The sequence below is a fragment of the Musca autumnalis genome, unplaced genomic scaffold (assembly GCF_047663935.1).
Source record: "Musca autumnalis isolate F117 unplaced genomic scaffold, ASM4766393v1 scaffold_1, whole genome shotgun sequence".
NCBI classification, from domain to species: Eukaryota; Metazoa; Arthropoda; class Insecta; order Diptera; family Muscidae; genus Musca; species Musca autumnalis.
In genome coordinates this window covers 282,824,554-282,968,732 of record NW_027411644.1, presented here as the reverse complement: position 1 = coordinate 282,968,732, position 144,179 = coordinate 282,824,554, and the positions used below count along the sequence as shown (strand labels likewise).

General features: G+C 38.1%; 2 protein-coding genes across 2 annotated transcripts; both read right to left on the bottom strand.

Annotated features, from left to right (window-relative positions):
* Window positions 1-46,575: 46,575 nt before the first annotated feature.
* On the bottom strand, window positions 46,576-105,399 carry LOC141391302 (uncharacterized). The gene is made up of 6 exons (XM_073964212.1): window positions 105,028-105,399; window positions 79,143-79,442; window positions 78,818-79,040; window positions 78,532-78,638; window positions 54,562-54,639; window positions 46,576-48,496 (listed from the first exon to the last, which is right to left on the bottom strand). Exons 1-6 carry the CDS (start codon window positions 105,397-105,399, stop codon window positions 48,368-48,370), a joined length of 1,209 nt encoding a protein of 402 aa, XP_073820313.1. The 3' UTR covers window positions 46,576-48,367.
* A 9-nt stretch (window positions 105,400-105,408) lies between these two features.
* Window positions 105,409-105,708, bottom strand: LOC141391303 (uncharacterized). Its single transcript, XM_073964213.1, has one exon. The coding sequence runs from the start codon at window positions 105,706-105,708 to the stop codon at window positions 105,409-105,411; it is 300 nt and encodes a 99-aa protein (XP_073820314.1).
* Between the last annotated feature and the right edge of the window lie 38,471 nt (window positions 105,709-144,179).

The window sequence follows — 144,179 nt, the reverse complement described above, 5'->3', positions numbered from 1 at the left end:
AGATGTATTTATTCTTTTTGGTCAATTTAAAATTAAAATTATTATTATATGGTTTTCTGTTTGCTCCCTCTCTCTTTTCGTTTTGCTTATTGCTGATGGGTTTTTTATCTTTTTCTCTCACCGTTTCGTTTTGTTTTTGTTTTGTTTTACTCATTCTTTTGCTATTATCGTCATTCAATGTTAACAAATTTTAATACTTTAATACTTATGTATGAGTGTTTTTGTGTGTGGGTGTGTGTTTGAATGTGTGTGTATATGTATAACTTTAGATTACTACACTCAAATATATATTTTGATGATTGTACAATTAGACCTACACAGCTACTCACAAATAGATTTTAAATAACTTCACATATCCGCTTGTGTGAGTATGCAACTTTTTTCTGTTTTATTTTTTTGGTTTTTCATGTATGGGAAAGTATGTCGATGTGTGTCGTTTTGTTTGTTTGTGTATTAAAACAAATGCACTCTACCATTAATGCCAAAGCAGAGATGCAGTTTGGATTTGATTTTTTTGCCATTTGTTTGGTTTTTTATTGGTTGGGGTTATTTAATGTGTAAGTATGTATGTTTGTGTTGGTGTGTGTGTGAAACAATTTTATATGGTTAATGGAATTCCTGGCCAAAAGACCTTAAATAATATTTTATTTTTTTTTATTTTTAATATTTAAATATATTTTTTTATTTGTATGTATATAAATATGTTTCTTTTTAATTTTTTCTCAATGTGCCATGTATATATAAATAAATATTTTTTTGTCATCATATTTATGTATAAGTTGTATATCTATATATGATTTTTTGTGTTCACATATACATATATGTACGTGTATATATGAATGTATGTATATTTCATAGGCAATAAATATTAAAATACTGTAAATACTTATTTCGTTTGTGTCGTGTCGTCATTTCAAGTGTCGTCGTCATATAATGTACATTTGTCAATCTTACATACGTATATATGTATGTGTATTTGGCCATGCGTTTGTGTGTATGAGAATAAAATCTCACCCGTTGTTTTGTCGGATATTTGGTCTTTATTATGTGTGTCTATGTTTGTGTGTGTTTTTTTTTTAATATTGTGTTACATCATAGTTTTGTATATTTATAGAAATGTGCAGTACTGCATATTTTATGTTTTGTATAGATCAAAAAGACATTTTTTATTTGTTATGTATGAACAGTGGAACATTGCTCTAATAAACTGTTAAACAATAATCAAATCTTATAAATTTTTTTGAATTTTCTCAAAAGTAGGACAACACTTTTGTATAACAACTTTCTTGAGAGTAATCTATTTTCTCTTCTGCCAGGTTCCACTGTCTACTATTCATATCATCATAAATTTATATGAGGCATTACACATTGATTGATTAATTTTCAATTATAAAATAATTAAAACATTTTGATTGATTACATTAAGAATAACTTGAACAAAAACAACAAAAAAAGTTAAAAATTAAATGGATTTTGTTTTTCATATAATGGGATAATTTTACACAACACCACCACATGAGGAAGGTTAATGAATTGCAACTAACCCAACAATTAGTACAACACTTATTTCCATATGTTCTATGGCAATGAAATGGACAAAAATAGAAAAAATATATGGCAACAAATAATATTGTGAATGAAATAAATATTCTCTTAACAGTGTTATTGAGATTTGTGTATGGAGGCTTAATCACATCTAAATTAATCCTATGTATTTGACGAGGTATATGTACTTTTTATACCCTCAGCATTTATGCTAGCGAGGGTATATGGTAAATTTCAAATTTCCTTTACAATTACATAGACAAAAAATTAAAAACTTTTTTGGAGAGCACATCCGCCATTTTTGGTACATGGGTTACGAAAAAAATCGTGGTTTCAAATCTGTTCGCGTTCACAAAATTGGATGCTGCACTCAAAAGTTATATGCGGTTTTACTCTCTTGTAAAGAAAAAATATTTAAAAATTCCTATTGTGTTGTAATAAGAACATGTATATTAGGGCTATAACCAAAAAAATACCACCACATAGCCGTGTAGAGCATGGAAAACTATTATGAAATACGGCGTCAATTTTTCTCTATCGCGAAAAAAGTTTCCGCACCAAATGCATTGAAGTTCAGTAATGCATTTTTTAATTTTAGCTGTTATGACAACATATTTGCTTTTAATTAAAATTTTTATTTTTTTGTAATCTAATTTAAAATCATTATCAAAGCGTTCTGGACCAATTTGTTTTCAAATCGCGCCATTTCGGAGCATTTTATGAATTTTTGACACTATTGCAGTTTTTGCTTTTTCTTTATAAACTCGTGAATTTTATGTTTATATTTTTTGTACCTACCGGACAAAAGAATATGGGGTCATTTGCAGCGAAGTCGCGAAAGTTACAGGCTGTTTTTGTTGACTTTGCCTGTGAGAATAGTATATGTTTTTTACAAAAATACAACACCAGTACCACGTGGGGAATTTTGTCCTAATAATGAAAACGCGTTTCTAAGATCGATTCGGCGAAAAAAGTTTCCGCGCCGACTGTAATTACTAAGCCCCTTTTGATATTTTTTCTACTTATAATTTTAAATTTGCTTTGTTTCTGGCAACCCTGCTTGTGCTTAGAAGTGTTTTTGTGCGTTCTCGTAAAAAAATTAAAATTAATAAGTAATTTTACTTGTTTTTAAATAGTGAATCGGTGCATAAAGTGTTATTTAACCATTTTCGACCAATTTAAAATTGGAAAATTGTGAAATTTTGGTAAAAGTAGTGCATTTTTTTGTGATTTTATCATTAATTAAAGTGGTCTGCTTTATTCACTGTTTTCCTTTCTTTCTATTTTGGTTTATTTTGTTTACATCGATTTTGACGTTCGTTCATGTGATTTTTATTCTGCTTTTGTGTACTAAAATAACCTAATATTTACATATCATAGCATACTTTTAGGCCTTACTAATAAATTTGGTAGTATTATTTTGCACCATTTTTCTTATCTGAACCAATAGCATACTTTTAGGCTCTAACAATAATTGTTCTCTTTTACCATGGAATGCTTGTATAAAAATTGTGTAATTAATTGTACAAGTGAGAGGTTATTTGCATGTTGGTTATGCGATAACTTTGCGCATTTTAAGTGTGCTGGCTTCAAGGGTAGGCATTATGATCTGATAACTGATAAATCTAACGGTATTCGCTGGACTTGTCCTGATTGCAGAGATACGGAGATTAATTTCCGTCGTTTATTTAAAGAACTAAAATCGGAGGTATTAAAGGTCAAAAAATCTTTTAATATAATTAATAAAAATTTTGATAAAATTGATAAAATGTTAACCACTTTTGAATTTCCTGATTCTCCAAAGAGAAAGAAGACACTAGGTGGTATTGTAGGCAACTTTGACTTAACTTCTGAGAATTTAATTAGTTTAAATTCTCCGACTTTGTCATTGCCTCCCACTCAGTCTTCCTCCTCGAAAGGTCATCATTCAGTACCTCCTAATCCTACAAGTAACTCCAATGATCAAACAATGTCTACACATATACCTGTTAATTCCCCTAGTACTCCTCATACTGTTCCCCCTGAACCATCACTATCGCCTTCGGTTTCTGTTCAAGAGCCTTCTGCTCCTGATACGGTGCCTCCTGAAAAGACACCTTTGCCTTCGATCGTTGTTCAAAATGCTCCTCCAATAGAAGTTCAGAAGCCTTTGCCTTCGATTGTTGCTCAAAATACTCCTTCAATAGAAGTTCAGCAACCTACGGCTTCTTCCCCTTTGCAACCTAATATGCAGCTTGTTGTCGTTGCACGACGTAAAACAATATTTGTATCTAGGTTACATGCGAACACATCAACTGAAATCATTCGTAATTACATAAAAGGTAAAGTTACAAATTTATCAGATAACGACTTTCATATTTTGAAATTTAATTCGGCGAAAACCCGTGACATATCGTCTTTTAAAATTGTTGTCCCTGCCAGAGTTTTTGATACTATAGTCAACGAATCTTTTTGGCCTGAAGAGATTTTAGTAAGAGAATTTATATATAGGGATAGACAAAGACCTGATAATGCTACCGAAAGACCAAAACCTGTCAATCCTACCGTTATTTCGACAGCTTCAAAAAACTAGATATGCTACCCTTACTTTATCAAAATGTTAGAGGGTTGAAAACTAAACTAAATAGTCTGTATCTTAACAGTATTTATTGTGATTTTAAAGTTATTGTTTTCACTGAAACCTGGCTTAAACCAGACATTAAAGATACCGAGATTTTCTGTGATAATTTCCAAGTATATAGGAATGATAGGCTAATAAAAGTTGGAGGAGGCGTTTTGATAGCAGTTCATAACTCAGTTTCATCTGAATTGATTGATATATCCGTAAATCCTAATGATGAATTTATTTGCGTGAAATTAAAATTCCTTGGTAATACAATTTTTTTAACTTGTTCCTACATTCCACCTAACTCTAGCATAGATGTATATTTGAGACATGCTAATTTACTAAAAACTGTCTCGTCTTCTCTTGCTAGTAATGATGTTTTAATGTGCATGGGCGATTTTAATCTGCCAAATACTTCTTGGGTCCCTGGTGATAATAGATTAGATTATGTACCATCAGTTAACACTGCTGATATGGAAACTTTCTGGGATTTGATTTTCGACCAATGCTTATACCAAATTAATTATATATTGAATGATAAAAATCGTCTTTTAGATTTGATTTTCTGCACGTCACTTAATGTATCACTAAGTAGATGTACTCCTTTTGTACTGCCGGAAGATAAGTTTCATCCTACACTGTCAATTTTTCTTGAATTACAAAGTACCCCTTTTGTAATCAAGGAGACTAAGAACATTACATATAGATACAATTATCGTAAAACTGACTTCTTAAAGTTAAAATCTCTCTTAAGCAATACTAGCTGGACTTATGATGATGACTTAGATATTTCTGTTTCACAGTTTTATAACAGAATCAATTATGTGTTCTCCAAATCTATACCAATGTCAAAAGTTGTTGCGGAACAAGGTCCTTCATGGTTTTCTCCAGCACTGCGCCGACTAAGAAATATTAAAAGTAGGCTGTTTAAGAAATACAAATTATGCAATTCCTCTATAAATTATCTCAATTATTCTGTAGCCCGAAATAGATACAATGCTGAAAATTCTAAATGTTACTCAAATTACCTTGCCAAGATGAGGAATGACTTTAAAAATAACCCTAAATGTTTTTATAAATTCGTTAATTCCAAAAGAAAGGTTCGAAATTTTCCTAGTTTTATGAAATATGGTAGCAGGGAATCGTCTGACGAACTAGAAATTTCCAATATGTTTGCTGACTATTTTCAATCTTCATATACCGATAGAAGCTTAGACGGTCGGTACAAATATATGATTGATAAACTGAACCACCTGCCCCAAATAGTATTATCTGAAGACGAAGTATTAGCTGGTTTAAAATCTATACGAATATCGAACATACCCGGTCCTGACGGTATTCCCTCCTGCATTCTTAAATCGTGTGCGAATGAATTCTATTTACCTCTCACAAAATTATTTAACTATTCGTTGATAAAGAGTTATTTTCCTTTACTCTGGAGATCAAGTTATATTATTCCTCTTCACAAGGCTGGTAATAGATGTTTAATTGAAAATTACAGATGTATTGCAAAGTTGAGTGCAATACCTAAACTTTTTGAATTATTGATTTCGCGTAAGTTACTACATTTTACGAAAGCGGTAGTTTCGCCTTATCAACATGGATTTTTGAAAAATAGATCTACAATCACTAACCTTATGGAATTTGTTTGTCATATTCATAAAGGTTTTATTAAAAAACATCAGACTGACGTAATATATACTGATTTTAGTAAGGCATTTGATACGGTAGTGCATAAGCATTTACTTTATAAATTAGATGTTATGGGGTTCCCATCGTCTCTCTTATCTTGGTTAGCTTCATATTTAGAAGGTCGAACACAAAAAGTATTATTTAATGATTTTCTGTCCAGAGACATAATAGTGTCTTCAGGAGTCCCCCAAGGTAGTCATCTTGGCCCACTCCTTTTTGTCCTGTATCTTAATGATCTTCCACAGGCGATACGATTTTCGAACATTTTAATGTACGCTGATGACGTAAAGCTGTTTTCTCAAATAAATTCCATAAATCAATCCTCTAATTTACAATACGATTTACATTCTCTAACGAATTGGTGTTCTGCAAATGGAATGACCCTAAACCTTAAAAAATGCAAAAGTTTGTCATTTTTCAGGTCACAACAAATTCATTCTGATTATTTTATAGGCTCTTACAAACTGGAAAATGTTGAATCATTTGTTGACCTGGGTATTATCCTAGATCCTAAACTACGCTTTCACTTACACATAGAATCATCTGCTAATAAAGCCAAATCATTGTTAGGTTTCATAAAACGCTGGTCTAAAGAATTTGATGATCCATACGTTACCAAACGTTTATTTGTGAGTTTAGTCCGTCCAGTTTTAGAATATGGTTGCGTTTTATGGAGTCCATTTTATAAATGCCACTCTGATAAGATTGAGTCTGTTCAAATTCAATTTCTGTTGTTTGCGCTACGTGGATTACGTTGGGATACTTCAGTATCATTGCCGCCTTACGAAAGTCGTTTGATGTTAATAGATCTTCCTTCTCTTGAAAGAAGACGGTTTATGTTAAGAGCGCTATTTATAATAAAAGTTATACGTGGTCTGATTGATTCGCCATTTTTAGTCGGTGAAATAATGTTCAATGTACCCTCACGTTTAACACGTAACTTCCTCCCTATAAAGTTATCTCTAGTGAAAACTAATTATGAAGCAAGTAACCCACTTAGATCTTTATGTGAAATATATAATAACATTTTTAACACGGTAGATCTAACCAGTCCAACACATGTAATAAAAAATGCTATCTTACGCATGTAATATTATGATCAGCAGGTTTGCCAGAAGTATTATTAGTCCTATTGTAGTGTTATAGTGTAATTTTATTATATACATACATTGTTATTTTGTAGTTACTTATTAACTTCCCGTAATCTATACTGGCATCTTATTTACAACTCCTCTTACGGAACAGTAGAATTATGCAGTAATCTTGCGTGCGGTTTCCTGTTTTTTTTTTATTTTATTATTTAAACTCTGCAATTAATTTAACTTCTTGAGCTCAGTTAATCGGCGTATCTACAACTCCTTATGCGGAAATAGTAGAAATTTGCCTACGAGCGAGGTTGTTCATTAATTGCAAATAAATTTTAATTGAATTCTTAAATATATATAGTCGGCTGATGATTCCTCTGTAGCTGACATTTATAACCACTACTAACCCGCCATGGTCCGGTCTATGGTGTGTACGCGCTCCCTACGAATGGGGAGGTGGCCCCCTCGGTCGGCAGGGGCGGGTGTGAGAGGCGTGGGACCGAACGTAATTTAAAAAAAAAAAAAAAAAAAAAAAAAAAATAATCATAGAAAAAAATACAATTCTCACAGGCAAAGTCATTAAAAACTGTCTGTAACTTTCGCGAATTTGTTGCAAATGACACCATATTCTCTTGTCCGAGAGGTACAATAGATATAAACATAAAATTCACGAGTTTATAAAGAAAAAACAAAAATTGCAATAGTGTCAAAAATTCATAAAATGCTCCGAAATGGCGCGATTTGAGAACAAATTGGTCCAGAACGCTTTGGTAATGATTTTAAATTAGATTACAAAAAAATAAAAAATTTAATTTTAGCTGTTATGTTGTCATAACAGCTAAAATTAAAAAATGCATTACTGAACTTCAATGCATTTGGTGCGGAAACTTTTTTCGCGATAGAGAAAAAATTACACCTTTTTTCATAATAGTTTTTCATGCTCTACACGGCTATGTGGTGGTATTTTTGATATTTGCAAAAAAGTGCAAAAAGTTATATCCCTAATGTATATATGATTCGTTAGCAGCATTTGATATCTATCCGTAGATGCTAAAATAGGTGCTACATTTATTTTTATTTTCGCGGAAAATCAAAAAATATTGAAGAAATCTTGGAATAAATTTTATTTATTTTAAATCAGAGTCCAAAAATCTCTAAAAAAATAATTAAAAATACGTACAGAATCTAGACAACGCGTAGAAAAATGTGAGACCAAAATTATAAAGATCGCGTTTATAACTTGCATATTACAGCAACAACAAAGAACGGAAACTTATTGTTGGAAATTATTTCAAAAATATATTTTTGGTTAAATACGAAAAATTTGAAAAATAAATGTTGTTAGTTATTCTATTATTTCGCTAAATTTCGATCCAAATCCTGAAGTATTTTGCTTAAACTTCTACGAGAAAAGTAATTAGTCATCGTGAAAGTATATTTGCTTTCTGTGATAAGCAATAGAAATAAGAAGTAGAGAGTAATATTGAAATTACAATCAAAGAAAAAACATAAAAGTTAAAAACCGTATAATTCGCGAATCCGTTTAAATCAGTTGAGGTGCATGTGCTTTTCGAATACAGGGAGTCCATGTCTATCAGTATGCATGGATTTTCCCATGTTTTATTCAGCGGCCAAAGTGTGCCAGCAGTTGCATCTTACTATTCAAAAAACCTTCAAGTGGGCAAAAATTACGCGATGTGCATATGATTATAAGGTGCATCCGATTTCAATGGCCGCCTATTAAAAATACGTCAATATAAATTATTTTAGACAGATTCGTCAAGAACTGCGGATGTGCCACGGCATTCTATTTTGGGATAAATAGGGATATTACTCCCGAATCTTTGTAATTTGTGGCAAATATTATAATCGCGTATAAAAATAATCAAAGAAAATCGCGGTTCAATTCGCGGAATTGTCAAAATATATTTTTGCAGATTTTCCTACTTTCAAGGAATATATATCCGGCGTTTTAGTGGATGAATTCGAAAGCGGATTGGCTTATTAGATCCGGCACGTAAAAAAACTAAAATCACGCGGGGTTCAGGGGTACCTGTACGACAGTTGTACATTTTAAAGCCAAAAAATAGGTTTTTTTTCAGAAAATTTACGCACCAAATTTTCGCCTTTGGACTCCTATTACTAGGAAGCTGTACGGAACACACTCATGAGATATACATCGAACGACGTGGAATCGCTAGTTCTACAATCCTATAACTAGTTTTATATTATTATCTAGTTGCACTCTCTAATTATAAGAAAAATTCGAAAAACACTGAAATCAAAACTTTAAAATGTCAGCATTGATTTTAGGGGGATGCAGTGTATATATCGAAAAGTCATACACTAGAACCATGTTGCCCAAGGGGTATTCTTTAGTTCTTTCTTTGAGCACAGGTTTGGATTTTGCGTGGTTTGGCCAGAAATCATGAAAGAACACAAAAAAAAAAATTGTGTACTTCAACACATTTTTCCCATTTGTTTTATAATACCACTAACGCAGCTTCCACGAAAATTATTTTTTATGGTCCATATTATGAGATCGGGGCTAAAACACTTCAATTATAATAAATATATTCATATTATATAAAATATATTAACAGTTCGCGACTTATTAAATGGTGAACTTCAACTTCAACGATTGTAAAAGCTTTTTGAATATTACCATAAACACTTTCATACGGGCAGAATGTGCCTCATCGATATAATTATTTTAGACCCCAAGTATGTTTGGACGAAATCCGTGTCAGACAATTTGGAGTCGATTTAGCAATGTCCGTCCGTCTGTCTGTCTGTCTGGCTGGACCGCACGATAACTCTCGAACGGATGAACCGATTCTGTTCAAATTTCGGCTTTCGTAATATTTTGCCCAAACTTAGTTTAAGTTCGAAGATGGGCTATATCGGTCCACTCCTTCCGGTACCTCCCCCACAAAAGTTCGAAAATGTTCGGAAAATTTGTGCGCACGATCACTTTTGCAGGGCGTAACCGATTTGGTCCATACTTTGCACATCCTGAAATGTGTACAAGACTTAGATAAGGTTTTAATATGGACTCAATCGGTCCACTCCTTCGGGTACGTCCCACACAAAATTTCGGAAAAGTTCATTTTAGGGCCATCTCTCGAATCGCTTTGATTTTTGTTTTAGCAACTTGTATTCACCGCCTCCCATACGACGGTACAAGTTTCATTAGGGGCAAGTCCATACTTCCTCAGAAAATAGCCTGAAAGTTGCAAAAAACCCCTATGACACCGTGTGAGGTGGTTGGAGCGCAAGACAACTCTAGAACGGATCTGCCGATTCGGTCCAACATTTGGCCTTAGTAATATTTTGTCTAAACATAGTTTAAGTTCGAAGATAAGCCATATCGGTCCACTCCTTCAGGTATCTCCCCCACAAAAGTTCAAAAATGTTCGGAAAAGTTCCTCCGCAAAACTTTTTATTTTTAATCCTAATGAACATTTTTGTAGGTTCAAACGCCCAAAATTTTTAAAACCACCTAAATACATACGTTTCTTGGGAAAAATTGTTTCAATATATACAGGCTGAGGGTATATCTCTGTCGGCAAAGCCGACTGATACTTTTTTACTTGTTTTATTTAAATTTCAATATAAGCTACCACGATTGTCCTATTTGAAGTGTTCTCAATAAAAAACGATAAAATTATAAAAAAAAGTCGACAACACATTTTTCGATTTTTGTCCACTGAGGCACCATTATGCGACGTACCGTGGAAACGGCACAAAAAAGACACAACACATGGTCGTACTTCAAACCATACTCTGTAAGTTTATGCTAAACAAAATTACACGTTTTAGGAAATTTTATTTAAGTAATTTTTAAAGTAAAATTAAGTATTTTTTATTGCAATTATTTATGTTCATTGATTCAAATATAAGAAAATAAAAAGTTTGATACGTTATACAACAAAAATTTTGAAAAAATATGAAAATACATAACACGCCCTAAAATTTAATGGTCAATATTTTGTTAAATATCATTTTTATATGATTCAAATCATTTGTTTTTATTTTGGAAAGATTAAAATTGAATAAATTTTTTAAACTGGTATCAGTCATAGGTACTTCTTCGGGGGATTGGCTGGTCGTACGGTACATGGGTCCAAGGGTCAACAACTTCAAAACTAATGGACATTTCTTCACATTTCAGTTGTCAATTTAATAAAATTCAAAGTTTAGAGCGCAGTTGCATCATTTATTAGCAAAAGTCAGAAGTATGGGTCTCGATCGTAGGGGTCGGGGCCATATCAGTATGACGGTCATTTAAATTCTGTATATTTCCGTCCCAAGTACATATCGAGCCCTTCCCGCGAAAATGATGTAAGCGACATTTTTTCGATTTTCGTTTTTTTACGGAAATGTATGAAGAATATTCCAACACACCATCTCCCAAATTTTTAGAACTCAGCCATGTACCGTTACGAAATTAGAGCAGAAACAATTTTGATGTAAGCGCCATTTTTGCTTTTTGTGTACATTTGTTTGTGACAGCGAATTGTCGCTTACATCAAATTGCAAATTTACATACCATGTCGTTATTCAACTATATTACAAGAAATACGTTTTAATCTTATAATTCTTCGAATAAATACTTGCTATAATATTAGTGTGCTTTGTTTTTAAATTGTAGATAAGAATTACTCTAAAAATGATTTGTTTCAAATAATTTTTTTTGATGTAACCGCCACTTCACAAAGTAAAACCCTGATTGCGTGACAGCGAAAAAGATGTAAGCGACACAAACTACCGTTATATTGAAGATATTCCACATTTTTTTTTATTTTTTTTAGTAAATAGGATTTAATAACAGAACTATACCAAATTTGAATAAACAATTTTGGTTATATCAAAAGTTATTCAATAAAAACCGTCTCCTGTAAAATTAGCTTTTTGTTGCTTACACCTTTTTCGCGGGATGGGCTCGATATATATAAATGAATAGCGTTACTGACAGATCACATCGTCGTAATAGGCGTTTATTGCGAGTCATAACAGCCTCATTTGAAAAATTTTAAAAACAGTTTGCGAAAGTGAATCTGGCAAGACGTCCAGTAGACTCGGACCAACTGCAGACGTCGAGAAATACAATTTTAAGGTAGCAAATAGCTTCACTACGCCGTATCGTCATAAATAAAACCAAAAATATCAAAGTATCAGTTGTCCAACAGGTTTGATCCGAAAAATGTGTACATGCAAAAGCAGAACTTGGTATTTTTACCTAATTAAAACAAAAACAATTTTGGTATTGGTATTTTTACAAAACTAAAAAAAAAAAACAAGTAAGAAAGTATCAGGCAGCTGTGCTGACGGGGATATACCCTCAGCCACTGACACAAACACAATAATTATGCCGTATATAAAATATATTGATTTTGTATCACAAGCTTGCTTTAAAATATGTGTACATATGTACCGTAATGTGGGGATATACTAAATCATTGACATATACCCAACATTTTTAGTAACCATACTTCTTTATAAAGGACTCGAAATATCAAATTACGTTAAACTAAGTTTGAAAGAAACTTTTGAAAAGTTTTAGAGTTATCTTGCTCAATAGCCATTTTGGTATGTGCCGGGAGGGTTTTGGAGCTTGGACCATTATCTCAGGAAGTATTGACTTACTCCGGAAAAAGATTGTACAACGGTACAATCTTTTTCGCCTCAAAACGATGCGAGAGGAGCTCTTAAACTTCACTTCGAATTTTGTGTGGGAGATACCCGAAGAAGTGGACCGATATAGTCCATATTCCAAATTCATACACGATTGGATGAAATAGTATGATGTGCAAAGTCTGCGCCAATCAGAAACTCCCTGCGAGAATTATCTTGCGGATTTCCCATTTTGGTTGGTGCCGTCGGGGATTCTTGGAACTTTTAGGCCAACATCTCAAGAACCCTTGGAACATTTAGGCCAATATCTCAGGAAATATGGACTTGCGTAAGAAAAAAGTTGTACCGTCGTAAAGGGAGCCGCAAGGACAACCTGCTGAAAAAAAATCAAGACGATCCGAGGGGACCTCTTAAACATCACTTTGTCCGAACTTTGAGTGGGACGTACCCGAAGGAGTGGACCGATATAGTCCATATTCCAAACTGTTGCATGACTGGATGAAATAATATGATGTGCAAAGTCTGCACCAATCAGAAACTCCCTGCGAGAATTATCTTGCGGATTTGCCACTTTGGTTGGTGCCGTCGGGGATTCTTGCAAGTTTTAGGCCAACATCTCAGGAACCCAGCAAAATGTAACTCATTACAAAGTAATGTACGCAAAAATAACTACTTATATTACTCATTACTAAGTAATGAGTACGGTGGCACAGAGCTTGTGTTTCCGACTACCAATCCGAGGGTTGTGCGTTCAACACTCACAGCCGGCCGTGTGTTTTTTCGTTAAAAAAAATAAAATAAAGAACAGTTGGTGGTGCACATGTAAGTCATTAAACAACCCTTAATGTTCGTGTGTGTGGCCGAGTGTGTAGGGCTACATAAATATAAAACACTGTAAAAAATATGAAGTGTGTTGAAATTGAAAACAAATTCCACCTCAACTGTTCTAAAAATAGAAAATATAATTTTTGAATTTATAGCTTATTTTTCAACTTCCAGTGGCCATGAAATAACTAGTTATTCTAGTGGTTATATTGGTCATAGAATAACTAGTTATTCAGTGCGACATGCCCTTGTTAAAATAATGGGTTAGTAGTCCTAAAAGTCCTATAAAAACCCATTATTTTGCTGGGAAGTATGGACTTGCGCAAGAAAAAAAATTGTACCGTCGTAAATTGAGCTGCAAGGACAAGATACTGAAACAAATTTCAAAACGATCCGAATGGAGCTCTTTAACTTAACTTTATACTAATTTTGCGTGGGAGGTACCCGTAGGAGTGGACCAATATAGTCCATATTCGAACCCGATTTATATCTGGAAGGAATAATATGATGTGCAAAGTTTGGACCAAATCGATTGCACACCGTTTTACAGACAAATGTTGAATTTTTTTTGCGTGGATACTCGAAGGAGCAGACCGATATGGTCCATATTCGAACTTAAACTAAGATTGGATAAAATATTACGATACTAAAAATTTGGTTCGAATCGGTTGATCCGTTCGATTGCTAAATCGACTCGAAATTGACTGAAACGAATTTCGTCGAAACATACTTGGGGTCTAAAACCGTTATTTCGATGAGGCACATTTTTGTTCGTATCAAGGTATATATAGGGTATAGGCTGGGGGTATAAACAATATTTCGAATAAGTCTTTCCGTAATACATGAAAGATTTTAACCTGAGAATGCTGATATTAAACAAATTTTAGCTTTCAGCAATGTTCACTGGAATATTGTGATCCAAATCCTTGCATATGGATTTGTATATCAATTTTTTTTTTTTGCTCTTAAATTTGTAGTCCTTGTGCACATGTAAATATGTATGCAAATAAATTTCTAACTGTTGTTACTTTTTCCATATGCTTGTTGCCTGAATATTAGTTTTTATTTATTTATTTTTATTTTTTTTTTGTTCTCCACCCTTGTCCCGTTTCCATTGTTTGTTTATTTGTTCACTTCAAGTTTAGTTTATTATAAATATTTAAATAGTATTGAAATACCAAAAAACAAAATAAATACAGATGCGCACACACATACATTTGAATTTGCAAACAAATAAATTTAAATTCATGGAATTACTCGAACTAAACTGCAAAACAATAAAACGTACTTGGTTTTTATTTTTTTCCTAATGCACTTTAATTGAATGTCATGATAAAGGACAAACGCTGAGTGAGGCACACACACTCGCTCGCTCGTGCACAATACCCTTCTCTACAACTCGTTGTGGTTGTGTCAATGACATTCCACAATTGTGCAGTTTACTCATCCACACTATTTTATAATCTCCTGACTGACTGCCTGCCTCTTAGCATGTCCTGGTAAAGCGTTTTGCATATCATTATTCTTTTGCCATTATCATGGCCCTCTCTCTCTATCAACACACTGTAGTTGCTGCTGCCATGTTATTGTTTAGATGCGAGTATCGTAATTTAATTGTTTTTCACATTGATATTCAACGTTAGCAAAAAAGAAATAAAAATTAAAACGACTACAAAAACAACAATAGCAACAAAACAGCAAAAAACGTTGTGGTTTTTAGATTTACACATCATTAAATCATATTTTGTTAATCCCTTCACTACTAACTGCGAAATTAAATTTGTTCTGGGGTTGAGCTTTTTTGAAGTTGGTGAGAGTTTGGGGCTTACTGTTGATTGCAGTAAATCTGCATTATTTCCATTAGGGGAAATTCTTATTGTTGTGGTGGATTTTATTAAAGTTCATTGGAATCGAATAATTTAATATTCTGCATTTCTAATTCCGCAGTTCATTATCTATTGGTCGTTAGAGTAATTATTTCGAATACGCCAACAATTTAATGCTCTCTATATTTTAATAATTACTATTATATTTTATGAAATTAATTATTGGAAATTTGTTGAACGAATTAAAACAAGATATTTTAAATTTATAATTATTGAGGAGAAAGAGGAATACATTCCAGTAGTTAGTTGTAAAGCTGAGAAGTTTTGGCAAACGATTAGGAAAACTTCAGTCAGAAAGAGTCCCGCATGGTCCTTTTCAGATTGTAGCATCCGCATCCATTACATATCTACATTTATAATGTGCATGGATGGGTGGGTACATTTTCCGAAATGTTTCAGTCTGAACTGGTCGCAATACTATATTGATGGGGGACAATATTGGCCCGTTATGTGGCAATTCCAGCGAGTTTGGACATTCTTCATGAAAGTCATCGTTGTTGAGGGAATTTATCAGCAATTATTGATAGTCACATAAACATTTTAATTGATTACAAAGTAATGTAAACAAGTTCACTTCTTCATTAACGAGAGTCGCGGGTTTGATGCTCACTCTTGGCCATTTTTTTTTTTTTTTTTATACCCTCAGCCGTTAGGTTAAAGAAATTTAACATAGATGAAGCCAAGGTTTACCCTTTTAGAACACGCGCCTTGTGGTTGTATATTACACAAATTAAATACACTCCAAGTCAGTAGAATAGAACACCTAAATTTCTGTTAATGTTAGCTTATTTATCTCGAAGCGAATGAATCTACATTTTTATTCTTGTAGGGATTTAAAGCCTATGATGTTCCGTATCAAACACAGAAAAAATTATGTTTCTAGCTTTTCGCGAAATAATTTTCTGATCATTTTTCCGATAGTACTATGAAAAATAGGCATTTATTTTCGGTCATCAGGATAGAACACTCATTTTATTTTCGTGAATTGTGGAGATATTAACGCCGAATTTTCTTTCAGTCGATAAAGCGGCTCTTTCTAATCATTTTTCACCAATAAAACCATATAAATAATTCCGCGTACGCCGAAATAACAGCGTAAACGGGTTTAAATTGACAGATAATGGAAACATCGCGGAATATCAATAAGAGTCACGCAGCTATGTCATATTTCTTCACAATAAGATAGAATATGACACAGACAACCTCGACGGATACATTCGAGTGCTGCGGATGCTGATAACATGGAACATTTTCAAAATAAGTATGAAAAACGTCAACATTTCTTGGAAAATCTTTGATATTTTGTTCAATTAAATGATTTTTCCGCGAACAAGTCTGCCGTTTAAATGTTTGGAAATATGCTCCACATTTAGAGGAAGATAATCTGATATGAAAACAACCGCTATTTTAATACACTGAGCAAAACTTTAGTACTTTTTAAAAGCAACTTACGCAACCTAAAACCTCAATTGACTGTGTTTTCCCGCGAAAGCGGGGCTTTTACATGTGCGAGTTCAGTTAAAAAACGACTAATTCGTAAAATCTGGTATGGAGAGCATAACCTGGTCCATTATTATTGGAACAAAACACTATTGAGAATAGTCGCGGATGCCGAAAAAAGAACACATATAAAATGCAAAGTCCAAAGGGTGTTCAATTTAGAAAATGTGCTAAAATTTCTCTCAGTGTATTAAAATAGCGGATGTTTTCATATCAGATTACCTTCCTCTAAATGTGTAACATATTTCCAAACCTATAACGGAAGACTTGTTCGCTGAAAAATAATTTTATTGAACAAAACATCAAGGCTTTTATAAGAAATTTTGACATTTTTTATAATTATTTTGAAAATGTTCCATCTTATCAGCATCTGAAGCACTCGATTGTATCCGTCGAAGTTGTCTGTGCCATATTCTATCTTATTGTGAAGAAATATGACATAGCTGCACAACTCTTATTGATATTCCGAGATGTTTCTATTATCTGTCGATTTAAACCCGTTTACGCTGTTATTTTGGCGTCCACGGAATTATTTATATGGTTTTATTGGAAATAAAATTGAAAATAAATGCCTATTTTTCATAGTACTATCGGAAAAATGATCGGGTGACGTAGGGGATGAATGATACCAAGCAACGGTCTTGACCGGCTTTAACATGGCAAAGCCCAGGATTTATCTTGGTCCCTCTTTCATCTCAAGTGGACACTGACCTCCCCGTGGTGTCACCTGGGGAACTGCTTTAACACCCGTTAAAGGAAGTGAGCTAACATGTGCCGCGCGTTCACCTATAAGAACGTTAAAAACATGGGTTTGGGCATTGGGTTAGTAACCCTCCCCTCAAAAAAAAAAAAAAAAAAACAGCCTACTATGAAAAAACGAAAGAACTGAAAAACAAAACCCTCTAAAGTAGACGAACCCCGCAAACGTTTTAAGGACCATGATCTGGGAAAGGCATCACAACAACACCTAAAGTTGACGCACTGTATTATAGCTGCCATGACGTAAAGCATGAGTTTGGTTGTGGATTGGTAGTTAGCCGGAGGCTAAAACATCTGGTATCAAGCTTCACCCCAGTGAATGAAAGACTTGCTGCAATTCGAATAAAAGCTAAATTCTTCAACATCAGCTTTATTTGCGCTCATGCTCCCACTGAAGAAAAGGACGAACAGACCAAAGATATATTTTACGAGCGCTTAGAAGAAACATATGACCGTTGCCCTGCCCATGCCATTAAAATCATTCCAGGCGATTTAAATGCCAAAATTGGAAAGGAGAATATCTTTGGCCCAACAGTCAGGAAATTCAGTCTCCGCAGTGAAACATCTGACAATGGTATGAGGCTGATAGACTTTGCAGCTGCAAAAAACCTGGTAGTTAGTAGTACCAGATTTAATCATCTCGATATTCATAAGGACACCTGGCTGTCTCCAGATCAGAAAACAAGAAATCAAATTGATCATGTTGTGATAGATGGAAGACATTCATAGAGCGTGTTAGATGTCCGATCGTTCCGAGGCGCAAACATTGCTTCGGACCACTACCTGGTTGCAGCAAAGGTACGTACCCGCTTAAACGTAGCAAACAAAGTACGAACAGACACAACACGAAAGTTAGACATCGGTAAGCTGCAATCACAACAGATAGCCACTGCATATTCCACTCAACTAGCCCAATTGCTTAATCAAAGCACTCCTCATCCCGATAACATATCAGCGCAATGGCAAAGCATTGCCCACTCCATGCAAACAGCAGCGAAATCCATACTTGGATACCAGAGACCTCCACCAAGGAATCCATGGTATGATCAGGAGTGTTGTGCTGCCGCCGAAGAGTAGCTCGGCACATAGGGCTACTCTACAATCCGTAGCAACGTGTAGCGCACGAGAGAGTTACAGGGAGAAAAGGAGAGAGGAGAAACTTTTTTCCGCAGGAAAAAGAGAGAGATGGAAAAGCGGGAGTGTGAAAAATTCGAGATGTACAAGAAGTCCAAAAATTCTACCAAAGAGTCAAGCATCAAACTGATGGCTTTGGTACAGACTCATCCTCCTGTAGAAGAAGCAAGGTAATAAACTGATAAAGATAGTGTGCTCAGGATATGGAAAGAACATTTTTCAAAACTGTTGGTATCCAATAGCAGCGAAGACGACGAAGATACCACAGACCCAATCCCAGAAGATGGTATTAAATGTATACCGCCCAGCCAAGATGAGGTAAAGTCAGCAATAAATCGGCTGAAGAATCATAAGGCAGCAGGAGCCGATGGCTTACCAGCCGAGCTGTTCAAAACCGGACGCGACACACTGATAAGGTGTATTCATCAGCTAGTTAGCACCATCTGGCAGGAAGAACGAGTACCCGATGATTGGAACCTGAATATCCTGTGCCCCGCCCACAAAAAGGGAGATAAGACTGTATGCTCTAACTATAGGGGCATAAGTCTATTGTGCGAACGACTAAAGCCTATGGTCAACGAGATAATTGGACTATACCAATGCGGCTTTAGACCTGGCAAGTCCACCAGATATTTACCCTGCGGCAAATCCTGGAGAAGACCCAAGAGATGCAGATCAACACCTACCACCTTTTTGTCGATTATAAATCAGCCTTCGACAGCCCGCTGCGTTCAAAGGTATTCCAAGCCATTTCTGAAAGTCTCATCCGGCTTTGTAAAATGACTTTAACTGACACGAGGTCCTCAGTTAAAATAGGAAAGAACCTCTCCGAAGAGTTTGGTACCAAAAGAGGTTTCAGACAAGGAGACAGCTTTTCGTGTGATCTCTTCAACATCCTGCTGGAAAAGGTGGCACAATCTACACCAATAGTCACATGTTACTTGCTTATGCTGATGATATAGACATCATGGGCCGATCAGTAAAAGAAGTAACTGATACCTTTATGAAGGTCAAAGGAGAATCTTCTAAAGTGGGTCTGGCGGTAAACGGTGAGAAAACCAAGTTGATGCTGTCGACGCGCAATGCGTCCTTGAGCTCGGACCGACTGTGGAAGTTGGTTCCTATAATATTGAGGTAGTAAAATACTTCGTCAACCTCGGCACCTCCGTAAACACAACAAACGACATCAGTTGTGAAATAAAAAGAAGAATTTTATTGGCCAACAGATGCTACTTTGGTTTAAGTAAGCAGTTTAAAAACAAAGCCACATATCGTCAAAAAAAATAACGCTCTACAAAACACTGATACTACACAGGCTTCGAAGCCTGGGTACTTGCGCAAGCAGACATGGCAGTGCTTGGTGTGTTTGAGAGAAAAATTCTTCGAAAGATCTACGGACCAATCTGCGTTGATGGTGAATATCGAACCACGAGCTGTATCTGCTATAAAACGACATCAATATTATTAAACGTATCGAGATGTATAGATTGCGTTGGCTAGGCCATATCATAAGAATGAGCGATGATGAACCCGCTAAAAAGGCGTTTAAATACGGACCGCTTGGCGGTGCACGCAGAATTGGCAGGCCAAGGAATAGATGGCGCTAACAAGTGGATGAGATGAAAAGGCGCGATATTCCAGAGTGCGAAGCAACAAAAAGAGAGAAAATTTCTTAGTTCGGCCTATGGAACAAATGTTCTGTAATGGGCCAGCTTAGTAAGTAAGTAAGCGTAAAAAATGGAAAAATGGGATGTTTTACCGACTATTGCGATAGCTCCGTTATTTGGTCCCATATGCGAACCTATTTTGCATCATTGTAAAGATGGGATTCTTTACTTTCATAGTCAGGTTATGCTTTTGAAAATTCCCTAACCAAGGCTGTGATAATCGTCATTATTACTAAAATCGAAAAATTTAAAGTTGGGTTTTATTTGCGACTTTTTTGATATCTTCGTTTTTTACCACCTACAACAACCTACTTTACATCGTTAGAAAGGTTATATTTTTTTACTTTCATTGTTAAGTTTTGCTTTTGGTATACCTCTTATAGAGGCTGATATATTTGATTTTAAATAAAACGTTGATTAAGTTTTTTGACCATTACGACCCCTAAATATTATAATACGGACGGACAGACAGATCGACTCGGCTCGTCGAGACATTCAATTTGGTATATATAAGTATGGGTCTATGACCATTATTTCGAAGGGTTACAAAGTTTTTAGCCAAAACCAATAATAATATAATACCCTCCCCACAAAGTGGTGTAGGGTATACAAAAGATGGGGTTTTTGAATTTTGTCTCTATTTTGGACGCGCAAATGGATTTATCTAAAAGCCTATTATGTGATTGTAGTACTCGCGATTACGCAATTTTGCATGTAAAGGGTGTTTTTTTAAGCCCGATAGAATTTGAAATTGTAAAAAATAACACAAAAAATTAAATTGTAATCAATTTTTTTTTATTCGATAGATCAATACGTGACATTAACATTTGAAAATGTTCTTGACGAAGTGCATTCTGGACGTCCAATTTTTGGCCACTTTTTCGAGCACTGCTGGCCGTATGTCACGAATAACACGAACAATGCTGGCCTCCAAGGCATCAATTGTTGCTGGTTTATCAGCATAAACCAGTGACTTCACGTAGCCCCACAGGAAATAATCGAGAGGTGTCAAATCGCACGACCTTGGAGGCCAATTGACAGGTCCACTTCTCGAAATCAACTTATCGCCAAATTTTGATTTCAATAAGTCGATGGTTGCGTTCGCCGTATAGCACGTAGCTGTTGAAACCACATCTCCTCCGGATCAATGTCATCCATATTTTCAAACAAAAAATCATTAATCATGGTGCGGTAACGATCTCCATTGACCGTAACGCGAGCTCCGGCCTCATTTTTGAAGAAATAAGGTCCGATGATGCCACTAGCGTGAAAACCGCACCATACGGTGCATTTTTCTGGATGTAATGGAGTCTGTAGGGTCTCTTGTGGATTGGTCTCACTCCATATGCGGCAATTTTGCTTATTAACAAACCCGTTAAGCCAAAAATGCGCCTCATCCCTGAACACAATTTTGCGATAAAACAACATTTATAAGTTGCGCGAATCGACGACTGATTTTCAAAGTAAATTTGGATAATTTCGTAGCGTTGTTCAAGCGTGAGTCTATTCATGATGATTTGTCAGAGTATACTGAAACAAATAAAAAAAAGTTTCATCAAAATTTAATTTTTTGTGTTACTTTTTACAATTTAAAGTTCTATCTAGCTTAAAAAAACACCCTGCATAACCCCAGAGTGTAACCTTCATAGGATGAAAGCAATTCTCTCCCAAAGTGGAAATTTTTGTGCGTAAATTTTTTAGAAAAACATATTTTTTTGGTTCAAATTTTACAACTGTCACACGATTCCCGTGGAAATCCTCATGAATTTCGATTTTTGTAACATTCTGAATCTAATAAGCCATGGCGCGTCCAAATCCTTCAAATAGGTCAGCTTATATGATACCCCTCAAATTTCGAAAAATTGCAAATATCGCATATTAAAACGCGTTTTGGATTGTGTAATTTTTACATAAACAAAAATATACCGATACGCCTGTTTAAATTTTGCGAAAACAGATACCTAAAAGCTTTCGGGAATCCCAGCAAAATAAATTGGAAGTAGTGCAATGTGGACTAGTTCTGTCACGGCATGTTTTGATGCAGTTCAACTGGAGTCGTGAAAAAGGCACTCCAGTCCTCACATTTTAACCGCATTTGGATGCAATCCAAAGAATCACATCCACTTGTCACATTTTAACAACATCCGGATGCAGTTCAACGGAGTCGTGAAAAAGGCACTCCAATTCCTCGCAATTTAACAGCATCCCGATGCAGTCCAAACGGAGTCGTGAAAAAGGCACTCCGTTCGCTACATTTTATTAGCAGTTGTTAAAGATCCCTACATGTACATAAATCAGAATGTACATCTCTACAGGCAGCGGCTTACATTTTCCAAAAAGAGATAAGCGTGTTAACATGTCCAAACATTTGTTAATACAAACTAAATAATATTTAATATTTAAATAATATTTAATTTGTGAACATTTTTGCGGGAACTCACGAGAAGAAAATTTCCGAATGGAGTGCTGTTGGAGTACGTGTCGAAATCTTAACTGGTGATGGGAAGACAACCCATTTAGCAAATGAAGCAAAAACAGTTCAGCTTGGAACAAATGCAAGCGGAGGAAACACGCATGCTTGCGATTAAATTCAATGGAGAATTTTCATAACTTGTGTTAATGTAATAAAGTTGTTAATATTTTTGTTTTACACAAATAATAAATGCATTTTATTTGTTCTGGCATATTTTGTAATGGCTTGTACAATTTCCGCAGAATGCCTGTATCAAAACACGTGCTTTGGACTGCCTCCTATTCTACCCCAAAGGATTAGTTAAAATGCAATGCCAAAGGGTCAGTTAAAATGCAGTGCCAGAGTGTCAGTTAAAATGCAGTGCCAAAGGGTCAGTTAAAATGCAGTGCCATAGCGTCAGAGAAAATGCAGTGCCAATGGGTCAGTTAAAATGCAGTGCAATGGAGTGCCTCTTTCCGTAGTCACTCACTTGTAAAAATCATGAGTAAAAATGCATAATTTGATGCACTTCCAGATCACTTGTACATATCATTTAACTGCCTCTTTGGAGGCAAACTTTTTGCTGGGATGCGGAGATATAATATTTTTTTCTAAAAATTGGGTGAGATGCTACATCCACGGTTCTTGATGAATCGTACTGAAACGGCATATAATGATGTATTTTTTAATGGTGATCATTGAAATCGGATGCGCATAAAATATAAATATACTTTGGGTTTTTTTACATTTTACGGTTTTTTACACCCTAATATGCAATTGACCACGATGTCGTCAAATAGAATTTCACAAAGTGCGTATCAAATAAAAGGGATTCTCTGTGTTGGAAAATCGGATGCGCATGATGTCATTTCCACTATTACGCGGTTTATATGTGTTTCAAGTGTTATCATATTCAATATAACACGATAGGAATTTCTTGAAAATGTTCGCCAATAGAAAAACAAGTGAGCCAAGGCTATAGTCGGGTCGGGGCCGACTATGTAATACCCTACACCACTACCCCCTTTCATAAGCTTTTGACTAATAAAATTCAAAATATTAAAATTGGGATAGCTTAGCGCCTTTGCTCTGAATGTCTTCATTAACACAGGTCAATTTTTTGAAACGCATTTAAGCGCATTGACAGTACAACCCAAATAAAAAATGGAAAAGTGGGATGTACGCCAACCATCAATAGGCTTCTTTCTCTGTTAGACCCCCATCAACCCCCAAAACTTCGTGAGGATCCGATCAAAAATTCGTAGTGTGATTGCACAAAAATGGAAAAAGGGGTGCATTACCGACTATTGCGATATCTCTGTTGTTTGACCACCTATGACAACCTCCTACAGAAGGGAGATATTAACTTTGAAATAAAACGTTGGTCTTTTTTCCAAATATTTTTTCACATTCCGACCCCTGAATAATATCCGCCCATTATCAAAAATCAAAGGGTTTTTTCCTCTGTGGGACCCCCAATAACACCCAAAATTTCGTGACGATCCAATTAAAATTGCGACCTGTAGCGTGATTTCCAAAAAAGTGGAAAAATGGATGTATTACCGACTATTGCGATATCTCCGTTATTTGGATACCTACGCCAACCTGCTTTACATCATTGTAATGATGGGATTTTTTACTTTCATTGTCAGACTTTGCTTTTGGAAGGTCCCGAACCAAAGCTGTGATATTCGTCTTTATTATTAAAATCGCAAAAATGAAAAGTTGTGTTCTATTAGCGGCTATTGCGATATCTTCGTTGTTTGACCACCTACGACAACCTACGTTGCAAAGGTGATATTTTCTACTTTCATTAGCAGGTTTTGTTTTCGATATACCCCTTTTAGAAGCGGAGATATTCGCTTTGAAATAAAACGTTGACTTTTTCTCCAAATAAGTTTTTTCCCATTCCGACCCCTGAATATTATCCGATCATCACCAAAATCAATAGGCTTATTTCTCTGTAGGATCCCCATTAACCCCCAAAATTTTGTGACGATCCGATCAAAATTGCGACCTGTAGCGTGAATACAAAAAAAATGAAAAAATGGGATGTATTGCCGACTATTGTGAGATCTCCGTTATGTGGCCACCTACGCCAACCTACTTTGCATCACTGTAAAGATGGGATTTTCTACTTTCATAGTCGGACTTTGTTTTTGGAAGATCCCCAACCGAAGCTGTGATATTCGTCATTATTATTAAAATCGCAAAAATAAAAAGTTGGGTTTTATTAGTGGCTATTGCGATATATTCGTTGTTTGATCACCTACGAGAACCTACTTTACATCATTAGAAAGGCGATATTTTCTACTTTCATGGCCAGGTTCTGCTTTTGGTATACCCCATATTGAAGCTGAGATATTCGCTTAGGAAAAAAACGTTTTTTTGCCCATTAAGTTAAGATTTTTTGTTTTTTGCCCATTACCACCCCTAAATATTATCCGACCATGACCAAAATCAATAGGCTTATTTCTCTGTAGGATCCCCATTAACCCCCAAAATTTTGTGACGATCCGATCAAAATTGCGACCTGTAGCGTGATTTCCAAAAAAGTGGAATATTATGTATTACCGACTATTGCGAAATCTCCGTTATTTGGTCACCTACGCCGACCTAGTTTACATCGTTGTAAAGATGGATTTTCTACTTTCATATCCAGGCTTTGCTTTTGGAAGTCCCCAACCAAAGCTGTGATAATCGTCATTATAATTAAAATCGCAAAAATGAAAAGTTGGGTATTATTTGCGACTATTGTGATATCTTCGTTGTTTGATCACCTACAAGAACCAACTTTACATCATTAGAAAGGTGATATTTTCTACTTTTATTGTCAGGTATACCCCGTATAGAAGCTGAGATATTCGCTTTGGGAAAAAACGTTGTCTTTTTATCCACCTAAGTTTTTTGCCCATTCCGACCCCTAAATATTATCCGACCATCACCAAAATCAATAGGCTTCTTCCCCTCCGGGACCCCCATCAACATCCAAAATTTCGTGACGATCCGATCAAAATTGCGACCTGTAGCGTGATTACAAGATTTAGATGGACAGACGGACGGACGGACGGACTGACGGACGGACACACATAGCCAGATCGACTCAGCTCGTCGAGACATTCATTTATGTATATATAAGTATGGGTCTACGACCATTATTTCGATGCGTTACAAACTTTATGGCCAAAACCAACTTATAATACCCTCCCCACATAGTGGTGTAGGGTATAACTATAACCAAAAATTGGTTAAAACCGAATATATTATCATTATTGCACGAAATATTGCTTTTAATTTATAAATAACAAGTAAGAAAAGCGTTAAGTTCGGTCGGGCCGAACTTTTTATACCCTCCACCACAAATTTCAGCCATTTCGGTGGATTAATGTGGCCACAACCTTCAAAATACCGAAATTCGGAAGGTACCGTTCTATGGGGGCTATATGATGGCATGGACCTATACCTACAAATTTCTGGGGGGAAGTTTTATACGCCTAAAGAAGACTAAATACCAAATTTCAGCCATATCGGTGTGATAATGAGGCTAAAACGTTCAAAATATCGAAAATCGGGAGATAGTGTATTATGGGGGCTATATCAACACGTGGACCTATATAAACATTTTATGGTAGAAATGTTTCTTAGCCTCTTTAAACACAAAATACAAAGTTACAACCGATTATTTGGTCAAATGGGTCTAATACATTCAAAATATATTAAAATGACGCGTACTTTATAAGGGGTCTTATGTGGGGACTATACCAAAACGTGGACCTATATAACCCAACTTTGGTAGGAATGTTTTCTGGCTGCTGAAGACACAAAATACCAAATTACAACCAATTCTGTGGTCAAATGGGTCTAAAACATTCAAAATATATTAAAATGAGGCGTACTTTATATGGGGCCTTATATGGGGGCTATACCAAAACGTGGACCTATATAACCCAACTTTGGTAGGAATATTTTTTGGCCTCTGGAGACACAAAGTACCAAATTACAACCAATTCGGTGGTAAAATGGGCCAAATATCTTAAAAATTCCTTAAAACGACGACGCGTCACGCGTCATTTTGTATGGGGGCTATACGAAAGCGTGGACCTACATAGCCCGCTTTCAATACCAAAAGTCCTACGTAAATATAACATATTTTCCCAAAATTTCATCAACCTACGTCAATCCGTTCGGACGCTAGAGTGATTTCCACAGACGGACAGACGGACAGACGGACAGACGGACAGACGGACGGACATGGCTATATCGATGTAGAATTGCACGCTGATCAAGAATATATATACTTTGTGGGGTCTACAATCATTATTTCGAGTAGTTACAAACGTAGTGACAAACTTAATATACCCCCATCCTATGGTGGAGGGTATAAAAAGAAGATTTATAAGTATAGAAAAAAGTTGTATAACTAAGAATGAAACCAATCATCTCAACTATTGCTGCTGTAAATCGTTGTTAGTTTTGTAATTCATTAAATATGTTATATAATTAATATTTAATTTCCACTCTGGTATTCATTGCAATTATATCCCTTTTTTGTGATACTGAACTGAATTAGCAATTAAATATTTAAATTTAGTTTTTATTGCATTGCATTCATTGATAAAATCCTCCATTCTCTTTGGGTTGTTGTTCTTGCATTATTATATCAATTGCATATTAAATTAAATTGACTATGTATGCATTAAATTAATTTATTATTATTATAATTTTATTTCTATTCTATTATTGTGAAAGTAGATTAAATGAATTTAATTTTTGTATGTGACAATATGTGTGTGTGTCGGGGAAATTTTCTACTTCATTTAATAAGCCAATGGCAATTGATTTAGGCTAACCGTAATACTATTGAGAAGAGAAAATGACACTTTATAAAAATTAGAAATTCTATTAAATGATTAATTTTGTCAGTGATTAAATTGATCGCTGACATAAATTTTCTGTTATATTCATTTTAGAAATCCGTTGCATGAGAATGTATTCAGTTCCAAGAAACTGTGAATTTAAAATGGCATGTTTCAGAAAACTTTCTTTAAATAGTTTAAACTATTAAAATTAATTTTTTATTATTTATTTTATTTATCCATTTTTTGTAATAATCTTGATTTATTTGAACTATGTAAAGCAATAGATAGACCAATTTTATTAATTAATGAAAACCAAAATGTCTCATAATGACCGGCATTAATCCTATTTATTATTTCACTCAATTCCTTTGATCTAATTTTAGATGCGAATAAATTGAAATAAACTCCCCAATTAATTTGTTCACCATAAAAAGTGGAAACTTTACTTCCTCATTAGAATATTGAAACTTATTCAGCTACACAGCAAATAGGCTAATCGAATCTAATTATGAAGCAATTATGTTATAGTTTCAATTACATAACTACTTAACAAAATAGCCCACATCCTCGAAACACGCGGTGTACAAACTCTAAGCGTAAAGCGTAGAGGAGACCTAGAAACACTCTATGATTTATGCAATGTAAAAACTATTTCCCTTCAGTTTTTTGTGTGGAAAATATTGCTTGTTATGTTGTTGTTGCTGTTTTTTTTCTTTTGCCTGGAAATGGGTTTTAGTTTCAGTTATGTTTCTGTTGTCGGATGAAGAGCAGTTCTAGTTTTGACCAACTTATTTTGCTTGCTTTTTGTTGTCATTCTCTCATAGCCCAGCTAGCCGCATCACACGCTACGTTTGCATCAAGACGGCAAAGCCAACCAACCGAAATGCAACCGCAATCTAAAACGGGGTAACAAACTTAGTGCGAGCTAGCTGCTGGGTTGCTTGCTACATGCCAACCGGACATATGTGTGGCTGACTAATGGCTTAGCTTAGAAGTTTAAACACCGCAGAAGAAGGCAGAGGGAGCATGAACCAGATACAACTATAATTTGTTTGGTGAGAAAGTACAAACATGAAGAATGCAAGGAAATACATTAAACCTCATACTCAGGCACTGTGTGTGGCATATCCCGCTGCTTGCCGTAATCATTGTAACTATCATCAACTTCTTCTTCTGTGTATGTGTGCGTGCAATGAAACTGAAAGCTAGGGCCAATGTACCACACGAAAGGAAACTGCGTAACCAGCACCACCATCATCATGCAAATGAGTGAAGCTACTGAATGTCTGATTGCATGGCCGGGGAAAAGTTTTGCTACAAAGTACCCCAAAATTAGGTCTAAGCATATGTTTGCTGGTTGTTCGGAGCATGCATTAGAAACAGACATTCACTCGCACTCGCATTGTAAAGCAGTTTCTAATTCAGTTAATTACTTCACAAAGCCTTTTAAAAGCGCACAGTTGTTGCAACATCAGCATCAGCTGCTTGTATAACGGCACAATCATCAGCAACAACAACAACAACAACTCCAGCGTTGAAAGTACCAAATGCAACAGCAACAACACGATGCCTGCATTTATATGCAAATGTTTTAATCTCGAAATGCATCTTAGATGGATGCAGATCTCCTCTTCCTCCCCAAAACATCTCTCAATATAGCCATCCACCTCTAACCATGTCTTTACTGCAGACACATGTATGTGTCTGGGAATATATCTAGGCGATATTATGGGGGATTACGCATTCTAATTTTATAAGCTTTAATATGAGAATATGACAGACGGGGGGAAAGGAGGGAAAGTGAGTTATAATTTGATATACAAGGAAGGAGGCTTTATACACGAGCAGAAGAGGTGATAAGCAAACGACCTAATATGAATATTTTCATCGAGCTGAAACTATCTTTGTAGGCGAACTAAAGACAGTACTTGTAGTAGTCCTTATTGGCACCTATATAGACGGCTATAAGGGAGTTTTTATAGACGCCCTTAAGGGTCTTTATATACGCATTTAAGGAATGTCCTAAAGGGAGTCTTTATAAACGCACTTAAAAATCCTTTTAGACGCCCCACAGAGAGTATATTTAGACGTCTTTTAAGTGGTCTTTATAGACGTCATTAAGTACATATATTAAGACGCCATTAAATTTTTATAGACGCCCTTGAGGGAGTCTTTATAGACGCCCTTAATGGAGTCTTTATAGACGTCCTTAAGGGAGTATAGTAAGTCGCCATTAAACGTCATTAAGTCTTTATAGACGCCCTATAAGGAGTCTTTAGTCATTATAGACGCATTTAAAGGAGTCTTTATAGACGCCCTTAAGGGAGTCGTTATAGACGCCTTTAAGGGAGTATTTATAGACGCCATTAAGTATCTTCATTAATTATACTCGCCCTTAAGGTAATCTTTATGGTAGTCTTCCCTTAAGGGAGTCTTTATAGACGCCTTTAAGGGAGTCTTTATAGACGCCCTTAAGGGTCTTCAGTAATTATAGACGCCCTTAAGAGTCTTCAGTAATTATAGACGCCCTTAAGGTAGTCGTTATAGTTGTCTTTAAGGGAGTTTTTATAGAAACCCTTAATGTAATGTCTTTCAAATAGACAAGATTAATAGAAACACAACTGTTGTGGTCAAAGTCCAAGTTATAATAATTCTTTATTTTTGTTTACAAATGAGAACGATATTCAATAACAGCAACTGTTATACAAACCAGTTGTGTTTGAGTGCAGTTCATAAACAAAGAGTAAAAGAGAATAGGAGAGTAAGTGAGAGTGTACTAAACGGTGATAATACAGTGGGTGTTGCATATAATAGAATAGACAGTAGGTACTTGATATATGTAATACTCAACATGCTCCTCCTAAAGTTGTTATATACATAATCAAATTCAAATATTTAATTTAAAAAAAAATTAAATGACAATTTTACAAAAAGAAAAAAAATATTAAATGAATATTTATATGAAGAAGAATAACATTTTTTTTTTTTTGAATAAAAGTATTGAAAAACGATGGTTTAAGTTTTTTTAACTACTTTACCTCCTGCTCGTGGTCTGAGATTTCTTGTAGTGTGTGAAGTATCTTCAGTTGTTGATGGAGGTGTGACTATAGCATTGTTGTCGTTGTTGTTATTTGACGGAATCATGATGTTGTTGGATTGTTGTTGTTGTACAGGTTGACCTCTGATTTGATCTAAGTGACGTTTGATGATGTTGTTGTTGTGACTTAATGTGCACGAGTACGATTGAGGTCCAAGTTGAAGTGTAATTGTAGCTTGTTTCCAACTAGGTTTATTAGGATTTCGGTAATCTCGAACCATAACCTTTTGACCTTCGCAAAAATTTGTGTTGTGATTTCCTTTATGATGAAAGATGTTTTTCTCTTGCGAACGCATTATTTTTTCTTTTATGGCAGGGGGTTTGAGATTGCTGAATCTAGTTTTGAGCTCTCTTCCGAAAAATATTTTTGCAGGTGACTCACCAGTGCTGCAGTGGATCATATTCCGATAATCCATTAAGAATCGGCATAAAATTTGATCAATATTGGCATCTTTGTTTTGATCCAAATTTGCATAAATAGATTTTTTAAAGGTTTTGACAAAATTTTCGGCTTGTCCATTTGTGGATGGATGTCCAGGCGCAGTTAAACTGTGTTTAATTCCATTTAAGGATAAAAATGTCTGAAAATCAGATGAAGTGAATTGTGATCCATTATCACTAACAAGGGTGTCCACTAATCCGTACCTGGAAAACAGTTCTCTTAGTTTTCTTATTGTAAAAGAAGATGTTATATCTTTAGTTTTAAAGACTTCGACAAATTTCGAATACGAATCGATGACAATCAAAAAATGAAAGTTCTTAATTGGACCAGCAAAATCGACATGGATACGTTTCCATACTGAACCACAAGGCTCCCAGGGTATTAAAATGCCTTTCTCAGGGCTGGGCTGCAATTTTTGACAGGATAAACAGTTTTTTATAAGACTTTCTATGTCTTTATCAATACCTTGCCACCATATGTACGATCTAGCCAAGGCTTTTGTTTTGGCTATTCCTAAATGTGAGGAATGTAAATCTTCCAAAATTTTGGATCTTAATTTTTGAGGAACAACTGTTCTGTAGCCCCATAGAACACAACCATACTCTACAGTTAGTTCAATATACTTTTCACGAAATGTGAAAATATGGGATCTTTTAAACTTAGAAGTGTCCCGTCCATAATACTGGCTGCAACCTTCGATAAAATTGGGTCTCTTCGGGTTTCCCGGCAGATATCTTTGAAATTCAACGGAAATTCTTTTTGTGATTCAACAAAATTGATGTAAGAGTTTTCATTATGATCACTCTCAAAATTTATTTGAGGTAATCTGGATATGGAATCAGCTTCATTCTTACATCCTTTCACATATTCAATGGTATAATTAAAACCAGAAAGAATCAAGGCCCAACGCTGCATTCTCGCTGACGCCATTGTTGGTAACCCTTTGTTACTTCCAAAAATTGTTAAAAGTGGACGATGATCAGTCTTCAAAATGAACGTATTTCCAATCAAATATTGTTTAAGTTTTGTAACACAAAACACAATAGCAAGGGCTTCCTTTTCCAAAGTGCTATAATTCTTTTCACTTTTGGTTAAAGCTCGTGAAACAAACGAAATTGGTTTACAACCATCAGAAAATTTATGTGATAGAACACCAGCAACAGCATTATTCGACGCATCAGTAGTCAAAATCAACGGCAATTTAGGGTTAAAGTGGACCAGAACCTGATCAGATGTAACTTCATGTTTAATTTTATCATATGCCTCTTGACATTTGTCAGACCATAAAAACGGAACATCCGTACTCAATAAAGTATACAGGGAGACATAATATTTGCAAAATTATTGATGAATTTTGAATAATAATTTGCCATTCCAACAAAAGCTCTGACTTCGGAAATATTGCAGGGTATAGGTGCAGACATAATGCTTGAAATCCTTTCATCATTTTTACGCAATCCATTTCTATCAATATTAAATCACAAATAGGAAATTTCATTTCAAAAAAAGGTAGACTTTTTAATGTTAAGTTTCAACCCCGAAGACTGTAGCTTTTCTAAAACACGCCTTAGTGTCAAAATATGCTCACTCATATTCTTTCCAGTGATAGTTATGTCGTCTTGATACACCACAACATACGGTATATCTCTTAACAAGTTTTCAATTGTCTTTTGAAAAATTGCTGCCGCTGTTTTTACACCAAAAGGTAATGTGTGTACTCCATGCACACAAAAGTTGAGAATCATCATCGAGAACAAGCTGATTATAAGCATTCGAAAGATCTAGCTTTGTAAAAACTTCACCACCTTCCAATGAAGCAAACATTTCATCAATCCTAGGTAGAGGATACTTGAAATCTACCAAAAACTTGTTTAATGTGACCTTATAATCACCGCAAATCCTCAAATCACCATTCGGTTTCAAAATAGGAACAAGGGGAGTACCCCAATCCGAGTTATCTACCAGTTCTAAAACATCTGAAGCAATTAAATGACGTAATTGCTTTTCAACCTTATCTTTCCAAGCCAGTGGCAATGGTCTTGGTTTACAAAATACTGGTACTGCGTCATCAAAAACTTTTAGCGAAATCGTACATCCTTTAAACTTTCCCAATTTATCATCAAAAACCTCATGAAATTCACTCTTCAACTGATTGACAATTGTCATGTTCATTTCAGGGACTTGAATGTTGTTAACTTGTAACAGCTCAAAATTAAAAGCTCGTAAAAACGATCGACCAAGCAACGGAGGATTTTTCGAATCAACAACAACACTAAAACTGATTTGGTATTACCTTGATATGTCACATCTGCATTATATTCACCAGCCAATTTCAGCTTAACACCATTGTAATCAACATATGGTACCTTACACGATCTCAATTTCCTCTTAATTCCGTTCTCTTCCAAAAAAGATATCGGCAACAATGTACATGGTGCACCTGTATCACACACTGCCTTCAGTTCCACACCATCAACAACAACATTCAGAGAATACACATCACCATTTTCCTTCTCAGCCACACTAAAAATGGAATAATTGAAAACATTATTATAATCATGATCATCACTATAAACATCATTAACTTCATTCGATACATAACTAATACTCTTTTTCTTGTTGTAGCAGACCGATGCCAAATGACCAACTTTTCCACAAGAATGACACTTGCTCTCTTTATATTTGCATGATTGAGAGCTATGATTTCTCCAGCCACAATGAGAACATGCATATTTCTTGCCACCATCACTTTTGTTTGTAGAATAGACAGTAGGTACTTGATATATGTAATACTCTACACTTAAGGGTCTTCAGTAATTATAGACGCCCTTAAGGGAGTCTTTATATACGCCCTTAAGGGAGTATATTAAGTCGCCATTAAACGTCATTAAGTCTTTATAGACGCCCTATAAGGAGTCTTTAGTCATTATAGACGCCTTTAAGGGAGTCTTTATAGACGCTCTTAAGGGAGTCGTTATAGACGCCTTTAAGGCAGTCTTTATAGACGCCCTTAAGGATCTTCATTAATTATACACGCCCTTAAAGGAGTCTTTATAGGCGCCTTTAAGGGAGTCGTTATAGATGTCTTTAAGAGAGTTTTTATAGACACCCTTAATGGTCATCAGTAATTATAGACGCCCTTAAGGGAGTCTTTACATACGCCCTTAACGGACTCTTTATAGACGACCTTAAGGGTAGTCTTTATGGTAGTCTTCCCTTAAGGGAATCGTTATAGATGCCTTTAAGTGATTCTTTATAGACGCCCTTAAGGGTCTTTAGTAATTATAGACGCCCGTAAGGGAGTCGTTATAGATGTCTTTAAGGGAGTTTTTATAGACACCCTTAAGGGTCATCAGTAATTATAGACGCCCTTAAGGTAGTCGTTATAGATGTCTTTAAGGAAGTTTTTATAGACACCCTTAAGGGTCTTCAGTAATTATAGACGCCCTTAACGGAATCTTTATAGACGACCTTAAGGGAGTCTTTATAGACGCCCTTAACGGAGTCTTTATAGATGCATTTAAGGGAGTCTTTAGAGACGCCGATAAGGGAGTCTTTATAGACGCCCTTAATGGAGTCTTTATAGACGTCCTTAAGGGAGTATATTAAGTCGCCATTAAACGTCATTAAGTCTTTATAGACGCCCTATAAGGAGTCTTTAGTCATTATAGACGCCTTTAAGGGAGTCTTTATAGACGCTCTTAAGGGAGTCGTTATAGACGCCTTTAAGGCAGTCTTTATAGACGCCCTTAAGGATCTTCATTAATTATAGACGCCCTTAAGGGAGTCTTTATAGACGCCCTTAAGGGAGTCATTATAGATGTCTTTAAGGGAGTTTTTATAGACACCTTTAATGGTCATCAGTAATTATAGACGCCCTTAAGGGAGTCTTTATATACGCCCTTAACGGACTCTTTATAGACGACCTTAAGGTTAGCCTTTATGTTAGTCTTCCCTTAAGGGAATCGTTATAGACGCCTTTAAGGGATTCTTTATAGATGACCTTAAGGGTCTTCAGTAATTATAGACGCCCTTAAGGGAGTCGTTATAGATGTCTTTAAGGGAGTTTTTATAGACACCCTTAAGGGTCATCGGTAATTATAGACGCCCTTAAGGGAGTCTTTATATACGCCCTTAACGGACTCTTTATAGACGACCTTAACGGAGTCTTTATATACGCATTTAAGGGAGTCTTTAGAGACGCCGATAAGGGAGTCTTTATAGACTCCCCGGCTCTGGGTCTATCTCCATTTTTAGGAATGTGGCTGCTTCGATGGGATGTAACCGCAGACCTACTGGAATTAGTTGAGTAGGTTTGGCAGGGCAGTTGAAAAAGTGCAGGGTGTCGTGCGAGCCTGTGCCGCATGCTGGGCAGATATTTTGCACGGTGTCATCGGTCCTTGCCATATAGAAATTTAGACGGCTGAACATCCCCGAGCGTATTTGATCCAAAACTTCTCTGGTTTGTTATGGCAGCTGACGCTTCTCAGCTGTGATAGATGAGGGATGTTCTTCGAGGATCGCATTCGATACGATTGTTGTTTATGGCATCTGCGACTGGCTGCATCCGTGTGAATGCTATTTAAACCTGCTTGATAGCTATTTTCATCTAGGGGTTCTCTCTTAGCTTTTTGATCTAGGGGTTCTCTCTTGAAACTCTGAACCCCTCTTTCTAAAGCATGACCCATTCCACCATATGGTGATTAGGATGGCTCTCACGGTAACATCCGAGCAAGTACTGCAACAAAAGCATGTCATAGTTTTGCTGTACAGAAAGAATCATTGTCTCCTTATGTGGGAGGTCCACTAAAGACATGAGGACATGCACTTATATTCACCTATCGCGTTATATGTGGCCAACAAGGTTTCTTTATCTGCACCCCAAATGCTGCCGGCCAGGACATTGACGACCTTGTTCTTACATCTCAGGTTGTCACAGATAACTGTGACATGCACGGACTACAGGAACATGCTGTCGAATGTGACCCCTAGAATTTTTCGGTAGTTTGTGGTCGGAATTTTATCACCATCGACCGTGACATTCAACTCTGTTTTCACCTGTGCCGTCCCTGTGGTGAACAGAGTGGCCGTAGATTTAGTGGCGTATATTTGCATATTCAACTCGGTGGTAAGATCAGTCTAATAGGAGTTCAGCCTTTCACAAATGACATCACGGAAGGTATCTGACGCCAGGATCGCCAGCCTACGTTACGATCACAATGGTGTCTGGAGGGAGAGGTATACAGGAGAGTTAGAGGTTGAACATTTCCGGATTTATAACCCCACCTTTGGAAACTCCCTGTTTCACTCTACGATGCTTGGACTTCGTATTCCTGAATTCTACGTACGACTGGTGACCACACATATAATTGGCCGGAGGGTTGCCTGATCCATGTCATCAAACATCGTGGAGTGTTTGACAGAATCAAAGACTTTTGATACATCATAAGCCAGAATCACTAATCTATTACAGCGCACGCTCTGGTTGTCGTGCTGTGCTGCTTACGGGATCCACGCTGTTGATAGGCAACTGGATAGCTGTTTCTGACACTGGAGAAGACTGAAGCCTCAAGAGTGTGTGCGACAAAAGCGAAATCGGCCTGTAGGATTCACCTTGCTTGGCTTCAGTAACGGGACCATCATGTCCATTTTCCAGACGGGAACGGAATGGGTGGCAAGCGACAGGTTAAGAACTTTAGTGAGATACTCGACTCCCGTCACATCCACCTGCTTCAGCATTACCATGGAGATACCATCAGAGCCCAACGTTTTGGATGAGTTAGCGTTACTAAAAACATTCGCAACGTCATCCATTGTAAATTGTGGTGGTTCATCTTCGCCAGGAAGATATCTATTGTGATGTGGTACTCTTCTCTTCGCCTTGTCTCTCCCGGGGTGCTAGACAAACGATTTTTGTCGATTGGAATAACTTGTACATCTCTTCGGATCAGTCGGAATAACGTCGCCAAACGTGACTGAGGTCCTGTCTTCCTTCTTTCCAGGGTTCGAGAGTGACTTAACCGTAGCCCACAATTCACTTATTACGGCTCCAATGTTGCAACTCTTTAGATGATTTAACCACTTGTTCCGTTTATGCTCATCGACCAACCTGTTAACATCCAGTGTCAGTTCCCAGACTCTGGGGCTGGCATGACGAAGCTCATCACGACATTTGCGAATCCCGTCGCTTCAACTGGGAAGTTTGGTCTCACTTCGGGTATTCGACCAGCAGGTATATGGCGAGCGGTTATGATGCAGCCGATGATGTCTCGGAACGTCCTTTCTGCTACCCGGACATCGGAATTATTGGGCAGATCACCGAAGCGGTGATTAGTTAACTCTCTGAACCTAGGCTAATTACCCAATTACTTTCCCATGATTGAGAAAGTGCGGCATCCAGAGGTGGTGAAATCAGGTGGTCTGCTGATGGATACAATTATGGGGAGATGGTCCGACCAAAGAGAAACGACGTGCTATCAGGTGACGTCATTTTTTAGACCAGGTGACATTATTGTTGTGTCTGGCGAACTGTGAAACTCTCCGCTAACTCTGGTAGCGGCGTACTCATTGACCGTGCGTAACACAGAGCTGTCAATCTGCTCAGCCAACACCCCTCTGGTCATTTCCGAGGACCGAATGCCATAACTTATGATCAGCATTAAAGTCGCCCAAGACCAGACGGTTATGACGTAAAAAAGTGGGCTACTGTTGGGCCTATAACCTGGAGTACAGATATTTATCGGCGAGATATACTTGTTCAGCAACTCTAACTTGGCAATCCAACACCTGATTGTAACCCCATACTTTCCAGTTTTAGGTCAATAGAGCCAGGCTCAAGCGCGATAGGTCTACATTTAACAGACTGGTGCAATAGGAAAGCTAATCCCCTACTTCCACTTCTGGTGCGATACTTCCTCAGTACGTTGTAACCAATAACAACGCTGTAAGATAAAATTGTCGTTGCGCTTGGTTTCCTGCACCACCGCGACCATGATATTCTTCCGACTCATCAAATCCACGATTTTCTCGATCCTCGGAGCCCACTGCAATTGAAATGCAAAGAGGATGCATTTTCTGCGATAGGAACAACAACAGCTGGTGTTGATTGCTGCGTGTACGGCTGCTGTTGGGTGGACAGCGGGGGAGTCGCGTAATCTGACGACGACGACTCACTGGGGGCTGTGTTCACGCAGCATGCAGCGAAATAGTTCCTGTCATGGACACAATCAATGACAAGTCCCGAACAATCACTTGGATGCACCCACTCCCCACATCTATTGTTCCTCACCGAAGATTTTATTTGGGCGAGAATGCGGATATGACAAACCGAGCACAAATATATTGGTTCTTCCGTCCAGGCACGGACCAAAAAACAAAAAAAAAAAAAAAGACAGACAGAAAAAAACTATACAGATACAAGCAGGTTTACATTGAGCTGGCGGTTTAAACCGGTACGAGAGAAACCGCTGCTGTTGAATTTTCCTAAAGGAGGTCTTTATAAACGACGTAAATGGTTCTATATAGACGCCCTAAGGGGAGTCACTATAGACATCCTAAGGTGAGACGTCTTAAACGTCCCTAGGGAGAGTATTTATAAACGCTCTAAGGGAAGACTTCTTCAAGGGAGTCTTTGTAGAAACCCTTAGCAGAGTCCTTATAGATGCCCTAGAAGGAGTCTCAATAGATGTTATTAAAAGAGATGTTCTTAGAGGCCCTTAAGAAGGTCGTTATAGACGTCGTTAAAGAGGTCTTATTAGACGCTAGGAGTTTTAATAGTTTTTCTTAATGGGTCTTTATAGACTCCCATAAGGGGGTTTAAAAACTTAAAGACACCCTAAATATATGATTCGATCCTACTTTTCTTTATAATGTGTCTTTATGATGTGTTTAATGCCCCCCTTGAAGAGAGTTTTATGAACTTATTCTGGACCCGTGTCGAATGTAGTACCCCATATTTTTGTTTTTCAAAACTAATGTGTATTTGATTTTTTGTTACTCCTTGCCGCTCCATTAAAATTCCAAACAGTCTCCCATTGTACATGGGATGCAATTAAAATTTGCGAATAGAACTCAAATAGCTTTGATGCAATTGCTGATAATGCGTTATTGTTGCCAGTGGCTGGGATATGACTGTTTGCAGTTGCCTGTTACACAGCACAGCATTGCTTGCCGTATAGAAACATGACTGGCAGCGGCATCGACATTGTTCGGTGGTTGTGCGAGCTATGTAGCTCTTGTCTGGATATTTATGCCCGTGGAACCTATGAAGTCTACATCGCTTGCTTTTGGTATATGCGTGCAACAACCACACTTCGACTTAATTTACATTCACAATTTGGCCCGCATATTTTGTTTCCTCTAAAAGCACGAACTACGAATAGAAAAATAGTTGTGGCAACATTTTGGTTTCTCGAAATGTTCTGAAATTTTGCGAGGGTGTTTGGGTTTGTGTTTGGGTTTTTGGTATATATGTATGTATATCAAACAAAATCTGCAAATAAAATTTGGTACAGTGTATCGGACATATAAAGCTATAACCTGAAGAGAGAGAGAGAGTTTATAGACGGATTAATGAAGCTATTTATAATCGAATTAAAGTGATGGTTTTAGAAAATCTAAAGATACAATAAAGAAGGCTAACTTAGAGAATTCTTTAAACACGACCGGAGATGGTTTTTATACACCAGCTGAAGGGTTCCTTATATACGACCTGCGAGGAATTTGTAGATTCTTTAAATATTATGAATGTATATGCAGAATGAATATGTAGATTCTTTAAATAAGAGCTCTGTAGGAGCTGCTATAGTCTTAACGCACCGATATGACGACCCATGAGGAAACCCTCCATCATAATATGGAGAGTATAATTAAATTTTTCATTCCGTTTGTAATACATTGAAATATTCGTCGGAGACCCTATTAAGTATATACGTATATCCTTGATCTGCATAAAATTCTAAGTCGATATAATCATGTCCGTCCGTCGGATAGAGCTTTGTAGAGCTTTGTAATTTGATACAGAAATTGCTATTACTCCTAGAATGTTTGGTATTGAAAATCGGCTATATCGGTCCAGGTTTTGATATAGCCTCCATAGAACGATTGTGAGGGACGAAAGATCGTTGAAATCGTACACAAGTGGCCAAGTGTGTGGTACGCGGGTGTTATAGTTGCGGGCGGTTCCTGTGCGAGACAAGCGGAGAGCGGTAGGACTCATTCGCTGGCGGTTCCGGTGTGGGATTAAACAGAAAGCGGCTAGTACTTGCTTTTGGTGGTTCCAGTACGGGATAAAGGGTAAGTACTCCTGTTCATATGAGTATACTTGTGCTATATTCCCTTCTAAGTGTGATCCCCCCAAAAGTAAATACGTGTTGAATCCAGATCCTTTTTGTGTTAACCACTGGGCTGAAAAGTCTTCAAATAGTTGGGAATAACGAGAAGGCCGATTGGTCTCGAATTAAAACGGATTTTCGTACTTGACAGAGGGCCGATAGGTCTCCAATAGCTGGGAATAACTAGAGGGCCCATTGGTTTCGAGTTAAAAGGGATTTTCGTGGTTGGTAGAGGGCCGATAGGTCTTCAATAGCTGGGGGATAACGAAAGGGGCGATTGGTCTCGAGTTAAAACCGACTTTCGCGCTTGACAGAGGGCAGATAAGTCTCCAATAGCTGGGAATAACTAGAGGGCCGATTGGTTTGGGGTTATAGGGATTTTCGTGGTTGGTAGAGTGCCGATAGGTCTCCAATAGCTGGGGGATAACGAAAGGGGCGATTGGTCTCGAGTTAAAACCGACTTTCGCGCTTGACAGAGGGCCGATAGGTCTCTATAGCTGGGAATAACGAGAGGGCCGATTGGTTACGCGTTAAAAGAGATTTTCGTGCTTGGTAGAGGGACGACAAATCTCCAATTGCTGGGGGACACGTAGGTCAATTATAAATTATGATATGCCATAAACATTGAATTTGTGAACTAAAAACAATAAAAAGCCTGTTCCCCCTCAGTCACTGTAGAATAAAAATTTCTGTGACGTAATTTTCACCTAAAATTTTTTGGCGTAGAACGGTACCTCCCGATTTTCGGTATTTTGAAGGTTTTGGCCTCAATATCCCACCGAAATGGGTGAAATTTAGTATTTAGTCTTCGTGGGGGTATAAAACTTCCCACCTGAAATTTGTCGCTATGGGTCCACGCCTTCATATATCCCCCATAGAACGGTACTTCCCGATTTTCGGTTATGTGAAGGTTGTGGCCACCGAAGTGACTGAAATTTGGTATTTAGTTTTCGTTAGGGGTATACAACATTCCACTTGAAATTTGTTGTATAGGTCAACACCTTCATATTGTCCCTACAGAACGGTACTTCCCGATCTTCTGTATTTTGAAAGTTGTGGCCTAAATATCCCACCGAAATGGCTGAAGTTTGGTATTTTTTCATCGTTGGGTACATAAATTGTCGGTATAGGTCCACGCCTTCAAATATCCCCCATAGAACTGTACCTCCCGATCTTCGGTATTTAGAAAGTTGTGGCCTAAATATCCCACGGTAATTGGCTGAAATTTGGTATGTTGTCTTCGTTAATGATATTTGTCGCTATGGGTCCACGCCTTCATATATACCTCACAGAACGGTACCTCCTGATTTTCGGTATTTTGAAGGTTGTGGCCCGAATATCCGACCAAAATGACCATTAATCGGCTGAAAAACAATAAGGCAGCCGGAGCTGATGAACTTCCCGCCGAATTGTTCAAGACCGGTGGCGAAATGCTGGTAAGGAGTATGCATCAGCTAATTTGCGAAATTTGGCAGGAAGAAAGCATTCCCAACGATTGGAACCTCAGCCTACTATGTCCCGTACATAAGAAAGGAGACAAAACGGTTTGTGCAAATTACCGAGGTACAAGTCTCCTTCCCATCGCATATAAAGTGTTGTCGAGCATACTGTGTGAACGGTTAAAACCCATGGTCAATGAAATAATCGGGCCATACCAATGCGGTTTTAGACCTGGTAAGTCGACAAAGAAAAACAAACCCCTCTAAAGTTGACGAACCCCGCAAACGTTTTAAGGACCATGATCTGCGAATCTGCACCTGGAATGTTCGCACTCTTTATAGAGAAGGTGCAGTCTTCGCATTGGCAGACGTACTTGAAAAGTACAAGGCCGATATTACTGCCATACAGGAAATACGATGGATTGGGAAAGGCGTCACAACAACACCTAAAGGTGACGCACTGTATTATAGCTGCCATGACGTAAAGCATGAGTTTGGTTGCGGATTCGTAGTTAGTCGGAGACTAAAACATCTGGTATCCAGCTTCACCCCAGTGAATGAAAGACTTGCTGCAATTCGAATAAAAGCTAAATTCTTCAACATCAGCTTTATTTGCGCTCATGCTCCCACTGAAGAAAAGGACGAACAGACCAAAGATATATTTTACGAGCGCTTAGAAGAAACATACGACCGTTGCCCTGCCCATGACATTAAAATCATTCTAGGCGATTTTAATGCCAAAATTGGAAAGGAGAATATCTTTGGCCCAACAGTCGGGAAATTCAGTCTCCACAGTGAAACATCTGATAATGGTATGAGGCTGATAGACTTTGCAGCTGCAAAAAACATGGTAGTTAGCAGTACCAGATTTAATCATCTCGATATTCATAAGGGCACCTGGCTGTCTCCAGATCAAAGAACAAGTAATCAAATTGATCATGTTGTAATAGATGGAAGACATTCATCCAGCGTGTTGGATGTACGATCGTTCCGAGGCGCAAACATTGATTCGGACCACTACCTTGTTGCAGCAAAGGTACGTACCCGTCTAAACGTTGCAAATAAAGCACGAACAGACACAACGCGGAAGTTGGACATCGATAGGCTGCAAACACAACAGATAGCCACAGCATATTCCACTCAACTAGCCCAATTGCTTAACGCGAGCACTCCTTGTCCCGATAACATAACAGCACAATGGCAACATATTGCCCACTCCATGCAAACAGCCGCAAAATCCATACTTGGATTCCAGAGACCTCCAGAAAGGAATTCATGGTATGACCAGGAGTGTCGTGCTGCTACCGAAGAGAAAAATGCGGCATATAGAGCTACTTTACAATCAGTAGCAACGCGTAGCGCACGAGAGAGATATCGGGAGAAAAGGAGAGAAGAGAAACGTCTTTTCCGCAAGAAAAAGAGAGAAATGGAAAAGCGGGAGTGTGAACAAATCGAGATGTACAGGAGCCAGAATGAAGTCCGAAAATTCTACCAAAGAGTGAAACATCAAACAGATGGCTTTGGTACAGGCACATCCTCCTGTAGAGACCAGCAAGGTAATCTGGTAACAGATACAGACAGCGTGCTCAGGATATGGAAGGAACATTTCTCCAATCTGCTGGTATCCAATAGTAGCGAAGACGATGATACCACAGATCCAATCCCAGAAGATGGTATAGAATGTATACCGCCCGGCCAAGATGAGGTAAAAACAGCAATCAATCGGCTGAAGAATAATAAAGCAGCAGGAGCCGATGGCTTACCAGCCGAGCTGTTTAAAACCGGAGGCGACGCGCTGATAAGGTGTATGCATCAGCTAGTTAGCACCATCTGGCAGGAAGAACGCGTACGCGACGATTGGAACCTGAGCATCGTACGTCCCGTCCACAAGAAAGGAGATAAGACTGTATGCTCAAACTATAGGGGCATAAGTCTTCTCCCTATTGCCTATAAGATAGTGTCAGGGATATTGTGCGAACGACTAAAGCCAATGGTCAACGAAATAATTGGACCATACCAATGTGGCTTTAGACCTGGCAAGTCCACCATTGACCAGATATTTACCCTGCGGCAAATCCTAGAGAAGACCCAAGAGATGCAGATCGACACATTTCACCTTTTTGTCGATTATAAAGCAGCATTCGACAGTCCCCTCCGATCAAAGGTATTCCACGCAATGTCTGAATTTGGTATCCCCGCAAAGCTCATCCGGCTTTGTAAGATGACTTTAACTGATACTAGGTCCTCAGTTAAAATTGGAAAGAACCTCACCGAAGAATTTTGTACCAAAAGAGGTTTCAGACAAGGAGACAGCCTTTCGTGTGACCTATTCAACATTTTGCTGGAAAAGGTAATACGAGATGCAAATGTCAAAAGAAATGGCACAATTTACACCAATAGCCACATGTTACTTGCCTATGCTGATGACATAGACATCATGGGACGGTCAGTAAAGGAAGTAACTGATACCTTTAGGAAGGTCGAAGCAGAATCTGCGAAAGTGGGTCTGGCGGTAAACGGCGAAAAGACCAAATTGATGGTGTCGACGCGCAAAGCGTCCATAGAGCTCGGGCCAACTGTGGAAGTTGGTACCTACAATTTTGAGGTAGTTAAAGACTTCGTCTACCTCGGCACTGCCATAAACACAACAAACAACATCAGTTGTGAAATAAGAAGAAGAATTGTATTGGCCAACAGATGCTACTATGGTCTAAGTAAGCAATTTAAAAACAAAGCCACATCTCGTCAAACAAAAATAACACTATACAAAACGCTGATACTACCCGTGCTAATGTATGGCTCCGAAGCATGGGTACTTGCGCAAGCAGATAAGGCAGTGCTTGGTGTTTTTGAGAGGAAAATTCTTCGAAAGATCTACGGGCCGATTTGCGTTGACGGTGAATATCGACGTCGTATGAACCACGAGCTATATAAGCTATACAAAGACATGCATATAGTTAAACGTATCGAGATGCAACGATTGCGTTGGCTAGGCCATATCATGAGAATGAGCGATGATGAACCCGCTAAAAAGGCGTATGAATACATGCCACATGGCGGTGCACGCAGAATCGGTAGGCCTAAGCTTCGATGGAGCATACAAGTGGATGAAGAAATGGAAAGGCGCGGTATTCCAAAAAGTCAAGCGAAAAACAGAGAGGAATGGAGATCTTTTCTTAGTTCGGTCTATGGAACAAATGTTCTGTAATGGGCCAACTAAGTAAGTAAGTAAGTAAGTCGACAATTGACAAAATCTTCACACTGCGCCAAATATCGGAGAAGTCCCACGAAAGACAGATCGACACATACCACCTATTCGTCGACTATAAGGCCGCGTTCGACAGCCCAATTAGAGCAAAGGTGTTTCAAGCCATGTCTGAGTTTGGCATCCCTGCAAAACTAATTCGACTATACAGGATGACATTGGCTGACACAAGATCAGCGGTTAAAATAGGAAAGAACCTCTCCGCCTTTCAACACAAAACGAGGTTTCAGACAAGGTGACAGTCAATCGTGTGACCTATTTAATATCCTACTGGAAAAGGTCGTACGAGATGCGAATATATATACGGTCAGAGACAAAAACAGCACGATATACAATAAAGATGTAATGTTGCTTACATACGCAGATGACATAGACATAATAGGTAGATCAGCGCGAGCCGTAACAGCCACCTTTGCAAAAATTGAAAAAGAGTCTGCCAAAGTGGGTCTGGCAGTCAACGGCGATAAGACGAAGTTTATGCTATCAACACGCAAGTCGTCCAGTAGACTCGGACCAACTGTGGATGTTGATAACTATAAATTTAAGGTAGTAAATGACTGAAATAAAGAGAAGAATAATATTGGCCAACAGATGCTACTTTGGTCTAAATAAACAGTTTAAAAGCAAAACCACCTCTCGTCAAACAATACCTACACTTTACCGGACACTGATACTACCCGTTCTTATGTATTGATCTGAAGCATGGGTACTTGCGAAAGCAGATGAGGCAGAACTTGGTGTATTTGAGAGAAAAATTCTTCGAAAGATTTATGGACCAATATGCGTTGAAAGTGACCGACATCGATATAATAAAACGTATCGAACTACAACGATTGCGTTGGCTTGGCCATGTCAGCAGGATGGATAAAGATGGCCCCGCCAAAAAGGCATTTGAATACGAGCCACTCGAGGGTATACGCCCCAAGGGAAGGCCAAAACTCCGATGGAAAGACCAAGTTGAAGAAGATATCACAAAACATGGCGTCCAAAATTGGAGAAGTAAGGCAAAAGATCGGTGTGTTTGGGAATCTATTCTTAGTTCGGCTTATGGAACAAGACGTTCTGTTTAGTATAAAAGCTATCTAAGTAAAGGTCCACTTCTTGATATAGCCCACATAGAACGGTACCTCCCTATTTTCGGTGTTTGAAAGGTTGTGGCCTCAATATACTAACGAAATGGCTAAAGTTTGGTATGTAGTCGTAGGGGGTATAAAAACTTTTCACCTGAAATTTGTCGATATGGGTCCACGTCTTCATATAGCCCCCATAGGATGGTACCTCCCGATTTTCGGTATTTTGAAGGTTGTGGCCTCAATATTCCACCGAAATTGCTTACATTTGGTATTTAGTATTCGTTGGGGGTGTAGAACATTCCACCCGAAATATATAGGCCCAAGTTTTAACCACATTATCTTACCGAAATCTCCAAAATTTTGAAGTACGGTTTCTCATTAAAGGACTTTAACTTGGCATTTCGGATTGTCCAAGTGTGGAAAGACTCCACGAAAAAAATTATCATATATGTTAATTTTTTTGTATATTTCCAATAAGAAAGTACCTCCAGATTTTAAGTATTGTGAAGGTTCAACACACACAGGCCAAATTGAATGACGGCCAAGTGGTATTTCGGATTCTGAATGGGTAGAAAACCTCGATGTCTCAGTGGTATTAAACCTTTTTTAAAAGAAAGCGATAAACTTCCTTTAGCGTGGCGGAAGAGCTTAGTACTTTCATAAGCGAAAGGAAACTAACTACTAGATTTTACATTAATACATCTCATAGTGGAGGGTATAAAAAGTTCGACCCAGCCGAACTTAACGCCGTTCTTACTTGTTGCAAATATAGCGTTAAAAAATGTGGTACAGGGGAGCCTTCCTGAAATCAACAAAATATATAGCCTATTGTCATACAACCTGTACATTCTCTGACTTTCAGAACAATCGGTTGAGTAGATGTAACATATTTTAAAAAATAAATTTTTCTTTCCGCAAAAACTTATGTTACGAACGACATTTGATTTGTATTTATAATGATTTAACGTTTTTCGAAGATGTGCAAAGTGTATTTTTTTCTTGTCATTATTTCAAAATACACGTATGTATATTTGATACCACAGTGCCTAACCTGAGCTACATAAGTTGTGGATTTCAAATGCGTCCGTATTTTCCATCCACCATCCATCCATCCGTCCATGCATGTGAACAGACAGAGTTAAGTCGATAAATAACAGCAACAGACATTCAATTTTCGATGAGATTATGCAATGAAATGAAATTATTACGACCCTACACTAACACAAACACGATGTGCACATACACACACTCAAACAGAAGGAATGCTAGATTCTGTTGACCACTGAAGACCTAACTCTGCACAGAAAAACAAATTTATTGCGTGGACCAATATATTCATTGTGGAGATGTGGAGGAGGCTACACAACTACAGTCATTGACACTTCCTTAGATGTGGTGGCAATGCGTTTTACGCACATACTGAAAATATAAGAATAGGAAGGGTATTTTAACGGAAGGATGGAAGGAAGGAAATGGTTGGATAAACTGAAAAACATATCCATAGTCATAACAAATCAAGCAAACAACTCAATCACCGGTTCATATGTATATGCGATCGATCGCATTGGTTTGTCTTTCGCTTCATTCGGTTGCTTGTTGCTGGTCACTGGTATAACGACTTTATTGATTCTGTTTCTGTTGAACGGATATCTTTGGTGATACTGATACAGGATTATGGATTCTTTACTTATCCTGATGTTAATATCAATGGTGTTGTCCTATACGTCATGTATGATGATGATATGTTGTTGATTCTCTTGCATTGAATGAATTTTGATGATGCGGCAGTTGTACACGATTCTTATTTAAGGCCCATCTATGTGTCTCCCTTCCCACAAAATGTTTACTATACCGCTAGGACAAGTAAACCTACTTGTCACTGTTGGCATTGCCCACTGAATGAATGATTATGATTACATAATGAACGGAATGATGTTGTTTTTTGCCGCCCAGCTCGATGTTCGCCCACAGTAATTGCATTCGCATTTGTCATTCAATTCAAAGTGTATCGTCGTCATCGTCATCATCTTCTGTCGTTGTTTACGCCTTCACTCTTTTGCCGGGCCTGACAGCCTATGGATGTTTGGTGTAGTTGTTTAAGGACATGTCATTTGTTGTCACACTATGCGTGTTGATATCCTTACTGCGGTCATGTATTCCTCGGTCATGTTGTGACTTTTTTCGTGCATTTTGATTTTTTAGCTGCAATAAAAAAGGGGGAGAAAGAAGAGAAGAACAGAAAGCGAGAAAGTAGTTAAAATCACATGAAACTGTGTCGTTAAATAAAGTATGTTTTAATCGAATACTAAATGTCGCATCATTCGCAAAGGATGTCAGTTGGAAAGATGAACATGGAGCAGTAACTTCTTGTAATATTTTATGAGATTGTAAATATGGTGTTAGTAGTTTTACGGTAATAAAATGTGTAATTTTACTTAAAGTAAGTGGTACCATATGTAACTCGAGTCGAATGAAAAGTAATCATAGTTGCTATATGAGATATAGGGCCATTATTATTAGACAGCGGAATCCTATGCAAATGCATATAGGGTTAGGATGGTCGTAGAGAAAATTTGATTAGACTGAAACTCGTTTTATCACAAAATGAAACGAATTAGAAATTTTTGCATATTTTGCATATCATGCATATTTTAACATATTTGCATAAAATGAGCATATGCAAAAATATATACAAGGATTTGTGGTCCAAATATCCCACCGAAATGGCTGAAATTTGGTATTAAGTCTTCGTTGGGAGTATACAACTTTCCACCTGAAATTTGTCGGCATAGGTCCACGTCTTCATATAGCCCCCATAGAACAGTACCTCCCGATTTTCGGTATTTTGAAGGTTGTGGCCTCAATATCCTAGTGAAATGACTGAAATTTGGTATTTAGTCCATAAAACGGTACCTCCGGATTTGTGATATTTTAAATGTTCTTGCCTCAATATCCCTCCGAAATGGTTGAAATTTGGTATGAAGTCTTCCTTGGGGTATAAAACTTTCCACCTGAAATTTTTCGGTATAGCTGCACGTCTTAAAATAGCCCCCAAAGAACGGTACCTCCCGATATCCGGTATTTTGAAGGTTGTGGCCTCAATATCCCGCCGAAATTGCTGAAATTTGGTATTATGTCTTCCTTGGGGGTAAAGAACTTTCCACCTAAAATATGTCGGTTTAGGTTCAGGCCTTCATATACCCCCCATAGAACGATACCCCCCGATATCCGGTATTTTGAAGGTTGTGGCCTCAATATCCCGCCGAAATGGCTGAAATTTGGTATTATGTCTTCCTTGGGGGTAATGAACTTTCCACCTAAAATTTGTCGGTTTAGGTTCAGGCCTTTATATACCCCCCATAGAACGATACCTCCCGCTTTTTGGTATTTTAAAGGTTGTGGCCTCAATATCCCAGTGAAATGACTGAAATTTGGCATTTAGTCCATAGAACGGTACCTGCGGATTTCTCATATTTTGAAGGTTGTGGCCCAACATCCCTCCGAAATTCCTGAAATTTGGTATTAAGTCTTCGTTTAAAATTTGTATAAAATTTTCCACCTGAAATTTCTCGGTATAGGTCCACGTCTTTATATAGCCCCCAAAGAACGGTACCTCCCGATATCCGGTATTTTGAAGGTTGTGGCCTCAATATCCCGCCGAAATGGCTGAAATTTGGTATTATGTCTTCCTTGGCGGTAAAGAACTTTCCACCTAAAAATTGTCGGTTTAGGCCTTCATATAACCCCACATAGAACGATACCTCCCACTTTTTTGTATTTTAAAGGTTCTGGCCTCAATATCCCAGTGAAATGACTGAAATTTGGCATTTAGTCCATAGAACGGTACCTGCGGATTTCTCATATTTTGAAGGTTGTGGCCAAACTTCCCTCCGAAATTCCTGAAATTTTGTATTAAGTCTTCGTTTAAAATTAGTATAAAATTTTCCCCATTAAATTGTCTCTGTTAAGGTATTTTACCATCAGATTCTAAAGGCTTGGCCTGTTCGCTATAAGATTGATAGAAGCACGGCGTGCATGGTGTGAATAGACGAGTTGATAGGTCATATGTTGTTGTAGCAGTAGTTACATATAGTTTGTCTGTTCTCTCAATCGAGTTGCGTTTCCAGGTTCAGGAAGGATGCAACTTCAACTGGACGCCTCCATAGGGAACCGGCGGGATTATCAATTCTGGCCCCCGTAAAAATTAACGCGGCTATACCAATGCGATGTACTAATCAATGAGTGCATACCGATTCATATTAGCTCAATGATATGGGACCTAATGTTTATCGCCGAGTCCGAACGGTGTGTCTTAAGACTTGTAAAGAAATGTCGCCAATATTTCAATGAGGAGTATTTTGTCACCGTTTAAAATTAGATGTTGGTTGGACTTGGGATTGAAACCGGGCATTCAGCGTGCATGGCGCGTGTGCATAGCACTGCACCACGATCACACTATAATTTTGGATGGCGAATAAGCTCTAGAGGTTCTCTCTTGCATCTCTGGACGTTTCTCTATTTCTCTTTCTAGATTATTCAAAAGTTGGTGACATGGGTGACTATGTCGATAACATACGCAGCATTTTATTGTGTTGACATACAGTTTTGATCTTGTCCACATGTCAATTATCAATTGGCGACATGAGGTTACACTCAGGGCAAAATTTTATGAGGTTTGGAGTTTTACTAACATTATCAGACCAAACCGGTGCCGTATAGTTTACCAAGGTTTCCTTATCTGCACCCCAAGTTATAGCGCCTGCTCCTTAGCTTATCACATATAGATTTCCTTATGTGCATCCCAGCCTGGGAACATCGTCTTTGCTTCTTATCTTATCGCAGATAGTTGTGGCATATCAGGATGATCTACATAAACCGCATGTGACCCCTAAAATGTTGGGCTGATTTGTTGTCAAAATGTTTTCTGCGTAAAAAGTTTGGCTGCAGATTGGCTAGCTGATATTGCCAGGTATTTTGAGTGGATGGAACTAACAGGGTTAGCGTGTAGACATTGAGTTTATCGCATATATCATCAACAAATGGACTAGAAGCCAATATCGTACAAGCATCTGTACACTCGGCGATAAAGACATTCTTTGTGCTATTCTGCTTCCGGAAACCATGTTGGTGATCATCCATAAAGATCGGGAGGAGTACGGTCTCTGTTGTCTTTGCTACTGGCGAAAGGAGAGAGATTGTTCTGCTAGATTCTCTCTTGTCTCAACTATCCCGGGTTTCAGTAGCGGAACCACCTTGCCTATGTTGGTGGCTAACGACAAGTTGAGACCATGGGTCTTGACCAATTGCTTTGGATGATTTTGCTTTCGAATGACTTCTGCAATTTCAGCACTAAAGAGTTTTATCTTCGGCTGAAAGAGTTCTGATGCGACCGGAAATTCTTCTTTTCGTCCTATTACTTTCAAATTGCCTGTTTCCTTCTCGAATCTGTCACAACATCGTCGCCAAATATGTATGACATATGTCTAAGACTAAATGTGGTAACTGGAGAGCCATATCGTTGCTACCATCAATATTACAGATATTTAACAAAATAATATTGAACAGAATAGCAGATCCCTTGGAAAAAATGCTACGAAAAAACCAAGCAGAATTCAGAGCTGGTAACTCATGCATAGATCATATATGCACAACCAGGATTATAATTGAGCAATCGATTGAATACAATGCAAGTTTGTATCTGGCCTTCGTTGATTACGAGAAAGCATTCGATGTCACTAATAGAAGCTACATCTGGGAAGCACAAATTGTGAATATCATAGAAAAGAGTTACGAGGGAACAACGTCTAGAGTCTTACACGAGGGCAATGCGAGTGAAGCCTTCGTTACCACCAGTGGAGTACGTCAAGGCTGTACACTATCACCTTTACTCTTTATAACAGTTCTCGACACAGTATTGCAGACGACGCCGTATTACTGACAACCACATTTTCGGATATGCAGACCAAGTTAAATGCACTATCTGAGGAGTCTCTCAAAATTGGGCTTAAGATAAACTGCGGAAAAACAAAGACAATGAGAATCAACGCAAACAATAATACCCCGTTTAAAATCTATGACAAAGACATTGAAAATGTAAACCGCTTCGAATACCTAGGTATCACTTTATCTATATCGGGAGGAACAATTGAAGACGTTGAAAACCGCATACGAAAAGTGCAAGGTACTTTTGCGTCTCTTGCAAATATCTGGTCTGGAAACGATAGATCTAAAAACAAAAGTAGACATATTTAATGCGTGTGTAAAATCTACACTAATATATGGCTCCGAAACTTGGCTCGTCACCAGCAACATCACTAACAAACAGATGCCTCCGTAGACTTTTGAAAATATGGTGGCCGCAAACCATATCTAATGAGCGACTGTGGATAGTTACAAGGCAGCATGGAATAGGATCCGATATAACCAGAAGAAAATACGGTTGGCTTGGTTACTTTAAGGAAAAGCGTGGACGAAATTTCCCACTCGGCACTTAGATGGAATCCACAAGGACGTCGCAATAGAGGCAGACCAAGAACTACATGGAGAAGAACAATCATGTCAGAAACTAATCAAACTCTTGATCAATTACAGTATTTAGCAAACGATAGAAACAGGGTTTCTTTATCTGCACCCCAAGTGCTGCCGGCTAGGGACTTGAGGACCTTGTTCCTACATTTCAGTTTATCACAGATAGCTGTGGCATGCGAGGACGACGTGAAAGTGGTGTCGAATGTGACCCCTAGAATTTTGGTGCAGTTTGTGGTCGGAATTCTGCTACCATCGACCCTGATATCCAACTCTCTTCTATACTGCGCCGTCCATGTGGGGAACAGACTGGCCGTCGATTTACTGGTGGATATTTGCATATTCCTCGCGTGGAAAAAAGTGTTAAGATCGGTTAAGTAGGAGTTCAGTCTCTCACAGATGTCATCAGAGTAGGTACCATGATCGTACAATCATCCGCACACGTTACGATCTCATTGCCGTATGGAGGGGGCGGACTACAGGAAAGGTAGAGGTTAAACAGTTTCGCTCTATGGGGCTTCGATTTCTTGTTCCTGAATTCTACATACGACTGGGGACCACACATATAGTTGATTATCCAACATTTCAGACTTGGCCGGAGGGTTGTCTGGCCGGTGTCCTCGAATAGCGTGACTTTTGATAAGTCAACCGCCACCATCACTGTTCTATCATACGGCCGCTCCTGGTTGAGGCCTCGACAGATATGTCTGGAGATGGCGTGCAACGCTGTTGTCGTGCTGTGCTGCTTACGGAATCCATGCTCATGATCGGCAACTTGATAGCTATTCCTAATGCTGGGGAGGACTAAGGCCTCAAGGGTGTTCACTACAGGTGACAAAAGCGTAATCGGCCTGTACGATTTACCTTTGCTGGCATCCTTGCCTGGCTTCAGTAGCGGGACCACTCTGCCCACTTTCCAGACTTCGTGAACAATACGGGTGGCTAGCGACTGGTTGAGAACTTTAGTTAGGTACTCCACTCCCGGCTCATCCACCTGTTTCAACATTACCATGGAAATTTCGTCAGGGCCCAACGCTTTGGATGATTTAGTGTTCCTGATGGCATTCGCAACATTGCAAACTGTGGTTGTTCATCCTCGGCAGGAATGATGTCATTCGTCATTCCTTCGGTTTATAGTAGGTTTTTTCGAATTATGGATTACTAACCCAAACCATATTTTTATTACCTTTAACGTTGTCTTACATAGGCGAATTTGTTTTTGTGATTGCATTGTGATCCAAGGTTCATAGATCCTCGAACAGTTACTCCAAGTTTCTCCCCACATAATAAATTTAATTGTTTGTCGGATACTGTGCTCTTGAAATGTACTGACCAAAACCATGTACTGACCAAAACCATGTACTGGCCTTCCATATAGGCTTCATTAAAAATAAAATTTAATTAACATATTTGCATTAAACAGAAATTTTCAATTTTAAATTGAGATGCACAGTTCTGGTCACGTTCAACCACAAGCGTACATTTGTGAAATGTTCAAATCCCATTACAATGGCGAATCTTCACAAAATATGGTTTTGACAGGCACTTTGATGTAGCATTTAATCCTATTTGAAAGTATTTCTCTTGTTTTTGGTAGTGGTTAAATTTTTGAAAAAAAAAAACAAAAAAGTTGATTCATCCCACATACCAAAATCTCTGCCTTTCATTTCCTGTTTTGATAATTCCGATTGTTGGTTATTATTAAATTATACAAAATTTCATTTAACACTGTTCATATTTACCCTTTGTATCGTTTCTTCAAAATTCTGATGAGGTTCGACACGTTTCATGGTGCCACAGCTTTTCAGTTTTTCGGAAGTCTGAAAGCAAAAAAAAAAACAACAAAAAATATCAAAAATAGAAAAAAGTAAAGATAAAATGCAAAGTATTATCTCATTGGATTTTAAGCGGAATTCTTAAAAATGGCCAATCTCCAAAAAAGAACACCGTCGGCACCATCAGATCCACTACCACCACCATCACGTCGACACTTCACTAATTACTGCTACTCAGCTTTCAATGTTAAAAAGTGTTAACTAGTTTTTTGATGACAATTGTATGGCTTCAATTGTCCCAACCCGATTTGAGTGACAGTTTTTTTGCTTGTTTGTCAGAGGTCATCCTGCTGATGTTTCTGCTGCTTTAGAAATATGAATACCTTTAGTTGTCTTATTAATGTCCTTTTTCGTTGTTGTGGCTGTGGTTAGGTTTTTGTGGTCGTTCATCGTTGGCATTTTTGGGTTATGCTGACTTCGAAGTACTGGATACGATGATGGTGATGATGACGATGAGAACGTTGTTGATGCTGTTTTTTAATGTCTTGTTTTTTGGTTAACGGTTATGGTTTGGCAGCTGATGGCTTGCTTGGTTCTTTGATGACTGAGTGTTTTATGATCATCACCTGCAACCTTTGTCTCGGTGTGTGTTTCTATGTTGGGATAGATGCTGGTCTTTTGTTGTTCGTTTTCAATTTTATGCTACATTTTTTTCTTCTGTATGGACGTTGGTCTTCTTATTTATTTCCTGTCATTTTTTGACCAATGTCCCGTAAACCATGTAACCAAAACCGTAAAGAAAAGCAACAACAGCAGCAGCAACACCAAATATAACTACCTGGTGTGTTCATTATAAAAAAATAAATTGCTGTACCCATACACATGTCAAGCTAACCTAAAACTGCCATTGTGGACACAGATATTTGAATAGAAGTACAGTGTTTCAAAGTGAAATTTGTTTATATTTAATAAGGCTAAATGCCAGATTTGACAACTATGTAAGAAAGCAAAATTAGTGCATCGTAATATTTCTTTCAAAATTGCATTAAGTTCCGAGATAGAGTACATCGGTCCATCGGACAGGCGCACTTGGAATTAATAGAGGGTGTTCCTTAAGGCAGGACATTTGTTCATTTTAATATTTGTCATAAACTTGAATCAGATGGACCACATAGGACAACTGTTTTAAGTATCAACCCCACAAAAGTTCATAATGTTCGCTTGGGAGCATCTTGAGGAATGTTCAAGGAATGTAATCTTTGTGGTCCTGATTACAATGATATACTTATTTTCTAAATTAACGGCCCTAAGTCATTACCGATTATACCGATGAGGCAGGTATCACAAACCGTACGCTGATTATACCACGGATAAATCCAATTATTACGTGGACTGCTATACTTATACATATGTATAAATGTATTAAGTCTGGCCTAGGCAACTCAAAGTGTGGCACGGTGCCATCTGACATTTCTATTGGATCGTTTGACATTTTTATACCCCCAGCATTTATGCTAACAATTGTATATCACAAATATTGTGAATTATTTCATATTCCAATTCAAAAAAGGTTACACTTTTTCGCGCTACATCAAAGATTTTTGGTACATAGGCTAAGAAAAAATTCCCCAGTACGAATCTGCTCGCGAGCCAATTTTTGGTTGTTGCGGACAAGAGTTATGGCGGTTTTATTTATGAGCACAATAGTTATTAAAAAATTCTAAAAAGTCAAATGACTTCAGCGAGTAGATTGCATAATACATGTAAAATGTTGTGGATCATAACTTCAAGGCGAATCAAATGAGACTAAAATCATACTGATTGGTATTATAGTTTCGATGTTACAGACAAAATAAACACATATTTTGGTCAAAAAAATAATTTTTTGTTTGAAAAAATATTTTTTCATATACATTATGTAGTTGAAGATATTGGAAAAATCTATAGGAATACTTCCTTCATAGCACTAAGGCAAAGTCGTTTTTTGCACTTTTAACAACGCGAGTTTTATAATTTGATTTGAAGAAAGGACATGTCAAATTATAGGGATATGTAATTAGTTTTCAAATATGTTCAAAATTCACGGTATAATTCGAAGCCAAAGTCAAAATAGTCAAAGTTAAAGTAATTGGTAAAAGTGGAATGGTGGCGGAGTGTACTTTCTTTTTTAAGATATAATTTTCTTCATAATGTTTGTACACTCCGGTTCATCTGAATAGAACCAACCAATATTTGTCTACAAATACCGTTATATCTGACGAAAGGAAAGGAATTGTAAATTATAATTTTGTAGACATGTAGAGTATATAGTAGCCGATATTTTCAATACCTAACATGTTTCACATATGCGTTATAACGGTACTTTTTACTCGCTTTATGAAAAAATGTCAAAATATTAGCATTTTTTAATGGTTCACCAGGATAGAACCACCCTAAGAATTTACAAAAATCCTTTGTTAGATGTGGTAAACTTTAACAAAAAACTATTTATAATTATAAATAAATGCCGTGAGTGTAAATTGCTATCAAATATTGTGCCAAAATTTGTATTAGGGTCTTGAAATTTGATCTATTTCCGCAAAACCGAAAATGCTGTATCAGTTTCACTGCTCTGGAAATGGCCCGCAGAAAACGCGATAAAATACACGATAATTTCAAAAGCAATTTTAGGTGATTTTCCTACTTTATAATTTCTCGTAACTCGCGTTTTAGTAGATGGATTTTCACGGGGATTAATTTATTAGATCCGGAACGTAAAAAATGTGCAATAGAGTACGAGGTAAGCGAATGGCAATTGTTAATATTATACCCGAAAAATTATGATGTTTGGAAAAATGTTCGCGCAAAATTTCCGCATTTGGATGCAGATGTCTATGAAGCTGGGCAGACTACATTCACAATATAAGTATCAAATAACTCAGAATCGCAAGCGCTACAAACTTATAAACAAATTTTTTAAAAACATGTTTGTGAAACGCAGCTAGAAGAAAATGTCAAAAAACACTATAAATCTGGCTTCAAAATGTCAGCATCATTTAATGATAGAAGCAGATAAAATTTTGAAAAGTAATGCATAAGTGAGATGTTCCTTATTCAGTTAGCTTCTACTTTTACTTTGACAGGAAAATCGTGAAAAGTGTGGTTTACTCAGAAATTGATAGAAAAAAAACAAAGGATTTTTACCCATTTTTATACCCTACACCACTATGTGGTAAGGGGTATTATGTGTTAGTGCATTTGTATGTAACATACAAAAGGAAGCGAGATAGACCCATAGTTCCTTCTAGGGATATACATAGAATCACTTTCTGAGTCGATTTATGCATGTCCGTCCGTCCGTCCGTCCGTCCGTTCGCAACATACAGGTCGCATTTGTTGACCGATTTCGCTGAAAATTGTGGAATACCATTTTTTTAGCCGTCGGAAGATCAAGTTCGAAGATGGGATATATCGGTCCACGTTTTGGTATAGCCCCCATATAACGGTACCCCCCGATTTACGGTATTTTGACGTTTTCAGCTACATTTACAGACCGATTTGGCTATAATTTGACATTTAGGGTTCTTAAGTGTCAATAAACATATATAACAAAAGTTGTGGACATAGGTCCACGTTTTGGTATAGCCCCCATATAACGGTACCCCCCGATTTGCGGTATTTTGACGTTTTTAGCTACATTTTCAGCCCGATTTAGCTATAACTTGACATTTAGGGTTCTTAAGTATCAATAAACTTATATAACAAAAGTTGTGGACATAGGTCCACGTTTTGGTATAGCCCCCATATAACGGTACCCCCCAATTTACGGTATTTTGAAGTTTTTAGCTACATTTTCAGACCGATGTAGCTATAATTTAACATTTAGGGTTCTTAAGTGTCAATAAACTTATATAACAAAAGTTGTGGACATAGGTCCCCGTTTTGGTATAGCCCCCATATAACGGTGCCCAACGATTTACGGTGTTTTGTGTTTTTAGCTACATTTTCAGACCGATTTAGCTATAATTTGACATTTAGGGTTCTTAAGTGTCAATTAACTTATATAACAAAAGTTGTGGACATAGGTCCACGTTTTGGTATAGCCCCCATATAACGGTACCCTCCGATTTGCGGTATTTTGACGTTTTTAGCTACATTTTCAGACCGATGTAGTTATAAATTGACATTTAGGGTTCTTAAATGTCAATAAACTTATATAACAAAAGTTGTAGACATAGGTCCATGCTTTGGAATAGCACCCATATAACGTTACCGCCCGATTTCAGGTATTTTGACGTTTTAAGTCAAATTTCTAGACCGAATTAGCTATAATTTGATGTTTAGGGTTCTTAGTGACCAAAAAACTTATATTCGAAAAAAATTATGAACATAGGTCCATGTTTTGGTATAGCCCTATATCACTGTAGCTCCCGATTTTCGGTATTTTGAGAATTTTACCTACAAGTTTTAACTGAATTATCTGTAATTTGAACATTTGACATTTGAAATTCCTAGTGGTCACCACACCTCTCCACCAAAAATTTCCGAGAAAGGTCGATGTATTGATAAAGCCCCCATATAACGGTACCCCCTATTTTCAGTAATTTGATGATTTTAGCTACAATATTAAACCGAACTAGCAGTAATTTGACATTTGAAGTTATTAGTGGTCACAACACCTCTCCATGAAAATTGTCAACATAGGTCAATGTTCGGATATAGCTCCCATATAACGGTAACTCCCAATATTCAGTAATTTTGCAATTTTAGCTGCAATTTTTAACCGAACTAACTGTAATTTGACATTTGAAGGTCGTAGTGGTCACCACACATCTGCATCAACAATTTTCAACATAGCCTCAATATAACGATACTTCCCGATTTTCGGTACTTTGAGGATTTTACTTAAAATATTTAACCAACGTAGGTCCATGTTTTGGTATAGCCTCAAAACAAACCTCCCGATTTTCCGTACCCTAAGCTTTATTTTTTGGATGAACTTTCTGTAATTTGAAATTTAAAAGCCAACAAAAATTGTTAATTTAAGTTCATATTTTCGTATAGCCCACATACCTCCGAACTAGCTGTTAATGACATTTGAAGTTCCCACGTTATGTACCGATTTTTGGTATTTTGAGGATTCTAGCTACAATTTTTAACCGAATTAGGAGTTATTTGACATTAAAGGCTCCCATCAAAAACTGTCAACACAGGTTCATGTTTTATTATAACCCCTATATAACGGTACCTCCCAATTTCTAGCCCACCAAAAATTGTCAACATACATAGTTAGATATAGGCACCATAAAAAAGGGCCTACCGAATGAAACATTTTATGTACATTATCTGACATTTTAACGTACCCACTTAAAGTTGGGGACAGGAATGAAAACTTATTATTCCATTTCAGTTCAGAATATTTTATGGTGGAGGGTATGAAAAGTTCGGCCTGGCCGAACTTAACGCTTTTTTACTTGTTTAACATAAATATATATATTCACAGCTTCCACGCAAATTATCTTTAAAGGCCAACATTTTTTGCCATGTCCAAAAACCTTTCATTTTATCAAAAAATATTTAATTTGTATAATATACAATCACAAGTCGCGTGTTCTAAAAGGATAAACCTTGGCTTGTTAAATTTTCAAGAATATTGCTGATATACACTTTCATACGGGCAAAATGTGCCTCATCGAAATAATGGTTTTAGACACCAAGAATGTTTGGACAATTTGTATAGCAATGTCCGTCCGTCTGTCTGGCTGGCTGGTGCACACGATAACTCTCGAACGGATGAAGATGACGAAGATGATCCATATCGGTCCACGCCTTCGGGTGGCTCCCTCACAAATGTTCGAAAATGTTCGGAAAAATTTTGCAAACGATAAAGGTAGTAATCAATTTGGTCCATACTTTACACATCGTGAAATTTCTGCCTGACATAGATGAGATTCCAATATGGACTCTATCCGTCCACTCATTTGGGTACCTACCACACAAAATTTCGATTTTTGTTATAATAACTTTTTGTAAAAAAACCCTACATCCAGTGAAAAAATGACACCATACGGGGTCAAGCTGACCACATCCGTTTTCGACAGTATATCAACACCGTTTGTGGGCGAAGTTAACAGCGGTTTCGAAAATTGACAGCGTACCTTGGTCAAAGTGAGTACGCTTGTGGTCGAAATATTAAAAATTGAGCACGCATGTGCTTAAATTGACACCATTAGTGGTAGGATTCAACAAAATTACAACAGCCGTGGTAAAAAAAAAAATTAAACGCATCTGTGCTCATGTTGACATCAAACGGTGTTGATTTTGAATCAACTTTTTCCCTCTGTATATTACACCAAGTGTAGTGGTGTGAGAGCACGATAACTCTCGAACGGATCTGCAGATTCGGTCCAAAATTTGACCTTCAAAATATTTTGTCCAAACTTAGTTTAAGTTCGATGATAAGCCATATCGGTCCAGTCCTTCAGGTACCTCGCTCACAAAAGTTCAAAAATGTTCGGGAAAATTGTGCGCACGATGGGTGTGGCCAATTTGTCCCTACTCTACACATAATAATAATATAATATAATAATTGTTCCACAAACATCCCAGATGGGACAAGGGAGACTTCTCTCATATCAATGAGTGCACGCCGATTTATATTGGCTCAATGATATGGGACCTACTTTTTATTGCCGAGTCCGAACGGCGTGTCTTACGACACCACTTGTAGAGAAGTTTTTCATGGCTTAAATACTCAGGAAATGTCGCCAAGCATTACTGAGGGGGAATTTTGCCACCGTTGAAAATTTGATGTTGCTTGGCCTGGGATTCGAACCGCAGACCTTCTGAGTGCAAGGCGGACGTGCTAACCATTGCACCACGGTGGCCCCTACTACTCTACACATCCTACTATATATACCAGATATAGATCAAGTTCGAATATTGACTATATTTGTCCACTCGGACAAGTGGGGTACCTCCCGCACAAAATTTCGGATAAGTTCACTTTAAGAGCTGCTGTCGAATCACTTTGATTTTGTTGAAGCAACTGGCATTCCCTGCCTAAGTTACGACGGTAAAAGTTTTTTCAGGGGCAAGACCATACTTCTTGAAAAAAAAACAGCCCGAAATGTGTAAAAAAATGGCACCATATGTACCTCTCGAACTGATCAACCGATTTGGTGCAAATTTTGGCATTCGTCATAGTTTGTCCAATCTTAGTTTCAGTTCGAAGATGGGAAATACCAGTCCACAACATCCCGGTACTTCCCTTCAATATTTAAACAAGTGAGCAAAGGCTATAGTCGGGACGGGGCCGAATATGTGATAGCCTACACCACTACACTACAGCTTTTCACGGTTAAACATTTATTCTAGGGAATATTATCCGACTATAAGCAATTTCAATATCCCTCTTCCTCTCTGGGACCCCATCGTGACGATCCCATAAACTGCAACATGTACCGTAATCTACTTTGCATTAATGAATATTATCTGACCATCACCAAACTCAATAGGCTTTTTCCTGTCTGGTACCCCCATTAACCACCAAAATTTCGTCCAAAATTGCGACCTGTAGCGTGATTTCAAAAAATGAAAATATGGGATGTATTACCGGCTACTGCGATATCTCCGATATTTGGCCTCCTACGCCAACCTACTTTGCATCATTGTTAAGATGGGATTTTCTATTTTCATAATCAGGCTTTGTTTTTGGGAAGTCCCCAACCAAAGCTGTGATATTCGTCATTATAATTAAAATTGCAAAACAGAAAAAAAATTGGGTTTTATTTGCAACTATTGTGATATTTTCGTTGTTTGACCACCTACGACAACCTACTTTACATCGTTAGGAAGGTGACATTTTCAACTTTCATTGTCAGGGTTTGCTTTTCGTATATCCCTTATAGAAGCTGAGATATTCGCATATGAATAATACGTTGAATTTTTCTCCCAATAAGTTTTTTGACCATTCCGAGCCCTAAATATTATTCGACCATCACCAAAATCAATAGGCTTTTCCCCTCCGGGGCCCCCATCAACGCCCAAAATTTGGTGACAATCCGATCAAAATTGCGACCTGTAGCGTGATTACAAAGATTGACTCAGCTCGTCGAGACATTCATTTTGGTATATATAAGTATAGGCCTACGACCAAACTTTTTGGCCAAAACCAATTTATAATACCCTCTCCACATAGTGGTATAAAAATGTCGCTAAAATGGAATGCACAATATCTCCTGAACGTTGCAACCAATTTGGTCCAAACTTTGGATCTCTTAATATTTGGGTCAGTTTAGGGTCTGTTAGAAGATCCCTTGGAAATGTATACCGATGCTGTTGGTTGTGGTACTGTTAACAGTCATATTATGTTTTCCGTGGACAAGTCTATTCTTCCTGGCATACGGGTTCAAAAGTTATACGATGACCCACTGAAATGACTAGTGGACGAGATATCTATCGAAAAGATATGACTCTTAAAATAAGATCCACTTCCATAATGGGCTGGGTCGGTATTCCTTTAAGTACCTCCTCCGCAATACTTTTGAACTTTAATCCTAATCCACATTTTGTCGGAAAGTTCAAATGTCCGAAAAGGACCACAAAATTCTTAAAAGACCCTAAATACACTCAATCTGTCGTAGATGAAAGTTTCAATTCACAAAGACTGAGGGTATATCTCTGTCGGCAAAGCCGACTGATACTTTTTTACCTGTTTTAGGATTTTTTTCTCTGATTTATGTTTCTTTCATTACGACCATATTTAACTGCGAGACTCATATACCAATCGTGCCGAAATCACAGTGCCTCCGAATGACCACAACAGACAGTTATGCACTTCTTTTTGTCCAAGATGTCTCCGCTATGGAAGATGTCCTTTAGTGCCCTTTGCAATTTACTGTGAAAGTGTTCAGGATATTGTAGAGGAAATATTTGCCGCTCAAGTACACTTTTGTCTACAAGTGTTTTCAGCCTCGCTCTCTCTTCATCTCTCTTAATTTTTGGCATTCTCTCTCCCTCTCTCGCTTTCAACTGTTTTTCAGATGCTGCTGTTTTGTATTGGCTTTTGTTGCTGCCACTGTTGTCAATGTAACCATTTGTTGTTGTTGTTGTAGCTATTGCATTGTCTGAACATTGTTGTAGGATATCTCGGTTCGGATATCCTTAACGCTGCAAAAAAAAGCAGCAACACACACAGCAAAGGAAGACATAACGGTTTAATGTGTTTGTGTGTAAGTTTGTCCTTTTGTTTGCTTTCGCAGTTATTTATTTAACGCGCATCCCAACCAGTGTGTCCTTTTACCATGTCTCAGTCACTCGATAAATTGTAGATGTGTGTTTGTGTGTGAGTGTCTTTGTTTGTTTGTATGGATGTTGACCAAAGCTTTGTTTTGTGTTTGTAAGTGTCAGTGTGTGTCGAATGGCAGTCCATTAAAGTGTTTTTTTTTTGTTTGTTTTTGTCTGTCTGTTTCTTTTGGTCCATGGCTGGCTAGCTGGCTGTATGAATGTACTATCATTGTAATTAATGCTGTGTCGATGTTACTCTTGCTATTTTCGTTGTCGTTGTTGTTGTTTGTGCCACATTTTGTTGCAATCTTATTTTCATTGTAGCCGAAGTAGTTGTCTGTTGTTGTTGCTTTTTTCCACTACACATTTATTATTTAAGCACAATTTGTTTGTGTATGTATGTGCGTGTGTTCAGTTGTTCATGCATCGTTTATTCGATTTCTCCTTTGCCTTGGTTTTTGGCTTAGCTTTTAGCACCAAAGCATGGTATTCCGTTGTAGAATTTTGTTGGGAGATATACAATAGTTGCTGCTATTTTTGTTGTTTTGTTGTAGTGGTTGTTTTGTTTTTCGCTTGGTTCACTCCCATTGTTAGATAATAATATCAAAAGTGTTGTAATAATCTATATTCTTAACACTTTGACCATTTTCATGGTATGTGCATTCCAAGAGAAAAGCATAATAACAACAGCAACAACAACAGCAAACGAATAACCAAGAATTGAAAATTCCATGCCATGAATGCATTTGCAAGTGAAGGAGAAACCAATTTGTTCGTTAAGTAATTTAAAAATGAATGGATGAAATGTTCAACGAAGCATACAGGTGGTGGCAAAATTTAAGAATATTGTCTCCAGTAGTTTGGAATAATGTTTAACCTCAACTAACTAGGAAATAGCACTAGTTAAAGTGCGCGTATGAAACACTGATAAAGTCATATACACTATAGAATAAGCCAGAAAAATTACAGACTCCAGAAATGTCCCATTTGATTTAACGCTCACCTTATTCAATATTATTGCTTACTTTGCCAGGTTCATTTGAATAGTACTCGCTGGCAAAGTGAGTTTCGATTAATTGATTTATCGTCACAAAATTATTAGTTTAGCAATATGAACTGTTAATCGGTCATATTGCCGAAAAATTAACAGAAGATGTAGATAAATTTCAATATTTTTAAAAGGTTTTGAAAATTATTGAAAACACCGTAGAAGTCGGACAGATGCAAACTAGAGATGTAATCTAAGTTATGCCTCTAATTCTCATTCTCCATACGCCATTTTTGACATTTTGAAATAAAGGTACCTTATTATACCCTCAGCATTTATGCTAACGAGGGTATATGGTAAATAACAAAAATGTTTTGCAATCGATGAATCCGAGTTTCACCCTTTCAGAATTCGCGAACTGTTAACATATTCTATAAAGTATGACTACAATTCTTTAAAATGAAGTGTTTTAGGAGGGATCCCATAATGTCGACCATTAAAATTAGTTTTCGTGGAAGCTGTGTTGGCATCAATGTAGAAAAATGGGTAAAAATGGGTTGAAGCCAACAAGTTTTTTTATGTTCCCATGCGATTTCTGGCTTAACCTTACATTTTATAGACCTATTCCCAAAGAATGAATCACAGAATACTCCATGGGCAATAATATAGCAGTGTATGATTTTTTGATATATCCACTGCATCCACCTAAAATTGATGCTGACATATTGAAGCCGGAATTTCGGCGTTTTTTTAATTTTTTTAATAATCCGGACGCGCAAGAAGATAATATTCCAAACTCATAACACGATTATAGAACTCGTGATTTTACGTCGTTTGGTGCATATCTCATGAGTGTGCTTCTTACAGCATCCTAGTAATTGGAGTCGAAAGGCCAAAATTGCATGCGTGAATTTTCTTACAAAACCTATTTTTTGCGTGTAAAATTTACAACTGTCATTCAATTTCCTTTGAAACCCGCGTGAATTTAGTTTTTTTACGCGACGGTTCTAATGAGGCCTTTCCCGATCGAATTCATCTACTAAAACCGCGGTTATAGATACCTTGAAAATCGGAAAATCAGCAAAAATATATTTTGACAAATCCGCGTACTAAACCGCGATTTTCTTTAAAATGGAATCCTTTACTCGCGATTATAATATTTGCGAAAACACGTGTCATAAAAAACAGAGATACGCGAGTAATATGGGTATTACGCCAAAAATTGAATGTGGAGGCACATCCGCGGTTTTTGAAGAATCTATTTGAAATAGGTGTATATTGACGTATTTTTGATGGGCGCTGATGAAACCGGATGCGCATCAAAATCGTATGCACATTGCGCGACTTTTGCGAACTTTAAGGTTTTTTGCAGTGCATGATGCAACTGGCGGCACACAATGGCCGCTGAGTGAAACATCGAAATATGCATAAATATTGAAAGAGATTGATTCGCTTTATCCAAAATCGGATGCGCATCAATCGACTTTAACTAATTCGCGAATTACAGGCTTTTTAATTTTCATATCTGTTAAATGATAGTAATTTCAATATTACTCCTAATTTCCTATCATTATATGTTATCACAGTAAGCAGTTAAGCTTTCACGATGGTAAACCATATATTTTTATAAAATTTTAGCAGAATACTTTAATTTATGTATTAGATTTTAGCGAAATAGTTGGATAACTCTTAAATATTTTTTTTTAATTTTTCGAAGCAAACCAAAAAATATATTTGTAACAATATTTTCCAACAATGAGTTGTTTCTCTTTTGTTGTTGTTATAATATGCAATTTATAAAGTCAATGTTTATAATTTTGGTTTCACATTTTTTTACGCGTTGTCTAGTTTCTGTACGTATTTTTAATTTAGTTTTTTAGAGGTTTATACGGACTCTGAGTTAGTATAATTTAAATTTATTGCGGATCAATCGATTCCGTTCAAATTTTGGGTATCAAAATATTTTGTCCAGACTTGAATTAAGTTCGAAGATGGGCCATATAGGTCCACTCCTTCCGGTACCTCCCCCACAAAAGTTCGAAAATGTTCGGAAAATTTCTGCGCACGATAACTCTTGAAGGGAGTAACCGATTTGGCCCATACTTTGCCAATCGTGAAATGTGTACCAGACTTAGATAAGGTTTCAATATGGAATCAATCGGTCCACTCCTTCGGATACGTCCCACACACAATTTCGGAAAAGTTCAGTTTAGGGCCATCTTTCGAATCGTTTTGATTTTTGTTTTAGCAACTTGTATTCACTGCCCTCCATACGACGATACAAGTTTCATCAGGGACAAGTCCATACTTCCTGAGAAAATAGCCTGAAAAGTGCCAAAAACCCCTATGACACCGTGTAAGTGGTTGGAGCGCAAGATAACTCTCGAACGTAATATTTTTTCCAAACATTGTTTAAGTTTGAAGAAAAGGAATATCGGTCCACTCCTTCAGGTACCTCGCCAACAAATGTTCAAAAATGTTCGGAAAAATTGTTCGTACCGTAACTTTTGAAGGGAGTGGCCAAATTGGTCTATACTTTACACATCATAATATATCTACCAGATATAGATCAGGTTCAAATATGTTCGATATTTGTACACTCCATCCGGTAACTCCCACACAAAATTTCGGATAAGTTCACTTTAAGACCTGATATCGATGATGATTTGTTGAAGCAACTTGCATTCGCTGCCTCAATTACGATGGTGAAAGTTTTTTTAGGGGCAAGTCCATACTTCTTGAACAAACAGCCCGAAGAGTGCAAACCCCCCCCCCCCCCCCCCCCCCCCTCATGGCACCACATGTTGTGGCTGGAGATCCACTTCCATAACGGTAAATGTCGATCCATTCCTCTTAGTATCTCCTCAGCAAAACTTTTGATCTTTAATCCTAATCAACAAAATTTTTAAAAACATACGTATTTTATGAATGAATTGTTTCAATATAGGCTGAGGGTATATCTCTGTCGGCAAAGCCGACTGATACTTTTTTACTTGTTTTCCTTTAACTCTATACCAAAAATCGTAGATGTGCTCGCGAAATTTTTTTTTTTAATTTTTTTCAAATGGAATTGCAAAGGAATTTTGTTATTTGCCATATACACTTTAATACGATCAGAATGTGCCTCATCGAAATAATGGTTTTGGAGCAAGTATGTTTGGATGAAATCCGTTTTAGACAATTTGGAATCGACTTAGCAATGTCCGTCAGTCTGTATGGCTGGCTAGTGCTCACGATAACTCTCGAACGGATGAACCGATTTGGTCAAAAATGTTGTCCGAACTTAGTTTAAGTTCAAAGATGGGCCATATCGGTCCACTCCTTCAGGTACCTCCCCCGCAAAAGTTCGAAAATGTTCGGAAAAATTGTGCGAACGATAACTCTTAAAGGTAGTAACCGATTTGGTCCATATTTTACACATCGTGAAATTTCTACCAGACATATGTAGATGAGGTTTCAATATGGACCCTATCGGTTCACTCCTTCGGGTACCTCCCACACAATTTCGGAAAAATTAAGTTAAGGACCTGCTCACGAATCGCTTTGTGTCTTGTTGTAACAACTTGTATTTGCTGCCCAAAGTACGGCAGTACAAATTTTATCAGGGGCAAGTCCATACTTCTTGAGAAAATAGCCCGAGGTTGTAAAAAACCACTATGGCACCAAGTGTAGTAGTTGGAGCGCACCATAAGTCTCGATCGGATCAACCGATTTGAAAATGTGTTGTCCAAACTTAGTTTAAGTTCGAAAATGGGCCATATCGGTCAACTCCCTCGGGTAGTAAAAAATTGTTCGCAAAAATTATGCGCACGATAACTCTCGAAGGACTGACCGATTTGGACCATACTTTGCACATCGTAATATTTCTTCCAGATACATATCAAGTTCGAGTATCGATTACACTGTGCGTAATTTTTTGAGTCATGTTTTATTAACCATATTCTGACTCCACAGTGTGATAGAACACCAAAAAGGAGAAGACACGTGTCTCGCCGTTTTTCCCTATCTCATCAACTTTCGCGGTTATACTCCTCCAAAGGTTTGAGGCTTTGATGTAAAAAGGGTCATTTAGTCAGGACTATATCTTCCAAACCGTTAGGAAATTTGAATTTATCTAAGAGGCAAAGTTGTAGCTCTTGTCTTAGAGAACAAAAATTGTGAACACATATAACCCATCAAACTTCATCTGCAAGGACAAAATCGCCATGGTCAAATTTCTTTTAAAATTTTTCTTAAGTTTTGTTATACAGCTGTCAAACCGATTAAATTTGAAGCAAACAACCAACTACAAAAATGTATCTCAGATCTCAATAATCATCTTTCTAGAATATACGAACCCTGAAGGAACTGGTCTTAATGGTCAAAATAGAAAAACAATTGCGATTTTTATCCTCTTTTCTCGGCTTCTGCTCCATAGATATTAAACCGTTCAAAATTCAAGAAAACAATCAAGCACAATAGTGTAGCAAAGGCATCAATAAGCAACTTTCTGGAATATGCGAAATGTCTATGAACTGTTCTTAATGGTAAAAATAGCAAAAATCTTTTGAAAATATCCAATTTTTATACTTTTTTCTCCGACTCTGGTCCAAAGATACGCAACCGCCCAAAAATTAAGGATGCCGTCAACCACAAAAATGTACCTTAGATTTCAACAAACAAGTTTCTAGAACAAATGATGATTCTAGGAACGATTCTTCAAGCTCAAAATTAGATTTTTTTAGATCATTCTTTCCTGTTCAGGTCCGTAAATAACAAACCTTTCAAATTTCCTTGAGTTTTTAATAGTTTGTTATTTCCAAACCTGAGCAGGGGGAATGTTAAACAAATTTATTTGTTCGTGAATTTCAGCCCTAAGAATCATTCCTAGAATCTTTATATTTTCTAAAAAGTTGTTTATTGAAATCTAAGGTACATTTTTGTGGTTGACGGTATCCTTAATTTTTGGGCGGTTGCGTAACTTTGGACCAGAGTCGGAGAAAAAAGTATAAAAATTGGATATTTTCAAAAGATTTTTGCTATTTTTACCATTAAGAACCGTTCATAGACATTTCGCATATTCCAGAAAGTTGTTTATTGATGCCTTTGCTAAACTATTGTGGTTGATTGTTTTCTTGAATTTTGAATGGTTTAATATCTATGGAGCAGAATCCTAGAAAAGAGGATAAAAATCGCAATTGTTTTGCTATTTTGACCATTAAGATCGGTTTCTACAGAGTTCGTCTATTCTAGAAAGATGTTTATTGAGATCTGAGGTACATTTTTGTAGTTGGTTGTTTGCTTCAAATTTGATCGGTTGGAAAGCTGTATAACAAAACTTTAGAAACATTTTAAAAGAAATTTGACCATGGCGATTTTGACCTTGCAGATGAAGTTTGATGGGTTATATGTGTTCACAATTTTTGTTCTCTAAGACAAGAGCTACAACTTTGCCTCTGAGATAAATTCGAATTTCCTAATGGTTTGAAAGATATAGTCCTGAGTAAATGACCCTTTTTACATCAAAGCCTCAAACCTTTGGAGGCCTATAACCGCGAAAGTTGATGAAATAGGGAAAAACGGCGAGACACGTGTCTTCTCATTTTTGGTGTTCTATCACACTCTGGTGTCAGAATATGGTTAATAAATTTCGTGTTGCACAGTGTTATATATATAGATCCACTCCTTCGGGTACCTCCCACACAACATTTCGGAAAGTGCAGTTTCAGACCTCCTTTCGAATTGTTTTGATTTTTGTTGTAACATCTAGTATTCACAGCCCCCATTACAAAGATATAAGTTTTTTCAGGGGCACGTCAATAGTTCCTGGAAAAATGGCCTGAAAGCTCGCTATTGTAGAGGCTGAAGCGCATGATGACTCTCGAACGGATTAACCGATTCGGCCCAGAATTTGGAAGTCGTAATATTTTGTCCAAACTTAAATCAAGTCTTAAGATGGGCCATATCGGTCCACTCCTTTAGGTACCTCCCCCACAAATGTTCAATTGAACAAATGGTGCACACGATAACTCTCGATGGTAGTAACCTTATTTTGAGAGTCATATCTTTTCGATAGATATCGCTAGTCATTTCAGTGGGTTATCGTACACCTGTTGGACCAGTATGCCAGGAAGCAGGGACTTGTCCACGGAAAACATAATATGACTGTAAACAGGACCACAAAGAACATCATCGGTATAAATTTCCAAAGGATCTCCGAACAGACTCTAAACTGCACTTCGACACAAATGTTGAACCCTAAGGAGAGGACCGATATGGGTCATTTTAGAAGTTAAACTAAATTTGAACAAAATATTAGGAGATTCAAAGTTTGTACCAAATTCAATGACCCGTTCATACCATACCATTTTAGTGACATTTTTTAAATACTGGGGAGAGGTACGAATGCCAAATTTTGGACCAAATCGGTTCATGCGGGTTATAGTACCGCCACTACAAATAGTTCCAAGGAGTTTTTACAACGTTCGGTCTGTTTTCTCAAGAGGTATGGACTTGCCCCTGAAAAAAACTTTTACCGTCGTAATTGAGGCAGCGAATGCAAGTTGCTTCAACAAAAATCAAAGTGATTCGAGAGTAGGTCTTAAAGTGAACTTATCCGAAATTGTTTGTGAGAGGTACCCGAAGGAGTGGACAAATATACCAGTGAATACAAGTTGTTACAAGAAAATTCAAGACTATTCGAGAACTGATCCTAAAACTGGTGTGGAAGGTACCCGAAGTAGTGGACCGATTGAGTCCATATTGGAACCTCATCTAAGCCTGGTAGAAGTTTCACGATGTGTAAAGTAGGGTGTCCAAAAAACCGATTTTTCCAAACAAAACGGTTTTCGGTTAACCGAAATTTTCAGTTTTTTCAAAAACCGGTTTTCGGTTTTCAAAAATTTTCAAAACCGGTTAACCGGTTTAAACCGGTTTTATAAAATAGGTACAAAATTGCTCATAATTGATAAATATTTGATTAAAAATGTGCGGCAAGGGATAAATTAAGTTATTATATAATTATCTGATAATATCCTTGTTATTTAACATTCAACCTTAAAGTGGAGACAACAAACATAAGTCAGAAATTGTCCTCTAAGAATAGTAAGAGCCCTTACAAATATACGATTGTGTACCAAGGGAATTAAAATTACATTTTATTAAGTCTGGATTCTCCTTCTTGCGTTGAGAACCTCAAATTTTCGTGCCGGAATTAAAATGTACTTTGTTATCGTTACCCTTTACAACCTTAAATTCGACAAGTTCTTAGTATACTGTAATAATTAAAAAAGGATGAATAACGTCATTCAAACAATCGTGTGATATTACGTATACGCAGTTTTTTCATAGATCGTTCAATTGAACTATATTGGAGTTGTGCCATTTTACACAAAATATTTTCAAGTTTAAAGGTATCTGACATTTATAATTTAGCCGTAACTTTTGTTAGTTAAGTTTAGTTTACTTTCAAGAATACAATTGTAATGACTTTTTAAAAATATTACTACTTTTCTAAAACCGGTTAACCGACACAAATAACCGGTTTTTTCAGTTAACCGAAAATTACGTTTTTAGCGAAAACCGGTTTCGGTTTTGTAACTCAAAACCGGTTAACCGGTTAACCGGTTTCGGTTTTGGACACCCTAGTGTAAAGTATGGATCAAATCGGTTACTCCCTTCAAGATTTATCATGAATAGGTTGATCCGTTTGAGAGGAATCGTGCGCTCCAGCCAGTCAGACGGACAGACAGACAGACGGACGGACATGGCTAAATCAACTCCAAATTGTCTGAAACGGATTTCGTCCAAACATACTTGTGGTCTCAAACCATTATTTCGATAAGGCACATTTTGCCCGTGTGATAGCGTACATACCCTCGTTAGCATAAATGCTGAGGGTATAAAAGCTTCTGAAAATTATTGAAAACACGGGAGAAGTCGAACAGATGCAAACTAGAGATGTATTCTAAGGCATGCCTCTAATTCTCATGATTTTTACATACATAGGCTGAGGGTATATCTCTGTCGGCAAAGCCGACTGATACTTTTTTATTTGTTCCTCTGCATAAATCTACGATTGAGGGTCAATATGGGGCAGTGGTTAACATGGATTCGATTACCAGATTAGAGAAAAACAAAAAAAGTTCAACGGTGATGACTTTTAAAGCTAGAACCTTGAAATTTGGAACGCGTGCTTAATGTGTAGGGTGAGATAAGGCTGGGTTTCGGGGAAATCGTACTAAAAGGATGTGAAAAGTACCACAACGTTCTTAAAATGTTATACTTTGGATTGGGCAAACTCGTATTTTTATTCTTAATTTCAAAGTTATTTGTTTTTTGTTTTTCGAAACGAAATTTTCCGTTAATCGTTCGTATTGAAAATAAAATGATTCGAATTACAAATGGAATAATTCGAATTACAAGTGATATAATTCGAATCAAAAATGGAATTCTCAAACGACAAATGAAATGTTACGAATTACAACTAAAATGTTTCGAATTACATCTGATAAAGGTGTAGTTATTGGCAAGGTTAACCTTCCTGATGTGGATTTATTTGACGTTTACGCTATGGAATTGACATTTTAAACCCAAACCCACTGTGTTAATCCGGTTAAGTGCAAACGGGGTATTATTTTCTATTGATCAAAGAACTGTTATAAATTTTAGAGAAGAAGTTAGAATATAAGGAAATTGTACATTTTGGAAGGTTTAAGTGCCAAACAATACCGAAGTCTTCACAAAATCTTCCACATTTCATAAAATTATTTAAAATCAAGTGAGAAAAGGCTATTGTCGGTACGGGGCCGACTATGTGATACCTACACCACTACCACTGTGCATAATCTTTTCACCCGAAACATTTCTTTTACGGAGATACGAAAGTTTTCACCTATCTGGCTTTTATACCATGTGACTTAAGGCGAACTGAACCAAAATAATTAATATTTAGTTTAATATTTGACTACTCTCGACATCACCGACATCAATAGGCTGCTATCTCTGAGAGAAAATTTCGTGATGATCCGATCAAAATTCCGACCTGTAGTGTGATTGCAGAAAAAGTGGAAAAAGGGACGCATTACCGACTATTGCGATATCTTTATTATTTGACCACCTACGCCAACCTAGTTTGAATAATTTTAAAGATGGGATTTTCTACTTTCTTAGTCAGGCTTTGCTTTTAGAAGGTCCCCAACCAAAGGTGTGGTTAAAATCGCAAAATCGCAAAAATGAAAAGTTGGGTTCTATTAGTGACTATTGCGATATCATCGTTGTGTGACCACCTACGACAACCTACGTTACATCGTTTCAAAGGTGATATTTTCTACTTTCATTGTCAAGTTTTGCTTTTTATGTACCCCTTATAGACGCTAAGATATTTGCTTTGGAATAAAATTTAGACTTTTTCTCCAAATAACTTGTTTGCTCATTCTGACCCCTAATTATTATCCGACCATCACCAAAATCAATAGGCTTCTTCCCCTCCGGGACCCCCATCAACACCCAAAATTTCGTGACGATCCGATCAAAATTGCGTCCTGTAGCGTGATTTCCAAAAAAATGGAAAAATGGGATGTATTACCAACTATTGCGATATCTCCGTTAGTTGGTCATCATTGTAAAGATGGGATTTTCTACTTTCATAGTCAGGCTTTGCTTTTGGAAAGTCCCCAACCAAAGCTGTGATATTCGTCATTATAATTAAAATCGCAAGAATGAAAATTTGGATTTTATTTGCGACTATTGTAATATCTTCGTTGTTTGATCACCTACGAGAACCTACTTTACATCATTAGAAAGGTGATATTTTCTACTTTCATTGTCAGGTCTTGCTTTTGGTATATACCGTATAGAAGCTAAGATATTCGCTTTGGAAAAAAACGTTGCCTTTTTATCCAAATAAGTTTTTTGAATATTACGACCCCTAAATATTATCCGACCCCTAAATATTATCACCAAAATCAACAGGCTTTTTCCCCTCCGGGACCCTCATCAACACCCAAAACTTCGTGACGATCCGATCAAAATTGCGACCTGTAGCTAGATTTCCAAAAAAATGGAAAAATGAGATGTATTACCGACTATTGCAATATCTCCGTTATTTGGTCACCTACGCCGACCTTGTTGGCATCATTGTAAAGACGGGATCTTCTACTTTCATAGTCAGGCTTTGCTTTTGAAAAATCCCCAACCAAAGCTGTGATATTCGTCATTATAATTAAAATCGCATGAATGAAAATTTCGGTTTTATTTGCGACTATTGTAATATCTTCGTTGTTTGATCACCTACGAGAACTTACTTTACAAAATTAGAAAGGTGATATTTTCTACTTTTACATTCAGGTCTTGCTTTTGGTATACCCCATATAGAAGCTGCGATAGTCGCTTTGGAAAAAAACGTTGTCTTTTTGTCCACATAAGTTTTTTGCCCATTACGACCCCTGAATATTATCCGACCATCACCAAAATCAATAGGCTTCTTCCCCTCCGGGACCCTCATCAACACCCAAAATTTCGTGACGATCCGATCAAAATTGCGACCCGTAGCGTGATTACAAGGTTTAGATGGACAGACGGACAGACGGACGGACTGACAGACGGACACACATAGCCAGATCGACTCAGCTCGTCGAGACATTCATTTTGGTATGGGTCTACGACCATTATTTCGATGCGTTACAAACTTTTTGGGCAAAGCCAACTTATAATACCCTCCCCACATAGTGGTGTAGGGTATAATGAAACTAAATATGTGAATTTGTCAGTAGAAATTCGGAGAAGTTTTTACCAGACTATGGTATTCGACGAAGACATTTCGTATATACGAGTATATTAATTATTTGTATTGAAAAAAACTGAAATCGGAAAATTTTTATGTGTTTGCATTTTTTACAAAAACTCTGTATTTTCTTAAATAATAAAAATATTTTTGTAAAAAATCGCGCGACTTTGTCAAAAACGTTTTTGCTTGCGGCGCTTTTCGGTTTTATAAAAGCATTTGCCATTTTTTAGAAAAACGTTGTGTTTAGTAAAACTGTGAAAATATTTTTGTAAAAAATCGCGCGATTTTTTCAAAAATATTTTCGCCTGCGACACTATTCCGTTTAAAAAAAATTATTTGCAAGTTTTAAAAAAAACTTTGTATTTTCTAAAATTGTGAAAAAAAAATTGTAAAAAATCGTTCGACTTTTCAAAATCACCTGCGGGCCTTTCGGTTTTAAACAAGTAAAAAAGAATCAGTCGGCTTTGCCGGCAGAGATATACCCTGAGCTTACGTGAATTGGAACTTTCATTTACGGACAGATCGAAGGTATTTATGGCCTTTTCAGAATTTTGTGGCGCTTTTTGGACATTTGAACTTGTGGATTAGAACTGAAATTTTAAAGTGTTGAGGAGGAGGTACTTGAAGGAATGGACCGATCTAGTCCATTATGGAAGTGGATCTTATTTGCAGAGTCATATCTTTTCGATAGATATCGCGGCCACTAGTCATTTCAGTTTGTCATCGTATGACTTGTGGGCCAGTATGCCAGGAAGCATGGACCTGTGCACAAAAAACATAATATCGCTGTAAACAGGACCACAACGAACAGCATCGGTATACATTTCCAAGGATCTTTGAACAGACCCTTATCTGTACATATAGACAAATGTTGAACTTTTGTAAGAGAGGTTCCCTAAGGAGAGGACCGATATGGGCCATTTTAGAAGTTAAACTAAATTTGGACAAAATATTAGTACATCCAAAGTTTGTACCAAATTCGTTGTCCCGTTCAAAAATATCGTGCATACCATTTTAGTGAAATTTTTTTTAATTATTAGGGGGAAGTACTGGAAGTTGTGGACCGGTATTGCCCATCTTCAAACTAAAACTAAGTTTGGAGAAATGCCAAATTTTGGACCAACTCGGTTGATCAGTTCAAGAGTTATCATGATTTCTTGCCTCTACATATTATGACATAGGGGTTTTTTATAACTTTCGGCCTGTTTTCTCAAGAAGTAAAGACTTGCCCCTGAAAAAGCTTTTACCGTCGTAATTGAGACAGCAAAAATCAACGTCATTCGAGAGCAGGTCTTAAAGTGAACTTATTCTAAGTTTTGTGTGGGAGGAAACCGAAGGAGTGGATAAATATAGTTCATATTCGAACCTGATCTATATCTGGTAGATGTATTAGGATGTGTAAAGTATGGAACAAATCTGGTAACTCCCTTCAAAAGTTACCATGCGCACAATTTTTTGAACATTTTTGAACTTTTGTATGGGAAGTACCTGAAGGAGTGGACCTTAGCACTTAAACTAAGTTTGGACAAAATATTAGGCAGACCAAATTTTGTACCAAATCGGCAGATCCGTTCGAGAGTTATTTTGCGCTCCAACCACTACATACGGTGTCATAGGTGTTTTTTTTGGACCTTTCGGGCTATTTTCTCAGGAAGTACGGACTTGCCCCTGATAAAACATTTACCGTCGTATGGGGAGGCAGTGAGTACAAGTTGTTACAGCAAAAATCAATGCGATTCAAGAGCTGGTCCTAAACTGATCTTTTCCGAAATTTTGTGTGGGAGGTACCCGAAGGAGTTGGCCGACTGATTCCATATTGGAACCTCACCTAAGTCTCGTAGAAATTACACGATGTTCAAAGTATGGACTAAATCGGTTACTCTCTTCAAAAGTTGTGCGCACCATAACTTTTGAAGAGAGTAACCGATTTAGTCCATACTTTGCACATCGTGTAATTTCTACGAGACTTAGGTGAGGTTCCAATATGGAATCAGTCGGCCCACTCCTTCGGGTACCTCCCACACAAAATTTCGGAAAAGATCAGATTTTCGAACTTTTGTGGGGAAGGTACCGGAAGGAGTGGGCCTATATGGCCCATCTTCGAACTTAGACTAAGTTTGGACAAAGTATTATGAAAGCCATATTTTGGACCGAATCGGTTGATCCGGTCGAGAGTTATCCTGCGCTCAAGCCAGCCAGACAGAAAGACGGACATGGCTAAATCGACTCCGAATTGTCTGAAACGGATTTTGTCAAATCATACTTGGGGTCTAAAACCATTATTTCGATGAGGCACATTTTGCCCGTATGAAAGTGTATATACCCTCGTTAGCATAAATGCTGAGGGTATAGAAACCAATTCTATTCGAATGCTGGTAAATAAATCAGAAAATCATACGATAGTTCATCAGACGTCGGACCTAATTCGGTCCGAAAGTTGTCCAAAACTTCCGACTTTCATAAGGTTTTGCTTCCGAATTCGGACCGATATCTGTCCGAAAGTCGGTTAATAAATCAGAAATTCATACTACAGTTCATCAGAATTCGGACCGAATTCGGTCCAAAAGTCTGCAAAAACTTCCGATTTTCATCCGAATCAGAGAACACGTCAACCACGCCATATGACTTTCGGTCAGAGTTCGGACCGAACTCGCATCCGATCTCGGATGTTTCTTTCGACTTTGGCCTCCTGGGCAAGTAAACCCAAAGATTTATGAAAGCTTTTCAATCGTTTTAATCATGGTTTCCTTTACCAGTCACTAAAAATTCCTAACATTCTCAAGTTTTTTGTTTCGTTTGAACACAAAGGATGTCGTTATAATTCAAAAATTAACTTATTTCATTTGATGATGATGGTAGTGGCAGTGCTTTTGGCCAAATTTATTGCCATACTCTCTTCTACTTCGTGCACACATACCTTTAATTGCATGCCTTCAGCTGGATTGAGTTCGTCGGCACCTTGGCGTAAACCATTCAGGAAACGGGCAAAGACTGTGGTGTGTCGTTTACGTTTATTACGTCCCTCTGTAAAAAAAGAACAACATTGTGAAACAGAACCGACAAAAAGGACATCACAGCGGAAGCGGAAATGATAACAATACCAAAAATAATAATTTCATTTTATTTTTGCTGTTGTTGTTGCTGTTGCTGTAAATAAAAAGCCCTTAGGCTTAGCAGCCAGCTGCTATTCTATTCTACTCTACCTGTTGCCGAGAATTCATAAAAGAAATTTGACCGTGCTCCAGGATAACTATGCTGCATACCGCCAATACCAGTGCCACCGCCAACAACACCCCCACCTCCACTGCCACTTAAATTAACCGTTGATTTCGAATCGATAACATTACGTGCCATACGATTGGCCAAATCATTTTGAGCATAGCTATAGATTTCATTCTCTTCACGATTCGATAAACAGCTGGAGGGCTATAAAAGACAATAATAAAGAGATAGAGAGGGAGACAGGGAGGGCATTTCAATAGAAGCTTGGTTAATTGGATGTTGTAGCTCACTTAGCCACTTACTTACCAGGTATTTGCCAGGCACATACAACGGTTGACTGTGACTCGATGGCATCATCGATTGATGTGCTATGTTACCCGTTATCATGGCACTAACACCCATACCACAGCTGGTGCCAGCACCTGCACTGGCACCCCTCCGCAAAGTATTCGAACCACCCGTACTCGTATTTCCCATACGAATATGTCGCTCTTTCCATTTGGAGACACGCGCCAGTTCGATGGCATCCAACACATCTTCATAAGGCATATTGATTTCTTTGCAATAGTGGCTGGCCAGACCTTCCAAATAACCACGTTTTCCTTCCTGTCGAAAAATAATGAAAATAACAACAAGAAAGGGGAGGTCAATTATTATGATAACATAAATGGTAATAATATACGAGTAATTGTAATAGGGGATGGTAACGGTCGTACTTCAAGTGCAATTTTTATACCCTCAGCCTTTAGGCTATGAAGGGTATATACACTTTCATACGGGCAAAATGTGCCCGTACGAAATAATGGTTTTAGACCCCAAGTATGTTTGGACGAAATGTGTTTCAGACAATTTGGAGTCGATTGAGCAATGTCCGTCCGTCTGTCTGTCTGTCTGTCTGGCTGGCTGGAGCGCACGATAACTCTCGAACGGATAAACCGATTCGGTTCAAATTTTGGCTTTCGTAATATTTTACCCAAACTTAGTTTAAGTTCGAAGATGGGCTATATCGGTCCACTCCTTCCGGTACCTCCCCCACAAAAGTTCGAAAATGTTCGGAAAATTGGTGCGCACAATAACTCTTGAAGGGAGTAACCGATTTGGTCCATACTTTGCCCATCGTGGAGCGTGTACCAGACTTAGATATGGTTTCAATATGGACTCAATCGGTCCACTCCTTCGGATACCTCCCACACAAAATTTCGGAAAAGTTCAGTTTAGGGCCAGCTCTCGAATCGCTTTGATTTTTGTTTTAGCAACTTGTATTCACTGCCCTCCATACGACGGTAAAAGTTTCATCAGGGGCAAGTCCATACTTCCTGAGAAAATAGCAAAAAAACCCTATGACACCGTGTGAGGTGATTGGAGCGCAAGATAACTCTCGAACGGATCTGCCGATTCGGTCCAAAATATGGCTTTAGTAATATTTTGTCCAAACATAGTTTAAGTTTGAAGATAAGCCATATAGGTCCACTCCTTCAGGTACCTCCCCCACAAAAGTTCAAACATGTTCGGAAAATTTTTGTACGGTAACTCTTGAAGGGAGTGGCCGAATTGGTCTATATTTTACACATCCTAATATATCTACCAGATATAGATCAGGTTCAAATATGGGCTATATTTGTCCACTCCATCCGGTACCTCCCACACAAAATTTCGGATAAGTTCACTTTAAGACCTGATATCGAATCATTTTGATTTTTTTCAAGCAACTTGCGTTCACTGCCTCAATTACGATGGTAAAAGTCTGTTTAGGGGCAGGTCCATACTTCTTGAGCAAACAGCCCGAAGAATGTAAAAACCCCCTATGGCACCATATGTTGTGGCTGGAGATCCACTTCCATAACGTTCAATGTCGATCCATTCCTTTTAGTATCTCCTCCGGAAAACTTTTGATCTTTAATCCTAATAAAGATTTTTGTCGGTTCAAACGCCACATATACACAGGCTGAGGGTATATCTCTGTCGGCAAAGCCGACTGATACTTTTTTACTTGTTAAAGAATAACCTTATACTCTTTAAAAATAAGGTATTGTTTGAAAACCTTGAGGTCTTCTATAGGGAGAGCTTCTACTTCTACAGCAAGACAGTGAGGTCTTCTTTAGAAAGACCTTGTGGAAAAGCCTATTGGAGAAAACAGCTTGGTATTCTATGAGAAACTCTGAGGTCTTCTATGGGAATGCAACATGATCTTCTAGCAGAACAATTGTAGGAAATATATAGGGGTCTTCAACGAAAATATCATGAAGTCTTCTTGGAGAATATCTTGAGATTGGAGAATATCTTGATAATAACTTCTGGTATTTTATGGGCATACCTTTAAGTCTTCCATGCGAAGACCTTGAGAACTTCTACAAAATATATGGAGGTCTTCCATGAGAATAACTAAAGGTTTTCTAGCAGAATAACATGAGGTCTTCTAGGACAATATCTTGTGGTCTTGTAGCAGAATACATTGATGTCTTCTTGGTGAATACCTTGAGATCTTTTAAGGGAATACCATGAAGGCTTTTAGCAGAATAACTTGAGGTCATCTTGCAGAATACCTTGAGTTATTCTATGATAAGACCTGGAATTCTACTTTGAGAAGACTTAAAGGCCTTCTATAACAATACCTTGATGTCTTCTATGAGAATACTTTGAAATTTCTTCTTCGTAGATACCCTGAGCTCTTTTATTAGAATGCCTTAAGGTCTTCTGGGAGAAAACCTTGAGATCTCCCTTGAGGAGACCATGAGCTCTTCTATGAGAAGACCTTGAGGTCTCATAGAAGACCTCATGGGTATTCCTCTTCTTCTATGAGAAGAACTTGAGGTCTTCTATGAGACGACCTTGGGGGCCTCTATGAGATGACCTTGAAGTCTTCTATGAGAAGAACTTGAGATCTTTTACGAGAAGACCTTGACGTATTTTATGAGAAGACTTTGAGGTCTTCTATGAGAATACCTTGATGTATTTTATGAGAAGTCCTTGAGGTCTTCTATGAAAAGATCTTAAGGTCTTCCTCGAGAAGATCTTGAAGTCTTCTATGAAAAACCATGATGTCTTCTATAAGAAGACCTTGAGGTCTTCTTAAGAAGACCTAGAGGTCTTCCACGAGAAGATCCAAAAGTTTTCTATGAGAAAACTTTGAAGTCTTCTATGAGATGACCTTGAGGTCTTCTATGAGAAGACTTTGAGGTCTTCTATGAGAAGACCTTGAGGTCTTCTTTGAAAAGACCTTGAGGTCTTCTATGAGAAGATCTTGAGGTCTTCTATGAGATCCAAAAGTTTTCTATGAGAAAATGTTGAGGTCTTCTTTGAAAAGAACTTGAGGTCTTCTTTGAGAAGAACTTGAGGTCTTCTTTGAACAGACCTTGAGGTCTTCTATGAGAAGACCTTGAGGTCTTTTATGAGAAGATCTAGAAGTCTTCTAAGAGATGACATTGAGGTCTTCTAGGAGATGACCTTGAGGATTTCTAAGAGATGACCTTGAGGTCTTCTATGAGAAGAACTAGAGGCCTTCTATGAAAATAACTTGATGTTTTGCACGAGAAGATCTTGAGGTCTTCGATGAGAGACCTTGCGGTCTTCTATGATAAGACTTTGCGGTCTTCTATGAGAAGACCCTGAGGTCTTCTATGGGATGACCTTGAGGTCTTCTATGAGAAGACATTGAGGAAGGCCATGAGGTCTTCTAAAAGTAGACCGTTAGGTCTTCTATAAATTGATCGTGAGGTCATCTATAAGAAGACCATGAGGTCTTCTAAAAATAGATCATGAGATCTTCTATAAGAATACCATGAGGTTTTCTATAAGAATACCATGAGGTTTTCTATAAGAAGACCATGAGGTCTTCTATAAGAAGACCATGAGGTCTTCTATAAGAATACCATGAGGTGTTCTATAAGAAGACCATGAGGTGTTCTAAAGAAGACCATGAGGTGTTCTAAAGAATACCATGAGGTGTTCTAAAGAAGACCATGAGGTCTTCTATAAGAAGACCATGATGTTTTCTATAAGAAGACCATGAGGTTTTCTATAAGAAGACCATGAGTTCTTCTATAAGAACACCATGAGATCTTCTATAAGAAGACCATGATGTTATCTATAGAAGACCATGATGTTATCTATAAGAAGACCATGAGTTCTTCTATAAGACCACCATGAGGTCTTCTATAAGAAGACCATGAGGTCTTCTATAAGAAGACCATGAGGTCTTCTATAAGAAGGTCATGAGGTCTTCTATAAGAAGACCATGAGGTCTTCTAAAGAAGACTATGAGGTCTTCTATAAGAATACCATGAGGTCTTCTATAAGAATACCATGAGGTCTTCTATAAGAAGACCATGAGGTCTTCTATAGAAGACCATGAGGTCTTCTATAAGAAGACCATGATGTCTTTTATAAGAAGACCATGAGGTCTTCTATAAGAAGACCATGAGGTCTTCTATAAGAAGACCATGAGGTCTTCCATAAGACGACCATGAGGTCTTCTGTAGGAAGACCATGAGGCCTTCTGTAGGAAGACCATGAGGTCTTCTGTAAGAAGACCATAATGTCTTCCATAAGACGACCTGAGGTCTTCCATAAGAAGACCATGAGCTCTTCCATAAGAAGGTCTTGAGGTCTTCCATAAGAAGGCAATGAGGTCTTCCATAAGAAGACGGTGAGGTCTTCTATGAGAAGATCATGAGACCCTCTGTAAGAAGACCATGAGGTTTTCTATAAGAGGATCATGAGGTATTCTATAAAAAGACCACAAGATCTTCTATAACAAGACTTTGGGGTCTTCTATAAGAGGGCTATGAGGTCTTTTATAAGATGACCATGAGGTATTTTATAAGTAGACCATGAGGTCTTCTATAAGAAGACCATGAGGTCTTTTATAAGAAGACCATGAGGTATTTTATAAGTAGACCATGAGAATCTCTGTAAGAAGACCATGAGGTTTTCTATGAGAGGATCAGGAGGTATTCTATAAAGAGACCACAAGGCCTTCTATAACAAGACAAGACAAGACTTCTGTAAGAAGACTTTAAGGTCTTCTATAAAATGACCTACTGGTCTAATAAAAGTTGGTTTTGTGGTCTTTTGTAAGAAAATCTTAAAGTCTTCTATGGAAGACCTTATGTTCTTCTATTATGACTTCGTATTCTTCTATAGAAGATCTTGTGGTATTCTATAGAAAAACCATGAGGTTTTTTATAAGAGGCCCATGAAGTTCCTTGGAAGACCTTGTGGCCTTCTAGAGGAAGACGGTCTTCTATAGATAGATCTTGTGGTATTCTTGTACAACGGAATTGCCCAATACGCAATCTTAATAAAGTAATAATTGGGTGCAACCGTGGTGCATTATTATGCACACCCGCCGTGCACGCTAAAGGTCTGTGGTTCGATTCCCAGGCCAGGCAACATCAAATTTTCAACGACATTTCATGAGTATTTAAACCATGAAAATTTGTTTTACAAGTGATGTCTTAAGACACGCCGTTGGGACTCTGCAATTAAAAGTAGGTCCCATATCATTGAGCCAATATGAATCGGGGTGCACTCATTGATATGAGAGAAGTCTCCCTTGTCCCTTCAGGGATGTTTGTGGAACAATTATTATTATTATTTTGATAAAGTAATAGTTAATATTATCCCATATTATTTCCAAAATCATGAAAATGAAACACCATTAGGATTCAGTTTTAATATTTTTGTTTTAAAACAAAAACCACAAAACCACATTATCCTTCGTTCGTGACTCGCCTTTAAGCAATGTCCCTTGCCAAAAGTAAAAATGATCAAATGACAAAACCCCCAAACAGACACGTAAAAAACAAACAAACTGAAAATATGTTTATGAAACTTGAAGTGTGGACAGAATATCACAACAAAAATCTAGTTCACTCTTCTTTCTGAAAATATTAGTTTTTTTTCTTTTTTTCTTGGAAATACCACTGTTGAGTACATTTAATTGTGGTTACAAATGACAGAGAAGGTCTCGCCGACATGGTAGGCAGGTCAGTAAGGTTTACTTTAATGTTTGTTGGTGGTATTCAAAAACCGCAATGCAAAGAAACACACAACCCCTTCGGTTCATGATAATCTCTTGGACATACGAATGCGACATTAACTTGAAGGGAATCATTGGAATAACGTAGCCAGTCGCAAAAAAGATGAGCAGAGAAACAATTAAAAATGTGTATGTAAAAATGTTCAAACAAATGTGAAAGGCAGTTGATTCCTTTTACCAAACTAAGAGCCGAAGCACAGTATTTTGTAACACATTTACAATTAAAAGGGGGCTTCTTAGCGGCATTTCAGCATGATATATATCAAAACCTTTTCGAATAGCTCACCCACAGAAGTACAACACTCTGGCTTAAGTGCAGTTTAAAGGCTATTCCAATATCCTTGTGAAATGTTTACCAAAGCTAATTGCTGTAGTCCTTTTTTCGAAAAAACCCTATCAGCTAAAAAATCCATTGCAGTCCTGAAGTAGTAGAAAGTAACTGGATAAACTACGAATAACTCAAAGAACATATCTTCTAGTTAACACGCTTAATTTAAACGGAGCTTGACAGACACAGCCCTACCCGAAATTGTTGTTCCCTTTATAATCAGTGGAAGTGGTTAAAGAGGATGTCTTTAAGTTCTCTCTATCACAAGCAGAGATCATATAGCAGAGTCTGAAAAATAGTTAATATCTAAATCTACATGGCCACGTATAAAGTTCCTGATTATCTTATGTCCTTTAAATTGACAGTGACGAAACACTGTGAAAATCTCCAAACACGATCTGTACCTAAAACATGCAACATCAACACCCAATTACTTACATATGTATGTCCGCACTGGTATGACATACAAGGTAAATAGTCAAGAAAAAATAACTGATTGCCAACTGAAGCGAGTGAAGGGGTTCCAGGTCAATCACAATAAGTTGCAGATACATTCATCACTTTTGGGTTATACACCTTACACCACCATATCCTCCGCAGTACATCAGAAAGATGGATTAATGTAAACATGACAAGACGCAAAACAAAAAAAGAAACATTGGCGTAATTCACAGGGTGCATGGCTACATGTAAGGTAAACACTACAGAGCTACGCTACAGAGCAACGCAATGCCAATCAGATGTAAATGGTCAGAATTCATAACTCCAAGTGTGAGCAACAATGTGCCAACATGAAGTTGAAGGTATGATTTTGTATTTTTGGAATTTCCTTGTAAATTTTGGTGCATCACCACAGTCGAGATGTTCTCCAACGTGAACGACGATGACATACAAACGTCATTCATGTTGTCATAAGATTTGTAAATTAAAATTTATTTACATTCAGGCTGTGAGTGCTAGTTGAGATTCAGGAGCTAAACGCAATACATACAAACACAAAAGGGAGGTAAGGCACAAAAGTTTGAGAGCGTTACGAAGTCTTCTATCTACAGAAGTCTGTCGATAAGTATACTATCTGAAGGTGACTGTTGATAGGTCTTCTACGGAAGACCGGGTGCCGTATGGGATGAAAGATACCAAGCAACGGTCCTGACCGGCTTTAACATGGCAAATCCCATGACTTATCTTGGTCCCTCTTTCATATCAAGTGGACACTGAACTCCAGTGGTGTCACTTGGGAAGCTGCCTTTAACACCTGTTAAAGGTAGTGAGCTAACATGTGCTACGCGTTCACTCTTAAGAACGATAAAAACTTGGGTATGCGCGTCAGAATAAAATTATTCTAGGCGATTTTAATGCCAAAATTGGAAAGCAGAATATCTTCGGCCCAACAGTCGGGAAATTCTGTCTCCACAGTGAAACATCTGACAATGGAATGAGACTTATAGACTTTGATGCGGCAAAAACATGGTAGTTAGCAGCACCAGATTTAAGCATCTCGACATTAATAAGGGCACTTGACTGTCTCCAGATCAAAGAACAAGATAGCAAATTGATCACGTTGTGATAGATGGAAGACATCCATAGAGCTTGTTGGATGTACGTTCGTTCCGAGGAGCAAACACATCACACATTGTTGCAGCAAATGTACGTCCCGTCTAAACGTTGCAAACAAAGGACGAACAGACACAACACGAAAGTTAGACATCGGTAAGCTACAATCGCAACAGATACCCACAGCATACTCCACTCCACTTGCCCAATTGTTTTATCAAATCACTCCTCGCCCCCATAACATATCAGCACAATGGCAAAGTATTGCCCATTCAATGGAAACAGCCGCAAAATCCATACTTGGATACCTGAGACCTCCAACGAGGAATCCATGGTATGACCAGGAGTGTCGTGCTGCTACCGAAGAGAAAAATGCGGCATATAGGGCTACTCTACAATCAGTAGCAACGCGTAGTGCAAGAGAGAGATACCGGGATAAGAGAGGAGAAACGTCTTTACCACAGGACTAAGAGAGAAATGGAAAAACGGGAATGTGAAAAAATCGAGATATACAGCATCCAGAATGATGTGCGAAAATTCTACCAAAGAGAGAAACATCAAACCGATGGCTTTGGTACAGGCACATCGTCCTGTAGAGGCAAGCAAGTTAATTTGGTAACTGATACAGACAGTGTGCTCGGCATATGGAAAGAGAATTTTTCTAAAATGTTGGTATCCAATACTAGCGAAGACGACGAAGATACCACAGATCCAATCCCATAAGATGGTATTGAATCTATACCGCCCAGCCAAGATGAGGTAAAGACAGCAGTAAACCGTCTAAAGAATAATAAGACAGCAGGAGCCAATGGCCTACCAGCCTAGCTGTTCAAAACCGCAGGCGAAACGCTGATAAGGTGTATGCATCATCTAGTTAGCACCATCTGGCAGAAAGAACGCGTACCCGACGATTGTAACCTGAGTATCTCTGTCCCGTCCGCAGGAAAAGAGATAGGACTATATGCTCTAACTGAAGCGGCATAAGTCATCACCCTATTGCCTACCAGATAGTGTCAGGGATATTGTGCGAATGACTAAAGCCTATGGTCAAGGTAATACTTGGGCCATACCAATGCAGATCGACACCTACCATATTTTTGTCGATTATAAAGCAGCCTTCGACAGCCCCTTACGCCCAAAGGTATTCAAAGCCATGTCTGAATTTGGTATCCCCGCAACGCTTATTCGGCTTTGTAAGATGACTTTAACTAATACTAGGTCCTCAGTTAAAATAGGGAAGAACCCCAGCAAAATTTTCGATGCCAAAGATGCCACTCAATCATGGGTGCAAGTGAGCTGGCACATCATCGATGAATTTTATATGAGCTTGGACACCAAAAGATGCTATTCATTTTTGGATCCAAAGCATGTCATTTTCACCAATGCTTTGGCATGTCATTTCCACCAATGTTTTGGCATGACATTTTCACCAACCCTTTTCAATGACATTATCATTACGACGAGAGTTTTAACAACGTTGGCTGTGATTTCGAGTCTCCGAAAACACCAATCCTATTGGAAATAATTTATCTTATATTTTTAGAAAAATGTGTATAAATAAAAACACAAAATTCATCTCTATTGGATCGGTCGAACGGCTTCAAATGCTGATGAAAAGATCGGATCTTTCACGACCTCCTTTGCATGGCTTTCAAATGCTGATCAAAAGAACGACTTCCATTGCGTTGGTTCAAATGCTAATGAAAAGATCGGATCTTTCACGATTTCGTTTGAACAAATGCAAAAGATGCCATGAAAACACGTCATCGCATGGAACTCCTGCCTTCAAATTTTGCTGGGAACCTTTCCGAACAATTCAGTACCAAGACGTTTCAGACAAGGAGATAGCTTTTCGTGTGACCTGTTCAACATCCTGCTAGAATAACCTTTTCATTTATTATTACGAAGGACAAATTTTGGACCGAATCGACTGATTCGTTCGAGAGTAACCGCGAGTTGCAGCCACTACACATGCTGCCACAGGGCATTTTTTACACCTTTCGGGCTATTTTCTAAACTTGTACCGTTCTAATGGGAGCAGCAAATACAAGTGTTTACAACAAAAATAAACGCGATTAATAAGCAGGTCCTAAACTGAAATTCTCCGAAATTTTGTGTAGGAGGTACCCGAAGGAGTGCACCGATAGAGTCCATATTAGCTCCTCCCCTATGTCTGGTAGAAATGCCACGATGTGCAATGTATGGACCAAACCGGTTACTCCTGTCAAAAGTTATCATGCGCACAATTTTTCCGAACATTTTCGAACTTTTTTGGGGGAGGTACCTGTAGGAGTGGACCGATATGGCTCATCTTCGAACTTAAACTAAGTTTGGACAAAATATTATAATTGTTCCACAAACATCCCATACGGGAAAAGGGAGACTTCTCTCATATCAATGACTGCACCCCCGATTCATACTAGCTCAATGATATGGGACCTACTGTTTATCGCCGAGTCCGAACGGCGTGTCTAAACATACCACTTTGTAGAGAAGTTTTACATGGCTGAAATACTCAGGAAATGTCGCCAACATTACTGAGGGGTATTTTGCCACCGTTGAAAATTTTGATGTTGGCTGCGGGGAATCGAACCCACGACCTTCAGCGTGCAGGGCCGGTGTGCATACCATTGCACCACGGTGGCACCCAAAAAACAAAATATTGGACAAAATATTACGAAGGCCAAATTTTGGATCGAATCGGCTGATCTGTCCTAGAGTTACCGTGCATTGCAACACTACACACAGTGCCGTAGGGGGTTTTTGCAGCTTTGGGGCCATTTTCTGACTAAGTATGGACTTACCCCTAAAAAATTGTACCATCCTAATGGGTGCAGGGAATACAAGTTTTTACAAAAAAATATCAAAAGATTCGCGAGGAGGTCTTAAACTGTACTTTTCCGAAATTTTGTGGAAGCCGTGGACCCATATAGTCCATATTCGAACCTGATCTATGTCTGGTAGAAATATTTCGATATTTCTACTGCCTTCGAGAGTTATCGTTTACACCATATTACAGAAAAATTTTGAACTTCTGTGGGGGAGGTACCCGAAATAGTGGACCGTATGGCCCATCTTCGAACTTAAACTTAGTTTGGGCAAAATATTACGAAGCGTAACTCTGGTTCAAATCGATCTATCCGTTCGAGAGTTATCGTGCGCTCAAGCTGAGGGTATAAAAAAGTGGTATTACAATATACATACCCTACACCACACTGTGGTAAGAGGTCTCAATAACAAAATAGTCTGCTGAAAATCTACGTTAACGGTTAATAATCTTAATTTATAACACTTTGAAGATTTTTGATGATTTTCCATCTTTAGTTGACACTTTCACGACTTTTATGAAGATTTTCGGCCAAAAACTGTTTGCATATTTTGTGCATATGTTATTGAGTTCAGTTTTCTTTGAAACGAATTTTGGTCCAATCAGAATCTTCGTATCTTTATTATTAAAAACCAGTAAGGAAAGGATCATAGTCAGGCGGGGCCGACTATATGATACCCTACTCCACTGTGAATATGTAAACTATAGGAGAGATATATCAATTTGAACTGATTTCTATATAATATGGTACACTTATTACTAGACAAAATTCCGTCACACATTCCAAATTTCATCAAAATTGGACAGATCGGGCGAAAATATATATGGGAGCTATACCCAAATCTGAACCGATTTCGATATAATTCGGCACACTTAATTCTAGACCGAATTCAGTCACACATTCCAAATTTAATCAAAATCGGAGGTATGTAGCGTGTTTGGTGCAGCAAATACCTGAAATATGCCGAAAATATATATGGGAGCTATATCCAAATCTGAACCGATTTCGATGTAATTTGGAACATTTATTTTTAGACTGAATTCAGTCACACATTCCACATTTCATTGAAATCAAAAATATATAGCGTGTTTGGTGCAGCAAATACGTAAAATCGGCCGAAAATATATATATGAGAGCTATATCCAAATCTGAACCGATTTCGATGTAATTTGGCACATTTATTTTTAGACCGAATTCAGTCACACATTCCAAATGTCATCAAAATCGGAGGTATGTAGCGTATTTGGTGCAGCAAATACGTCATATCGGCCGAAAATATATATGGGAGCTATAACCAAATCTGAACCGATTTTCACCAAAAGCAATAGCGTTCTTCCTATGGCTAAAAAAGCTATATTCCCCATTTTTCAGTCGAATCGGACAAAAAATGCGATCTGTACGTTGCGAACAAAAATACATGGACAGACGGACAGACGGACGGACATGCATAAATCGACAAATACATAATACCCCTTACCACAGTGTGGTGTAGGGTATAATTATGCAAATATGCAAAATCCGATGTCCATTTATCTATAAGGACCGTTGAAGGTCTTCTATCTGTAGAAGTCAGTTTAGAGGTTTTCTATGTATAGAAGACCGTTTAGAGGTATTCAATCTATAGAAGATCATTTAGAGGTCTTCTATCAATAGAGTATTGTTTAGAGATCGTCTATCTGAAAGAACCGAAATCATCTGCAGATAGAGAACCATTTGGTGGTCTTCTATCTACTAAATCTCCCTCTAGAGTTTTTTTCTATCTATGTATGTAATACCGTTTAGAAGTCCTCTAGACTGTTTAGTGGTATTCTATTTATTTTATGGAAATCTATTTCGATGTCTTCCGTTTTTATAGCTGTCTTTAACATCTCATATAACTGCAACTTAATGAATAACCATGACAAATCTATGCCATCTCACGAATATGTCAATGATGATGGCAGCTTGAATTGAAATTATGATGAATGCTAATACAAATGTAAATGTAAGTGCGTTTTTTGAGTAGAAAAGAAACCACAAAAAACAGTACTACAAATACAAATGTAGCAATAGCAAGCCCAACAACAGCACACAGAGCATACAGATTAAGTCATTTCACAGCATGTCGAACAAACCGAAACTTTTGAGTTGCATTTTTTTGAGAAACTGACAGTCAACTTGTTTTATGCTGCGACCACAAAAGAAGACAACATATGAAATGTATACTGCTGTTGGGTCGTTATGCTCAATTCACATTCATATGAAATATGTCACTGGTTCAGGGACAGGCAACAAAGAGCAATCCTCAGCGTTTTGAAAGAATCGCAGTGACCTGACTGACATGTTGCAATGAATGAGCGTGAAATGAATGTAGAACGAAAGTCCATTTGTCTATGCAAATGAATATTTCAATTTTATTGACATTCACAAACACACTCGCAAACACAAAAAGAAAAGAAAATGACTGCCAATGGCTTTGGGTTACAGAGAGTTGAAGATTAAATCTTTACTTTCGCAAAATTCTAGAAATGCCAAGAATCTTCTCCATTTGTGAATTGTGAGACAAGCAAATGAATAGTAACAGCCGAAGAATGAATGAATAGCTAACTGTCTTTGCCGGTTTGCGGTTGTTATACAAATAAAATTATCAACTTTTTTCTGCAGTAAATAATTCTGCAGCAATTTCCCTTCAAACCTAGGAAGCCACAAAGTTCTATGTTTTTATTCTTTTTTTAATTTTCCACAAAAGAAGAAATAAATATCTTGTTATTAATTTCTTTATGCCACAACTTTTAACCATGTTTTTGCTCTTCTTCATCCAAACCCCTTCGGTTAGCGGTTGCCTTATCTACTTCACATTGGCGTTCGACATTGCATTATGCCATAATGCACTTTAAACTTTTGTACTTTTGTAAATATTGTTTTAGCTGACTTCGAAATCTTTTAAGACAACCTTCTTAGGGGTGGAGGTAGAGAGGGCGTGGAAGACAATGCGAATGCGATAATACGAGTATAAAATGTAAGTAAAGAATAACCAAAAATCGTCTACGCAAAAATACGCGCGCTAAAAAGAAATCATCAACAAAAAAACAAGTAGAGAAGTTACAGCGTAAAAGTGATGGCGAACAAGTACAACAAATGGGAAGATAATCACGCACGTTCGACAACTTGAAAAAATAATTACATTGTGCTCGCCTGCAACAACCTTCTGCAAGTCAAAGAAGTTGCCTTTTAGAAGAGAGGGAGAGAGAGAAAATTTTCAAGCAGTTTATAAAACACTCAAAGAATTGTTGGAGGTTAAACTTGGGAGACATGAGAAGAGAACAACATTTAAAGACTCTTCGGTCCATAGAAGACCTTTTATAGGTCTTCTGTCCATAGAAGACTTGGTAAGATACTTCTGTCCACAGAGGGTCTAAAGGGTCTTTTGTGCACAGAATACCTCATGGGCGTCTTCTATCCATAGATGAATTTGTAAGGGTCTTCGGCACATAGAAGACCTTTTAAAGGTCATCTGTTCATAGAAGACCTTTTATGGGTCTTCTGTCCATAGAAGACCTTTTAAGGGTTTTCTGCCCATAGAAAACCTTTTAAGGTCTTCTGTCCATAGAAGATCTTTTAAGAATTTTCTGCCGACAAAATACCTTATAAAAAGCCTCTTGTCATAGAATACCTATTAAGGGTTCTCCTGCCATAGAAGGTCTTTTAAGGATCCTCTATCCACAAAAGACCTTCAAGTGTCTTCTGCCCATAGAAGACCTTTTAAGGGTCTTCTATCTACAAAATACCTTTTAAGGTTTTTCTGTCGGCAAAATACATTCTAAAAGTCTTCTGTCCATAGAATACCTATTAAGGATATTTTAAGGATCCTCTATCCACAAAACACCTTCAAGGGTCTTCTGTCCATAGAAGACCCTTTAAAAATCAAAATCAATCTGTCCACAAAATACCTTTTAAGAGCCTTTTGTCAATAGAATGCCTTTTAAGTGTCTTCTGTCTATAGAAGACTTGGTACAATACTTCTGTCCACAGAGGATCCAAAGGGTCTTTTGTCTGTCCAAAGAATATCATTTAAGGCTGTTCTGCCCAAAGAAGAGCTTTTAAGGGTTTTTTGTCCATAGAAAACTTTTTAAGGGTATTCTGTCCATAGAGGACTTTTTAAGGATCTTCAAGGTCTTTGGGGAGTTTCTTTTCTATAGAAGACCCTTTAAGCGTTTTCTGCCCATAGAAGACCTGTTAAGGCACTTTGTCCCATAGAAGACATTTTACGGTCTTTTAAGTCTACCCAAAAAAGATCTTATAAGGGTCTTCTGTCCGTAGAATACCTTTCAGGTGTGTTTTTTGTCCAAGAAGACCCTATAAGGGTCTTCTGTCCGTTGAAGACATTTGTAGGGTTTTCTGTCCGTTGAAGACCTTTGAAGGGTCTTCTGTCCATAGAATACCTTTAAAAGGTTTATAGAATAACTTTTACGAGTCTGCTGCCTATAATATACCTTAAATTTAAATGTCTTCTTGGTATTTATAGAAAATCTCTAAATGTTCTTCTTTCCCTTCAAGGCAACATCTGAAATTTTACTTAACACCCATTTTCTTCGAGTGTCGCATGCAACACTGTTTAATTGATTTTACTTAACACTCAAGAATAAAAGCAAACAAAAAACTCTGCACACACGTATTTACATACATATGTATGTGTGTATATTACACATATACACGCACAGACACTTAAGGATATCCGCATATGAATAAGTAGTCAAATAAAAAGCCTCATTCACAGCAAGGATTACAAGACTATTGGTGAGAAACAAACAGAAAGCTAAGCCACAAACGATTCAGAAAAGCTGACAAAAACAACATTAAAACTGTTTTTGTGTGTATGTTTAATATAACGATAATATAACGGTCATTGACATGCGTATGTGACACATTTACTCACTCACATAATTATAAGTGGAGAAGGAGACACGATTAAGAAGTGACAAAATATAAAAAAGAAAACAAACTTAAAGAAAGTAGTGAATAATAATGAAAAAATATACAAAGGATATGTCAACGCATATCCTGTCATTCATTTAAAATTGATGAGATTGTATGCTTCTTATGATTTGATGGAGGAAATGATGAGATGGATGGACGGATTGCCATTGAAACTGATATATTTTTTTTTTTTTTTGAAGCGTTTCAAGATTAGTTTTATTAGCACCGAAATAATGTGGTTCAACATTTGATGACGTAAAGTTACATAGTTTGGGCTTAAGCTGGTGCTCACCAATTTTCGTTGCATATCGTATGCACGGTGCTCTTGAAACAATTTTAAATGGAAGGTTTTTTGGAAGTTTTTGCGGATTCTGAAACTACAATGTTCATAGATGAGAAAAAACAAAAACAAAAAAAATCGCCGGAGCGTTTTTTAAATATATCGCGATTCAAGTTGACATTTTTAGGGGTCGTTTAGGTTTCACGATTTTGCTTAGAAACTGTAAGTCCTATCAAATTAAGACTAAAGAAAATGTTGTAGCTATGAAAATTTTCTACAAGATCGACCTTTATGGTATTTTCGTAGTTTTTACCATTTTTGAGATATAGAAGTTCCAATTGGGACAATGCACTGACTGTATCGCCCCCTTATAAAACAAAGTCATGAAGGGTGCGCCATAACTAACTTTTGATGAAAACCGCTGACACAGGGAAAGTTTTTGTGAATTCTGAAACAGCAGTGTTCATAGATGAGAAAAATCGAAAAACAAGAAAAAATCACTGTAGGGATTTTTAAATAAATCGCGGTCAAAACTCACATTTTTAGGTGTTTTTTAGGTTTTCACAATTTTGCTTGGAAACAGCAAGTCCAATCAAAATGGAGCTAAAGAAAATGTTGTAGCTGTGAAAATTCCCAATTTGAACTTCTATATCTCAAAAACGGTAAAACCGTCGAGAATACCTTAAAGGTCAGTCTTGTAGGGAATTTTCATAGCTACAACATTTTCTTTAGTCCTATTTTGATAGAACTTGCGGGTTCTAAGCAAAATCGTGAAAACCTAAACAACCCCTAAAAATGTCAACTTAAATCGCGAATTATTTAAAAAGCGCTCCGGCGATTTTTTTTTGTTTTTTGATTTTTCTCATCTATAAACATTGTAGTTTCAGAATCCGCAAAAACTTTCGAGGTGTAAGCACCTTCCATTTAAAATTGTTTCAAAAGCACCGTGTATAATGCTGTATAAATATTACATTTATGGGATTTTGTCGTAATTCCTCTCTTAATTAGGGCTTAGTATAAAATGTGAAGTCATAATGAAGTAAGGTGGATAAACTATTTCAAACCATCTGTAGATATTTACGTGATTTATTTTAACTATATGCAGGAAAGACATTTAGGTTAGAATATCAAAATTTAGCTACTCTGATGGATGTGGACCAAATGTAAGCAAAATTTTTTCAGATTATAAGACCATGGAAAAATATAAATGCAAACAATTGGGCAGAAATCCTTACAATACATCAACATGGATTAAAGAAATACGTGTACTAATGTGACAAATATTCAACATTGGGCTTCAAATAGATATTGGTGTATTTGGGCTGTTAAAGATTTCGGACGCTATTTATACCCGCGATACCGGAATATTATTTATTGTTCCCAGAGACAGTGTTATGTGGTTATCCTCACTTTTCACTTTTATTTTGGAATTGCCACATTTAAAGACAAGATATTTAGTTACAGAAAAAGCCCGCAAAAATATGTATATGATGATTGGTCCATTCGCTTTCGAACTAGGGTGCTTTTACTAGAAGTTCGGTTTCGTATGCGGGCATTTGTCACAAAACTATGCAATATTTTTCAACAAAAAAATACCGAAAGTAGCAACGGTGTGTCGGTCCTTACGTCCTCTATGTTATTAATAAGCGTTCCGTATAGGTTAAAAATTGTTTAAGAAAATTATATTTTTGAGTCTTTTAAGCATTTATTAACAAATAACTTTTTTCTCTAAAACGTATAGTTTTCCTAGAAAGAGGATAAGATAGGTGTATAAATGTTTTCCAATTCCCTTGGTTATTCACAATTCCCTGAATTTATTTGGATGTAACAATTATTATTTTGCCATTTGGATGTAACAATTTGGGTGCCACCGTGGTGCAATGGTATGCACGCCCGCCTTGCACGCTGAAGGTCGGTGGTTCGATTCCCTGGCCAGGCAACACCAAAACATTTTTTCAACGGTGGCAAAATACCCCTCAGTGATGTTGGCGACATTTCCTGAGTATTTCAGCCTTGAAAAACTTCTCTCAAGTGGTGTCTTAGGACACGCCGTTCGAACTCGGCGATAAACAGTAGATCCCATATCATTCAGCTAAATATGAATCGGGGTGCACTCATTGATATGAGAGAAGTCTCCCTTGTCCCGTATGGGTTGTTGTGGAACAATGTTTTGTGTTTTTAACAATTAATATTAAATGTATATTTAAATGTTTTATCCAAATTCGAAATTTAAAAAAAAATCAATTTGTATAAGTTCTTGCGGAATACATAGAAATAGATACACATTAGGCCGGGGCGATTTGTGTGGAAATAAAAAACCTTAATAGGCCTTCGCGTTTCTGATTCCTGGGATTGAACTGAGCAAAAAAGTCTACTAGTACATATGTCTACGATGAAAATCGAGCCTCCCGATTTTGACTTTAAGTTTTTTTATCTACGTTTTTTTGACATCTTGGCATATAACAGCCAAACCATTGAGATTTTCGAGCCAACGCAAAGACAAAAATTGTAGCCAAGACAGAAATTAAGAACTCTCTAATACATCGCAAAAGCATTGGAAGGCTTTTTCAGGCAGTTATGGTCATGAGAAGGTGCAAACTTTTCGGAAAATGTCGATAAATTACACTGTGCTACAAAAGTTGAACAGAAAAATATTCAAGCGTTCTAATGCAAAATTACATCGTGTTGGGATCCATGGAGGACGAAAATGCCTTTTGTTCGTTTGGATCGCTTCGTTTTATTTTTTTTTATAACGGTAAAAGTAGTGAAAATCTGGGTTTCTTATATTTTTAAATTTAAACGGGCATATCTTAGTTTTTCCACAACGGATTTCTTTTGATCCTTCTTCCTTTTACGAAAAATTTGCACCTTCTCAATACCAAAACTGCCTGAAAAAGCGTGCCAATGCTTTTGCGATGTATTAGAGAGTTCTTAATTACTGTCTTGGCTGCAATTTCTGTCTTTGTGTTGGCTCGAAAATCTGAATGGTTTGGCTGTTATTTGCCAAGATGTCAAAAAACAAGTAAAAAAGTATCAGTCGGCTTTGCCGACAAATAAACAATAAACAAATGTATTTAGGGGGTTTCAAAATGTTGGTCGTATGAACCGACAAAAATGTTGATTAGTATTAAAGTTCAAAAATTTTGCGGAAAAGGTACTTAAAGGTATGGACCGACATAGACCATGGGGGTGCCATAGGGGGTTTTTACACCCTTCGGGCTGTTTTCTCAAGAAGTATGGACTTGCCCCTGAAACAACTTTTACCATCGTAATTGAGGCAGCGAATGTAAGTTGCTTCAACAAAAATCAAAGTGATTCAATAGCAGGTCTTAAAGTGAACTTATCCAAAATTTTGTGTGGAAGGTACGGGATGGAGTGGACAAATATAGTCCATATTCGAACCTGATCTATATCTGGTAGATATTATGAGAATGTGTAAAGTATGGACCAAATCGGTCACTCCCATCAAGAGTTATCGTGCGCACAATTTTTCCGAATGTTTTTGAACTTTTGTGGGGTAGGTGTGGGCCGAGTGGGCCGATATGGCTTATCTACGAACTTAAAGTAAGTTTGGAAACAATATTGCGAAGGCCAAATTTTGGCCGGAATCGGCATTTCCGTTCGAGAATTATCTTGCGCTTCCACCCATAACCATGGTGTCATAGGGGTTGTTTTTCAACTTTCAGGCTATTTTTTCAGGAAGTATGGACTTGCCCCTGAGGAAACTTGTACCTTCGTATAGGGGACAGTGAATACAAGATGTTACAACAAAAACCAAGGCGATTCGAGAGCAGGTCCTAAACTGAACTTTTCCGAAATTTTGTGTGGGAGGTACTCGAGGGAGTTTTCCGATTGAGTCCATATTGGAACCTCATCTACGTCTGGTAGAAATTTCATAAAGTGCAAAGTATGGACCAAATCGTTCACTTCCTTCAAGAGTTATCGTTCGCACAAATTTTCCGAACATTTTCAAACTTTTGTGGGGGAGGTACCGGAAGGAGTGGACCGATATAATCCATCTTTGAACTTGAACTAAGTTTGGACAAGATATTACGAAAGCCAAATTTTGGACCGAATCGGTCCGTTCGAGAGTTATCTTGCGCTCCAACCACTACACACGATGTCATAGGGTTTTTTTGTAACTTTCAGGCTATTTCCTCAGGAAGTATGGACTTGCCCTTAATGAAACTTACAGCGTCGTATAAAGGACAGCGAATACAACTTGCGTAAACAAAAATCAAAGAGATTCGAGACCAGGTCCTAAACCGAACTTTTCCGAAATTTTGTGTGGGAGGTACCCGAAGGAGTGGACCGATTGAGTCCATATTGGAACCTCATCTAAGTTTGGTAGAAATTACACGATGTGCAAAGTATGGACCAAATCGGTTATTCCCTACAAGAGTTATCGTGCGCACAAGTTTTGCGATAATTTTTGAACATTTGTGGGGGGGGGGTACCTGAAGGAGTGGACCTATATGGCCCATCTTCGAACTTAAATCGAATCTGGACAAAATATTTCGATACCCAAAATTTGAACCGAATCGGTTGATCCGTTCGAGAGTTATCATGCGCACCAGCCAGACAGACGGACAGACAGACAGACAGACAGACAGACGGACGGACGGACATTGCTAGATCTACTCAAAATTGTCTGAAACGGATATCGTACAAACATACTTGGGGTCTAAAACCATTATTTCGATGAGGAAATTTTTTTCGTATCAAAGTGTAAATACCCTCTTTAGCCTAAAGGCTGAGGGTATAATTATAAGATGACCAACATAAACTGCTACTCTTGGACATTGTAATATTTTTCTTAAACTTCAATCAATTTCCAAGACATTGGACAACTTCTTCGAGTATCCCAAACCCTAAACTTAAGTGCATTTTAAGGTCAGTTCAATTATAGGTTTTTACCGAAGATAGTTCTTGAGGTCCTGAGTACAACAATATCATATTTTCAGTGGGCAAGTCCATACTGCCCATACATACAAATTGAAGGCCACTTCTCGTATGTGTTGAAATATTATGAAGTGGATACATTCCGATATATGGGCCCCGAAACGCCAAAATACTTACGGCTCAAAGGACATTTAGGTCCATCACTTTTGATATGTTTTTATGCAGTCACAGGCTGTCGAAAGCTGTCGAAAAAGCCAACCGATTTTATTTTACTTATTTTAGTTGGTATCCCAAGTATATCCGACAGTGTGTAACCCCTGCAATCTTTGCCTTCCGGACATAACAGGAGCGAATTCGCTGGCCTTAAAGCGTTCAGCATAAAGATGTATGTCTTCGACCTTTCATATATTCGTTAAAAGGGGGAGCTACAAAACAAGTGCCTCAAAATGATACCCATCATCCTTTTAACATATAATTCCCTGTCCTCATAAAATAACAATTTATTTTATTGACCTTCAAATGGCATTGTTGTAATACACATAACATAGTAGAAAAAAAAAAACGTTTACCCCTACTCCTCCAAGGGTGGCATGAAACAAAATGCTATAATTATTACCTAATTAACCAAACTTTTTGTGTAACTTCATTATACGTTAAGAACTTCATCACATCGGAAGTTAATTTTTCTTCACAAGTGAATAACTTGCAACATAAATTTTATGTTGCACGTATTTTTAGCACAAATCCACAAAATCCCAAAGTGTATTGACATCATTTTACAATAGTCCACTCAGTCCATAAACATATGGAATGGCTTTGTTGGTGTCTAGGCCATGGTAACCAGGCCGAATACTGAAGTGCTATGTGGTAGTAAGAGTATGTGTAAACGTGAACACGAGCTAAGAAGCACATTAAAAATTTTTGCACAAAACTATCGAAAAAGATTATCGTTTAGATTTTTGCAGTAACAGTCAGCGGAGTATCAGTGGCCAATGAGAGAATGTGGGGCACAAAAGTGTTTCAGGGAACAGTGGGAAATATAAATAGGCTACAGTAACTCACACTTCTGCCTACCAAATGAATTAATTTTTATAAAGAATGACTGCGTGAGTTCGGGTGACGTAGGGGTTGAATGATACCAAGCAACGGTCTTGACCGGCTTTAACATGGCAAAGCCCAGGATTTATCTTGGTCCCTCTTTCATCTCAAGTGGACACTGACCTCCCCGTGGTGTCACCTGGGGAACTGCCTTTAACACCCGTTAAAGGTAGTGAGCTAACATGTGCCGCGCGTTCACCCATAAGAACGTTAAAAACTTGGGTTTGGGCGTCGGGTTAGTAACCCTCCCCTAGAAAAAACATCCTACTATGAAAAAACGAAAGAAAAGAAAAACAAACCCCTCTAAAGTTGACGAACCCCGCAAACGTTTTAAGGACCATGATCTGCGAATCTGCACCTGGAATGTTCGCACTCTTTATAGAGAAGGTGCAGTTTACGCATTGGCAGACGTTCTTGAAAAGTACAAGGCCGATATTACTGCCATACAGGAAATACGATGGATTGGGAAAGGCGTCACAACAACACCTAAAGGTGACGCAATGTATTATAGCTGCCATGACGTAAAGCATGAGTTTGGTTGCGGATTCGTAGTTAGTCGGAGACTAAAACATCTGGTATCCAGCTTCACCCCAGTGAATGAAAGACTTGCTGCAATTCGAATAAAAGCTAAATTCTTCAACATCAGCTTTATTTGTGCTCATGCTCCCACTGAAGAAAAGGACGAACAGAACAAAGATACATTTTACGAGCGCTTAGAAGAAACATATGACCGTTGCCCTGCCCATGACATTAAAATCATTCTAGGCGATTTTAATGCCAAAATTGGAAAGGAGAATATCTTTGGCCCAACATTCGGGAAATTCAGTCTCCACAGTGAAACATCTGACAATGGTATGAGACTGATAGACTTTGCAGCTGCAAAAAACATGGTAGTTAGCAGTACCAGATTTAATCATCTCGATATTCATAAGGGCACCTGGCTATCTCCAGATCAAAGAACAAGTAATCAAATTGATCATGTTGTAATAGATGGAAGACATTCATCCAGCGTGTTGGATGTACGATCGTTCCGAGGCGCAAACATTGATTCGGACCACTACCTTGTTGCAGCAAAGGTACGTACCCGTCTAAACGTTGCAAATAAAGCACGAACAGACACAACGCGGAAGTTGGACATCGATAGGCTGCAAACACAACAGATAGCCACAGCATATTCCACTCAACTAGCCCAATTGCTTAACGCGAGCCCTCCTTGTCCCGATAACATAACAACACAATGGCAACATATTGCCCACTCCATGCAAACAGCCGCAAAATCAATAATTGGATTCCAGAGACCTCCACACAGGAATTCATGGTATGACCAGGAGTGTCGTGCTGCTACCGAAGTTAAAAATGCGGCATATAGAGCTACTTTGCAATCGGTAGCAACGCGTAGCGCACGTGAGAGATATCGGGAGAAAAGGAGAGAAGAGAAATGTCTTTTCCGCAAGAAAAAGAGAGAAATGGAAAAGCGGGAGTGTGAAAAAATCGAGATGTACAGGAGCCAGAATGAAGTCCGAAAATTCTACCAAAGAGTGAAACATCAAACAGATGGCTTTGGTACAGGCACATCCTCCTGTAGAGACCAGCAAGGTAATCTGGTAACAGATACAGATAGCGTGCTCAGGATATGGAAGGAACATTTCTCCAATCTGCTGGTATCCAATAGTAGCAAAGACGATGATACCACAGTTTCAATCCCAGAAGATGGTATAGAATGTATACCGCCCGACCAAGATGAGGTAAAAACAGCAATTAACCGGCTGAAGAATAATAAAGCAGCAGGAGCCGATGGCTTACCAGCCGAGCTGTTTAAAACCGGAGGCGACGCGCTGATAAGGTGTATGCATCAGCTAGTTAGCACCATCTGGCAGGAAGAACGCGTACCCGACGATTGGAACCTGAGCATCCTATGTCCCGTCCACAAGAAAGGAGATAACACTGTATGCTCAAACTATAGGGGCATAAGTCTTCTCCCTATTGCCTATAAGATAGTGTCAGGTATATTGTGCGAACGACTAAAGCCAATGGTCAACGAAATAATTGGACCATACCAATGTGGCTTTAGGCCTGGCAAGTCCACCATTGACCAGATATTTACCCTGCGGCAAATCCTAGAGAAGACCCAAGAGATGCAGATCGACATATTTCACCTTTTTGTCGATTATAAAGCAGCATTCGACAGTCCCCTCCGATCAAAGGTATTCCACGCAATGTCTGAATTTGGTATCCCCGCAAAGCTCATCCGGCTTTGTAAGATGACTTTAACTGATACTAGGTCCTCAGTTAAAATTGGAAAGAACCTCTCCGAAGAATTTTGTACCAAAAGAGGTTTCAGACAAGGAGACAGCCTTTCGTGTGACCTATTCAACATTTTGCTGGAAAAGGTAATACGAGATGCAAATGTCAAAAGAAATGGCACAATTTACACCAATAGCCACATGTTACTTGCCTATGCTGATGACATAGACATCATGGGATGATCAGTAAAGGAAGTAACTGATACCTTTAGGAAGGTCGAAGCAGAATCTGCGAAAGTGGGTCTGGCGGTAAACGGCGAAAAGACCAAATTGATGGTGTCGACGCGCAAAGCGTCCATAGAGCTCGGACCAACTGTGGAAGTTGGTACCTACAATTTTGAGACTTCGTCTACCTCGGCACTGCCATAAACACAACAAACAACATCAGTTGTGAAATAAGAAGAAGAATTGTATTGGCCAACAGATGCTACTATGGTCTAAGTAAGCAATTTAAAAACAATGCAAACACAAAAATAACACTATACAAAACGCTGATACTACCCGTGCTAATGTATGGCTCCGAAGCATGGGTACTTGCGCAAGCAGATAAGGCAGTGCTTGGTGTGTTTGAGAGGAAAATTCTTCGAAAGATCTACGGGCCGATTTGCGTTGACGGTGAATATCGACGTCGTATGAACCACGAGCTATATAAGCTATACAAAGACATGAATATAGTTAAACGTATCGAGATGCAACGATTGCGTTGGCTAGGCCATATCATGAGAATGAGCGATGATGAACCCGCTAAAAAGGAGTATGAATACATGCCACATGGCGGTGCACGCAGAATCGGCAGGCCTAAACTTCGATGGAGCAAACAAGTGGATGAAGAAATGGAAAGGCGCGGTATTCCAAAAAGTCAAGCGAAAAACAGAGAGGAATGGAGATCTTTTCTTAGATCGGTCTATGGAACAAATGTTCTGTAATGGACCAACTAAGTAAGTAAGTAAGACTGCGTGAGTTCACGCAGTTTCCCGAAGTAGGCCTGTTTTGTGACGAGTATGGAAATATTTTCACAGCTTGAAATTGCAACTTTGAACTTAAAGGCGTCAAAATGACGAGGATGTTCTTAGCTTGGAATCTTAACACTGAACACTCAAACAATTATAACGGTAGGAAACTTGGAAGCCGTTCCTCTCCTTTCACATATTCGTATTTATTATTATCCTCTTTTCCATCCCACTGTCCACCACTTAAATAATGGCTTCCAGGTCGGCTGGGGTATTCGGTTAGTGATGTTGGTCACTTGGCGTACGTTGTAATAAATTTATCACATTCACAAACTAGGAAGAAAATCACCAACAGCCATGCCACAACTTATGGCCAAAGAACGAAAATAATCCTGAGGGACATAGATGTATGGAAAAATGGCAAAACGACAAGTTGCACGATCACGTCGTCCCGTAAATGGAGAAGAAAAACTGTTTTTTTTTGGGGTGGGAAATGAAACAAAAAAATACAACAAACTTTCGTTGCCAAGAGGGGTTTAAGTGAAAATTTATTGCTTGAACTTTATTAAGCAGTTGGTAGATGAACAAATTTTAGTAGAGCAACAAAAAAAGCAAGAGGCCATAAAAAATCAAAGTTCATCAACTACACATACGGAGTAGAGTGGATGTCAAAAAAAAAAAACTTAAAGCTATAATCAGCTTTACACGGAATTTGAATGGGACAGATAATTAGGATTAAAAAGGAATATGTCGGCTATACAAAAAACTAAATACCCTTAGCCTGCCCATAGTTGAAAAAAAGAATAGCAGGATTGCTTAGGCATAACAATGTTCTTTGGAGAAGAATCGGATCGGATTTTCTTAGTCCAGACATTTTTTTCAGTTAATAATTAATATTAAACCTAAGTATTATTTAAGTTCACAATAATGTTTTTTTTATAATCCTACTCACCGGTGTCGAATACGGATGCGCCGTCAAACGTATACCATCGGCTTCGAGGTGACGCTTAACCAACGCCTCAAGTTCCTTCATTGTTGTTGGGGTATCACATTCTGTAGCTAAAATCTCATTGCTACTACTCAACGCTTTCGGATCATTGATCATAACATAGACCAGTGCCGCACCCTTCTCCCTTAACGTTCGTACACTTTTCAATAGTTTACTACGATGCTGGGCATTATCGACACCGATAGCGTCCAGATCAATTTCACCAATTTGTTTACATATCTCCAGTTCGTCATAGCCATTCTCGAGAAAACTTTCCGCATATTGTTGCAGGCCCAATGCCCGAAGCCATTCGCAAACAATGTTATTGTGCGGCATATTTTCGTATCACGTAACGTGTGGCGGCGGCATAAAATCAATTGGAGCAAAACTAACTTTCGGCGTTTTGAGAGCCGATTTTAATTTCGTTGTATTAGCCGTTGATGAGGTGGATGATGAGGCGGTGGAATTTGTTGGTGTTGCAATGTTACTCGATGCCGTGGCTGCAGCTACTGCTGCGGCTGCTGCTACAGAGGCGGCAATGTGACTTACAAGTGGTGTGGCATTATCGGTCGTTTGTTGTTGTTGCTGTTGTGATGTGGGAGCCGTTTGAGCCGTCAGACAGTTGGTTATGGCCGTTGCCTTCATATCATCGAATTGTTAATTTGACACTTTTCGGGAGAAGAGAGACAGAGTTAAATGAAGTTATGAGCTCTTTGTTTAGGCAGCAAGTGGTTAACAATTGAAAGCTGAAAATGAAAAAATAAGAGATAATTAAATATTGAAGTAATTATAAATATACTAATGAAATATTTATTCTATTCGTCTATACAGGAACCCAAAAGCCGTCTACAAATACGCGTTACAGGCCGACTATGAAGAAGCTCTAAATGTTTTCCATAAAGACGCCCAAAGGTCTTCTACAAAGAAGCCCTAAAGGTCGTCTATAAATACGCCCTACAGGTCGTCTATAAAGACGCCCTACGGGTCGTCTATAAAGACGCCCTACAGGTCGTCTATAAAGACGACCTACGGGTCGTCTATAAAGACGCCCTAAGGGTCGTCTATAAAGACGCCCTACGGGTCGTCTATAAAGACGCCCTTCGGGTCGTATATAAAGACGACCTACAGGTCGTCTATAAAGACGCCCTACAGGTCGTGTATAAAGACGCCCTACAGGTCGTCTATAAAGACGCCCTACACGTCGTCTATAAAGACGCCCTACAGGTCGTCTCTAAAGACGCCCTACAGGTCGTCTCTAAAGACGCCCTACAGGTCGTCTCTAAAGACGCCCTACAGGTCGTCTCTAAAGACGCCCTACACGTCGTCTATAAAGACGCCCTACACGTCGTCTATAAAGACGCCCTACAGGTCGTCTATAAAGACGTCCTACAGGTCGTCTACAAAGACGCCCTACAGGTCGTCTATAAAGACGCCCTAAAGGTCGTCTATAAAGACGCCCTAAAGGTCGTCTATAAAGACGCCCTACGGGTCGTCTATAAAGACGCCCTACAGGTCGTCTATAAAGACGCCCTAAAGGTCGTCTATAAAGACGCCCTACAGGTCGTCTATAAAGACGCCCTTCAGGTCGTATATAAAGACGCCCTACAGGTCGTCTATAGAGACGCCCTACACGTCGTCTATAAAGACGCCCTACAAGTCGTCTATAAAGACGCCCTACAGGTCGTCTACAAAGACGCCCTACAGGTCGTCTATAAAGACGCCCTACAGGTCGTCTATAAAGACGCCCTAAAGGTCGTCTATAAAGACGCCCTACAGGTCGTCTATAAAGACGCCCTACAGGTCGTCTATAAAGACGCCCTAAAGGTCGTCTATAAAGACGCCCTACAGGTCGTCTATAAAGACGCCCTACAGGTCGTCTATAAAGATGCCCTTCAGGTCGTATATAAAGACGCCCTACAGGTCGTCTATAGAGACGCCCTACAGGTCGTCTATAAAGACGCCCTACAGGTCGTCTATAAAGACGTCCTACATGTCGTCTATAAAGACGCCCAACAGGTCGTCTATAAAGACAATTCCTTTTATTTTGTCTTAGGGACCATGGCTGGAACATTCAAACCTTACCGTCGTACAAATACAGGTTAAATTTAATAAAATTACCTACACTAAAAAGTCGTCGAACAATGCTAAATGTTACATTTATTTTAAACGTTATTCAAGGAAAACTATTTTCTGATTATATTCTCCAAAACCTTTATTTTAACGTTCCATTCAGGCCAACACGCAACTATCAACTATTACAAGTACCTTATTATAGGTCAAATTATGCAAATAATGACCCACTACGCCGTCTACTCTTGGAATTTAACAAATTTAGTAACATGATTGATGTCTCTGAAAGTCGAGAATCGGTAAAGAGAAAAATTATACTTTCCCTAAACAGTTAATCTATTTATATAAAAACACTGTACATATGTATTATAATATATTTTAGTCTGTAAGGATTATATGAATCTATAGACTTAAGAAATAATAATAAAAAAAAAAAAAAAGAGACGCCGTACAGGTCGTCTATAAAGACGCCGTACAGGTCGTCTATAAAGACGCCGTACAGGTCGTCTATAAAGACGCCGTACAGGTCGTCTATAAAGACGCTGTACAGGTCGTCTATAAAGACGCCGTACAGGTCGTCTATAAAGACGCCCTACGGGTCGTCTATAAAGACGCCCTACAGGTCGTCTATAAAGACGACCTACGGGTCGTCTATAAAGACGCCCTAAAGTTCGTCTATAAAGACGCCCTAAAGTTCGTCTATAAAGACGCCCTAAAGTTCGTCTATAAAGACGCCCTAAAGGTCGCCTATAGAGACGCCTTAAAGGTCGTCTATAAAGACGCCTTAAAGGTCGTCTATAAAGACGCCCTAAAGGTCGTCTATAAAGACGCCATAAATGTCGTCTATAAAAACGCCCTACAGGTCGTCTATAAAGACGCCATACAGGTAGTCTATAAAGACGCCCTACAGTTCGTCTATAAAGACGCCCACAGGTCGTCTAAAAAGACGCCCTACAGGTGGTCTATAAAGACGCCAGACAGGTCGTCTATAAAGACGACCTACGGGTCGTCTATAAAGACGCCCTAAAGTTCGTCTATAAAGACGCCCTAAAGTTCGTCTATAAAGACGCCCTAAAGTTCGTCTATAAAGACGCCCTAAAGGTCGCCTATAGAGACGCCTTAAAGGTCGTCTATAAAGACGCCTTAAAGGTCGTCTATAAAGACGCCATACAGGTAGTCTATAAAGACGCCCTACAGTTCGTCTATAAAGACGCCCACAGGTCGTCTAAAAAGACGCCCTACAGGTGGTCTATAAAGACGCCAGACAGGTCGTCTATAAAAACGCCTTACAGGTCGTCTATAAAGACGCCCTACAGGTCGTTTATAAAGACGCCCTACAGGTCGTTTATAAAGACGCCCTACAAGTCGTCTATAAAGACGCTCTACAGGTCGAATATAAAGATGCCCTACAGGTTGTCTATAAAGATATAAAGACGCCCTGCTGGTCGTCTATGAAGATGCCCTACAGGTCGTCTATGAAGACGTCCTACAATTCGTCTATGAAGACGTCCCACAGGTCGTCTATAAAGACGCCAAACAAGTCGTCTGTAAAGACGCCCTACAGGTCGTCTATAAAGACGACCCACAGGTCGTCTATAAAGACGCCCCACACGTCGTCTATAAAGACGCCCTACAGGTTGTCTATAAAGACGCCCTACAGGTCGTCTATAAAGCCGACCTACAGGTCGTCTATAAAGACGCCCTACAGGTCGTCTATAAAAACGCCCTACAGGTCGTCTATAAAGACGCCCTACAGGTCGTCTATAAAGACGCCCTACAGGTCGTCTATAAAGACGACCTACAGGTCGTCTATAAAGACGCCCTACAGGTCGTCTATAAAAACGCCCTACAGGTCGTCTATAAAAACGCCTTACAGGTCGTCTATAAAGACGCCCTACAGGTCGTCTTTAAAGACGCCCTACAGGTCGTCTATAAAGACGTCCTACAGGTCGTCTATAAAGACGCCCTACAGGTCGTCTATAAATACGCCCTACAGGTCGTCTATAAAGACGCCCTACAGGTCGTCTATAAGGACGCCCTACAGGTCGTCTTTAAGGACGGCCTACAGGTCGTCTATAAGGACGCGCTACAGGTTGTCTATAAGGACGCCCTACAGGTCGTCTATAAGGACGCCCTAAAGGTCGTCTATAAAGACGCCATAAATGTCGTCTATAAAAACGCCCTACAGGTCGTCTATAAAGACGCCATACAGGTAGTCTATAAAGACGCCCTACAGTTCGTCTATAAAGACGCCCACAGGTCGTCTAAAAAGACGCCCTACAGGTGGTCCATAAAGACGCCAGACAGGTCGTCTATAAAAACGCCTTACAGGTCGTCTATAAAGACGCCCTACAGGTCGTTTATAAAGACGCCCTACAGGTCGTTTATAAAGACGCCCTACAAGTCGTCTATAAAGACGCTCTACAGGTCGAATATAAAGATGCCCTACAGGTTGTCTATAAAGATATAAAGACGCCCTGCTGGTCGTCTATGAAGATGCCCTACAGGTCGTCTATGAAGACGTCCTACAATTCGTCTATGAAGACGTCCCACAGGTCGTCTATAAAGACGCCAAACAAGTCGGCTGTAAAGACGCCCTACAGGTCGTCTATAAAGACGACCCACAGGTCGTCTATAAAGACGCCCCACACGTCGTCTATAAAGACGCCCTACAGGTTGTCTATAAAGACGCCCTACAGGTCGTCTATAAAGCCGACCTACAGGTCGTCTATAAAGACGCCCTACAGGTCGTCTATAAAGACGCCCTACAGGTCGTCTATAAAGACGCGCTACAGGTCGTCTATAAAGACGACCTACAGGTCGTCTATAAAGACGCCCTACAGGTCGTCTATAAAAACGCCCTACGGGTCGTCTATAAAGACGCCCTACAGGTCGTCCATAAAAACGCCTTACAGGTCGTCTATAAAGACGCCCTACAGGTCGTCTTTAAAGACGCCCTACAGGTCGTCTATAAAGACGTCCTACAGGTCGTCTATAAAGACGCCCTACAGGTCGTCTGTAAGGACGCCCTACAGGTCGTCTTTAAGGACGGCCTACAGGTCGTCTATAAGGACGCCCTACAGGTTGTCTATAAGGACGCCCTACAGGTCGTCTATAAGGACGCCCTACAGGTCGTCTATAAGGACGCCCTACAGGTCGTCTATAAGGACGCCCTACAGGTCGTCTATAAAGACGCCCCACAGGTCGTCTATAAAGACGACCTACAGGTCGTCTATAAAGACGCCCTACAGGTCGTCTATAAAAACGCCCTACAGGTCGTCTATAAGGACTCCCTACAGGTCGTCTATAAAGATGCCCTAAAGGTCATCCATTAAGACGCCCTAAAGATCATCCATTAAGTCGCCCTACAGGTCGTCTATAAAGACGCCCTACAGGTCGTCTATAAAGATGCCCTACAGGTCGTCTATAAAAACGCCCTACAGGTCGTCTATAAGGACTCCCTACAGGTCGTCTATAAAGATGCCCTAAAGGTCATCCATTAAGACGCCCTAAAGGTCATCCATTAAGACGCCCTACAGGTCGTCTATAAAGACGCCCTACAGGTCGTATATAAAGACGCCCTACAGGTCGTCTATAAAGACGCCCTACAGGTCGTCTATAAAGACGCCCTACAGGTCGTCTATAAAGACGCCCTACAGGTCGTCTATAAAGACGCCCTACAGGTCGTCTATAAAGACGCCCTACAGGTCGTCTATAAAGACGCCCTACAGGTCGTCTATAAAGACGCCCTACAGGTCGTCTATAAAGACGCCCTACAGGTCGTCTATAAAGACGCCCTACAGGTCGTCCATAAAGACGCCCTACAGGTCGTCTATAAAGACGCCCTACAGGTCGTCTATAAAGACGCCCTACAGGTCGTCTATAAAGACGCCCTACAGGTCGTCTATAAAGACGCCCTACAGGTCGTCTATAAAGACGCCCTACAGGTCGTCTATAAAGACGCCCTACAGGTCGTCTATAAAGACGCCCTACAGGTCGTCTATAGGCGGACTGTAGGTCGTATCTATAGACGACCTGTAGGGCGTCTTTACATACGTCCTATAGCTTGTTTTTATAGACTATCTAAAGACACTCTTTAGGATGTCTTCAAATACGACCTACAGTTCTCCTATAAAGACGTCCTACATGTCGTCTATAAAGATTCCCTTTAGTTCGTCTATAAAGACGCCCACATGTCCACAGTTGTCTTGTAGAAATTGTAATTATTTTTTGGGATTAGTTCGAACATAAAACCATATGTGGCAAAATAATTTATTATTCATTGTTTCTACATCCATATCTACATTTTTACGAATGTCTGATCTAAGAAACATTAGGGATAATTGTCAAGAATCTTTAAGAATCTTCACACTAATTTTTTGTATGCCTTAAAACCCCTACGTATACCGTAATTAAATCCATTAGAAGAAAATTTCCTGCAATTTAAAACCAATCAATTTTTCAAGAGCAAATTTGAAGCTGAAAATCTTAACCAAGTTAATGTCTACGATTATCATATCATAAACTCAAATGCATACATACGCACGAACTAGAGTCTATTACAAAAGCAATTGTTTCCAGACATCCCTTGAAGCCAATTGTTTGAAGGCGTAAAAGAAAATGGATAGACTTAATTGTAGTTTTACAATTGAACACAAAGAGGCATCAAGAGGTGGGTGTGCCGGGGTTGTTTAATACTTTTCACAACTGAACCGAACATAACAATGATAATGTTTAATGTTGTTAATGGTATTCTTGCATTAACTGCATAATTTTCGTTTGTATTTGCACATACACACTCACATATGTGCACACTCACACATGTATGAAGAAATATAATCAGATATCCTGCAATTCACACAACAACCCACCCACACTGCTGACTAACAACTGAATGCAATGAAATGGTTCATCCATTCATTCGATCATTCTTTCATTCCATTCATACATTACCAGAGCAAATATTGTCTGTGAAATTGTTCAACACATATTTGCATTCATAAATACAATTGGGAGTTCGTGTGTGTGTGCGTGTGTTCAAGTTTGCATTAAACTCCAACTGTTCTCTGCGTGTTTGTCCGATTGTATTTGAGCATAATAAATGATAAACAAGTAAGTTCTTCGTATGCTACAATAAACTTATTATTAACAGTGGCAAAGGACATTCCCAGGCAAAGGGAAACTATAGTCAAATACACGCATACGCTCTCTCACACTCACGCACACATATGCATGTACAAATGCCTTGGGTCGTTATACTGCATAAAGTTAACATTCACATTAACTGCACATTGTGGGGAAATAACATTAACTATAATTTAATGTGTATCAGCAGATAAGTGTATTATTAATAAGTATACATTGTTCTGAATATCCTTGGATTTTTATTAGCGAAGAAAAAAGAATATTTGTTCAAGGTTTATATGAATTGATGTCCACCAAAGGAAATGTTTAATTAAAACTGATTGATTTCTTTTAAATTTGTTGACACTAATGAGAAGGGCGAGAAGAAGTAGGTTTTTATAGGCCAACAGAAGAACATTTTTGTAGATGAACTCCTCCCTTCAGCTCATTTATAAAAAAAAATCTCTTCGAGAGGAACTGAAGGGAGTCTTCATAGACTAGCGTACCTCCCCCAAAAAAGTTCTAAACTTTTCGCTAAAAAGATGCGAGGCGAGTAACCGATTTGGTCCATACTTCTACGATACATATATCAGCTTCCAATATGGACTATGTACGATGGTACTAGTTTTTTCAGGGGAAATTCCATTGTCTAAGTTTATTTTAATTGTCAATATCTTTAGTATACCTCCCCCACAAAAGTTCAATATTTTTGTTTAAAAGTAGTTTATTATCTGTTCGAAAATCCTTTGGAAAATTATACCAATGTTAATCCTTCTGATCCTCCTTACACCGATATTATGTTTTCCATGGACAAGTACACGCTTCCCGACATATTGGCCCCAAAGCTTTAAGTTATACAGCGACCAAGTGAAATGACTGTTTGATCCAGTTCCAAAATGAACTATGTCGATCCATTCTTTCAGGTACCTCCTCCGCAATATTAATAGTTTTTATCGGCAAGGGCCGTCAAATCTGAAAATCCCCTCAATACATAATTATTGGAAAAAATGATTTTGGTTGCGTAGCCGGTATTCAATTCTATATTGTCCATAGATAAATGTTTCAATTCACACAGGGTGAGGGTATATCTCTGTCGACAAAGCCGGCTGTAACTTTTTTACTTGTTAAATATATGGGTTACTTATTTTACTGATCGACCCATTTGTCAGGCGCCATTCGACATTTTTATTGAAAAGTTCGACGTTTTTTAGCATAAACTTGTTTTGTTGTTACCGTGACAGGAAAAAATTACTTTGCAAAAAAAATTGAATTTACTTGTGACCTTTTCGTCCGATAATTTTTCACAAAGTTCGACGTGGAGAATCACGACAAAAGTGCATCCATCGATCAAATTAAATTTTGTTTTTTATGTCGAAAAAGGACCATCCTGTAACACTATCAAAAACTGGCTTAATGAATGCAATTGTGGCCGACACACGTTTACAAAAAAGGCTCGAAAAAAATTAAGCCGTGCAAGATAGCTATGTTATATACCGCGAGATAGAGACGCCATTGGATATTTCTTCCACCAACTAACATTTGATATTGCATGAACACCTAGCCGCAAAAATGGGGTTTTCTCGTTAGATCCAGCCCAATTTGGCAATTGCTCAAAAAAGGCCCTTGTGGATTGATCGACCATGTGGGTCTTCGAAGGCGAGCCAAATCCTACGAAAGTTGCTCATGGAAGAAGCACTTCAAAGCAAATGGTCGCGTCTCCTGAGGAATTCGAAAAACGACCAAGAGAAGACCAATGTGCACCCTGACACATCGATTCAAACTATTGCCTTTTTGACCAAAAAAAAAAGCGTTGATTTAATAAGTCATCCGCCCTGACATGGCACCCAATGCCTTCATTTGATTCTCGCATATCAAGGAAACGGACTTTCAAAAACCATGTTTTGTAGATGCCTCAATCGGAGTGGAAAAATTGCTTCAACAATTAATTGGATTGAGCGCATCAAAAAATGTATAAATCATCCTGGAGACTACTTAAGGAAACAACAAAACTAGGGTGTCCAAAACCGAAACCGGTTAACCGGTTACCCGGTTTTGAGTTACAAAACCGAAACCGGTTTTCGTCCAAACGTCATTTTCGGTTAACCGACAAAACCGGTTATTTGTGTCGGTTAACCGGTTAAAAAAAAAATGTGATATTTTTAATATTTCACTACAATTGTTTCCTTAAAAGTAAACCAAACTTAACTATTAACCTTTAAATTTGAAATATTTTTTGTTTAAAATGTAAAGTTGTGTCAGTCTAGTTCAATCAAATGATCTAGTTCACTACGCTGTTCCAATAGCCCACATCGTTTTTATATGAAAACTGCGTATACGTAATATCAAACGGCAGTTTGTATGACGTTATTCACACGTTTTGGAACTAGTACAGTGAACTAGGAACTAGAGCTGTAGTAGCTACAATTTAAAACCAATGTTTAGTCCAACATAGTAATTATTAAACAGATCGCCGAATGTTCACTATGATCAGCCTTACTAGGGGAAATCTGTGCATAATTAACACAATCTTTAGACGAATGTCAGGTTATAAAGGGTAACGGTAACAAAATGAATGTTGGATTCAGACATTTCACGATAACATGAGGTTTGCAAAGCGAGATGAAGAATCCGGATTTAATGAAATGTAAACTTTATTATTTTGGTAGACAATTTTATATTTGTATGGTTTACCATTGTTAGAGCACAATTTCTGCCTTTATTTTGCAGCCCCCATTTCGAGATTGAATACCAAATAACAAGGATATTTTGAGATAATTATATAATAACGAAGTCGTTATACTTAATTTACCCCTTGTCGCACATTTTTAATCAACTATCTATAAATTATAAGCAATTTTGTACCTATTTAACAAAACCGGTTTAAACCGGTTAACCGGTTTTGGCAAATGCTGAAAACCGAAAACCGGTTTTTGAAAAAATTTAAAATTTCGGTTAACCGAAAACCGGTTTGTTTGGAAAAACCGGTTTTTTGGACACCCTAAACAAAACTCCTTTTGATGGTACATATTCGTGTTTTCACTGTTAGGGCAGAAAGTTATGGTGCAATCCTTATATTGTGCCATTTGTTGTAACGTTTGCATCTTGTATAACCTTTCCAGCTTGTATAACCTTTCCCTGTGTTAAACCTCTGTTGGTTCTAAAATGTTCGGAGAGGTTCTTTCCAATTTTAAGTGAGAACCGGGTATCACTTAATGTGATCTGCCGAATGAGCGTTGCATACATTATTAACGTAAGAAGCTGTCGACGGCGGTTCCATAATCCACAAAAATGTGGCAAGTGTCGATCTGCATCTCTTAGGTCTTTTCCAGGATTTACCGGTCTAAAGCCGCATTGGTATGGCCTAATTATTTTTGTGACCATAGGCGTTAGTATTTCATAGATTATCTCTGACACTATCTTTCAAGCAATAGGGAGCAGAATTATTCCCCTGTAGCTAGAGCATAAAGTCTTTTCTCCATTTTTGTGGACGAGACACAGGTTGCTTCGATTAGCTGATGCATACACATTATCAACGTGTCGGCTTCGTTTTTGGACGGATCGGTTTACCCTATCGTGCTAGTGCGGTATATATTCAATACCATCTTCCGGTAATGGCATTTTCACCTGCAGTTTGGAAAAAATGCTCTTTCCATAGCCTGAGCACACTATATGTTACCAGATTACCTTACTCTACAGGTAGAATTTTCGGATTTCATTCTGGCTTCTGTACATGCCGCTTTTCCATTTACCTGCTTTTTCTGCGGAAAAGACGTTTCACCATTCTCCTTTTCTCCCTGTGCGCTATTCATTACTACTGATTGTAGAGTTGTCGTATATGTCGCATTTTTCTCTTCGGATGTAGTACGCCACTCCTGGTCATACCATTGGTATCCAAGTATGGATTTTGCGGCTATTTGCAATGAGTGGGCAATACTTTGCCACTGTTGTTGTTGTAGCAACGCATATATCGACCTTTTTGTAGAAAATTAACTTATGTTGAAACTGAGGTAAAATAAACTATTTTAGCCTGATTTACCGATGGGTTTCTTAAAATAATAATTTGAGCGGAAATTGTTGTCGTTTTATTGTAAAAAAAATAGGAACACTCGTTGAAGGAAACTAGTTTTTTGTGTCAATTTCTTATTAGTGGCTTTATAACACAATGTAGAACTTAATGCTCAAAGAAGAAAAGAATACACTTCAGAGAAGAGGGTTCTAATGTATGATTTTTTAATATATCCACTTTATATACCTCAAACGGATGCTGACATTTTGAAGACTGAAAATGGAGTTTTTGGAATTTTTGCTCTAATCGCGACGCGCAGCCGGATTTATCTAAAAGCTTATTATGTGATTGTAGTACTCGCACTTTCGCATATTTGAATGCATAACTTAGGCGTGTAACCTTCAAAGGATTGATTACGGCAATCTGCGCCCAAAGTCGAAATTCTTGTGCGTAAATTTTTCTAGAACCTGGTTTTTGGATTCGAAATTTACAAATTCCATTCGATTTCAGTGGAAACCTGCATAAATTTAGTTTTTTTTACGTTTTAGATCTAACAAGTCATTGCGCGTCTAAATCCATCCCCTAGATCGGCGGATATGATACCCCCCCTCAAATTTCGAAAATCTGCAAAAAATGTTTTTGAAAATATCGCGTTTTTAGACGCGTTTTGGATGTGATATCCCTACTTAGATAAATCAAGCGAAACGCTTATTTAAAATGTGCGAAAACATATACAGTCGAAATCGCTTATACTTATAAAAGCGGTGAAATTATATTATGTATAGTGACTTTTGGGTATAAATACGTTGTTTTATTACTTTTTCATCTATATACATATGTACGTATGAATGACTTAAAAACAAAATAATAAAAAGTAACGATATTGAGTACATTCTTCAGCAGATATATTACTTAAATATAGGATATGGTTATCTTTAAAATAGTCTCTTATTTTAGTTTGGGCTTTTGAATTCCAAAATAAGCTTTAAATTTAACTCAGATCTAAGTTTTGAAATGGTCTTTTAAAACACATTCTTTGCTTGTAACATCTTCTGAGTAAATAAATTTTTGAAGTGTTTCTACAGCTAGACACGCCTCTGACACTGACGGTAATTGAAATTCTGGTTCTATTGTTTCTTCAATTTCTTCGCTAGAATTATCGTAATTGAAAACAGTGCTATCAATGGCAAATTATTTATCAATATCTTCTACGTGCTGGGAGAAATTGGAATAAAGGTAAATGTCTTCAGAATCGTTTAAAGGACCATTGACAATCTCGCATGATGAAAAAAATTAGCAATGGCAGGCGACGTTACATTTGTCCACGCTTCATTTAACAATAACACGGCTTCAAACACATTTAATTTTGTGCTTTGATCCTTTTCTATTCTTGCCAGGATAGTGGATATTTTCCAACTCCGGCAATGTGATTTTAATGATTTTAATACACCTTGGTCCATGGGTTGAAAACAAATGTGACATTGGGTGGCAAAAATTCAAGCTTTATTGGCTTGAGTGCGCCTCCATATGAGTCGTAATTCAGTTGTCCAATGTCATCTTCGAACATGTTGTGCATAAGTTTGGTATTTTGTTGTTGTTTGAATTTGAAAAAATATACATACAACATAATATTGAGAGAATTTTTTCTTCTTCGTATGGTTCGACGTTATAACCGATAGCAAAATTCAATTATTTCACAAAAAACCGACGTTATAACCGATATGACGCTATAAGCGATGACGTTATAAGCGATATTTATTTGTGTGGAATGTAAAGGGCAGAAATTCGGGAATTTTGGATTTCGTCGTTATAAGCGATATGACGTTATAAACGACGACGTTATAAGCGATTTCGACTGTATTTAAAAACGTTCGCAAATTCGGAGATTTAATAGATTTTTTCTAAAAACAGAGTGCGATGTTACATCCACGGTTCTTGATGGATCGCACCGAAATGACATAGAATGATGTATTTTTTAATGGTGATCATTGAAATCGGATGCGCATAAAATGCATATGTTCTTCGTGGAAATTATGGTAATTTTACTGTTTTCTGCATCCTAACATGCAACTGATGCTACATCGCCAAATGAAATTTCACAAAGTGTATATCAAATAAGATGGATTGATTCGCTGTTTTGGAAACTCGAATGCGCATAATGTCCTTCTGATTTAATTTAATGATCTAACAATTTTTGTTTGCAACGGAATATCTTCACTATTGGGTTAAATTTTGACGAAAAAGACGAAGAACTCAAATATTTTTATACCCTGCGCATTTATGCTAACGAGGGTATATAAACTTTCATACGGGCAAAATGTGCCTCATCGAAATAGTGTTTTTAGACCCTAAGTATGTTTGGACGAAATCCGTTTCAGACAATTTGGGGTTGATTTATCAATGTCCGTCCGTCTGTCTGGCTGGAGCGCACGATAACTATCGAACGGATCAACCGATTCGGTCCAAAAATTTGCTTTCGTAATTTTTTGTCCAAACTTAGTTTAAGTTCGAAGATGGGTTATATTGATTCACTCCTTCCGGTACCTCTTACACAAAAGTTCGAAAATGTTCGGAAAATTTGTGCGCACGATAACTCTTGATGGGAGTGACCGATTTGGCCCATACTGTGCACATCGTGATGAGGTTTCACTATGGACTCAATCGATCCACTTCTTCGGGTACCTCCCACACAAAATATCGGAAACTTTCAGTTGAGGAGCTGTTCTCGAATCACCTTGATTTTTGTTGTAACAACATGTATTTACTGTCCCCTATACGACGGTATAAGTTTCACCAGGGGCAAGTTCATACTTCCTGACAAATAAGCCTGAAAGTTGCAAAAAAAACCCCTATGACACCGTGTGTAGTGGTTGCAGCGCAAAATAACTCTCGAACGGAGCTGCCACTCATTCGGGTATTTCCCACACAAAATATTATGCACGATATCTCTTAAAGAGGGCAACCAATTTGGTCCAAACTTAAGATCTCCTAATATTTAGTTAAACTTCTTAAATCTTCCCCCACAAAAATACAACATTTGTTTCTAAGTGCAGTTTAGGGTTTTTTCGAATTGGCTATAATTTTCTCATACATTTCTCAGTGGTCAAAAAAAGTTATAACTGAAAAGTTAAATATGAAAAATAGTTAAAAAAATTAGTTAGAGTGGTTTATTTTTTATAAATGCACTTAAAACTAGAAAATAATTGTTCATGATGGAAACTCTGAAATAAAACGCTTGCATTTGAATTAAAAATTGTGACAGAATTAAACGGCAAGCGTTTATTTATTTATTATTATTATTATTATTTTTTTTTTTTTTGAGAGAGATTCCTTCATGGACAATTATTTTGTAGTTTTAAGTGCATTTATAAATAAAACAGTGCAACTTACTTTTTTTAATTATTTTTTATTTTCCTAAAAAACCATAAAAAATAAAATTAGAATATGTAATTGGATTTTAATTTGTTTCATAATTTTATTTCTCACAGTGTACAACAGCATCGTAATTTCTTAATATATTTTAATATTGTAAGTACTAGCGTTATTATTTTAAAAAATATGTTTATAAATACGTAAAATTTTGTAAGAAATTCAATTTTTCGAGAATACGTCGAGACTTTTCTTAAGTATTTTTCCATCATCGCAAAGGGTAACAATTATGTAAACAGTAATAGGATATAACAGCTTACAATATTAAGCCGCTATTTTTTTAGAATTTTTTCTAATTATTAAAATTAAAACGCCTATATCTTTTGCGCGCAACGATCAAAGTTAGTTTCAAAAACATATTTGGAATGACTATTTTTTCTTAATCTATTTACCGAAAATCATTGAAGTAGTATCAAAATTTTTTTATTTATTTATTTTTTTTTTTTTGAAATGGAAAAGGCAATTTTGGACCTTTTTCGTGATACACCCTCTTCAGCCTAAAGTCTGAAAATAGAAAAATCTCACATAGCAGGCCCTGAAAAGCTTCAATGAGTGCTGTCAACCTGAAAATTGGTGTTGTTATGTGCAAGGAATAAATGGTGACTATTGTACCACTATTTTGTCTGCACTGCCTTATCTGTATTTATTTGTAGGTGTCCTCAGTTTTGTACAAGCCCAGCAAAATAAATTGGAAGTAGTGCAATGTAGACTAGTTCTTTCACGGCATGTTTTTATGCAGTTCAAACAGAGTCGTGAAAAAGGCACTCCATTCCTCACATTTTAACCGCATTTGGATGCAATCCAAAGAATCTCATCCATTTGTCACATTTTAACAACATCCGGAGGCAGTTCAACGGAGTCGTGAAAAAGGCACTCCAATTCCTCACAATTTAACAGCATCCGGATGCAGTGCAAACGGAGTCGTGAAAAAGGCATTCCGTTCACTACATTTTATTAGCAGTTGTTAGAGATCCCTACATGTACATAAATCAGTTTGTACATCTCTACAGGCAGCGGAATACATTTCCAAAAAGAGATAATCGTGTTAACATTTCCAAACATTTGTTAATACAAACTAAATAATATTTAATTTGTGAACATTTTTCCGGTAACTCACGAGAAGAAAATTTCCCAATGGAGTGCTGTTGGAGTACATGTCGAAATCTTAACTGGTGATGGGAAGACAATATCAAACCCATTTAGCAGATGAAGCAAAATCACTTAAGCTTGGATTAAATGAAGAGCGGAGGAAACACACATGTTTGCGATTGAATTCAATAGAGAATTTTCATCATTTGTGTTAATTTAATAAAGTTATTAATATTTTTGTTTTACACAAATAATAAATGCATTTTATTTTGTTATTCAAAACACGTGCTCTGGACTGCCTCCTATTCTACCCCAAAGGGTCAGTTAAAATGCAATGCCAAAGGGTCAGTTAAAATGCAATGCCAAAGGGTCAGTTAAAATGCAATGCCAAAGGGTCAGTTAAAATGCGGTGCAATGGAGTGCCTCTTTCCGGGGTCACTCCCTTGTAAAAATCATGAGTGAAAATGCATAATTTGATGCACTTCCAAATCACTTGTACATATCATTTAACTGCCTCTTTGGAGGCAAACTTTTCGCTGGGAGGTTATTGTAATGCAAGAATACATTGCCCAACATCAGAAGACATTGTGTGGTCGCATACACTTTAGAATTGCTGTCAAATATTAACAAATATTTCCCCTATTAAACGTAATTAAATATTATATTGTATATTGTTTGTATATAAATAAATAGTACAAAAGACATCCCATGGGGAAAAATTATATCAAGAAAATTCTGATTAATTTCTCCCAAGTTCCTTCCTATCTTTACAAAATTGTAAATGAAAGTTTCCTTTGCGATATAAAGTTCTGCAATACATCCCGACATATTTATCTAATGTCTGTAGTTTGTATGGACAAATTTCTTCCCCAGGATGTGCAATAATATGAACACACACGCAGAATCAACATCAACATGAATACCAAAAATTTGTAACCAAAAATACATAAATCGACCGAAATTCATTTTTGAGGCATATCACAAAAGGGGGAAGTTATCAAATGAAGCCAAACCAAAAACGAGATACAATAAACTTAATAACATTTTAAAGATTTTTGTGGTCATTTGGACACAACCAAACACAAGCTCACATAAACACACCCGATTTATTCACTTAAAACATTAAATAGGATATCTAAGGATTTGTCCCTCTTGCAAACGTTTAATTCATTCATCCCAAGTATTTTGATCCAATCTAAATGAATTTGATTCTAGTAAAAACCGGTGGGTCTCGGAGGGCAAAGGTTAAAAGCTTTTCAAATGCCAAGCAGAAAACATTCATCAACAGCAAGCATTGCAGCATTGCTAGTTATACCGAATGTATGTTTGCTAATGTAACTTTCATCATCATACCTAAATACATACGCATACACACATATAAATGTATTTATTTTGTGCGTATTTCTTCCATTCATAGACATATGTAAATATAACGTTAGTAAAGTAACGTATACATTAACATTCCAAAAACAAAGATTGACTTACTGGGGTCAAAGAGTGAAATTCTTAAATAACAGTTCCACAAATGTGTGAATGTACGTATATATGTGTGAATGGATGAAAACAAACCAAATGACATTAGACATTAACAAACAAACAACCAAACAAAAAGGTATTTATGTTAGTACCATGTAATCATGTGTGTAAGTCACATACTGTATGTAGTTAATGTTAATATGTAAGTATTAGAAAGTCGGTCGTATTACCAACCAGTTGAGGCACAATGGACTGAAATATAATACGTTCCAAATGACTTTAAATTGTGAACGGCAATGTAACTTCTCTTGATAGCTTTTTCGTTTCAATGATGACACTGACATCTATTATAAGTCGTGAGACTTTGTGGTGCCTTTGAAATGATCAGATTTTATACAGTATCAGCATATGTACTGTGGATGAACTAGAAAACCATTTAACCGTTTTTAGACCGGAGATGGAAAGAACAATTTTGTCAATTTTGGGAGCAGCATATACCGAAATGCCCGGATTCTTTTCGCCCGTGCCGGTACGGAGGATAACCCAGGACCATGAACATTTTAATTGGTCTTGGGTTAGCCTCCGTCCCGGCACGGGTGAAAAGAATCCGGGCATTTCGGTATATGCTGCTCCCAACATTAATAAAATTGTTCTTTCCATCTCCGGTCTAAAAACGGTTAAATGGTTTTCTAGTTCATCCGCAGTACATATGCTGATACTGTATAAAAATTTCAAAGACACCACAAAGTCTCACGACTTAGAATATACGTCAGTGTCACACTCAAAATTCGGTGAGATGCAATAGACGTTGTTGTTGTAACAGTGTTTATTATTATGTTTGTATGGTCGTTCTTCTGTTCAATCTGGCTCTGGGTCTATCTCCAGTTCTAGGAAAGTGGCTGCTTCGATGGGATGTAACCACAGATCCACTGGATTTAGATGAGTAGGTTTGGCTGGGTAGTTGAAAAGGTGTTTTGTGTCGTGCAAGCACATGCCGCATACAGGACAGATGTCTTGCACGGCACGGTCGATTTCCGAGCAATAAGAATTTAGGCTACTGCAATATACCGAGCGTAGTTGAGCCAAAACTACTCTAGTTTGTCGTGGCAGCTGACGCTACTCAGCTGCGATAGATGGGGGATGTACTCCGAGGACTTTATTCAAACTTTATTTGCTTATGACCCTAGCAACTGCATCCGTGTGAATACTATTCAAACCTGCTTAATATGCCTGTTGATCTAAGGGTTCTCTCCTATATTGTTGGGCCTACCTCTCTAGAGCATGAATATACTTCCTGATATGCCTTAATGTGTCGGGCCTAGCCAGCATATGGTGATTGGGATGGCTCTCACGGTAACACCCAAGCAAGTACTGCAACGTAAGCATCTCATTGTGTTGCTTTACTGGAAGAATCTTTGCCTTCCCATGTAGATGGTCCACTGAAGACTTGAGGAGGCACCCTGTTGCTGTTCTCAGGGCGGCATTCTGACAAGTTTGAATCTTTTTCCAATTCGTATCACATAATCCCGGGGACCAAACTGGCGCCGCATAGCTTACCACAGACCGACCTATCGCGTTATATGTGGTCAACAAGGTTTCTTTATCTGCACCCCAAGTGCTGCCGGCTAGGGACTTGAGGACAATGTTCCTACTTTTCAGCTTGTCGCACATAGCTGTGGCGCCCAACTTGAAAGGTGTTGTCGAATATGACCCCTAAAATTTTGGGGCAGTTTGTGGTCGGAATTCTGCTGCCTTCGACCACGACATTCAATTCTCCTCCAAACTGCCCTGTCCATGTGGTGAACAGAGTGGCTGTTGATTTTGTGGCGGAAATCTGCATATTCCTCGAATGGAAAAAGGTGGTAAGATCGGTTAAATAGTTGTTCAGTCTCTCACATATGTTATCAGGATAGTTACCGGACGCCAGGATCGTGAAATCATTCGCATACGTTACGATCTCGATGCCGTCTGGAGGGGGCGGAATACCAGAGAATTAGAGGTTAAAGAGTTCCGGAGATATCACCCCACCTTGGGCAACTCACTGTTTTACTCTACGGGGTTTGGGCTTCTTGTTCCTGAATTCCACGTACGACTGGCGTCCACACATATATTTGACTATCCAACGTTTCAAGCTTGGCCGGAGGGTTTTCTGCTCAATGTCCTGAAACAGCGTGGACCGCCTGACTGTATCAAAAGTCTTTTGATAAGTCAAGCGCCACCATCACTGTTCTATCGCACGGTCGTCTCTGGTTGAGTCCTTGACAAATACTCGTATATGTGGTAATGGCGTGCAGCGCAGTTGTCGTGCTGTGCTGCTTACGGAATCAATGGTGATGATTGGCAACTTGATAGCTATTTCTGATACTGGGGAGGACTAAGGCCTCAAGGGACTTTGCTACGGGCGACAAAAACGAAATCGGCCTGTACAATTCAATTTTGCTGGCATCCTTGCGGGCGTAGTGGGACCACCCTGCCCATTTTCCAGACTTCGGGAACAATGAGGGTGGATAGCGACAAGTGGAGAACTTTAGTGAGATACTCCACTCCCGGCTCATCCAGCTGTTTCAGCATTACCATGGAGATTCCATCAGGGACCAACTCTTTGGATGATTTAGCGCTTCTGATGGCATTGGCAACATCATCCATTGTAAACTGTGGTGGGTCCTCCTCGGCAGGAAAATATCTGATGCGACGTAATACTCTTCGCCCTGTCACTCTCTGGGTGCTCTACAAACTGTCGATTGAAATAACTTGCGCACCTCTTCGGGTCAGTCAACGTAACGTCGCCAAACGTGACTGAGGTCCTCTCTTCCCTTCTTCCAGGGTTCGAGAGTGACTTAACCGTTGCCCACAATTCACCTATACCGGCTCCAATGTTGCAACTCTTCAGATGATTTAACCACTTGCTCCGCGTATGCTCGCCGACCAGTCTAATAGATGTCGAGAATGGATGCGACTTTGGGGTTATACTGGACTCTGGACAGGGACTATGTTGCTGCATTCTGTGGGAACACAGCCCACAGTGATCATTCGTCCCAACAAACAGCAGCTGCACTTAGCATCCGGCGTTGTTATTCCAATCTTTGAAAATGCATAATTTTTGCAAGTTAATCGTAATGTACTCCTAGGTAAAATTGAGGAAATAGTGGATTTCATGAGGTGGGGGACAGAATTTGAGGAGGGGGACTAGCTTATCTATTGCACAAAACTGTTTAATACAGATCTATGTCGCGTGAGCCTGGCTCTAATGACCCGTATATGGTAGCAGTCAAGTGTTTTTGCTGAAAGTATATATCCCGCCGATAAATAGCTGTACTACAACATTAGCTTGCTTTTGGAAGGCTATAACCTGGAATTGGGGGAGTTTAATGCTCATCATGAGTTATGGCATTCGGTCCTCGGAAACGACAAGAAGGTTATAGTACTGGCTGAAAAGGTTTATAGCACTACGATTTGCACAGTAAATAAGGATGCCCCTATCACAGTTCGCCAGACATAACCATGGTACCACCTGGTCTGACAAATGACGTCACCTGGCAACCCGTCATTTCTATTGGATCAGACCATCTCTCCATAATTGTCTCCATCAGCAGACCGCCCGATTTCATCAACTCTAAACGACGCTATTTTATCAATCATGGGAAAGTTAATTAGCCTAGTTTCAGAGATCTGGTCAATCTTTCTGGGTGGCGTAGCGAATGAAAGATACCAAGAAACGGCTCTGACCGGCTTTACCATGGCAAAGCCCAGGATTTATCTTGGTCACTCTTTCATCTCAAGTGGAAACTGTCCTCCCGGGGTGTCACCTGGGGAGCAGCCTTTAACACCCGTTAAATGTAGTGACATGAGCCGCGCGTTCACCCATAATAACGTTTAAAACTTGGGTTTGTGCGTCGGGTTAGTAACCATCCCCTAGAAAAAACAGCCTACTATGAAAAAAAACGAAAGAAAAGAAAAACAACCCCAATCTTTCTGATGTTCGGGTAGCAGAAAGTACGTTCCGAGAAATAATCACTGCTGAAACAGCCCGGAACACCTGATATTATATCAAACTTCGCAGAAGGGGGATCTGATACTGGAAGTTAACAGGTTGGTCGGTAAGCATAAGAGGAACAAATGGTTAAATCATCTGAAGAGTTGAAACATTTGAGCCCGAATAAATGAATTGTGGGCAACGGTTAAGTCACTTTCGAACCCTGGAAATAAGGAAGAGTCACGTATAGCGACGTTAAGCTGGCTGATACAAAGAGGTGCACAAGTTATTTCAATCGACCCTTGGCCCTGATGGAATCTCCATGGTAATGCTGAAACACCTAGATGTAGCGGGAGGCGGGTATCTCACCTGTAGCTAGCCGAAGTCTGGAAAATGGACAGGATGGCCCCGGTACTGAAGCCAGGCAAGGTTGCAGGGGCCGCTTTTGTCGCCCATATCAAAGACCCTTGAGGGTTAGACCTCCCAAGTGTCAGAAATTGTTATCTAAATGCTGATCATCAACATGGGTTCCATAAGCAGCACAACACTAAAACAGTGCTGAACATCATATCCACACATATTAGTCGAGGACTCAACCAGAGAAAGAAGTGCGATAGAACACTGGTGATGGTGGCGTTTGACTTATCCAAAGCCTCTGATACTCTCAAGCACTCCACGCTGTATAAGGGCATCGAGAAGACAACCCTCCAGCTATGTATAATAAATTATTTGTGTGGACACCAATCGTACATGGAATACAGAAGCAAGAAGTCCAAGCCCCTACAATGAAGCAGGGAGTTCCCCAAGATGTGTATGATATCTCCGGAATTGTTTAACATTTACATCTCCTGTATCCTGCATCCAGACGGCACTGGCATCGTAATGTATGCGGACGATTGTACTATCCTGACGACAGGTACCTTCCCCGATGTAATTTATATAAGACTGAACTCCTATTTAACTGATCTTACCATATTTTCCAAATGTAAAAAACCACCACTAAATCTACGGCCACTTCGTTCACCACATGGACGACAGATGTGAAAAGAGAGTTGAATATCATAGTCGAATGTAGTAGAATTCCGAGTACAAACTACACCAAAATTGTAGGGGTCACGTTCGACATCATGTTCACGTCGTCTGCGAATGTAGAAACAACGATCTCAAGTCCCAAGTTGGCAGTTCTTCAGTGGCAGTGTTTCATTGAAATAATGGTTTTAGACCTTAAGTATGTTTGAACGAAATCCGTTTCAGAGAATTTGGATTCGATTAAGTAATGTCCATACTTCTGTCTGGCTAGCTGGAGCGCACGATAACTCTCGAATGGATTAACCGATTTAGTCCATCATTTAGACTAAGTTCGAAGATGGACCATATCGGCCCATTTCCACGGATACCCCCACCCCCCACAAAAGTTAAATTTTTTTGCAAAAATTAGGCGCACGATAAATCTGCAAGGGACTTACCGATTTCGTCCATCCTTAACACATCGTAATATTTCATGTTCGAATAACGACTATATAGGTGCACTCCTTCGGGTATCTCCCACATAAAAATCCGGAAAAGTGCGGTTTAAGACTCCCTCTCGAATCGTGTTGATTTTGGTTGTAAGTTGTTGTATTCGCTGCCCCCATTACGATGGTACAATTTTTTAGGGACAAGTCCATAGTTCCTGAGAATCTTCTGGATGGAGCGCACGAACGGATAAACCAAATTATATATTGCCCAAATTTATATATCAGATATCAATACGAAATTTTCAGCAAAGGCTAGTTTAGCACCACAAATAAAAAGAAGCAAAAAAAATCAACATAGGTCCAACTTAAGGTATAGCTCCCATAGAACGATACCCCCTGATTTCTGCCATTTTGGGGGTCTTGACCACATCTTTCAATGAAATTGGCTGAAATTTTGGCTATCCATAGTGTTAGAAAACCTTCTTGCAAGAATGTTTTGAATTTGGTCCACGTTTTGATAGGGTCCTCATATAATGGCACCGAACGATTTTCGGAATTTTGAAGGTTTTATATAAATTATTAATTCGATATGGTCGAAATGCCACTAAATCTTTCCCGGAGGTAGGCTACCCGCAGAAAATTTTCGAATAATGTAGGTTGACCCTTTGATGTTGTCCCCATAAGTCGGTACCGCACAAATTCGGTATTTTTAGGGTTCTAGCCGTAATAATCAGTCAAAATGGCTGGCAGCGACCTCTGTGCAATGGTGTTCACGATAACTCCCGAAGGCAGTAAACGATTTGTTCCATACTTTGCACATCCTAATGCTTCTACTAGACATAGATCAAGTTGGAAAATGGACAGAACATGGCAACTCCTTTGGGAACCACACAAAATTTCGGACAAGTGCAATTTAGGACCTCCTCTCGAATCGTTTTGATTGTTCTTGCAACAGGTTGCTCTCAAGGTCCCTATTGGCCAACAGATGCTACTTTGGTTTAAGTAAGCAGTTTAAAAACAAAGCCACATCTCGTCAAACAAAAATAACGCTCTACAAAACACTGATACTACCCGTACTGATGTATGGCTCCGAAGCCTGGGTACTTGCGCAAGCAGACATGGCAGTGCTTGGTGTGTTTGAGAGAAAAATTCTTCGAATGATCTACGGACCAATCTGCGTTGACGGTGAATATCGACGTCGCATGAACCACGAGCTGTATCTGCTATACAACGACATCAATATTATTAAACGTATCGAGATGCAGCGATTGCGTTGGCTAGGCCATATCATAAGAATGAGCGATGATGAACCCGCTAAAACGGCGTATAAATACGGACCGCTTGGCGGTGCACGCAGAATTGGCAGGCCAAAGAATAGAAGGCGTAAACAAGTGGATGGTGAGATGAAAAGGCGCGGTATTCCAGAGTGCGAAGCAACAAATAGAGAGGAATGGAGATCTCTTCTTAGTTCGGCCTATAGAACAAATGTTCTGTAATGGGCCAGCTGAGTAAGTAAGTAATTTGTGAAAATGACTCGGAAGCTACAATAAAACTCGCAGGGTCAGTATGTGTGGTGGCTGGTGCGCACAACAACTCTCGAACCGGCCAATAATAATATTTCTTCGAATATTAGATAAAATTCAAAAGTGGTGCTTATAAGTCCGCTTCTTCCGGTACCTCCCCAACAAAAGTAGAAAATGGTACGCGCGATACCTCATAAACCGAGCAATCGATGTGATCCAAACTTTGGATTTCGAAACGTTGCGACCAAACTTAGTTAAGTTCAAAAGTGGGTCTTATCGGTCCACTACTTGTTGTTCCACCTACCCAAATGTTCAACATTTTTGTTTAAGTGAGGTTAAGGGTCTGTTCGAGGAGCCTTTGGAACTTTTACCGAAGTTACTCCTAGTGTAACTGCTTACCGCGATATCATGCTTTTCCTGATATAATGGTTCGAGAGGAATGACTCCCAAAAGAAGAACCAGTTCCATAATGGACTATGTCGGTCCATTCTTTTAGGACTTCCCTCGCAAAACTTTTGAGCTTTAATCCAGAAACATACTTTTGTCGGCAAGTACGCCCAAAATTCTGAAAACCCCCTAAATACGTTTTTTGGAAAATAAGTGTTTCAATTCACACAGGCTGAGGGTATATCTCTGTCGACAATGCCGACTGATGCTTTTTACTTGTTTTATAGAAGATTCCAATCGATTTATAGATGATCCTTTAGGGGTTCGTCTAATTATAAAAGACCCCTTTAGGAGGTCTTCTATCTTTAGAAAAACCCTTTAAAAATACTTCTATCTATAAAAGACCCCATTCACGAGACCTTCTTCATATAGATGATCCCTTAAGAAGGTCTTCTGTCTATAGAAGATCCCTTAAGTAGGCCTACTATCCGTAGAGAACCCATTTACGAAGTTTTCTACTTATAGAACGTTCCTTTAGAGCGACTTGTATCTATAGAAGATCCTTTCAGGAGGTCTTCTATATATAAGAGACCCATTTAGGAGGGCTTTTATCTGAAGAAGGCCACTTTAGGGGGTATTCTATCCATAGACGTACAAGTTAGGATTTCTTCGAAAAAAAACCATTTACGAGACCTTCTATCTATAAAATAGAGTTGTATAGTTCACGAACGAACTAGTTCAATTGAACGATTCATTGAAAAGAGCGTACGAACTAGATCAGTCGATATAGTTCATTATAGTTCAGTAGTTCACTGAGCACTGACCGAAAGATAAAAGAACGATCAACGAAGGAACAGTTAAACAACGAACGATTCAGTACATCATTCATGTATCAAAGTGTGACGCCTTCGTCAGAGATAACTGATGCCTTTGTAATGGTAATATTTTAGTTTACATTTTGTATTTTACACACATACGCACACACAAATTTATTCACCATAGTTTTGTAATTTTTATATTTTCATTTATTTTTAAACTTTAATAATTACAAATTTAAAGTTTAAAAAATTCCAAATTTATTTTTTAATCACACCAAACCTATTTTCGCTGCTGAGTTCATAAAAATATTCTTCTGTTGTTTGATCATTTTCGTTATAAATATGTATGTATACATTTGTTTACATTTGTTTGTATACAAATGAACGAACTTGCAAGCGAACGAGTCAGAACATGTGAACGATAGAACGAAAATACTGCTGACTGACAGAGCTTTTCGACGAACGATTGAACTACTGAACTAAAAGAACGACCTAGTTCGTTGAAAAGAGCTGAAATAAAAAGAGCGATCAGCTAAAAGAGCTAAAAAGTACAACTCTACTATAAAAGACACATTTATGAGGTGCTTAATCTATAGAAGATCTCTATAAAAGGTCTTCAATCTATAGAAAACCTTTTGGACTTATATCTACAGAAGACCCCTTTACGAGTTTTTTTATACCCTCCACCATAGTATGCAGGGTGTATTAAGTTTGTCATTCCATTTGTAACACATCGAACTAATCATTTGCGACCCTATAAAGTATATATATTCTTGATCAGGATAAAATTCTAAGACGATCTAGCCATGTCCGTCTGTCCGTCCGTCTGTCCGTCTGTTGTAATCACTCTAGCGTCCGCAATAATTGAGATAGAATGCTGAAATTTTGTACCCGAGGGTATTTTTTCCATAGGCAGGTCAAGTTCGAAGATGGGCTATATCGGTCCACTGTTTGGTATAGCCCCCATATAACGGTACCTCCGGATTTGAGGTATTTTGACGTTCTTCGCCACATTTGGAGACCGAATTAGCTATAATTTGGCACTTAGGGTTCCTAGTGATCAACAAACTTATATCCCAGAGCATATGGGCATATGTCCATGTTTTGGTATAGTCCCCATATAACGGTACCTCCCGATTTTCGGTATTTTGAGAATTTAAGCCACAATTTTTAACCGAACTATATGCCATTTGACATTTGAGGTTCTCAGTGGTCATGAAACATCTCCACGAAACATCGTCAACATAGGTCCATTCTTTGGTATAGCCTCCATATATCGGTACTTCCCGATTTTCGGTATGTTGAGAATTTTAGCTAAAATTTTTAACCGAACTAGCTGTAATTTGCCATTTGAGGTTCCAAGCGGTCATGAAATATCTCCACCAAACATCGTCAACATAGGTCCATGTTTTGGTATAGCCCCCATATAACGGTACCTCCCGATTCTCGGTATTTTGAGAATTTTAGCCACAATTTGTATCCGCACTATCTGCAATTTGACATTTGAGGTTCTCAGTGGTCATAAAACATCTCCATGAAACATCGTCAACATCGGTCCATGTTTTGGTATGGCCCCCATATATCGGTACCTCCCGATTTTCGGTATTTTGAGAATTTTAGCTACAGTTTTTAACCGAAATAGCTGTAATTTGACATTTGAAGTTCTCAGTGGTCATAAAACATCGTCAACATAGGTCCATGTTTTGGTATAGCTCCCATATAACGGTATCTCCCGATTTTCGGTATTTTGAGAATTTTAGCTGCAATTTTTAACCGAACTAGCTGTAATGATCGGTATTTTGAGAATTTTAGCTACAATTTTGTCTATTTAAAAATAATCGTTTTGGTATATCCCCCCATATAACTGTACCTCCCGATTTTCGGAAATTTTCAGTGGTCACGAAATTTCTTTACTAAAATTCGTCAACATGGGTCCATTTTTGAGGGTCTACATTGTTTTGATGAAACTACCCTCAATTTGACTCTTGAAGTTCCCTGCAGCTATAAAACTTTTCCACCAAAAAAATTAAAGATAGGTTGACTCTGTGATATAGCCCCGTAGGTGGTACCTTTCACCTAGCTGAACACATTTTTTAGATTAGATTAGATAACACTGTGCAAGAAAATGGAGGTGAAAGTGAGTATATTATTATGTGGGCCATCAGGAATTAGTGTTATATCTTTGTTCACTGTTGCTTAAGTGCACTACAAAAACAACAAACAAAGATCTTGCAAAGACTTCATCACGCCATAACGCGGAAGTTCGACTCACGGCACATCTGTCCTTCGGGGTTTTTAATATACACACACCAAGGGCTTTCATCTCCAAAAGGAATTATCTCTGCCCCAACATTTGTGCTCACAGTGTAATTTAAGCAATAGTGGAAGGCAGTAGGGGTCTATCCATTGTCGAAAAGTTGTTCCATCTAACATTTTGAAAGGACCCTAATTATTCCATTTTAATTAAGACCATTTTATGGTGGAGGGTATAAAAAGTTCGGCCCGGCCGAACTTAACGACTTTTTACTTGTTATATTTTAATTGGTTCATAATATAATGCAAATTGTATTTAAAAACTCTCCAACCCATTGTGCAAGCTTGTCATTATCTTTAAGTAGTAAACAATTTTAGGTTGTAAACATTATAAAAGATTTACTGGCTATTCCAATTTAAGGATTTTAGGGTAATATTTTGTACATTTTAGAAACAACAAATATGTACTGTATGAATACTGGAGTAACTGCTGCTTGCTGTGTGTGACCACCATCTGTGGATTGGGAGTGGGCGTGTTTATGTGGGCTATTTGTATGGACTGTGTATGACAGTGTATTTTGTATGTTAACAAGCATTAAATGATGTTTATGTTCCAAAGGCAAAAGTATCTGAGGATATATGTACGTATATATGTATGTGTAAGTACATATGTACAAAATACGACAATAATGACATGTCTAATGGTTATGTGGTTTGTTATGTCGTAGAGTGAATATTATCCTCTTAACTTGAATAACATTTACTCTTTAAAGATGATTAAAATTGAGGTTGTTTTGGACATTCTTAGAAAAATAGTTATTAAATGTTGTTAATGTTACTTTGAAATGTCGTAGATAATTTATTAGATCCATTGGACCAAACAGTCAGGGATAGTATTTGTAAATATGTTGTATGGAATAGTTGAGCGAAGATAATACAAGTTAAAGTTTAAGTTTTAAAATAGATTAAAGGATTATAATTAACACTTGTACAAGTTAGCTGTTAATATGTGATGAAAAAACGTATATAAGAAAAATCCGTAGTGAATTGCTGAAAGAATCAACAATGAAATCATTTACATATATCCGATCTTATTCACTACAAATTCTATGGATCAAAGACAAAATAATTACAAAAAAAAATTAAAAACTGTGGAAAATTTAATTATTAATTAATTATTCAATTTTCTCATTACATTTCATTTCATCATGTCCAGGGCATACTAATAAGTAGCCCTGCATTGGAATTCTATAATTACTTTAGAAAGAAACTGGTTATTGTCAGCCAACTCTATTTGTATAGACTGAATCCCACAGCCATCACCACACAACTTTGAACTTTTCGCAACTTTTATAAAATGGAGTTAACATCAAAAGGCTTTTTTCTTTTTCTTCTTCGTACGCCGCACAATGCAAATTTAATAATAAATTATATGTTCGTTTAATTAAAACCTCGACTAATTGTCGTCGTTGACGTAGTTGATGAACAAACGATAAGTAAATACGACTGCGACTGGCAAAAGAAAACTTTAATGTAAATGACATTCGACATTCACATTCAACGTTTCAACAAACAACCTTGGCCGTCGCACTCTGAGTTCGACAGATGATAATGTTGTGCGTGTGAGGGGGCTGTGTAAGCACTTTGAAAATCAACGTCAATGGACAAAACTTTGTGTTCCACGCCATAACAATGCCTCAACAAGTGCAGTAAAGAAAAAATAAAATAAATTTATTAAACCACGGGGAGTCTATGTTGCTGTACAGTATTCCGTTTCCGGAGAGTTTTTTATTTAAGGGAAAGACATATAGTCAAACTATATTTTTTATTTAAAGGAAAGATATATTAGTCAAACAATATTTAGCAGACTGATAAATTCGGTCAAACGAACTTTTTACGATCTTCGCAATTGCTGAATGTACATATTACAGGAAATGTGAAGGCTACATGAATAGAATTAAAAAAAAATATGTACACGTCGCAACGATATACCCACCTCAATCAAAATCGTGGTCAAATTTCTCTAAATACATATTTCATTTATCCACAGATTTTCTGTAAATGTCATTTTTACTGTGTTGTAAACAGAATAGGCGGTCCAGTAACATGAAGATCCTGCTGTCGTTGCCGGTCATCTTTGCCGGCAAGATTGAAGCCAAACGCCGAAGCCAAGAACAATCCACAACGTGGGAAGTCAAAGCTGCAGCATATAATATTTATATACTACAACAACAGTAGCGAATCAGGGATATTTAATAACAGACCTTAGCATGAACAAAATCTGACACGAATGCCCATAAATTCCACGTTTTGTTACGCCCAAAAGGCGCTGTTTTGAACCGATGTGCGAGAGCTTGCACTGTCATGGTGCACAATGATTCGTTTTCTCTTCTTCGTTTTTCGAATTACTCCGAAGACTTCAGGCAAACATATTGTCGTTCCTCAAGTGTAATGGTCGCCACATGGCCAGTTTTGCCGAAGAAAAAGGCGACCATTTGATTCGAAGTGCTTCTTCCATGAACAACTTTCGTAGGATTTGGCTCGTCTTCGAAGACCCATACGGTCGATAAATGGCACTCGTTTTCCTTACAAAAGTTCATATAATATTACTTGGCTTTCCCCACACGGCCAAATCGAAAATCACGTTACCCTATCTGCAAAAAAGATGAGATGTGAGGAAATGGGCTCAGAACACCATCTTGTGATCGGCATGGTCCGCCTACACACAGATAATCGTAATACCCACACATGAACACGATTAGGCATCCAAAAACCTTACAATCCAAGCATTACATACATACATATATTACATTACAAACATATTATCGTATGGCAGAGTTGATTCACAATGACCAGCCATTGGACACCGCTGCAAAAGAAACAAAGAACGGATATGTACTTCTACCTGAGAGGTTATCGATGGACACCGAAGGATAAAACGGTGATCAATGCTGCATAGGCTTGTGCCTCTAAGAAGCCAGCAAAACAAGAATTCGAAGCGATTAATACATCAGTTAGTGTTCGATGCCAAAGATGCCATTCAATCATGGGTGAAAGTGATTTGGCATGTCATATTTTTAGCATCTTCATCGATGAATTTTATATGAGCGTGGACCCCAAAAGATGCTATTCATTTTTGGCTCCAAAGCATGTCATTTATACCAATGCTTTGACATGTCATTTTCACCAATGCTTTGGCAAGTCATTATCATCAACCCTTTGCAATGATATTATCATTACGACGAGAGTTTTAATAACGTTGGTTGTGATTTCGAGTCTCCTACCAAACCTATTGTAAATAATTAATACCTATTATATATTTAAAACAATGTGTATAAATAAAAACACAAAATTCATCTCTATTGAATCGATGAAATGGGTTCAAATGCTGATGAAAAGATCGGATCTTTCACGACTTCCTTTGCATTGGTTCTAATGCTAATGAAAAGATCGGATTTTTCACGACTTCGTTTGAACCAATGCAAAAGATGCCATGAAATCACGTCATCGCATAGAACCCCTTCCTTCAAATTTTGCTGGATAAGCAATGCACATACACGAACAAACGAATGTAGATCAGCTTGATCGAATCTCCAAGCAATTAGAACTATAGAAGAGAAGTGATATCAAACCAATTGTCTACGTAAACCCAAGAAGAAGTAGACCGTGGGGTAGCTGGAGACGGAGAATTGAAGAGGAGATTACCTTACTTCAAGGAAATCTATCATGGAATACTATAAAACCTTAAGTTCAAATAGAAATGATTGGAATTATGTATCAGTAGTAAGACAGGTAGAAGGTAGAACAAGTAACAAATAAAAAAGTATCAGTCGGCTTTGCCGACAGAGATATACCCTCAGCCTGTGTATATTGAAAAAATGTTTTCCCAAAAAAAGTATGTATTTAGGGGGTTTTAAAAATTTTGGGCGTTTGAACCGACAAAAATGTTGATTAGGATTAAAGATCAAAGGTACCTGAAGGAGTGGACCGATGTGGCTTATCTTCAAATTTAAACTATGTTTGGACAAAATATTACTAAGGCTAAATGTTGGACCGAATCGGCAGATCCGTTCTAGAGTTATCTTGCGCTCCAACCACCTCACACGGTGTCATAGGGCTTTTTTGCAACTTTCATCCTATTTTCTCAGGAAGTATGGACTTGCCCCCAATGAAACTTGTACCGTCGTATTGGGGGCAGTGAATACAAAGTGCTAAAACAAAAACCAAAGCGATTCGAGAGATGGCCTTAAACTGAACTTTTCCCAAATTTTGTGTGGGAGGTACCCGAAGGAGTGTACCGATATAGCCCATATTCCAACCTGATACATGACTGGATAAAGTAATATGAGGTGCAAAGTCTACACCAATCAGAAACACCTGCGAGATTTATCTTGTGGATTTGCCAATTTGTTTGGTGTCGTCAGGGTTTCTTGGAACTTTTAAGCCAATATCTCAGGAAGTATGGACTTGCGCAAGAAAAAAACTGTACTGTCATAAAGGGAGTCGCAAGGACAACCTGCTGAAAAAAATAAAGACGATCCAAGAGGAGATTTAAACTTCACTTTATCCGAATTTTGTGTGGGAGGTACCCGAAGTAGTGCACCGATATTATCCAAATTCCAACCTGATACATGATGAAACAAGTGAGCAAAGGCTATAGTCTGACGGGACCGACCATGTGATACCCTACACCACAACCTGTAGGAATTAGCTATGTGCAACCGCCTTGCACGCTGAATGTGGCTAAATATCCCGAAGTAAAAAGTTTGGTTCTAATCGGTAGATCCGTTCGAGAGTTATCGTGCGCACCAGCCAGCTAGACATTAAAAGAGACAGATGAACAGACAGGGCTAAATAGACTCCAAACATACTTGGGGTCTAAAACCAATATTTCGATGAGACACATCTTTGGTCGTATTTTGTTTATATCCCCTTTACCCTAAATCCTAAGGTATAAAATAGGTGGCGAGGCGACCACATGTTGCAATATTTGTATAAAAACTCCAATTTGACAACTGAACTGAAAATTTCTCTGTCATGATTGAGAAAATTTGTAGCATGGGAGGAAATTGTGGTTCTCTATACAAAACCCATTATATATTAGGCAGTAGGCCGGTTATCTAGCAGACACATTATTTCAATTTGCATCAGGGGAAAGGTCAGTAGTTATTATTCCTTATGTAGGCTACTTTGCCGGTATATGCCCTCCAGGAATTAAAATATGGACCAAAAATAAAATTTGTATATTTTTCATACAAAAGTAATGGTCCATTTCACCCGCTAAATAATATCAGTTTATCATTCAAAGTTTAGGCATCTTCTTTGACTTAAACTCTTACCCGGTGAAAAATTTCGTGACTATTGGTGTAAAATTGCGACCTCTAACGAGTTTATGATTACACTATACACGAATAACTGAACATATTGGGATGTAACTCTGTTATCAATTGAAAGATCAAGCGTTCCATTTCCAAGGGTAGCTTACTTGTCCGGAATGTATCTTCCAGGAATAAAGATATAAGTTGTATATTAAAAATTTTCACAATTTTCACACAAAAGTTGTGGTCCATTTCTTCTCTGTCATATACTCTTACCTTATATAAAATTTCGCGTTGATCGGACTATTATTGCAACCTACAGAGCCGCTAGAAAATTTAATAAATATTATGTTTTTGGTCCATTTCACCCGCTAAATATTTCTCGATCATAACCAATACGAATAGGGATCTATTCTAGCCTGAACCCGACCTCCATACGGTCGGTCCATAATTGCGGCCTGGAGCGTGTTTATAATTTATAATGCAGAGACGGACGGACACACATCTCAAAATCGCTTTATCTCGTCGAGATATGAAGATTGATATACCACATTGATATGATGTGCAAAATCTGCACCAATCAGAAACTCTCTGATAGAACTAATGGCGTGTTTTCCATTTTGGTTGGTGCCGTCAGGGTTCCTTGGAACTTATAAGCCAATATCTCAGGATGTATGAATTGGCGCAAGGAAAAAATTTTACCGTCGTAAAGGGAGCCGAAAGGACATCTTACTGAAGCAAATTTCAAAACGATCCGAGGGGAGATCTTAAACTTCATTTTAACCGAATTTTGTGTGAGAGGAACCCGAAACAGTGGACCAATATACTCCATATTCGAACCCGATCTATATCTAGATGGAATAATGCGATGTGCAAAGTTTGGACCCAATCGATTGCTCCCTTCGAGAGTCATTGTTCACACCATTTTACAGACAAATTTTGAACTTTTGTGGAGAAGGTCCCCGAAAGAGTGTAGCGATATGGCTCATCTTCGAGCTTAAACTAAGTTTGGATCAAATATTACGATACCAAAAATTTGGTTCGAATCAGTTCATCCGTTCGAGAGTTATCGTGCGCACCAGCCAGCCAGACAGGCGGACGGGCATGGCTAAATCGACTCCAAATAGTCTGAAACGAATTTCGTCCAAAGATAAACCCGTTATTTCGATGATGCACATTTTTGATCGTATCAAAGTGTATATACACTTTCTAGCCTAAAGGCTGAGGGTATACAAATTTGTCCTTGAGATTTTTTGTCACTCCTATATTCGGAGCCGACGATTGATTTTTGATTATAACTAGTTTTTTGTTAAAGAAGTTATTCAAAAATAACTTCGGCGGAGAATATCTGCAAACAAAAAACAAGGGAACAGATGAGATTCTGCGGCGAATTTGCTCCACTAATAAATTCGATGTTTCAACAACAATGGTGTTAAGCCAGACTACTTAAAAAATGAGAAATAAAGTTTAAAATTTATCTGCGAACAGGTCTCCACCCCTTTCTTAAGGGAGATACCGGAAGAAGTAGACCGATATAGTTTATCTTCGAATTTGGGATAAGTTTAGAAGAAAGATTTAGGAAGAAGAAAATTTGACATTTTGTGTTAGAGGTACATAAAGAAATGGACCGATTAAGTCCGCACTAGAACATAATTTAAATGTGAAAGAAATATTACGATGCGATCGTGTCAATCATAGCCATTAGTTGGTCATCGTGCATATTTAAGAGCTTATGTACAATTGTGGCAGAAAGTATGAATTTGTCCTCGAAATACATCATGTAGCTGTAAACAGGACCACAAGAAGAACTTTCCGTAACAATTTGTAAACGATTGTCGAACACCCCTTAACTGCACTCAAACAAATATGTATGTTATAATTTTGTGAGGGAGGTTTCTTAAGGTTTCGTGCTCAGAAGTCATTTGAGTTATATCAAGAAGTGTGGAAATTTTGGACCGAATATTTTGATTCTTTCGAGAGTTATCGCGCTCACCATTTTATCGAAAATTTTTGAAATTTTGTAGAGTGGAACGATGTGGTCCATCTTCGAACTTCATCTAAATTTGAAGAAAATATTAAAGAAACAAATTTCGATCTAAATCGTTTGGTCCATTCAAGAGTTATCGTGCGTTCCAGCCTGACGGACGTACATGACTAAATCTACTAAAAATTGTCTGAAACGGGTTTCGTCCAAAAAATACTTAAGAGACTATAACCATAATTTGATGAGGCAACATTTTGCCTAAAGGCTGAGGCTATAAAAATGGGAAAAATAAAACTGGTACCAAGCACATTATCCTGTAAAGTCGACCAAAGAATTAAGGCAAAGTCGACCAAAGAATTAAGATTAAGGCATTTACAACCTGCTAAGGTGTATGCATCAGCTAGTACGCGTAGTCTCTGAATAGAACGAAAGCATCCTATTCTCGTCCACAAAAGAAGAGATAAGAATGTGCGCTCAAACTATAGGGGCAATCGACTACGTTCAAAGGTATTCCAGGCCACATCCCGCAAAGCTCATTCGGCTGTGTAGGAGAAAATAATCTCTCCGAACAGTTTAAATAAGTACTTACGGCTTTTAGTGTCCGAAGATTTTAGTAGTAAAAAAATAACTACTTATCCCTCGCTACATGCCCTTGTTAAAATGGCTAGTAAGGACATTTTAAATGAGTTGTTTTGCTGGGCCAGCAAGATGTAGAAGAGGTCGCATAAAAGGCTGTCGTTTAGGCCATGGTAAACAATAAATGATGATGAACCCGCTAAAAGGGCATGGAAGTCCAGGGCTTCGATGAAGTAAACAGGTGGAAGAAGATATCAAAAAAACACGATATTCTAAATAGTAAAGCAACAAATAGAGAGGAATGCGAATCTTTTCTTAGTACGGCTTATAGGACAAATGCTACTAGGGTCGGACAAGCATGACATCATTGCATTACACGCGATTTCTACAAATATGGTTGATTGATATAAGCAGTTAGATAAACAATGTCAATATAAAAATATTCGCTTCTAACTCTTCAGGTATAGTTGGCAACTGAAGGAAGCTCCCCCTGTATTTAGTAACTTCGAGCCTCCTCATGACAATAGGGGATAGTATTCATTGTCTTGTCGGTACATCTGCACAGGAGAACATTGTCGCTTGGGTGCTATCGCCACCAATAAGCAAAAATGTTCCAGATAGAAGTCCGAAAGTTTACCAGAGCATTGAAATTGTCGGTCGCTAAGGTTATACACCGACATAATATGAATGCCGTACTCAGAGATAATCATCCACCAATTGAAACATAAGCACACCAGCTGACAAGACAAATTCAAGTTGTTTTTCTGAATGATGGTTAAAACTCTCGGCATTACGAAGAAATATCAAGAATACCTAGCTTGGCTACAGCGGGCTTATAGATGCCTTCACGATAACTTGACAAGTAATAAGAAAGACCAAATGTATTGTTGATGGTAGAAAACATGTGGAAAATATTGGTTTAAAACATTCGGACCATTATTGGGGGAAGTATGGAGAATACAATGACTTCATTGTAATAGAGACCCCAAAATAGAAACCTACCTGTAATAAAACCCTGTATTAACAGCTCTTTTGTACGTAGGACACGGTGCTCTTGCAACTTAAACTTATATATCTCAAAAATGGTACAACCTAGGAAAATATTACGGTAGCCAATCTTGTATAGAATTTTCACAGCTATAAGATTTTTTCTAGTCCCTTTTCGATAAGACCTACCGTTTTCAAGCAAATTGTGAAAAACCTAACAAAAAAACTTTAAAAAGTGACCTGAACTTCTATATCTCAAAAATAATAGAACCTTGGAACAAGGCATAATGGCCAATCCTCTAGAGAATTTTCACAGTTACAACATTTTTTTAGCCCCATTTCGATAGGACTTGCGGTTTCCAAGCAAAGTCGCGAAAACCTAATAAACCCCTAAAAATGTGAATTTTGATGGCGATTTATTTAAAAATCCCTCCAGCGATTATTTCTTGTTTTTGGATTTTTCTCATATATGAACATTGCTGTTTCAGAATCCGCAAAAACTTTCCTGGTATAAGCGGTTTTCATTTAAAGTTAGTTAAGGTGCACCGTGTATAATATTGTAATATAGGGAGGCGATACAGTCAGTACATTGTCCTAATTTAAACTTCTATATCTCAACAACGGTAAAACCTATGAAAACATCATAAAGGCCAATCCTCTAGAGAATTTTCACAGCTACAACATTTTCTTTAGCCTCATTTCGATACAATTTGCGGATTTTAAGCAAAATCGTGAAAACCTAAAAAACGCCTAAAAATGTCATCTTAAATCGCGATTTATTTAAAAAGCGCTCCGGCGATTTTTTTGGTTTTTTGTTTTTCTCATATATGAACATTGTAGTTTCAGAATCCGCAAACATTTCCCAATTGTAAGCACCTTTCATTTAAAATTGGTCCAAGGGCATCGTGAGGATGTATGAAGGAGTGGCTATAAATATTGGGACATTTCGTGAGCAATATCGTGGGAAGTATTGGTTCTCCTTAGAAATAATCGCAGTGTTGTATTTATGCTATAAACATTTTATCACGATCTTTAAACTGGAGCAACAGTGTTGAATTTTTATGTAAGAGGTATTTGAAGGAATGAACAGACATAGTTCATATTTAAACTTAATTTAATTTCATGTGTTACTCATTTCGTTATCGTATCGTATCCACCAGCCATTCATTAGTTACCGTAAGATTTTTAATTTTTTTAAGCTTCAGGTCATTCGTGTTCCAGAATTTAGGCTTGGCGACAAAAACATTTTATCATTGTAAGAAGGGACAACAAGAACTACATTCGGTAAAAACTTGAAAACTATCCTCGAACATCCTTTGAAGCAGATCATTTTAGTTAGAGCAGGTAGAGTGTTTTAGTGCTTTTCGGCCATTATCTTAGAAAGTATGTCAACGAAAAAATTAAGTAGTAAAAATCCGGTCCACAAGGACTACCTTCGGTAAATATTTCAAAACTATTCTAAAACTGCTCTTAAATTGCAGTTAATTGAAAATGTTCGAAGTATTGGAGCAATATAATAACTGAAAGCGATTTGGTCTTAGCATACATATGTTGGATCTAAAGCTGTTACTTCAGTGAACTTAATTCGAATCGTGACAAAGTGGATATCCATTCTGTAGCCATGAAGGCTGATGCTTCTTATACACTCTGGGAAACCCCCTAATTAAAAACTCCAGCGAAGATTTCTTAATGAATGTGCATCCTATCACCTTTATTACAGCAAAACAAAACTCACCTTAAATTTTTAAACAACATTAACTTCAACCCAAATCCAAAGTTCATTATCATCTGAAATGTGCAACGGAAGGAAATGTTACTTTTTATTCCATGGGGAGGCGACAAAGTACTGTGGAATGTCAGTTCAGCTGCAATTTATTCTGCAGCAGCAGCTGCTAATGCATCAACATCAAATGCGTAATCTGCTGCTGCTGCGGCTGCTGCCGACAATGCCTTAGGCTGAGTCATAAAGGCAAAGGAAACAACATCAGGCATCTTTCTTGTGGCGACTGACACAGACGAACCACTCAGACGTCCGGGTAGACTGATTATAACTAAACAACACTGGTTTACCCCAAGGCGGCGGGGTGGCGCTAATCGTCTGGCCTCTCTTTGAATTGCATTCAACTGTCTGTCATGGCTGGCATTGCATTCAGACAGTTGTACTTGCAGTCAGCCAACCTCACACAGACAGGGGTGTATACACACACATTTACATAAGTGCTTTTGCAATGCCCTTTTAATCCTTGATTTACATTAAAATGTTGTTGCTATTGTTTTCGTCCGTGTTGTTAATGCATTTGTATTGGTGCACCTTTATACCATGTAGCCTTAATGCAATGCCCTTATTTTGCATATGCACTTTGTACTCCTCACCCTCTTTTTCGGTGTGTGTGTGTGTTCCATACACTTTGAGAGTGCAATATGCCTTCGAGCATTTGGTCCAGGGCTAGGCAATTCTATTTTTGTTATACCCATTTACATTTGTTTTTGTTGTTTTATGTTCAAATGTCTTTGTTTTCCTTAATGAAATCGCTAGCACTAAGGCGCATCGCTTGTTGTACAATACAATCTAAACATTTACTCCTCCTCTGCAACCATTGGAAGTTGGTTTTGGTGGTACTGAGAAACGCTGAATTCTGCTGGCAG

Excerpts from the sequence above, each read along its gene's own strand:
- LOC141391303 (XM_073964213.1), bottom strand. The coding sequence starts at position 105,708 with ATGAAGGCAACGGCCATAACCAACTGTCTGACGGCTCAAACGGCTCCC.
- LOC141391302 (XM_073964212.1), bottom strand. The coding sequence starts at position 105,399 with ATGCCGCACAATAACATTGTTTGCGAATGGCTTCGGGCATTGGGCCTG. Across the intron at positions 79,443-105,027 it reads CGCATCCGTATTCGACACCG|GAAGGAAAACGTGGTTATTT; the intron begins GTGAGTAGGATT and ends ATTTTTCGACAG. Across the intron at positions 54,640-78,531 it reads CTGAAGGCATGCAATTAAAG|ACTTCCGAAAAACTGAAAAG; the intron begins GTATGTGTGCAC and ends TTTTGCTTTCAG.